General features: G+C 43.1%; 1 protein-coding gene across 5 annotated transcripts; it reads right to left on the bottom strand.

Annotated features, from left to right (window-relative positions):
• Positions 1 to 1,234: 1,234 nt before the first annotated feature.
• LDB1 (LIM domain binding 1) lies at positions 1,235 to 93,425 on the bottom strand. 5 transcript variants are annotated; one of them, XM_067465867.1, is made up of 11 exons: positions 93,046 to 93,425; positions 19,733 to 19,835; positions 16,968 to 17,012; positions 15,744 to 15,819; positions 14,757 to 14,859; positions 12,769 to 12,941; positions 11,636 to 11,758; positions 9,888 to 9,971; positions 8,167 to 8,290; positions 5,191 to 5,333; positions 1,235 to 4,029 (listed from the first exon to the last, which is right to left on the bottom strand). In XM_067465867.1, exons 1-11 carry the CDS (start codon positions 93,068 to 93,070, stop codon positions 3,799 to 3,801), a joined length of 1,230 nt encoding a protein of 409 aa, XP_067321968.1. In that variant the 5' UTR covers positions 93,071 to 93,425; the 3' UTR covers positions 1,235 to 3,798. The 5 variants fall into 5 exon arrangements, with proteins under 5 accessions (XP_067321968.1, XP_060624225.2, XP_060624223.1 ...); XM_060768242.2 differs by having other exon boundaries at positions 5,185 to 5,333; positions 93,046 to 93,424; XM_060768240.2 differs by lacking the exon at positions 93,046 to 93,425 and adding an exon at positions 46,682 to 46,776 and having other exon boundaries at positions 5,185 to 5,333.
• Between the last annotated feature and the right edge of the window lie 19,546 nt (positions 93,426 to 112,971).

The raw sequence follows: 112,971 nt of genomic DNA on the forward strand, positions 1-112,971 counted from the left end.
CCTAACCGATACCAGAACAATAGCACAAAGGCTAGATTTCCTTCTGAGTTTCGGACTCTTAAAGAACCACAAAGAATGATCTTGATGGGGAAACGTTTGGAGCTTCCCAGGGGGGTCTGTCACATAAAGATTAAAGCTTCCAAGAGGTGATTTTCTTCTGTGCCAAGAAAGCTTTTCTGACTGTGTTGCTACCGAATATGCCTTACAACTAGCAGGAATCGATCTATGTATATGTATGCAGTACATTACTGTCTCGAGGGTACATTCTGACATCTTGAATCCTTTCTTCACCTTTCAAGACCTCTATGGAGCAAGACAGCAATGCTGGATCTAAATGATCCAAGCATGTGATACTAACCAGCTATAACGGCTTGGGGAAAAATAAGTCTCAGAAGAGGAGACTAAACTTCTCAATATTACAAAGAGGCAAATTGTGACTATTTTCTAGTTGCTTTCCTCCATCAAGTTTACAAGCACAAGCAAATGTAATGTGTTCTGCATTTCTTCTTCCATACATGTATTTGTGTCCTTCTGATTTTTTTCTATTAGTTTTCAATGTACCCATTGTTTTATCACTTTTTGGTATGTAGTGGCACAGTGGGGTAAACCACTGAGCTGATAACTTGCTGACTGAAATGTTGGCAGTTTGAATCTGGGGAGCGGATGAGCTCCTGCTGTTAGCCCCAGCTTCTACCAACCTAGCTGTTCGGAAACATGTAAATGTGAGATCAATAGGTACTGCTTCTGCAGGAAGGTAATGGTGCTCCATGCTGTCATGCCAGCCACATGACCTTGGAGGTGAATACGGATAACGCCGGCTTGTCGGCTTAGAAATGGAGATGAGCACCACCCCACCGAGTCAGACTTAATGTCACCTTTACCTTTTTTTTTTTTTACTTCAGAATGCCGTATTGTCACGATACACAGCTCTTCAGAAATGGAAAGGGAGGTGGTAGAGAATGGTTTCTTGAAGGCATCTTGTTGGCTGTTCCCTTCCAGCCAAATCTTGGAATAATTACTTTTCTGGATGACAATTTCCAGGGATAAATTCTCACAACTGAATTGAATTTATACAAAAATCGACTTACCATTCAACTGGGAGTAGCAATGGGATTTAGACCTTAGGCCACACTGGTAAGGGATTCTATGAGTTGTAGTCTGCCCTACGAGAGAAAATCCCACCCCCTCCCTTCTCAGGATCCAGATGAGAAATGAGTCTGGAAGGAGAGCGCCAAACCGAAAAGTTGTTTTATTGGTACCATACATGACCATAAATGGCACAAACTATGCAAAAAAAAAAAAAAAGGCTTTACAGTGCCCCAGGGGGAGGTGGTAGGTTGGAAGGGCAAAGGTGGGGAGAGCGGGACAGAGCACACGTCACCAGTTCATGCCGAGCCACAGCAATGGGGGACGTGACACTCGTATCTTTAAGGTACAAAAAGGATACAGAAAAAAAATCCTGTAAATTATAGCCTTGATGATCATATTGCCTGTTTCCAGGGGGTGGTGATGCAGGATGGAGTATCTGGACCCAACACAGGACTTACTAGCCACCTGAAACCCACTCCACCCCTTAAGTGGATTTCAGATTAATCCAGCTGGGCTCCTCCACCTAAGAGGAGGATTCTTGGTTTCCAGAACAAGTCACATGAAAGCCAAGCTCTTGTGATGGGCAAACACTTATGATGCAACTGGCCAAAAATCCTTAGCAGATACGGGGCAAGAATCCTGCTAAAGAAAACATCCTTATGGCAAGGGACCATGTTGGAGAAACAGCCTGAGTAAGGCAAAGGGATGGTTGGTTATACAATTCAGTCAGTGTCCTTTATAGAATCATAAGAGTTGGAAGAGACCACATGGGCCATATAGTCCAACCCCCTTAAATACAACCATATTCAGCATCTGTCCATGCCATGAGACATCATCCTTAACCAGTAGTTCTTCTCTACTTGTGGGTCTGCAGATGTTTTGGCCTTCAATTCCCAGAAATCCTAACAGCTGGTAAACTGGCTGGGATTTTTGGGAGTTGTAGGCCAAAACACCTGGGGACCCACAGGTTGAGAACCACTGCCCTACACTGTACTCTTCTCTCAAAAAGAGAAAGGAAACCCTCCTTGCACATGGCTAATTTGAGGCTCCAGTGAAACAAAAGGAAGTTCCTCCAAAATAACATTGAGGCAAGAAATGTAGGTGGAAGAACGCAAGTGACATTCAAACATTGGAGAGCACAGGACGGGTGGTTTTAGGAATGCGCCATGATTACATGGGGATCTGGTGAACTTAGATACTTCCCATTCAAAAGGATGGGTCTTGGCTGGCTTGTTAGAAGACCTTGCTCTATCATGGCGGAAATGAATGCCCTCTTTTACACAACAGGAAGTTTCCCCTTCCCCAGGTGACGTTTCCTAAGGACTTCCCGCTGTCAGTCCCATCCCCTGCATTCTGCACTGCCCCAAATGGATGACAGTAGCCTTAGGAGCTTTCCAGACACTTGAAAAGGATGCCCATCTTTATGAATCCTCCCCCCTCCCAACCACCATGAATGGGGTGCAGCTGCATTAGTGAGAACACAGTGAAAGAACAGTATCATACACACGGCCTACAGCGCAGAAATATACAAGCACGAGGTACACAAACCCGAAAGGTGGGGAGGGGGAGGAAGGGGTGGCAGAGAAAGGGCGAGCAGCACACACAAGTTACACAGAGGGGGCAAAGTGGGGCAGCCATGCTGTCCTCAAGAGGATTGTATAAAGGAAGTCTGCAAAGTCTCTCCTTGGTTTGAAGCTCTCGGATCTGTATATAAAAACAAAGACTCCCATTGGTAGACAAGCCTGTACAAAAATCAGGATTGGGGAAAAATAGGGAGGGAGGACAGATTCTTTCTTCTCCTTTTTTTTCAAACTTACAATTTTAACATTTTTTTTCCTTTAAAAAAACCCAACATCTGGAAATAGGGGTCAAGATTACTGTTTTCTATCATGGCGGACTAGGCAGAGGGTTGCCCCTCTTCCTACGGATCAGACCAGAAGTGACACGTGCCCCTCCACGTCAGTAAGAGGAGAGTTTTCTACCCACATTCCAGGAGTGTGAAGCCCCCACACCCCATCCCCTCCCACCTTGGCTCTCTGGGCTGTTCAGCACTGCAGGAGTAATTGCAATGCCACACTTGCAGCATCCAGGAGGGGCTGCTCAAGACCCATCTCACAAAAACTCGCTGCCCCAGTACAGATCATATTGTTGCCTAGTCTCCTGCTAGAAAGGAGCTCCCTGGATGCTGAAGGTGAAACTGGACTCATAAATTGGGCGCTTGGGTTTCCATCCAATCGACCCTAAGCATTCAGCCTCCTTTCTCTTCTATGGTGTTCCCTGCCAATCAAGCCAAGGGGTCAGGCTCCATGGGGCTACACAATAGACTTGGAACCACCATCCCACAGCAGTGGTTCTTGGGGTCTCTGGATGTGTGTGTGTGTGTAGGGGAGAAAGAATTGAAATTCTGCTGGGTGGGGGGAAAGGGGAGACCCCGGCATCACCTGGCCCAGCGCCCCAAGTTCTGCCCCCAAAGGGGCACAGCCAAGAGTGCAGACAGCAGGGAGGAGTGGCTGGGACAACTGGAAAGAGGTCGGTGGGCAGGCTGGGTGCTGCGGTGCCCATCAGCCTGATACCTCCACGCCAGGCAGCCAGCCCATGCTTCTTCACAAATTGTCCAGGTAGAACGGTTTCGACTCAGTCCGTGCGGGGTGGAGGGGGGCAACCAGCCAAGGCAGGTAAAGGCCAGGCTGGGCAGCAGGTGGAGGGGCTTTACTGTGATGCTTGTGACGTCGGATTCTCAGACTTGCTCTCCTGACTGGAGGGGGGCTTGCTGTTCCAGGGGCTGTTGGCGCCCAGCGCGGGAGAGTTGTTGAAGCTGTCCTCGTCGTCAATGCCGTTGGCAGCGTCGAACTGTGTGTTCTCCAACCGTGTGATAAGGCGCTCGTCCTCATCGCCAAACTCCCCACCCATCAGGGTTGGTTCGCCCACCACCATCACATCCTGAGGAGGGAAGAGGGTCCCGAAACATAATCGAGGTGGAGACTGCCCTGACCTACTCCACAATGCCCGGGGGAGCCAACCGCCATGGAAATCAAGGGCCGCCTGCCTTTCACTGCTCGGGATGGAAGGCCCAGATTGCTTTGCAGCCATTTGGCTGGCTCTGTCCCTCCTCAAGTCCTGTCCCTATTCCTTACTTGGAACTAGAGATGTGAAAGCCTGGAAAAAATGAAAAAAAATGGGCGAAATGTTTTTTTTTCCTCCCCCCACCATTTCCCCCCCTCAATTTTTTAAAATAATTTTGGAATATTTTATTCTATTATTATAAAATGTTTAAGACAAGATATTCACATATTTACTGCTCTAAACTCAATTTAGAAATCTATGTAAGGCTTTAATGTAAGACTGTGAACAGTTTCAGATCCTTCGAATTCCTGATTTTGGTTTCCTACTTTTAGTTCTACCTGTGAGTCCCAAGGTATTTTGGCCTACAATTCCCAGAAATCCCAGCCAGTTGACCTGGGGACCCACAGGTTGAGAATCTATAGGATTTAGAGAAGGAATCTCCTTCCTGATAAGAGCTGGCTCTGGTATCACAGGATCCAGATCAATCTTCTAAATGGTTGGACTAAAATAAACTTTAGATCTGGTTATTCTGTGGAATAGGTGTTGAGGGGATGTATCTCTTGGTGGATCCCTGGCTGATCCATAATAAACTGTCAAGAATTTCCGATTCTTACTTCTCTACCAAAAGCATCAGACCAAATGCTTTCTTACGCCTATATTAGGCTGTCAAAAACGATGGGGACAAGCAAGAATAGGATTTTTCTGGCACTAATCACAAACTTCCAGGCTAAGGATATGCTTAGAGCAGGCATGAGCAAACTTGGGCCCTCCAGGTGTTTTGGACTTCAACTCCCACAAGTCCAAAACACCTGGAGGGCCCAAATTTCCCTATGCTTGGCTTAGAGGCATTCTTGCTCCTTAAATTTTTGGCATATCTTCACCTACCTGAGCCACTATTTTGCACCTGGCTAGGACTGGAAGATCTCAATATTTGCAGTTGCTGCTGGAAGCCGCAACTGCCTTGCCATGAGTCCCAGGCAGGTGCAGGGCTCACCTTTACGAGGAAAGAGAGAATGAAAAGGGGATGCTTACAGGTACCTGACTGGAGAGGGCGAAGGTGCTGGCTGGGCTCTTCTTCTTGCTGTTGCTGTTGTTGGTGTTGCCTCCCCCAGAGCTCATGGTGCTGCCGCCTGACATCTTTCTTTTCCGGCGCTTGCTAGGCTGCTGACGAGCAGGTTCAGCTGCAAAGGAGTTGCCAAAAAGAATGTCAGTCAGACATCTCAATCACAGTGGAAGAGTCTAGTCTTTCCTCATTGCTCCAAAGGCCAGACCATAACTTAGAATCATAGAATCATAGAGTTGGAAGAGACCTCATGTGCTATCCAGTCCAGCCCCCTGCCAAGAAGCAGGAATATTGCATTCAAAGCACCCCTGACAGAGGGCCATCCAGCCTCTGTTTAAAAGCTTCCAAAGAAGGAGCCTCCACCACACTCCGGGGCAGAGAGTTCCACTGCTGAACAACTCTCACAGTCAGGAAGGTCTTCCTAACTTGACATTCAAGAGGACCACGCTGCAAGTTTCCCCAAATCCTGCTTCACATTTCTCACCAACCTATATGTCCCTCATTAGGGGTTTCATTTGTCCATCCCTTAAAAGTGCTTACAGAGCCAGGATTGTGGCCAGCCACAGGAGATGCAGATGCGAGATACTCCACTTAGGCAAAAAATGAAATGAAAATAAACAGAATGGGGGACGCCTGACTCGACAGCAGTATGTGCAAAAAAGATCTTGGGAGTCCTTGTGGACAACAAGTTGAACATGAGCTAACAATGTGATGTGGAGGCTAAAAAGGCCAATGGGATTTTTGTCAGAAATATTAAATATTAGCTAGATATTTTTGATTACAAAAGTGTGAGTCAAGCACTGAAAGAGTTAGTAGGCCAAAGCCTATTAAGAATCAGTGGGCCATAGCTTGTGTCGTCCTGAGGAGAGTGAGTAGGCCGAAGCCTGTTAGAGTCAGTGGGACAAAGCTTGTGTCATCCTGAGGAGAGTGCGTAGGCTGAAGCCTGTTAGAGTCAGTGGGACAAAGCTTGTGTCGTCCTGAGGAGAGTGAATAGGCTGAAGTCTGTTAGAGTCAGTGGGACAAAGCTTGTGTCGTCCTGAGGAGAGTGCGTAGGCTGAAGCCTGTTAAGAGTCAGTGGGACAAAGCTTGTGTCGTCCTGAGGAGAGTGAGTAGGCCGAAGCCTGTTAGAGTCAGTGGGACAAAGCTTGTGTCATCCTGAGGAGAGTGCGTAGGCTGAAGCCTGTTAGAGTCAGTGGGACAAAGCTTGTGTCGTCCTGAGGAGAGTGAATAGGCTGAAGTCTGTTAGAGTCAGTGGGACAAAGCTTGTGTCGTCCTGAGGAGAGTGCGTAGGCTGAAGCCTGTTAAGAGTCAGTGGGACAAAGCTTGTGTCGTCCTGAGGAGAGTGAGTAGGCCGAAGCCTGTTAGAGTCAGTGGGACAAAGCTTGTGTCGTCCTGAGGAGAGTGAATAGGCTGAAGTCTGTTAGAGTCAGTGGGACAAAGCTTGTGTCGTCCTGAGGAGAGTGAGTAGGCCGAAGCCTGTTAGAGTCAGTGGGACAAAGCTTGTGTCGTCCTGAGGAGAGTGAGTAGGCTGAAGTCTGTTAGAGTCAGTGGGACAAAGCTTGTGTCGTCCTGAGGAGAGTGAGTAGGCCGAAGCCTGTTAGAGTCAGTGGGACAAAGCTTGTGTCGTCCTGAGGAGAGTGAGTAGGCTGAAGTCTGTTAAGAGTCAGTGGGCCAAAGCTACTGTCACCCTGAAGAGTGTGAGGTAAACTTCTGCATGAGAGAAGCCTCATGTGTGAAGCTCCAATATGAAGGTTGAACTTTAGGGAAACCTAGTTCATCCGGAGGAGAGTGAGTAGGCCGAACTCTGTTAGAGTCAGTGGGCCAAAGCTAGTGTTGTCCTGAGGAGTGTGAGTAGGCTGAAGCCTGTTAGAGTGAGTGGGCCAAAACTAGTGGCATCCTGAGGAGAGTGAGCAGGCTGCAGCCTGTTAGAGTGAGTGGGCCAAAGCTAGTGTTGTCCTGAGGAGTGTGAGGTAAACCTCTGTATGAGAGAAGCCTCGTGTGTAAAGCTCCAATTTGAAGGCTGAACTTTATTTGTGTTAGGGAAACCTAGTTCTTGTAAACAGTGCAACCATATTATTTTACTACAAATTAAAGCCTCCTATGGAAGAGATAACATTGGTCTGTGTGTTTTTTGTTCTTTTTATCACTTTGGGCAACTGGTGCTGAGTCGCGCTGCTGCTAATAAGTTACTCTGCTGTACATTTATGAGGAGGGTCTTTTGTTACTAACCCCACTGGCCCAACAATATTGCCCAGCATAAATAGGAGCACCGTGTCTAGATCAAGGGAAGTCATGCTACCCCTCTACTTTGCCTTGGTCAGACCACACCTGGAATATTGTGTCCTATTCTGGGCACCACAATTGAAGGGAGATGTTGACAGGCTGGAATATGTCCAGAGGAGGATGACTAAAATGACCAAGAGTCTAGAGAACAAGCCCTATGAGGAGTGGCTTAAAGAGCTGTGCATGTTTAGCCTGAAGAAGAGAAGGCTAAGAGGAGACATGATGACCTTGAATAAATATATGATGGAAGTCACAAGGAGGAGGGAGCAAGCTTGTTTTCTGCTGCCCTGGAGACTAGAACAATAACTTCAAACTACAGGAAAGGAGATGCCACCTGAACATTATGAAGAACTTCCTAATTATGAGAAATGTTCAGCAGTGGAACTCTCTGCCCCAGACTTTGTGGAGGCTCCTTCTTTGGAAACTTTTAAGCAGAAGCTGGATGGCCATCTGTCAGGGGTGCTTTCAATGAGATGTTCCTGAATCTTGGCAGGGGATTGGACTGGATGGCCCACAAGATCTCTTCCAACTCTATGATTCTATGAAATTCTCCTTAGATGCTGCATTCAGTTGAAGTACAAGATCCCAGCACCATCTAGTGGACCCCATGGGAAGCACATCGAAGCCACAGAATATGTCACTAACATATCAGCCTGGAGGACACTCACCAGGTGGTGCCACCATGCGCTGCCACTTCTGGAAGAGGCATGTCTTGAGGCAATCCCGAGGACTGAGGCTGTAGGTCTTATGCCGTGACATCAGTTCCTGCATTGGTTCTAGGATTACGCAAAGCTGAGAAGAGAAAAAAGAAGGGAGGGGGAGGGTTACATGCTGAAGTAAAGGACTACCCTAGACAAATCTGCAGCCAGGTGTGGCTTTACAGACCTAGAGATTTTGCACATTGGACAACTAACCGAAGAGTCAAACAAGGACATGTGGCACCAGCAAATAATGTGGATCATTCCCATTTTTAAATTCAACATTACTTTCTGGGATGACAATTCCTTGAGTCACAAAGTGTGACGAGTAGAGAATTTTGCAATTTTCGGGCCCTTTGCTGGAGCTGATAGAGGGAGCTCATCCGCCTCTTCCCGGATTCGAACCTGCGACCTGTCGGTCTTCAGTACTGCTGGCACAAACGTTTAATGCACTGCGCCACCGGGGGCTCCTAGAAGGGCAGGTGTGAAGTATACAACAAAGACGATACTATGAATTTGTTGTACTCTTTCCAAGTGCAGTTTCCTATAGAACATTTGTCTAAAAGGATTTTGTTAGGCACTTTCATAGAACTATGGATATATAGCTAGGTTGAAAGCATGGAATTTGGAGTAGTTTTCCAGATATAGTCATACAGAACTGTTTTTCAAATTCTGGCTAGGTACTATACATCTGAAAAGGACCAGTTAAGAAGAATGTGTTTGCTTTTATACAGTAGAGCCTTGCTTATCCAACCTTTGTTTATCCAGCCTTCCGTATTATCCAATGTGCCTTGGCTGCTTCTGGCTTGGAAGAATAAAAACAAGGTTCTTCCTCTTCCTCAGAGAATTACAACGAGGCTCCCGAGGCTCCCCTCCCACCCTTCCTTCCTCTCTTCCTTCTCTGGATCCTGCTCCAGACTCCACTTCCCTCCTTGCTGTCTCTCTCCTTTCTGGGGCTTTGCATTCAGCCCAAGCAAGGCTTCGGGGAAGTGGCCTCCGCCAGGTAAAGGGGAAGCCCCACTGAGGCTTCCCTCTGCCCTGGCTACTTTTCTGGCCTCGTTCTCTGGTGCTCTTGACCTCGGCGCCCATCCTTGCCTTGCCTCACCTTCCTCCCTGTATAGCCCCAGTTCTCTCTCTCTCTCAAGCAGCGGAAATGTTTGCTTTAGGGAAGACAGAGTGGAAAATAGACAGACAAGGCAGAAAACAAAAAGAAAGAAAAAACGAAAGAGCGTGGGCACTGAAGGCAGGAGGCAAGGAAGAGGGGGTTGCGTGTGGGAGGAGCCTGGAGTGCTGTCAAGAGCCTCCGCTCCCTCTCTCCTGCCTTTGCTCGGTTTAATAGGCTTTTCCTTAATCCCTCCGTATTATCAGAGTTTTCGCTTATCCAATGTTCTGGAGACCTGTTTATGTTGGATAAGTGAGACTATACTGTATACAGATTAACAATTTGTTTCCCCTGATGCTTGAGGCAACTTAGGAGATATCTAAAAAACCTATATACTCCCAATACATACACAGTAAAACAGTGTTCTAAACTGAATGTCAAAACAATGATAAAATCAAGAGTTTTCAAAAAATAAAAGAAGCATCACTTCTGAAATGCCATCTTTGAAGCATGGACTTCCTATTTGTTCCTTAAGACTATGTAGAAGACACAAGTAATAAGTGGATTCCATAGTCTTGGGGCTACTTACTCGGAGGTAGTTGAGTGTGGAGTTTGAAAGTCCACATCGGGTGATGTTCTTGGACAACTGGTCCAGCATCTGGGGATCTTGTGCCTGGAATTGGAAAGTTTCGTGGAAAATTGAAAAGGCAAAACAATAATATCTGGCACCCAAAAGTGCTATATGCATCAAATATTAAAAACCCTCCGCACGTTAAGATGTGCTAGACAGGACCAGACCTGGGAAAAGTAGCATTTAATATAATAATAATAATAATAATAATAATAATAATAATTTGAAAACAACAAACATTGACAAAATCACAATCTGTCAACTGCAAAAGTCCACCTTACTTTGATCTGTGTACATCATACGAAAATACATCACACAGTTCTAAACACTTGGGAAGTGTTCGACTTGTGATTTTGTGATACGAAATCCAGCATATAGATCTCATTTGCTGTGTCATACTGTGTTTTTGTATCAGTAAAATAATAGTAATAATAATAATAATTATCATCATCATTTTCACCTCACTTTATCTCTCTTTAAAAAGACCCAAATCAGATAGGGGACAGGGCAGGTGCCTCCCCAATCAATGCCTTTGCTAAATGAAGCATGTGAGAAAAGATGGGAGGGTTTTTATCTATGGATACTGGTCTGATTGCCTATCTATCAAATGTATGCCAGTTGCTGATGAACATGGGAAGAAGGTATAGCTGCATTCATGTCCAGCTGACAGGCTTTCTACAGGCAACTGGTCAACTGCTACACTAAAAGATGGATTAGATATGCCTCCAGTCTGATCCAGATATATCTTAGTTATGAAGTTAGTGTGTTCTGGGTATTCCCTTTTCTTAAAATATGGTACCAAGAGTACAGATGACATAGAACAGCTACTGGTTCCTACACCATGAAAAAAAAGCAGCTCAACATGTTTAAGCAAATGCTTCAGCCAAAGCTAGCAATATGCATGTGTGAAATAAAACACGTAGTTCAAGCAAGGCTTACATAAATAAACAGCTATACTTGGATCAGCTAGAACAGAATCCTGCTCTTTCCCAGCTCAAGTTTGTTTACTGCATTGTTTACTGTAGGCACATTGCTGTAACTCGATACTGGAAGCCTGTCTTTCTCCAGCCCTTCTTTACTATTTTCCCAATAGTGATGCTGCTGCTCATTTAGCTCTTACTAATCATTATTACCAATCTTTTTAAATCAAATGTGTAACCCGGGAGGGTTTTTTTTTATTCTTTTGCATTACTTTACCCACTTTGACTATTTTTAACAATAAAAGGATTCAGCACTGGATAACTTAATTCAGGACTGTGGGCTAAATTTTGACATGTTGCAAGCCACACCCAGAAAACACAAACAACCTGGCAAAATCATATGAGAAAAGACCAGGCAACTACTTCCAGGCCTGATACAGCCGGCTTCCTGGCTCTTTAAACACAAAATTATCACTCCTGGATAAGCAAAACCTCATTCCCCATCACAACTTTTTCATGGCCTTGGGGAGAGTGGGTGCTGGAAGGTCATAAAAAGCCCAAACATTGAATAAAAGCCATATGTCTGACATTAAATTTGGGAATTTGAGATTCAAAATCCACTTCTGCATTCCTAGCTTAGGCCCAAAGAAATGCAGCTGAAGAAGGCCAGAGATGCAAAAAGCTGCAGTTTCTGGCAGTTCCATTCATCAACAGGAGACAAGCACAAGGCTGACATAATCACTTAAACCAAGTTGAGCAGACATCTATACACAGCACTGGACTTACATGCATAGCAAGGATGCTGCGGGGAATGAGCTCCCGGTGCTGCCGGATGCTGAAGTGCCACGTCTTTATCCTCATCATGTCATCGAACATGAACTCCAGGTAGAGACGGCCCTCCACACATACCTGTGCAAATGAAAAGCAAACACATGTTGAGCACTCTCCACGGTGTAGATCAGTGTTCCTCAGCCTGAGGGTTGGGGCCCCTGGGGAGTCACGAGGGGGTTTCAGAAGGGTCACTAAAGACCATCAGAAAACATATTTCTGATGGTCTTAGGAATCCCTTTGGCAGAAAAGACAAGATCTCTCTGCCTGTCCTTCTCTTCCTTTTTAGAAACAGACAGCAAATCTTCCCATCAAAAGCCCTCCTCTGCTGTGATTGGCCTGCCTCTCAGCTGGCCTCTCAGCCAAGGGGAAGACTGTTTCTGAGACTCCAAGTGGGGAGGGGAGAGCAGGCATGCTTGGCACATGGCAGCGTGATGCACATATGTAGGCGAGGGAGAGCGCACGAGGCTGGAAGGAGGCTTATGCCAGTGAGTTCCTTCAAGGCATAGTTCTGTGTGGTAAGTTTGGCCCAATTCTATCATTGGTGGGGTTCAGAGTGAGCTTTGATTGCAAGTGAACTACAAATCCAAACAACTAAGACTCCCAAATGTCAAGGTCTATTTTCCCCAAATTCCACCAGTGTTCACTTTTGGGTATTTAGAGTATTTGTGCCAAATTTGGTCCAGTGAATGAAAATACATCCTGCATATAGATATTTACATTATGATTCATAATAGTAGCAAAATGAAGTAACAACAAAAATAATGTTATGATTGGGAGTCACCACAACATGAAGAATTGTATTAAGGGGTCATGGCATTAGGAAATTTGAGAACCACTGGTGTAGATAAACAACCATGGGCTTCCATGGCTAGCTGCAACCAGAGCCTCTTAATAATCATCATCATCTTCTTCATCTTCTTCTTTATTTATATACCATCCTATCTCCCCAAAGGGACTCAGGACTCTTCCCTCCAAGAAAGTTTCCTTAAAGAGCTCCTGACAAAATGGCAAACTACTTGCATTTTCAATTCAAGGCAGGAAACTGCTGCAAAGTGGGACAATGAGCCCAGTCTGCCATTCTCTCTCACCTGGGTGAACATGGGTTTGCCATGTTGGGTGACCATGGTACACTGGTCACAGTCGAGAGAGACAAAGTTGTTGTGGAAGGATTCCTTAGGGTGTTTCAGGACATAGTACAGCTCAGTGGCACCTCCTTCGAAGATGCTGCGGAAGTAGCGGGGAATCAGGGTGCGGCCAATCGCTACACAGAGGGAAGAAAAGACCAACATCAGTGACTTTTCAACCTTAATTCGGGATTTCATTCCTTGGAATAAGACTTTTTCCCCAAGGGAGATCCCAAGCATCCAATGGAACTTTTGTAGGTCTAAAAGGAAATCACCACGAAGAGGAGACAAAATGAAAGGTTCAAGCCCTGCGTCAGATTATGGGAGGCCTGAAGGAGAATGACTGTGGTGCTTCTCCCTGCGGCAAGCTTACTGTCCATCACGACGATGACAACAATGGCAGAGCCAAAGCCCATGTGTCTGGACTTCCTGGCTCCAGAATCTGCGGGCCATAATTGCCCACCTTGGCTCTAAACAGAGATGGCACACATTTTCATTCTGAAACAATTTGCCAGTCTTCTTGAATATGGAGGATAAAGAGGAGTGTGTTTGCTGAACAAACAAAAGGATCATGAGGCCCTCTTGATAGTACCAAGTGCTCTTTATGCCCACTTGGCAGACAGGCATCTCATTTAATGTGATGATACCTAGTGCATCAAATGCTCTTCCATTAGACCTCTGACATGCTCCAACTATTCATAGCTTTCGATACACTTTAATAACTTACTTATGCAAACCTTCTCTGTTCAGTCCACCCTGACATTTATTGCACCTCATAAAGAATGTATGCAAAATTGACTAAAATGCAAATTTTATGTTTTAGAAAAATCCACAGCTTCAAAGCTTTTGGATAAAATACATACACACACACACACAATTTGCAAATAAAATAAACAAATACAGTCTTGTTATAATCTTCCTGAGAACTGGTGGTTTTTGGAAGAAACTTTTGGGTTGCTAATGAAGACGAGAATTTCAGTATCTGGCTTTTACTGCTTTTGTCCCCAATCCTGAGAAGGATTGTGTCTCTAGCTTCATCCACCCTCTTCCAAAACCATCCTAAATATCTCCATCTAGATCAGGCATGGGCAAACTTTGGTCTTCCAAGTGATTTGGACTTTAACTTCCACAAATTGTGAAAGTTGGTCCAAAATCCCTGGGGGGGGGGGGGGGGCAAAGTTTGGCCACGCTTGAGCTAAATGCAAAACTCTATGACTATGACAAAGTCACTTCTCCTGTATGGGTTTAATAACTCTGCCTGATGAAGAAACCAATTAGCTTGGAAACTTACTTATTTATTTACAGTATTTATATTCTGCCCTTCTAACCCCGAAGGGGACTCAGGATGGATCACAGAGCACATACACGGCAAACATTCAATGCCGTTAAACAGACAGGACAGACAAAACAGAAGTATTATGTTGGCTTTGGTGTCCTGGAGATTGTGCTCAATTCTGGCCACAGGAGAGTACTGTCACCAGGAGGGTACTGGTTTTTATAGCCCTGCAAGTGGTGTATCTGAGATGGAAAATTACATGACTCTCCAGACGTTGTTACAATCCTGTCAATTCTACCCAGCAATGATGAGGGATTGTGGGAGCTGAGGTCTGTGAAATCTGGTGGGCTGGCATTCCCAATTCTTGGGAACCATCATTATCCCTCAATGTCTTTACAATGTACCAGGTTCTTCTGGATCCTCCCTTCATGACTGCTGCAAAGTCAAGTGGCTCTGATAGAGCTATAATCACTGCATTCCAGATCCCAATGTTGCAGCCAGCAGTGGAAGAAGGACTACTCCATACGGATTAACTCAAGAGAAACTGGATATAATTTAGGAATCAACTGAAGTGATCCCTTTACAGCATCACTTTTCAACATCACTTTTCTATGTGAAAATTGCCTCCTGAGCCTATGATAGTAGAGAATGTCAACCGCCCCAGCCAGGGACTCACTGTATCTCTTTGGTCCATCTTCCAGACAGAAGGTGATTGTTAACATGGCGTCATCTTCAAAGAACTCAGTGGTGAAGGCATCCCACCACAGATTGTCACATTCCTGTAAGCAAAGAGGAGAAGCGTTATCACTGAGGATAGGAAAAGTTTTAAAGAGGCAGCTAGACTGTGATTTTAATTGATATTTTAATGTTTATGTTTAATTAAAATATCTGTAGACCTATTGCGCCATCCAGATTTCCATCCACACCAACCTATGTGAGGTTCTGATTGAAAAGAAAATCAAGTTTGAAGTCTTTAAGCTCATTTACAAAAATGACTAGGAGTTACAGTGCACAAAACCTCAAAAGACCAGAGTGAAGAGAGGGGGCCAGGAAGACAGTTCCACCTTATCTCCTGCACTGTGCTAATAATATAATATAATATATTGTATATACATATAATATTATAATGTAATACAATATAATATTAATAATATGATATTACAATTATATATTTTATATTACATGTAATATTACTAACAATATTACAGTATAATAGTATAGTGCAATATAGTAATATGTAATACTAATGTTGTGCTATGGTAATAATATAATATATTGTATTTACATATTATTTGTAAGCTGCTCTGAGTCCCCTTCAGGGTGAGAAGGATGGCATATAAATGCCATAAATAAAATTAAATAAATAAATAAATAAATAAATGGTTTGGTTTTTAATGCATTTATTTATTTATCGATATGTATATGTATATGTGGCATTGAATTGTTGCCATTGTAAGGCCTCCCTGAGTCCCCTTTGGGATGAAAAGGGTGGGGTACAAGTGTGGTAAATAAAATAAAATAAAATAAAATAAACAGACTTCAATTGCACCAGGGACTGACTTGAAGAAGGCTCTGTTAATGCCCTAGACTCCCTTAACCTCCACAGCTAGGGTGACAGAATCTCCATCTTTGAAACCACTGAAGCTATCCCAGAAAACTGTACCTCTGTCCAGTTTTGCAGCCGCTTATTGAGCTCAAATATCCTGTAGTCAGTCTGGTTGCCATACGGTGTGTGCCTCCTGCCAATAAGGAATAAGAAAATGAAGTTTAAGCATGTGGTTGTTTTTGTTATTAATATTTCACAGACATATTTTTAATCCCAAATCTAAAATATTCCTGGTTCCAAGCATTTGCATAAGAGGTACTCAACCTGTAGTATAGCATCATAAAACAATACACCACAACATGCAATCGAAAGATCGCCAAGAACAAGCAAAGCTGGCTTAAAAATATAACCACTTTAAAATGCCTGTGTAATTATGTTTCAACCTTGTACAGAAAGGATTGGCACAATAGAACTAGTTGTATTTCTACAGGGAGAGAATTCTGAAGTTTTTTAAAAAGGCACAAAGTTCTAAAGATGTGACTGATATTGCATCTATAGTAAAAGTCAAGGTTTTACATGACATTAAGTCTAGTTGTGTCTGACTCTGGGGAGTGGTGCTCATCTCCATTTCTAGGCCGAAGAGCTGGCGTTGTCCATAGACACCTCCAAGGTCATGTGTCGCTGGCATGACTGTATGGAGTGCCATTACCTTCCTGCAGAAGCAGTACCTATTGATCTACTCACATCTGCATATTTTCAAACTGCTAGGTTGGCAAAAGCTGGGCCTAATGGCAGGAACTCACCTTGCTCCCCAGATTTGAACCACCAATCTTTCAGTCAGCAAGTTCAGCAGCTCAGTGGTTTAACCAGATGCGCCACCATCTATATTGATCCCAACATTGCTCCTTATCCAATCTACCTTTGAAAAGGTTCATATGATGCAGTGGGTAGAAAGTTGGACATAGAAGTGGGGAAACCTGAACTTTTGTCCCTACACAGTCATTAACTCCTTAGTGGGGGTGCAGGGGTGTCTTACGTTCCTATTCTGAGTATTAGCAAAATGGGAAATACACATTTACAAGTGTTTACATAAATACATACTGCATTCATATATATATATTAATGGTCTTGCTTGAGTGCAGATACACGTAAGAGTTCAGCTGTGGTAAACCAGTCTAAATGCAGATTCACTGCATTCAGTGAATCTGCATTCAGTTGCAAAACGAATGTCTTGCAGCTGCCCAAATTGTTGCCAGTACACTTGCAAAGTTGCACCTGTCTTTACCCTAGCTAATGCAAATGAACAAAAGGAATAGTGATGAAAGGAATAGTGACTCTTACCCAATTCCAGGCTCCAGGTATGTTGGTGGATACATAGGTGTTGGTCTGCCAAGAAATAAGACAGTAGAAGATGGATTAACTAAGGTCCTGCCCAAATCAGTTCATTATTATGCAAAGAGACAGCCAGAGATAATTTGGAAGAGGACAGGGAAGACTCCGGACTTCTTTAAAATCTTTTTACTGTTTCCATTATGTGCTTAAACTACCACAAATATCCACGTGTAAGTCAATCTCACGTATGAGTCAAGAGCTTTGGGGGTCAAAATTATGGATATTGATATGATCCACAGATTGAACTCAAAGGTCATTCCACAGAGAGGGGAAGGTGCCAGAACTGCCTCAGGGAGCCAGTTGCCTTTAACTGCTGTTGCCATTTTCCTATCCAAGCATACAAGAAGGCCTTTCCCTGATCTACTCAGAGAAGATGACTGTCCCCGTCCCCCCGTCCCCCGCCCATAGGTAAAAGGAAATGACTCCCCTTGACATTAAGTATAGTAGTGTCCAACTCTGGGTGGTGATGCTCACTTCCATTTCTAAGCCAAAGAGCCGCTGTTGTCTGTAGATGCCTCCAAAGTCATATGGCTGGCATGACTACATGGAGCGCCATTACCTCCCCACCAAAGTGGTACCTATTGATCTACAAACATTTGCATGTTTTCAAACTGCTAGGTTAGCAGAAGCTGAGGCTAACAGCAGGAACTCATGCCGCTCCCTGGATTCAAATCGCTGGCCTTTCGGTCGGCAAGTTCAGCAGCTCAGCAGTTTAACCTACTTTGCCACCTCTCTCTATATATACACACGCATACACACACACACATATACATATAAAGGTACAATATTAAATTATTTTTAAAAGTAACAATCCTCTTCTCTAAATAGAGCAGTGAAAGACAAGAACCTAAAAGAAGCACTGACCACCATGGTGCCACTTCTGGCCTTCTTGATTGCATGGACAAGACAATTGTGGTAGCCTCAAAAGAGCGCTGAGAGAGTAGATGACATCATTGCTTCTTTTAGGTTCTCCCACGATGGATTCAGCTCTTGCTTTTTACCACTCTACTGAGAAAAGGGGATGGTTCCTTTTTTGATACCCCATACAGTATCTCTCCAGTGTTTCTTTGCATCCACTTCATATCACTAAGTATGTTAATTTTTCAAATAAGAATTAAGGAAGCCATGGGTTTTGGCAAGGGGTTGGACTGGCTGGCCCATGAGGTTCCTTCCAATTCAATGATTCTATGATTCTATGGATAATTGACCTAGGTTTCTGGGGATGTTTTTTTAAAAAAACTAAAACTTATACAGTATCTCTTAATTTTAAATATCTCAACTTCGTCTGGTCTTTATTTTTTTTTTCCCCTTCTTTCTTCATATTCTCTGCTTACCATACTGTGCCCATGTAAAACTAAAGGGGAAATGCATGGCTAGTTGCGGCTGCCAGCCAAGTGTGGGCATTTGCAAAGCCAGCAGTGGATTGGGACTTGGACTCTCCTCCCCACTCTGTCTCAATGACAAATTCTTAGCTTTATCCCATCAATTCCTGACTTGCAAAATTTGTGCTTCTTCCCGCTCCCTAGTGGTGCAGCAGGTTAAACTACTGAGCTGCTGAACTTATTGAGCAAAAGGTTGGCAGTTTAAATCCAGGGAGAAGGGTGAGCACCCACTGTTAGCCCCAGCTTCTGCTGAATTAGCAGTTCAAAAACATGCAAATGTGAGTAGATCAATAGGTACCACTTCAGCAGGAAGGTAATGGCGCTCCATGTAGTCATGCCAACCACATGACCTTGGAGGTGTATGCTGACAACGCCAGCTCCATTTAGAAATGGAGATGAGCACCATCCCGCAGTGTCAGACACAACTGGACGTAATGTCAGGGGAAACCTTTACCTTTACTTTCTCACAAACACATTGTGGTCCACATCTGAACACAAGGAATTTGAGAGTCTATCTCTTACCCACACTGATACAAGACATCCCATTGCTCCCTAGTGCCTGTATCTCTAGCATTGGGATTGCTCATCACTCTTCTAGGCAGAAGAGAGGCTGCAGAATCAGTTGGAAATAAGGGCTAAGGGTTTAAGGGCAGTATTCAGTATTCTGCATGTTGAGCTTCACTCATTTGATTTGGGAAAAGGCCAGCCTGCAAATCTACAAATAAATAGCAATAGAAAATGGGATTGGCTATCTTTTGGAGGGGAGAAGCAGGGAACACCCCACAAAGAACAAGCCCACGAGGAGCTGCTTAAAGAGCTGGGCATGTTTAACCTGCAGAAGAGAAAGCTGAGAGGAGACATGATGTATAAATATGTATAAATATGTGCGGGGAAGTCACAGGGAGGAGGGAGCAGGCTTGTTTTCTGTTGCCCTGGAGACTAGGATGCGGAACAATAGCTCCAAACTATAGAAAAGGAGATTCCACCTGAACATTAGGAAGAACTTCCTCACTGTCAGAGCCGTTCAGCAGTGGAACTCTCTGCCCTGGAGTGTGGTGGAGGCAGCTTCTTTGGAGGCTTTTAAACAGAGGCTGGATGGCCATCTGTTGGGGGTGATTTGAATGCAATGTTCCTGCTTCTTGGCAAGAAGTTGGACTGGATGGCCCACATTGTCTCTTCCAACTCTATAATTCTAAGTTGTACCACAAAAGAGCCTCTCACTCACTTTGCATATTGCGAGTCTCTTGCAGTGTTGATTGTATGTGTTTTGTATTCCTTGTGATTTTCTTATTTTTTGTAATTGTGTAAAGGTTATTATAAATGAAAGCTTACCCCACATCTCGATCCAGCATAGTGCCTGGGTGGAAAGGGGGGAAGGCGTTGCCGTTTGGGGGCTCCTTTGGAGAGTACAGCTTGAATGACTTAGAGGAACAGCCTAAGACAAAAAGAGAGGGAAAAAGGATAATGGTACAAATAAATAAAGGCAACTTGTTCAGTAGTAAGGCCATAAGAATGACATATCTATCTTATCTTCATGATGTTACAGTTCTTTCTGCTTCCACCCTGCTACCATATAACTCATGACTCAATCCCTTCTGACAAAAGAAATGCCGAAATGCAATATGTTACATTAGGCAGAACACAGACATAAAGGAAAGATGAACTGGTTGCGTTCTTTCCACACTGTGATCACTGGTAAAGGGAAGCATAAGGTTCCCCAACCCAGGAAAACACAGCAGAGCACTACAGCAGCTGGACTTTCTTCTACGCTCCCAGAAGCCAAAAACAGAAAAAGGCACAACAATAGCTCTCATAACTACTGCATTGTATGGTTCCCCAGCAAAGGAAACAGAGCAAAAGGCTCTGCGGATGTGTGTGTTCCTTCCTTCTGATGCAAAGCCCCAGAGAGGAGGTCAAGAGCTTTTCAAAGTACAATGCTATGCCTGGCTCAACTGTGGGAACATCACAAAACACTACAGTAGCTTTAAATCCCACTGGGTTTGGGAGGAGAAGAAGAGGGTTCTGGGGAGACTAACCACTGTCCAACCCAAGACTACATTTTCAAGTTAGGGAAAAGAGTCTAAGGCTGGAATAAACTGCTATTAGTTAAACCAATGCAAAAAAAGGCTGGCGGAGGAGGCAGGGATGTTCTTCCTTGCACTAACATTTGCAAGGTTGCTCTCAATACCAAAAGGTGGAACCATATTCAGAGTAAATGATGAATCTGCCACATCTTCTTAGAGCAGGGAGGAGCAACTGTGCCACGTACACACTAGGCCATTAAATACTAATCAAGGTGACCAATTAAAACATTCACACCGACTTCCAAAGACAAGAGTTCTTTCTCCCATTCTGGACATCCCGAGATACATCAACTCCACTTGCCTAGTTTCCAGCAGACCCCTCAACCTCTGAGGATGCCTGCCATAGATGCAGGAAAAACGTCAGGAGAGAATGCTTCTGGAACATGGCCATACAGCCCAAAAATCTACAGAAAGCCAATTATTCTGGCCATGAAAGCCTTCAACAACACATTGGACACGGGACAGTTTCCATCACCATGCAAACCAAGTAAGTGGCATGGGCATGTTTTTCTTCAGACCCAGAAGTGCTGTTTCAGCCAATTTCTGAGGGTTTTGGAATGGAGGGAAGCAATACCATATTTATTCAGGGTCATTTTGCGAGTGCGAATTCCATTTCATTCTGTGTGTGACTCCATTTACTGACTACTTTGTTGAATGATTGATGGAAGATCCCAGAGCAAGAATCTTGAGCTCAGAGAGCAAATGTGGTCACTATTCAGTGTGGAAGCATTCCCTGTTGTCAGAGAACAAAAATGTATAAATCCCCAAATCAATGCCAAATTGTTTTGTGTGGAGAGATACAATAGTAATAGTAGCAGAGTCCCTGAGAAAGGATGAACACTTCGATCAGTATTGGTGGGTGCTACCCTACTACTATTGTGATTTTTTTAAAGCTTGCAGGTCCTTTGACAGCTTGGTATATAGTATGGTGCTATAGATAGTTTACTGCTTGGAAAAGTCTTGGCATATGCAAACTTGTATGGGTAATTGGCTCTTCATGTAAAACATCAGTGTCAAGAGGTTGTTTTACAATCCCCGTCCTCTTAGCACAGCAGGCTAAACCGCTGTGCTACAGAAAAATCCTGCCGATCAAAAGGTCAGAAGTTTGATCCCAGATCGAGGTGAGCATCTGCCTTTAGCCCCAGCTCACCAGTGAACCTAGCAGGTCAAAAGCAGAAATGCGAGAAGATAATAAGGTACTGCTTTCAGCGAGTAGGTAATAAGGCGCTTTTAAGGACATTGATGGATTGGAGGAAAGCTTCTACGCATGGAAGATGGAGCAACAGCACCCCCCTCCCCTGTGGTTGGAATTAAGCACAGCCTCCAAGATGTCAGAAATAAGATGGGAACAACTGCCTTTACCTCTGTTTTGTGTTTTTCTGTTATTGTTAAGTGCATAATATGCCACTGAATGTTTGCCATATGTGTGCAATCTGTAAGCCACTCTGAGTACCCTTCAGGATGAGAAGGGTGGGATATAAATACTGTAAATACATAAATTGTCATATATGTTTCACAGTTGATGGTGGTTGGTGATGGAAGGGGTTAATATAAGTCTTAGTTCTAAAGGGCTGAGTAATCTGTAAGTAAGAGTGTGCGGCTGAAAGCAATTAAGGGTGGAGGCAGGCAAGGGATAGGTTGCAGCTTTTACTGTTTTTTACTAGTTATAAGGAGCTAGCCTGGAGACTGATCTCGGGAGAAGAATATTTGTCTTATTTCGGTGGTGGATGCTGCTGGTTTCCCCCCCAAGTTTTTGGATTTTTGGTATCCTGACCTGTTGCCTGAATTCTTGGAACTTTGGAACCTCGGATTTCTGGATTGGCTTTTGACTACAGTATAGACTCTTGATCCTAAGACTTTACTCACTGAACTCTTGGAGTTTGACCACTGGACTGAACCCTTTGACTCTTGAACCCTGCATCAGCATTTGCTATCAGTCTTTGTTTTATATTCTGTGCGTGAGTGCTATCTTTATGTTTTATATTTGGACTATGAAAACAGCTAGAAAGTAAGTGCTGCTTTAATTAAACAGACACAAGCTGGGTGTTTGTTTTAGTTCATCTCTGCCTGCATACTGGAAGAGCCCTGGCAACGTGACATAAATAAATACATTTCCTTATAATAAGAATCAAAGAAAGCAAAATCTTAGGACTGATCTAGAATTTTTGAATAATTCTCTTCATACATTCTGTCCCTTTCACATAATGCACTACAAATAGGGAAAAAGTTGGCTAGATATGGTGGCTCCCATCCAGTTGGACCCAAATACAGCTGGGTTTCAACTCCTAGAGTCTCAGCCAACAGGGCCAGTAACAGCCTCAGGCCCTTTCCTTTTCCTTTTCATGATAGTTGTAGGCGAACAGCATCTGGAGAGAATCAAATGCTGGGAACCACTTGATTAAAACGTCTCTTCCTGCAGTAATAGTTTTATGAGGCTTTTATATGGAGCAAAGTTTTTAAAAATGTATCCCTGGTCTGCAGTTTGGAACAGAACATTCCTTCCTTTCATCTCCAGATTCTACAAATTAATTCTCTAGAAATGCTTGTCATTAGCAAACCAGGTACAAACATTTCCATCACCATCACAAACAACAGCTGGATTATTGTTCCCCAATTTACTGTCTGATATATCTGGAGAGCATCAACTCCTATCATCCTCAATCAATACAGTCACTGGGGACGCTGGTTGTGGGTGAAGAGTCATGTGATATCCCCAGAGTCAGACACGACTAGACTTAATGTCAAGGGGAAACATTTACCTTTACTTTTTAACTATCAGGATAGGAAAGATTTTCTAGACACTCAGCAGTCATTTTGAGATTTAGGGAAAGATCTTAAAAGTCCTATCTTCTAAGAAGGAAAGAATAGCGCCTTCCCATTTACGTACTCCCAGAAATCTGCCACAAAAGTCCTTCATCTGGTAAATGTAGGCAGTTACAAGCGGTGAAGCAAATGGTGAGAACCTCTTTTATCATCATATCAAAGCATTCTGAGTATTTCACATCCTTCCTGGTACAGCGTAAGGTTATTAGTTCTATTATATGCTGGCGGAGAAAGGGGACCTGGCATATGACTCATGCAAGGTCATACGCAGAGTCACAGGAAGTGTGGGTTGAAATTTAGTTACATTTCCGAGTTACTTTCTCCTGTCTAATCTCCCCCCAGCCCATATAGAACATTACACAACAAACTTGAGCTAAAGAATTTTTTGGATCTAACTGAGGGCACTCCAAGGGGAGAATAAAACTAAAAATACAGTAACTATAGAATAGGTTTGGACAACTATTAGATGTTAGGGCTGGCATGGGCAAACTTTGGCCCTCCAGGTGTTTTGGACTTCAACTTAACCTTAAGCAACTGAGGGGGAAAAGTAAGGGGCCTGGGGCTGTTAGGAATGGTGGGAGTTGAAGTCCAAAACACCTGGAGGGCCAAAGTTTGCCCATGACTGGGTTAGGAAGTCAAACTGGTTCCCCAAGGAGACCTTGGTACAGCCTTTCTTAAACAAAAGTCAAAACTTTTTTTTTCTCAATGAGATGTTGCTAGAGATGAGGGAGCATTTTTATCATCCCTTCAGAATAGGACGTATTTATTATAACAGGAAATAACCTTTTTTTTAACAACAGGAAGCAAACCAGAAATGACCTAAAAGTCACTTCTGGTTCACATCCTGATTTTTGAAAAAGTCTTCTTCTGGACATAGTGGCCAAGTGAAGGAAAAATATGACAAAATTGACCTTATCAGCTCAGAGTAGTTTTTGTTTTCACAAAACCGAATCTGTGGGGAATCCTGCACATGTAGCCACCACTTTGTCCACCCAAAAACATAATGTCCATCCTCTATATAGCGTTTTTAAATAAAATGTTGTTTACAGTGGCACTGCCCAATTAAAACTACACTTTTATACTTTCCCTCCCCACAGGAATATATGAATATGAATCTGATCACTGGTTCTTCTAGCCCAGCATTATCAATTTGGATTGGATGTCATTCTCCAGAATGTGAAGAAATACACTTTCCTAACCTAACCTTACCAAGAGTTTGCTAGTGGTCTACTATCGAAATCCGAACTAGATCTGATTGTGCTTAGCTTTCTAAATCACAAGACTGGGGGCCCTTTCAGACAGCCTTATATCCCAGGATATCGTAAAAAAATCCCACAATATCTGCTTTGAACGTTGAGCCCTTCCCCACAGCCCTCTATCCTAGAATATGAAGGCAGAAAATCCCACAGTATCTGCTTTGAACTGGGTTATCTGCGTCCACACTCAGGTAATGTGGGATTTCCTGCCTTGATACTCTGGGATATAGGGCTGTGGGGAAGGGCCCTGGGAATGTTCAAGTAGTGCTAGAATTCACTCCTTACTTCTAGTGCTAAATACCATATAACTTCACTCTCATGCATTCCTTCAAGAAAAATTAGTGTAACCTAAGAGTGTTATATTTCAATGGCAAAGCGGTGCCTAATACATTCACCCACTCAGTTCTCAATGCTTTCCCTTCTAGTGTATGTCTCAGTCCTTCCCACACCACGAAGTACAATTATGTGACAGCTGGGATAACAGTACACCAAAGTTTATCAAGCTATTGCCTTAAAAAGATCCCACCCCGCCACAGTTTTCCAAAATTTTGTGGTTTCCATCCAGGCAGCTCCCAATAACACAAAACAAACCTTTTTTATTTGTTTTGACCTCACAATCTCTGAGAATGCCTGCCATAGATGTGGGAAAATGCCAGGAGATAATGCTTCTGGAACATGGCCATACAGCCCAGAAAACTCACAGCAAACCAATGATTCTGGCCATGAATTGTTGCTATCTGTTTTGTTTTATACCAGCCAAAATGCAGTTTTAATTGCCATGAGTGAAGGAATTAGATCAGAAACATGGATCTGCTCCTCCATTTAACCTCTCTGCCCTTGGTAAGCCAACCTGAACATACTTATTCTATCTGTACATTTTGTTCCACTACTTCATCTTCTCTCTTTTTAGTTGTACAGATTTATGAATGGCTTCTTTGTAACATGTCTGAGGAAAACCTTAGAAGTTTTGCCAATACTGGGATCACCCATTTAGTTCTTTTTCTTTAGCTATCCTACCTCTTCTGCAAGGAAGTTTTCTCTCAACTCAATATATGACTAAATAGGTACTGACAAAAGTGATCTGGCTTTACTGGAGTTTTGCTGGGCAGTCCAGGAGAGGCAATGCAGGAATGGTGGATCAAAAGAGGAACAGAAATTATCTTAAACGAGGTAGGAGAGTAATCTCGTCCATATTAGCTGGAGATTTTATGTTCAGACTATCTGTATGCAACCCATTGTGCTTACAATGTATGTATGATTTCTGTTCGTGTCTCTGAAGCCAACTAGAAAGTGTCACTAGAGGGCTCCATTGGCTGTTCCATCCATTTATGCCACAGGCATTGCAGTCTAGTGACACATATTCTGGATTTTTTCCTCTCTGTGCTCCACTTATTATATCATAGCTATGGATTTTCCTCTTATTCACTTGATAAATTTACTACAAACCCAGAAGAACAGAATGTGTCTCTATTTCCCACAGAAGAAACACCATACCAATGCAACCAATGTACCAATGCAACAAGCCCTGCCAAGCTAGAAAGACCTGTTACAACCCTGCCAGGTGCCATTCTGTCTGGATAGCACATTCCACAGCACTTCACCTTAAGCACCCAGTCATGGGCCCTGGCTGCTTAATTCAAGATGAGAAGGCCTAGTGAACCATCCCAGAATTACCACCATGGATGTCGGGGGGAAGAGAAGGAGAGAGTGGCATTTAAGAAGGCCTCTGCTCAAAAATGAGGTAGGGTGATAGTAATTGCAATAGGGTTCAAGGTTTCCAGTTCCCAACATTTCACCCATATACACTGAGCCCTTAACCAAGAGAAACACTTCTACCAATGGGTTGCTATGAGTTTTCCGGGCTGTATGACCATATTCCAGAAGCATTCTCTCCTGATGTTTCACCCACAACTATGGCAGGCATCCTCAGAGGTTCTGCTAATGCTGAACTACTACCCCCTCCTCCACAGCTCTGGTCCAAATAATGCAATGAGTGCACTTTCTGTACTAACTGTTTTTTGATAAATATGCTGTCCCATTAGTAAGACCATTCTCAATGTGGCTGCTGCAAAGCAAAGTCTGAAGAGTCACTTTTGGGACTATGACTTCGAGGACACACCAAATGTTGGTGGGCTTTTCAGTGAATTTTTCCAGTTTTGTTCCAAAGCAAATGACTACCCAGGAAACAAAGTGCTCTTCTTCAGAACAAGAAGTCTCACACAGATGGGATTTTTATTCATTCAGTCACTTCTGACTCTTCATGAACCAGCCCATGCCAGAGCTCCCTGCCCGCCATCACCACCCCCAGCTCCTTCAGAGTCAAGCCAGTTACTTCAAGGATACCACCCATCCATCTTGTCCTTGGTTGATCCCTTTTCCTTTATCTTTCCTTTTCCCCCAGCATCATTCTCCAAGCTTTCCTGTCTTCTCATTATCTGGCCAAAGTACTTCATCTTTGCCTCTAATATCCTTCCCTTCAATGAGCAGCTGGGTATTATTTCCTGGAGGATGGACTGGTTTGATCTTTGTATTGTCAAAGACTTTCATGGCTGGAATCAAAGGAGTTGTTGTAATTTTTTTTAATTGCCTGTCGTTTCACCTGCATCTGTGGCAAGCATCCTCAGTCCGAAAAACCTACAACAACCCAGTGGTTTGATCTTCTTGCGGACCAAGGTACTCTCAGAATTTTCCTCCAACACCACAGTTCAAAACCATCTATCTTCCTTCACTCAGTCTTCCTTATGGTCCAGCTCTCACATTCATAGCTTACCACGGGGAATACCATTGCTTTAACTATGTGGGCCTTCGTTGCCAGTGTGATGTCTCTACTCTTCACTATTTTATCGAAATTGGTCATTGCTCTCCTCCCAAGAAGTAAATGTCTTCTGTTTTCCTGTCTGCAGTCTGCATCTGCAGTAATCTTTGCGCCTAGAAATACAAAGTCTGTCACTGCCTCCACGTTTTCTCCCTCTATTTGCCAGTTATCAATCAGATAAGACACCCAGAAGAAACTGCTCCGCCTCTTCTTTGTCACCATCATCCACAGACATTTGTGTACCTAGACATAGCTGCAGCTTCTTCAGTCCCTAATGGAATGGGTTAAGGAATGTGTGTGCTCCCACAAATGATTTTTCTGAATGCGAGGCAGAAGGCCATTTTCGCTTGGCACAGATTTAAATGACCTGGCATACACATGAACAACAATTAAGTTATTCTCTCTTGGGAAGATGAACCTCATGCATTTTGGAGCTCCTTCTCACTCACATGCCATTTGGCTCCAATCTAAGAGCACCTAGACCTGCTGCAACCCATGCCCACCATTGCCAATGGACACCCCAGCAGAGCCCCTTGTTCCAGCCCCACCTTCTCGCTCAGGCGCAGAGAGATCTTCCTGAACAGGAAGACAGCAAGAGGGACCCTCTGCGTGACCTTTCCGTTGCTGTGGAGATGGAGAAATCACCAAGGCAACCACCTTGCTCCTCCCCTCCCAGCATCCCTTGACAGGCACCATCTGCTCCTGGGTGAGTAATGGCCTTTGCCAGGCTGGCTGCAAACCCAACTCAATCCAGTTTAACCAAGATGGCCACTCAGTCTGGCTGCCCTGGACCTCCCGCGTCATTTAGACTTGCTAACTGCAGACTTCCAGTCTCCCTTCTTCTGCAGCATGTGGACCAAAAGCCAAAGTCCTCATCAGAGTCAAGACTGCTGTATGTGCTTTCAGTTACTCCAGCCAGAAACACTCTCCCAAGCATTGCATCCATGGTCTCCAAGGGACTATATGCCATCAATGCTAGGCTTGGGTTTTTATGTGTGAGGGCAAGCCACAGCAAACCTCAAGCTCATGGCTTCCCTGGGACATGTAATTTTCCCTTTCTCCTCTAGTGCAGCTCCAAGGAGAACAGAAATTTCGGTTTCTCTTTCAAATCTGTCGGAGTTCAGTGTTAACCCCTGAGCTTAGATAGGCTGTGACTTGTTAAAACTAGGGTTTGTTGACACAGGTCTGCTTCACAAATGAGAGTTTGAAGTTGATTTGTTTCAATTCATCGCATTTTGTCAGGTTTGAGTGTCATGATTAACTTCAGTTAACCCAGAAGAAAGCAAAGCTTTGAAAGGTATCCTCAAAAGAAGAGGAAAGGGATAATTTGCCCTTGTAATCCTGGCTGATGGGTTAACATTACATGTGAATGTAACCAACCAGTGGAGCTGCCTTTCTGTGCGAAAGCATCCAGGACCGTACAGATAAAAAGCCTTTAACAAGAGATATTTCAAACAGAATCATACTCTGGAGCACATCTCCTTGGACTGAAATATTCAGAGGGGCAAAAATATCAGCAGCAGGAAAGGACCAAAGATCACACGGCATAAAAAGCATCTTGAGCACCCCTTACCCTAAAGGCAGATTGAAAACCATTCCCCCAAAAATGCACATAGCATGTTTTAAAATTCTTCTGTAGCCCCCCCCCCCCCAATCAAACAACTTACTTGTGCCCTCTCCTAACCATGTATTTCCAATATTTTTGTTAAATTTGCTTCATGAAAGACTGGGATGAATGGTATCTGGGAAGCCCTGGCCTTTGCGTGCTCTAACTGGAGGTCAGCCGTGACCAGCAGTGCTGCAGAATCCGAAGAGGCACGAATGGAGGGCAAAGAGGAGAAATGTGCCAAGAGAAATGAGTGTCAAGCCAACCCTGACCAGGACAACCTTCCACCTGGAAACCGATGTTCTCATTGCAGAAGAACATGCAGATCGAGAATAGGTCTCCACAGGCACCTATGTATCCACTTATAAGACACTACACTTGGAAGTCCATCATCCTCAGGCTACAAGGGATCGTCTAAGTAAGTAAGGTATCTGGGTGCAGTAGATCAGTAAGAATTTCTATCTGACAGTGGCAACAACAAGACTCTCCTTTTACCTTAGATTATATTGCTGAAGTAAAGCATCTTGAGTTAAAACAGAAATGAATTTTTATCTGGAAGGACTATTGCCTTCAATCATACTGCCAATCACCATCAGCAAGTGCGCAGAAATTTTGAATTCAAAGCATACACCCTTCTTTCCACCAGATTCTGTTTAGTGGATCTTAAAGGTCTAGTTAAAAACAACAACAAAGGAGATTCTGCAAGTCTTAACTTTTGACCACTGTTAGTAACAAACTCTATCAGGCATGAGCAAACTTTGGCCCGCCAAGTGCTTTGGACTCCAACTCCCACAATTCCCCCTTAAGCGGCTGAGCGGGGAAAGGAAGAGGCCTGAGGCTGTTAGGAACCGTGGGAGTTGAAGTCCAAAACACCTGGAGAAGCGAAGTTTGCCCATGCTTGTGCTAGATATAATAATAAGAAAATTGGAAGAACAGTTGTCAAATCATGAGCTCAGTCCATTTTTGATACATCCTTACAAAAATATGTGACAAGCAGTGAACTAAAGCATCACCCCAAATGTAACCAATGGCCAAACTCTCTTTGATCAGGCCTGCTCTCAAGTTCCCCTGAAAGTCCTATCCTAGTGTGGATGACTATTAAAATGACAAAGCAGGAGCTAGAGCTTGCTGGAAGGATTCGGGGAAATGACTCCCCCCCCCCCCCCCCCCACACACACACAAAGTACTAGCAAGATCGCTACCCACCAGGCTTGTTGAATCAGAACCAGGTCCTTTCAGTCTAGCACTCTTGTGTTACAAAAAGTAGCCAACCCATAATCTCCAGAAGATTGCAAACACCCACTGCCTGTTCTTAGCAACTGTTATTCCTGTGTATATGATAGCTGCTTGACCCTCCTCAATTTTCTCTAATCCCTTTCAAACAAAGTTAGACTACATCATTCAACATGTTGCAGAAGAAAATTCCTGAAGCTTCCCTGAATGAAGAAGCTCTGTCCTTTGGCTAAATCTGCAGCTTGGCACTCTAGGGCAATGGAGCAAGTCTTCTCACATCGGTTTTGGCTGAGTTAAAACAATTTGCCATCAGAACAAAATGAAACACCACAAATTGTTTTGAGTCAAACTATATAGTGGAGTTCTTGAATGCATACTTGCCCATGATTAAGATCTACACTGCTCAAACTAATAATAATAATAATAATAATAATAATAATAATCTTTATTTCTACCCTACCACCATCTCCCCGATAGGGACTCAGAGCGGCTTACATGGGGCCAAGCCCAGACAACGTAATACAGGAATAAAATCAAAAACATATACAGCAAATATCAAAAACATCATCAACCACATCAAAAGGAGCTCCCGGTGGTGCAATGGTTAAACCCTGTGCTGGCTGAACTGCTGACCGAAAGGTTGGCAGTTCGAATCAAGGGGATGGGGTGAGCTCCCATTTGTCAGCTCCAGCTTCCCATGCAGGGACATGAGAGAAGCTTCCCACAGAATAGTAAAACACCTCGGTGTCCCCTGGGCAATGTCCTTGCAGACGACCAATTCTCTCACACCAGAGGCAACTTGCAGTTTCTCAAGTCGCTCCTGACATGAAAAAAAAAACCTCCACACCAAATGGTAGTACTATCCCATTGAATATTTAGGTGACACCACTAGCACAATGGAAAGTGTTTTGTCACAAAGGGCATTTTAATCCAGAAATTAAGTTCACCACGTTCTTAATTTCTGGGTGGAAATCCATCATTACATCAATTGAGTTTTAAGAATGTAGAAACCATGCCTGTCCACAAAAACTTCATTTTTGTATCCTACATCCAGACTCTTCTCCCTTCAGAGCAAAAAAATCCAAACTGCAGCAGCTAGTACTAATATCTGTCACATAAGGACATTGCTTATCTTGCCATGCCCTACAGAGAACAGGAAGCTGCGTGGAGGCTTTTAACAGCTGCAACCGGTCTAAAATCTTACTACTTGTTAGCATTTAACTGCCCATACTTCAATCTACCACAGTAAGACTCTCCTTCTGTAGGTGGGGTGCCTCTTAAACCTATTTTTGGAATCCTCCAAAGGTTCCCCTGGGCTCACCCCTTTTAATAGTTTGGTACAATTGTTTTTGTTCTGAAATGGTTAATGGTGGCCATAGTCTCTGGGAGGATTTTACTGGTTATTCATCAGGCCTGCAGACCTTCTTTTGGTCATATATAAGTCCTATTTTCAAAACACAAAGGAATCACAGCATGAAGGCCTATCAATCCTGGTTTAAAAAGACCTTCACAGATCTAAAGAGATGAGGTGTTTTAAAATATTGAATAATTTGACAAGGTGGTGAACAATAGTTGCTTGTGTGTATCTTGGAGATGAAAATTCATTTATGTTTAATATACACCTTACATGCATAGCTTGAAAGTAATTTTATGTGATGTCTTCAATAATTTGTGCATGAAACAAAGTTTGTCTACACTGAACCATGTAAAAGCAAGGTGGAGAATTTTGGAATATTTCACATTCTCTGGAAAGAGATGCTCATCCTGTATCTCAGCTTTCTCCAATGCATTGAAATTCCCCAGCCTTTACATACTGGGGAAGATTGTGGCAAAATCTCATATAATTGATTCCAGAGCTATAGATGCCTCTATGTATAGACCAGGCACAGGCAAATTTCGGCCCTTCAGGTGTTCTGGACTGTATCGGCTGTTAAGAATTGTGGGAGTTGGAGTCCAAAACACCTGGAAGGTCAAAGTTTGCCCGTGCCTGGTATAGACTCACTGCAAGATGATGAGAAGTAGAACTTTACATAACAGCTACAAAATATGTTATTTCATTGGTATGGTATTTAATTCTTTTTTACATAGACAATAGGAGAAGAGATCAATGAATATTACATTTGCTAAGCATTCAGCAACTTCCAGCCCCCAGTTGGATATACAAGTTGAGCATTCCTTACGCGAAATCTAAAATAATCCAATATTTTCCACATAGGATGCTAAGATAGTGACACCTTTCCATTCTGGTGGTTCAATACACACATGCTTTCAAAGAATCATGGAATCATAGGGTTGGAAGAGACCTTGTGGGTCATCCAGTCAAACCCCATTCTGCCAAGAAGTAGGAAAATTGCATTCAAAGCACTCCTGACAGATGGCCATCCAGCCTCTGCTTAATAGCTTCCAAAGAGGGAGCCTCCACAACACTCTGGGGCAGAAAGTTCCACTGCTGAACAGCTCTCACAGTTAGGAAGTTATGAGAGCTGTTCAGCAGTGGAATCCTCTGTGCTGGAATATGGTGAAGGCTCCTTCTTTGGAAGCTTTTAAGCAGAGGCTGTTTGGCCATCTGTCAGGGATGCTTTGAATGCTATTTTCCTGCTTCTTGGCAGAATGGGGTTGGACTGGATGGCCCATGAGGTCTTGTTCATGCACAAGCATCTGATACTCAACCCATACAGAAATCCCCAAATTCCTTTCTGGTCACCTAAATTAGTCTGTCCCAAGAAGTCACAGAACTCCCAGCATTCCATATCACTTGATATGCTAGCTAGGGCTGATGAGAGTTTCAATCCAGCAACATCGGGAAGGTCATAATTTGCCATTTATAATCTAGAATGGTGATAATGGGCTACCAGAATAGAATGTTGGTTTCTGGGTGAACCTAAGCTTTGGCACTTCTCCAGTAAGAAGATCTGTTGCTGAACAGGGCCCAGAGGTAATGCTAATGGTTCAACAAGAATACAGCCTACCCATCAACACTGAAGTGCCAGCATGATCCACAACACCCAACATAAGAAAGCTATCACAAGCACAGCATAATCTGGCCTTGGATCTCCATCCTTCCAACAGTGGATACAACAACCCAGCTTAAGGAAGTAAGGAAGTCAATGAGTGCGAAATCTGAACTGTGGAGATTCATATCTCTTCTTGTTCACAGAAATAGGACAAAGCTTTGTTATGAGCTTGACAACAAAGGAGTTCTTTTGGTTTCAATGACTGTATCAAACTTTGAAGTTTGTGTTACATAACTTTTAGCAGAGCAGGGCTGGTCTGATTAAGGCTGAGTTGTGTTGGCGACTCACACCTTAATCAAGCATAGATTTTAATGAGGTAGTTTCACCTCCCTTTCTCCCTTAATGCCACACAACCACCTTCTGCCTGCGAGAATTGCCCCCACAGCTATTACAACACTATCTACTATTGCTTCCACGTTACCATCAATTTTGACATCTTATCAAAACTCAAACTGTATAAAACGAACACGTTTGTCTAGTTTACTCAATGAACCTAGAATGAATTGAACATGAATGCACCACACTTCAAACTGTAGGTTGGGTAATCACATTGCAAGTAGATAGTTAGCACAGCAGAGAAAAGACTTAGCTAGCATTTTCTTCTGATGTAATTATTTTTATGTTTTATTTTTAAAATATTTACAGCCTGTCCTATACAGTATGATTTTAGATTAGCATACAATACAATGAGATTAACCAATTTTAAAAAATATGAAACAGTATCAATAATATAAACAGACTAAATGTGTATTATACAATTTGACAAGTTAAATCGAGACAATAAAAAGAAATTAGAGCCAGTTTAAAACAAGCTCTTCATTGGCAGTAACACACACACACACACACACACACACATATGAGGTAGGTCATTTGAAAATTATACTACCACCCCACCTTTGATCATTTTAGTCGCCCTACTCTGGCACCTTCCAGCTTGTCAATTTCTATCTCAAATTTTGATGCCTAGAATTGGACAGTATTCCAGATGAGGTCTGACCAAAGGCACAATGAAGTGCATGTCTCAAGACTGTGAAAGATGCATTAAAATGCTCAATAGAAAAAGGGATCCAAATATTCCCGTATTATATTGAAAAGCTGGTTCAATCATGTGTTCCATCCCACTGGAAACAGTTTACAAAGTGGACAGAGGTTATACAGCAATGCAAGTGTTGGATAGGTTGTTTAAAAATAGATACTAGGACAGGAGGAAGCATGCATGTGTAAATGTTTTTGCTTGTTCAGTATCTTGTCTGTATCAGACCCAAATCTCAATTTGTGGAGCTGCTTGGACTGGTAGGCATGTGCTCTACCTCAGGACACCTAGACAGACTACTTGCTGATGGGCGCAAAATGAAAACAATTCTAGACTTGCTTTATTATGTTGCTCTTTGAATGAGTCAAACTGAGAAGGCACAAGCAGAAAAAAGAAGTGGCTACCTTACACTGATGCACAAAAAACCAGGGACTTCTGTCACCTGGAGGCTATCCTTTCCCCCCTGTTGTTTAACACCTATATGCGACCATGTGCCCAGCTGGTGTGAGGCTTTGGGCTTGAGTGCTATCAGTATGTTGACGACACTCAACTCATTCTGAGGATGGAAGGCCGTCCAGACTCCATACCCGATAATTTCCATCAATGCCTTGAGGCCGTTACTGGATGGTTGCGTGCCAGCAGGTTGAAGGTGAATCCAGCGAAGACGGAGATCCTTTGGTCGGGTTGCCTGCCCTGGATGGTGTGACATTATGCCCGGCATCTTTGGTAAAGAGTCTGGGAGTCCTTTTAGACCCTCTGCTGACGATGGAGGCTCAGGCCTCCACCGTGAGCAGAGTCGCATTTTTCCATCTGCGTCAGGCTAGGCATCTGGCTCCCTATCTGTCCAGGGACGACCTGGCCATGGTGACCCAGGCTACGGTCATCTCAAGGCTGGACTACTGTAACGCCCTCTACATAGGCCTGCCTTTATTGGTGATCCGGAAACTTAAACTAGTGCAAAATGCTGCTGCCCGGCTTCTCGCAGGGGTCCCAGCGAGGTGTCATATTACTCCAATCTTGCAGCAACTGCACTGGTTGCTGATTGACCACCGGATCACCTTCAAAGTGCTGATTCTTACCTTTAAGGCCTTATATGGCCTGGGGCTGGAGTACCTGAGGGACCGCCTCACCCCCTACCAACCCCCGAGATCACTCCATTCAGATGATCAGAATCTCCTTGACGTTCCCAATTTTAGGACCTTTCACCTGATGTCTACTAGGCCGGCGTAGAGCATTCACGGTGGTGGCTCCTTACCTGTAGAATGCCTTGACCGCGGAAAAACGAGCTCTCTGAAATTTACTATCTTTTCATAGAGCTTGTAAAACTTATTTACTTAGGCTGGCATTTGAGTCAGGTTGATTGAAATTCTTCTTTGTTTTTACATGTAATGTATTGCATATGTATGTTGTAAACCGCTCCGAGCCTTCGGGGAGTGGCAACATATAAATGTGATTAATAAATTAATAAATAAACTCTGAATTAGTTAATAAGAGTGACAAAAATGAGAAAGATCAACAGTGGTTGAGAAGGGAATGATAGCAGAAAGTGTCTGTTGTTGTAAGAGTGCTAAACACTCCTCAATTATATACAGGATCTCACCTGCACAGGATAGCAATTCACGGGGAGGGAAGAGAATGTGTGAATATTCCTCTGATCTGCAGAGAAGTAGCATGGGAAGAATCTATTAAAACACTTCTCTGTCCAGGAAGTGTGTGCTTGCATAGTTGGTTGGACTCTACTACTGAAACAAATAGAAAGTGATGCAGAGAAAAACTGAGCACAGTCCCTGTACGACAGGATGTCAATACTCCACTGTAGTCTGACAACAAAAACGTAGAAGGGAATTTGGGGCTGCCTCTTTCTTTCCAATGCCCTGGATGTTTCTCTGTAGTGAAAGGTGTGGGCAACTTTCTCAATTTAGGTAATGCTACGAAATCAAAAATATGATGCTGCAACATACCATGCATGAAGTGAATTCAGGGGCTTGTACTTGGAAACCTAACAAAGCATGAAAGGCATAAGGCCAATATGAGTATATTTGATATCATGGCTTTCTATGCCAGTTGAGCTCCTGATGTAGAAGAATTTTCTGGCATTATTCAAAACTGTGCTTTACTTGATTCTTCTTTATATACTGGAGGAGTAGCCAATCTGGCACACTCCAGGTATTCTGGATCACAACAAAGCCAGAATGCCAAGGGATTATATAAGCAGTAGTCCAAAACATTTGGAAGGCACTAGTTTGTCTACTCCTCTCACACTAAGAATGTATGACACTATTAGATGGCCATGGTTTGGAAGATGAAATCCCAAACACTTAAAAGACTAAAGTCTGGGAACCACTGCTTTAAAACATTCATAACTGTCCTTGGTTAGAGAATAACATACTGTGGTTTAATCGATTCTTCAGCCACGTTAGTCATAATTTCTGTAGTGTTCTCAGGAAGCTTTTCACGGAATAAGAACAGCATTATACTTGGTTGTGCCAATGAGACACAGAAATACAATGGAACAGCACCCGCTCTGTCTCCATTTAAAAATAAAAAACAAACAAACGCAAGAGTGATGACTGTAGCATAATAAAGGTAAAGGTTTTCCCCTGACATTGAGTCCTGTCATGTCCGACTCTGGGGATTGGTGCTCATCTCCATTTCTAAGCCGAAGAACCGCCGTTGTCTGTAGACACCTCCAAGGTCATGACTGCATGGTGCGCCGTTACCTTCCCACCAGACCGGTACCTGTTGATCTACTCACATTTTCATGTTTTCGAATTGCTAGGTTGGCAAAAACTGGGGCTAACAGCAGGAGCTCACCTCACTCCCCGGATTCAAACTTGCAACCTTTTGGTAAGCAAGTTCAGCAGCTCTGCGGTTTAAACCACTGCGCTACCGGGGGCTCCAGCATGCAAGTGTTTTATATTGGCTGCTTAGGAAAGAGTTGATCCTGACTATTAAAGCCTTGTTAAGATTTCAGGTTACAATGTTATGAGGCACTACCAGTTGTCTGAACCCAGAACTTTGCGGCAAAGCCTTGCAAATAATGATGTTACTTGTTACTGTCACCATCACAGAGTGTCAACGTTGTTACTATTAGTATTGCAAAGAGGACAATGTTATAATTCAGAGTAATATTTCTTGTTGCTTCAAGTTATTTCTCGGCCACTTTTAATATTTAATTTACTTTTAAAATATTTAAAAGAAACACATTAGTAACATATCATTAACAAGCAATGTAATTTATAATCTTTACAATAACCGGAACAACAAAAAAAGATTGACATCATTGAATTTTGTTGATGCGAATATATTACGCACCTTCAAAAGTTTTGCCTAAATGTACAAGAGGACCCTTTTGCTGTATGAACATCAAAAGCCAGCAAAAAAAAGTGCTTAGAGTATCTGCTCCTTGCTTCTGGACATTTGCCAGAGCTGAACGTGTTTTGGAAAGAGCTTCAAGCTACTTAAATTAAGGGTCAGCATTTCATATTTGGACTTGGAAGCCCAGTCATACATAGCAGGAACAGGAGAGGCTGCAGCAGTACGAAGGTAAACCCCATCACAGCTGTCATGATGAAAGATTCTTGAAAGGAACAAGTATGTATTAGTTATTTCCTGGTAGTCTTTCATCAGGATGATGTCCGAGTGTAGTTAATGTGTATTACAAGGGCACTTACTATCCCGTTACAGAGCACAAATATTTTTCACTAAATCAGAGTAAACAACTGCAGCAATAAATCCAAGGAAAGGCATCTGCTTAGGTAATTACTCTAATTTGATAACACTAGAAACAAATACTTAGAGGAACCAAATCTCAGATCACTTAACATTCTCGCCGGATTGATTACCGAATCTAATCCTGAATTACCTGAGAACAGAACAGACCAAACTATAATACTAGTTTAATTGAGGTGCTTCTCAATAACACAACTTTTTCTGTAATCACTCTGTAAAGCACTCTGCATTAATTTTTAAAAAACTGAATGATCTTAACTATTTATCCACATTTCACTCATATTACAAATATTCTGCCTCCTGCATTATAGCTCTCCATATATAGTGCCTTTAGAACAGCCACAACTTGTCCAAAATGAGATCAGGGCTTCCTGTGATGCAGCATTTGGCATTCTATCAGCTTCTATGGAAAGAAATTGATTGAGAACTGCAGCAATGGTAGCCAAGCCACTTCTGAAAAAGTTTCATTCTGGAGAGGGGTGAGTGTGAATCTAGAACTCCTCTCTTATTTTGCTTCTCTTATTAATGTGATTTTATTTTCTGCATGCATATACACACTAATTTCACTCTTATGATCATTAGAGATACTTATTACATGATAGCAGGTTACAAGGAAGTTATGAGAAGATTACAGACAAGCATTTCCTCCATCTATTGAAAAGAGTTGTGTTTATATGGAAGATGGGGGGAAAATCCAAGACTAAAGAGTATTGCACACAGATTCCTACAAGACTCAAGAAAAGAAAATATGGGGATGTTCTAAGAAAAATACCCTTCACAATTTGCTGCAAAAAGAAGCACCAGATAAGAAAAGATAAATGTTTAAGATCCTCTTCTTTATACTCCTAATGAACTAAGCAGAGGCCAAGGGTGGCTTGTGTTTTCTCTCTTTTCCCAAAAGAAGAGAAGTACAGACAGGATACGTGGTTCCCAACTTTACATCCACCAGGTGTTTTGGACTTCAGTTCCCACAATCCCTATCAGCTTGTATGCTAGCTGGGGTTTCTGGTAGTTGAAGTCCAAAACACCTGGAGATCCAAAGGTTGAGAACCATTGCCTTTAGATGAAAAGACTCCTAGAAGTTGGAACTCTTTCAAACTACATATCCAACATAAGAACTAAACGTAAAGGACCACCAAAGTTGCCCAAAGCTGCAGATGATGAAGCCAACTGTCCTTTCCTATATTTCTATAGAGCTTCAAAATCCTAAAGATTTGCTCAGCAGCTGTACGTTCACTGTTTCAACAAATCATGTAATGCAGTGGTTCTCAACCTTCCTAACTCTGTGACCCCTTTATATAGTTCCTCATATTGTGATGACCCCCAACCCTAAAATTATTTTCGTTGCTACTTCATAACTGGAATTTTGCTCTGTTATGAATCATCATGTAAATATCTGATAGCTAGGATGTATTTTCATTCTCTGGACCTTGGGAATTGTAGTTGCTGGGATTTATAGTTCACCTACAATCAAAGAACATTCTGAACTCCACCAGAGATGGAAATGACCCAAACTTGGCACACAGAACGCCCATGACCAGCAAAAAAATAATGAAAGGGTTAGGTGAGCATTGGCCTTGAGTTTGGGAGTTGTAGTTCACTTATCTCCAGAAAGCACTGTGGACTCAAACAATAGATCTGGACTAAACTTGGCACGAATACTCAATATGCCCAAATGTGAACACTACTGAAGTTTGGGGAAAATAGACCTTGACCTTTGGGAGTTGTCATTACTGGGATTTATAGTTCACCTACAATCAAAGACTATTCTGAACTCCACCAATGATAGAATTGGGCCAGACTTCCCACACAGAACTCCCATGACCAGCAGAAAATACTGTGTATCCTGAAAAAATAAATAGATCCAACAGAAAAAATTAAACCAGGACACGCTCTAGCAAAAGTTAGACAAACACAAAAATGACTGTGGCTGTCTAACTTTGGACAAAGCAAAAGGCAAAAGGATTCATTGGAAAAAGAAATAATACTCAGTGAAGAGAAAGGAGATGAAGGAAAGCCATAACTCATGAGTTTACAAGACCTAAGCAGGGTTGTTGGAGGATTTGCAGCAAAGATAAAGGTGCATTACAACAGCAAAGTTTTTTTTAATTATAGCACATGCTTCTCAGACACAGGATGTTTGTGTTAACGCTAATGCCAGTTTGCAAATGTTGTTATAATTATTGTATATGCATGTAAGCATTAACATAATTGTTACCACTTGAACTTTTTGCAATTAGTTCTCCTCTGACTTGACTGTTTACAATTCCTATCCTTCTTAAGATCATGTGCATACATATGTGCTAACACAGGATCGTTTTTTGAATCTCAAGAGGTAAAGTCTAGTTCACAAAATCTTGTGCCACAGTAACATAGTTAGCCTTTAAGATGTCCAGAGGACACTATCAGATAAATATTTCTTCCTAAAAAGCAGAAGCCACACTATGGAGAAGGGAGAGCAAGGTGGTTAGTGAATACTGGGGCAAGTATGGAAGTGTAAAGCCACATAAGATGGACTGCCTTCCAAAGTAGAGCTTATTATAATCTAATTAGTAAAAGTAAGGGTGGAGCCAAGTTAACAAGATGGATAGTACCATGAGTTCTATCAGCTTCTTATGGTGCTTCCACACAGCCATATAACCCAGAATTATCAAGGCAAATAATCCACAATACCTGCTTTGAACTGGATTATCTGAGCCCACCCTGCCATATAACCTAGTTCAATGTGGATTTTATACAGCTGTGTGGAAGGGGCCTAGGTGAGAAAAATTAAGACGGTTGTAGTATGAGGCATCTGCTGCCAGATACGTTGGGTCTTAGGAGATAAAGGACCCAGATTTCAGAGTTTGTAGCTCTGGGACTATTTTTTGTGATCATCTTCTATAATGTGGTACCCTCTAAATGTGCTGGACTGCAACTTCTATCTACTGTTACTCCAACCTGGATGATGGTGGAAAATATAGTGCAGCACAACCCTGAAATGTGAAAAGATTTCCCATGGATGAAGGCAAATTGATTTCTTCTTAATTAATGAAGATAACTGGTCTCATTTCACCATTTTGAAAGAAACAGAAGGAAACCAGAATGTAATATCAATTGAAGAAGGGTCTAAAACACAGTTTCCTACATCACTAATTTGTGGTCAGAAACCTTTAGTATTATCTCCTCTGGGGAAAAAAAAATACTACATACAATGTTTTCTTGCATTGTGTCTGACAGGCCAAAATTTACCATGTTTACATTGTATTCAGCCTAATGCACTTTGTGCCTCCTAGTCATTATAAGCAGGATCTGAACGCTCAGAAGATATAATTTCAGTGTACTATATGGCAATACATCACTCATTTCATTTAGACCCAGAGCCCCTCAACATTTAAGGAAATACTAAAGATGGGACAAAGAGGCACAATAAAAACCAAGAACCTTTCCAGTCCTCACAAGCTGCTAGAGTTGGGAAAAAAACTGAAGACATCTGTCCTTAAAGGAACTACTTCAGATTTGGTGTCATACTTTCTGTCTCTATTTCTAAATCAATGTGTGTCTGTCTCTACATTTCCACCATCACCACTGGTGCATAATAGTCTATATTGTAATACTGAGGCATTATGAATGAGGGGCAAAGTTGGGGAGTGTACAGACTTGTCTATGGGATTATCTTCTCTACCAGAGGAGCCCCTGGAGCTTTGCCCCACAGGATTAAAACCCAAGGCAGTATGTTCTAGCATCGCTTAAGGCCAAGACCTAAAGTGGTTGGAAACCCAACCCTAGTAACTTATTATTCCAGACTGAATTGGAAGGGCCCTATTCATCATTTTAAAATCCACAGAAAATGCCGAACACAGTATACAAATGCTCTGGAGACACAATAAAGTATATGCCCCAGTGGTTTCTGCTTCTGGCATACATTCTGAAGAAGTAGATTCCATCTTTTTCCTATTGTTATCTATACAGCGAGATATATAAGACAGGGTGTGTTGGGAGTTTAGATGTTTACTTTGGAGTAGATGAGCATACAGCACATCTATTATTTGTACCCCCAGCCCCAAATGGATTGAGCTGCATTGATTCTCAAGTGGGATGGTAATAATAATAACAATAAGAATGGTTCCTTCATTTATTTCTACCTCTCCAAAATTCAGATTTTCATATGAATTACCCTTTATGCAGTCAAGCCCAAATATCATCCAGGGAAAGAAGAGCAGAGCTGTAATAAATCAAATTGAACATATACCTCTGTGCAACTGGGAGCCTTTGGCAAGGAGACAGGAGGAATTAAGGGCAGATTGTGTGCTTTTAAAATTATACTTGTCAGCTTGATCAGCAAAGTGTTGTGTAACCATGAGCCCCCACAGGTTGGCACCAGGGTACTGCTTGAAAGAGTGGGTGGCAGGCTTTAAATCTAGTGCCAAGGGCCTACCGTGTCTGGGCTAGGACTCTCCACTGTGTAATCCTTTAAAAAAAAAAAAAAAAAGAAGCACATCAAAAAGCCACATTTCCATCAGTCTAGTTTCCAAAAGCTACAGAATGGAACTGACAAAGCTAAATCTAATCATTTTTCATTTTTTGTCTCTTTTTCAAAAGCAGCAAACATTCATCCATCCAACCATGGATATATCACTACTTTCATGTAGAGAGTCATGTTTAGCCAGCATGACCTGATCAGAGTACAGTATAACCTCTTATAAACAATAGTTTCAAATCTAAGGGACTCAAGTTGTCTTGAGTTCCACTCTTGGGGGAAAAGTAGAATATAAACAAAGGGGCAGACTGAATTCCTACCACCTGTTGAAGAATGAAGAAGCTTCCCCAAGAAATTCCTACTAAGTCAAAATATATTTTCTAGGGACTAAGAAATACTTCTAAATAACATGCATTATATCACACAGTTAGTCAATAAACAGAGCACCATGACCACTTTGCATCATCAGTAGACAGAACAACAGGGATAATCAGCTTACTTATTGGATCTGTCTCTAAGATGTAAGATGCAACTGACCTCAGACCACAAAACATAAAAATGATACCCTGCAACTGGTAGGAGACCCTCAGCCACTCAAAAAGTTAAAAACATACCTCCACCCTCAAATGGACCATTGAATGATGTGCAAGACAAAAATGTGAAGAAGCACATACAAAAATATCTGATCTAAATAGTATACGTTTAATTTATCATGATGAGATGAAATAGAAAAGCAAAAAGGTTGGGGATACTGAAGTCTTCCGCACATTTCTGAGTTGCAGATCCCAGCAGCTCTAGCCAGCATGGCTAATAGCTGGGAATTATGGTAATTATTTCCCCCGGTGGCGCAATGGGTTAAACCCTTGTGCCAGCAGAACTGCTGTCTGACAGGTCAGCGTTTCGAATCCGGGGAGAGCACGGATAAGCTCCCTCTGTCAGCTCCAGCTCCCCATGCGGGGACATGAGAGAAGCCTCCCACAAGGATGGTAAAACATCAAACATCCAGGTGTCCCCTGAGCAACTTCCTTGCAGACAGTCAATTCTCTCACACCAGAAGCTTGCAGTTTCTCAAGTTGCTCCTGACACGGAAAAAGGCAGTTACAGACTAGCACCACTGTCATACTACTTTTTGGGATCCATGGATGCTAAGAAGAAAGGTGTTCTCCAACCAGTCTTCAGAACACATACCACCTTAAGCTTGATAGCAGAGTTTCATATGTCATATTTATACTGTAAGGTAATTTATTATCCTCTGCTATTCACTTGCCAAGAATTGGAACAGGCTGCGGAACATGTGGGCCTCCAGATGTTGATGCACTGCAACTCCCTCGCCAGCATAGCCAGTGATGAAAGGTAATGGGGATTACAATCCAACAACATCTGGAAACCCACAAACTCTTCACTTCTCCCACTGCTGCTTCCCAGACGGTGCCAACATATAAGCATCAATCATATCTTCAGCAATGCAAGCATACCAAACAAACTCAAGTAAGGGAATAAATGGTTAGAAACGCCCAGGTCATATCAACCAGGCAAAGACATTAACAACTTGTCTGGACTGAATGTTGACCTACGTCCTAAAATGCTTTTCAGTCTCCTTATTGGCCCTTTGGTAACCCCTATTAGACCGAATGCTTTGGTTTTGGTCGTGCCAGGAGCGACTTGAAGAACTGCAAGTCGCTTCTGGTGTGAGAGAATTGGCCGTCTGTAAGGACGTTGCCCAGGGGACGCCCAGATGTTTTGATGTTTTACTATCCTTGTGGGAGGCTTCTCTCGTGTCCCCGCATGAGGAGCTGGAGCTGATAGAGGGAGCTCATCTGCACTCTCCCCGGATTCGAACCTGCAACCTGTCGGTCTTCAATCCTGTCAGCACTGGGGTTTAACCCACTGCGCCACCAGGGGCTCCAATGCTGAAACAGTACTAGAGTGCATGTTGCCAGTCTGTCACTGAGATATTGTTGCTTTCCAACACCACATCCTTCATCCCATGATCAGTATAACAACCCAGATGGGAAAACTTAGATCTTGGGAGGACAGATGGGGAGCCCTTACGTCACTCTTCACCACAGCAGCTATTCACCAAATTTTAGAGGGCAGCTGCATCTCTATTCCTATCTCTATTCCCTAATTGTCTATAGTGAGTGCAGTCTTTATGTATGTGCTCCACACACGTGAAAGTATGCTGTCAAGTCCTCCCTGGCCCCAGATTTTTAGGCACTCAGATAATTCAGCTTATAGAAGGAGTCTGCTGTAGTCTGTCATGCCTGCAGCCTAGACTTTTAATACTGCCCCCCTCCATGGTTGATTTTTCTAATGACTTGCAAGAGAACGTGCAAGAAACAAATAGAGGAACTCCAACTGGAAATTCGGGTTCTGTGGTGATGCCTATCCACACCAAATAGTGTGTGAGTGTTAAATATGCAGGGCCTGCTTGAAGCAAAAGTCTGTGAAGGACTGGTTATACTGGTAATTCAGAACGTAGCTCCAGCACAATCTAAACTATAATGGACAGCCATTCGGTATTATATTACCACACCTGAAACCACCTAGGGTCATTCCTCTTTCCCATGCAACTAAACGACACTTCCATTTAAGCCCATATGCGAGTAGCACTGTATCTTATGGATCAATATCCTTTACCCTGACCTCAGAGCATCCTCTAGAGCCCAGAATTAGCAGCCATCAAATGATTCGAAAACAAATGTGTTCTCCATTACAGAAATGCTACATTACATACATATATGCATGCAAGATGATACAAGGAGCTACTTTCAACTTCAAAGATCATACCAAATGAACATTTCAGCCCTCCAGGTAGGATTCCACAGTACATCAAAGCGTGCTAGGATACAAGGATACTTAAGCAAAATGACAGAATGTGACAATTTGGTTGAAAAATATTTCCCATAGTTTCCCCCCATGATGTGGTGTGGTATCACAAGCTCCAAGATTTGGGCCAAATCCTTTTAGAGTAAGAAAAGCAAAAAAAAGAACAAAAAGAGGGAACTTAGTAAATCAGGAGGCTTGTTTAAAAACATTTCCCCCATTCAGTCGGATCACAACTCCCAACACTTAGTAAAGATAGAAACAGCACTCTTCCATCAATACCAGTAAGTCTTGTACTTCTAGTCTGAGAGAAGAGGTAGGAATCCTGCAACTGGGTTTTCTCTGGTGAAAAATACCTCAGTTGAGTGTGGAGGAAGGTATGTCAATAGACAAAAATAAATTGGAGCAAAGGGCAGGAGAAAAGGTCTCTGGGCCACAGAGGCTGCTAAAAGGGTAAATGTGAGAGGCTGACAGCTTGAGAGGAAAAGGCCTCTCCACACTCTCAGAAAATACAACAATGCCTAGTGTGGTGAACCTCCAGGGATGTGCCCTCTTCACACACCATTCCCATCACTGCACTCCAACTTGCCAAGTTCTTGGCACCCCCATTCTGAAAACCTGTGAAGTCACCAGGAAAGTTCAGCATCACCTGCCTGGTCATACACCTTTCAGTGGAAATTCTCTGCTCTCCCTGGCATTGGCTGGTTGTTTCTCCAAAGCAGAAGGTGCCCACTTTGCCAAAACAAGATCTCGCCTGTTTAGTCCCCCCCCCCCCCAAATTTCCAAGAAGACCAACTTGTCCTGTGAACAGAGTGTTACCCAGCATCCTTGCCAACCATCTCAAAGGGAAAGGGAGGGGTGAGATGGTGAATCCAGAGGGGAGAAAAAAACACAAAGGCAACCAAGAGAGACTTCTTTCTCTCCAAGACGACATTCAATGGTGCATCCACACTGTAGAATAAATTCAATTTGACTCCACGTTAATTGATATGGCTTAATTCTATAAAATTATATGAGTTGCAGTTTACAAGGTCTTGAGTATTATCTCCCAAAGAGTGCTGTTGCCTCAGCAATCTACAAGACCCATGATTCCATAGCAGTTTAAAGTGGTGTCAAACTGCATTGATTCTACAGTGTAGAAGCATCCCAAGTCAGATCTTCACTCTGGAGACCATGCGGCCTTTGTATCCAGAGCGGCTCCTTAACATGGCAGACCCACTCCCCCTTCAGATCCCATCCCTGCTGTCTCCCAAAGCCCCATGGATGGAAGAGGCCACTGAAGAGCCCCCTCCACCTTCTCCCTCTCATTCATCACCATCTCCAAAGCCTTTCTATGCAACCCGGGATTCCCGGATCTGCCCAAACTTGGTCTGAGTGTGCAAAGCCACCGGGAGACCTACCTGGGGAGAACTCCTGGGTCTTGCTGTTGGGCACAGGGGGTTGAGGGTGCCAGGCCGCAGGGGATGGCCAGAGATCAGTACATGCCTGCCCTCGGGCACCTCACTCCAACCCAGCCATGGCAAGAGCCCGGAAAAAAAGTTCAAAATGAAAATAATACAAAGACAGCCGGGCTCTGGGCTGCAACTGGACTGGGCAGAAGCAGAGATCGGCCTAGCCAGGACTGAACAGCAACAGCCAGAGGAAACAGGAAGGCTCTGATGGAGGAAAGGAGGAGGAAGCCCGTCCTTTGTTTGCCAGGTTTTCCCCGAACAATGGCTGCTCCTGCTCCTGCTGCTGCTGTCTCAGGCCTTCTGTGGGGGTATGGAGGAGGCTTGGCTGTTGCACACACGCTCAGCGTACACACACGCAGGCGCACACACATACACACACCTCCCTGAGCCTTTCAGAAAGGGGCCCAGAAGCTCCAGAGGAGGAGGAGAGAGGAAGAGGAGGAGGAGGAAGAGGAGAAGGAGGCCCTCCCCCTTTCCTCCCTCCCTCTTCCCCTTCTCCGCCTCTCCAGGGGCTGCTCTGATCGCATGAAAGAGGGAGGGACCTACCATGCCCAAGCTGAGAAAAACAAAAGAGGGAGAGAGAGAGAGAAAGAGAGACTCAGACAGAAAGAGGTAAATCCCAGAGAGGGGAGGGAAGGGGGGTGCAAGGCAGCCAGAAAGGCTTTAAAGGGGAGGCAATGATGCCATCATTAAAGCCTAGGGAGTGGGGCAAGGAGACTTCCTCTCCAAAGCAGTCAGGGCTGCCTTGGATTAACATGATGAGAAAGAAAAGGCTCTCACAGGGAAGGAAGTAGCAGTCAGGGCTTCTTCCAGCTTAGAAGAAACTCTTGGGCGGCACAACAGAAGCCTCCCATCTCCTAGCCTGGAAGCAGGATGGAGGGAGGTTCCATCTGATTCGTGCCAGGTCCCGCAAATTGCCTTCAGTACAATCCCTTGGTGTCCAGATCGTTGAAATTCAATCAAATGGGTGGGGAGTGAGGGTGCCAAACAACTTGGGGAGTGTGTGCTTCTTGGAAGAAGTTTCTTGAAAGAAAGGTGCAATTGTAAAAACAGGTCCTAGCAAGCAGCCCCCACTGAGTTTGTTAAGCAGGAGTTACTTCCAAGTAAACATACACTGAATCTGGATGGAACTGGTATTGTGCCACCAGTTTAACAACAAGAAATAACACTACTAAGAAGTCAGGGAAATGCATTGAATTGGTATTTAAACTACTCCACACCTACTTGTTAAAAATGGAGGAGAGCAAAAGCACGCCTTTCCACAATGAGTCATGTTTGAAGATCTTAGGATAAGTTGGAAGTATATTGGTGTTAAGGCACTGGACTATCCTAGACCCATCCACCTGAAAGGAGCCCCTGGTGGCGCAGTGGGTTAAACCCCTGTGCCGGCAGGACTGAAGACCGATAGGTCGCAAGTTCAAATCTGGGGAGAGTGCAGATGAGCTCCCTCTATCAGCTCCAGCTCCTCATGCAGGGACACAAGAGAAGCCCCCCACAAGGATGATAACATCAAAACATCCCCTGGGAAACATCCTTACAGACCGCCAATTCTCTCACACCAGAAGTGACTTGCAGTTTCTCAAGTCACTCCTGACACAACCAAATCCAGCTGAAAATGATTCTCACAAGACCCGGGATTTGGCTTCTCTTTGTAAGGAACTCACACACACACCTTCCATGTAGTTGCCTTGAATCCCATTCTGGGATTCCAATATATAAAAAAAATGTGGAAGGGTTGAGTCTATGACACATTGTGATGGCTAAAACAATAGAAGTTAATTTGTATCTTGACTTGGCACAGTCAGCCTTGAAAGATGACAGCCAGAATTGCCACCTTCCTCCTCATCCCAACGGAACCTTACAACAGAAATTCAACTAAAGCAGTATGGTGTTCCTGAGATGGTGGAAGTATTATTATTTTACATGTAATGCACTGTCAGGAAAAAAAATACAAACTTAGTCCAGGGCTCAGCCTTAAAATATACCATATAAAAATGGCTTTCAATACATGCTTAACATCTTTCCTTCTCTGTCGAAAAATCATAAATATCATGAAACTTAATTGCAGATTTGTAACCTCTAAGCATACTTGAGCCTTCTTTGCACCTCTCATTATTGATATCGGGCTGATCTATAGCAGTGGTTCCCAACCTTTTGTTGACCAGGGACCACTTTACCAGGGACCACTCTCCAAAATTAGTACCAAAAGGGTTATGAATAAGTTTTTGGTCAACTTTAGATTCGGTTTGGTTATTTGGAGTGCTGATTCATAAAATTACATTGGATAGACCACATTAGCTCTAGTTCCTAACCTTTTTTGACCAGGGACAACTTGACCAGTGACCACTTTGACTAGGGACCACTCTCCAACATTAGTACCAAAAAACTTACAAATCGGTTTTTGGTCAACTTTAGATTCGGTTTGGTTATTGGAGGTGCTGATTCAGAAAATTGCATTGGATAGACAACATCAGCTTTGATACAGAACATATGCCATCCAGTAGTCACCATCTGCTCACCCACAGAAAATCATATTTAATAAGCCTTGGCACTATACAAGAGTTTTGAGAGATTAGTCGCCATCATTGCAACAGTGTAGTAACCGTGAGGCACAGACCATATTTTAGTTCTTGTGGACCACTGGTTGGGAACCAATGATCTATATAATTGATCTTTCTGAAATATTTATATGGTCTTGGTTGAAGACAAATCTCTCCTTTGCCATCCACCCCATATGCTAGCAGAGCCATCTTAAGATATACAGGGTTAGTCAAAATGCATAGGCCAATAAGCCATTCAATTGAATGGCTTATTGGCCTATGCATTTTGACTAACCCTGTATAAAGTTTGCAAATATAGTTCCCAACAGATGAGATGCTTTTCAAAACCTGAACCTTTCCACAACATACCGTAGCATCCAAAATCAACAAAACATATTGGGCCATACAAAAATGCACAAAACATGCCATGTAAACTTTCAAAGCTCCACTGGCTTCTTCAATAGGCTAAGGTATTAAAATAATACAGGAGAAGGAAAAACATATTTGTCATAAGCCAACATTTACATTAGTCTTATAAGATGCCACAGCATCTGTCTACTGCCATTCTTAATTCTGGAATATTCCGAAATAAGCTACTGTACATGTAACTACTCCAGCAAATGAGTGGGACTTGTGGTGGTGGATCACCTCTTGAGGACCCTGTTTTATTTTGTGAAACCATGCAAACTTCTTATAACTATAGTCTGGTGCCACTGCTGTTGCTGGTGTTTTTAATTCTCCAACAAAGCAGAGCATTTTTGTGATAGATAGATAGATACCATAGTGGGATAAGCCATGATGATAGAAACTACAGAATGAAGCTCTTCCTTTTAGTGGTAAGAGCACCCAGCAGAGCTAATGTGCACCCATTTACAGCTGCAGATTCATTACTGTCCAGAAAATTGGGTTGTTGTTGCAAAATAACTAATTTCTAGATTGAGCCACAAGACTTCAGAACAGCAGAGGCGATGCTTTTAGCATGCACAGCCAACATGTACTGGAAAAACTGAACCAGGGAAGGTCTCATTCACAACAGATGTTGGGACTGGAAATCAATTACATTTAGAAAGCCCGATACTCATCTAAGCAGGTAAGAAAACGAAGGAAGAAGCCTGCAGGAGAACTGACTCTGCATAGTTTGAGTAACTGCGTTTTTATCTGCAGCTTGAAAGGCTACACATCTGTTTTCTTTTTCATAAAAGGAGCTGGGGGGTTGGATTTTGTGCTGAAATACTGCATCTCAAACACGCTCTTCAGCCAAGTGCTGTGTGAAAGAATGCCACTGGGACAAACCATTGCTCTGCTTTAGGGTGAAGTCTAGCAATAGGCATGGTTCTAATTATCAGGATCTAAGCTACAGAATTCAAGCCACAAATTTCCCAAGACTTTGAGAGAATAGTCAAAGGATGGAAGGACAAGGCCAGGCTTGCATTGTCCATGCATCATATCCTGTCTCCAAGAAGGACCAGCTCAAAATGTGCTGACTAGAGAAAGTCTAGACCAGGCCTGGGCAAACTTGGGCCCTCCAGGTGTTTTGGACTCCAACTCCCACAATTCCTAACAGCCTCAGGCCCTTTCCTTTTCCCCCTCAGCCATATAAATTGCACTGAGTGATCCTCTTCTATTATGATACAGAGCATTTTAGTGCTAGTCTGGTTTTCTGGACTCCTGAAACAGGGAGACATCTTTTCTGCCAAATTGGTTCGATGCAATAAGAGAAAGAATAGGCAGGGAAATGTTGTATTAAGAAACCATTTTAAAAAAACCCACAGCTGTTGTTAAATTCATGAACCTGTGCTTCTTTCCATAAGTGGTCTACCGTCTTCCTAATATAACACAAGGCAGCATTAGACTTTCTTCCCCTAACTGCTTCTGAACCATTACATGTGCCAAGGAAGGCAGAACAGATGCGGCATTAGCATCCATCTCCAGATGCAAGGGATGATTCTGACTCTGACTGAAAAGTCCTCTAACCAATTGGGTTTTGCAGGGAGGATTTGTTACACGTCATATCACAGCACCTTCATGGCTTCTGGCAGAAACACCGTAGCAGCAGATCTGTCATTTGGCATGGCCAGCTGCTACAGCTCTAGTGATGACGTCTGGGAAGTGCTGGCCCTATTATGTTCATGACTGCATCAGAGGCTTGTGAGTCATACCCAAAACGCTGGGCATCAGATGGTATGTCAGAACAGTGAATGGTCAGAGAACCATAAGGGGAGATTATAGAAGTTTTTCAGGTAAACCCAAAGTTTGGTAACAACAACATCATAAGAAGCAAAAGAACGCAAATCTTTGCTGTTAATCCCTTTCTACAGAGTCCATCTCTTGTGCAATTAGTGGCCTTCACAGGAACAGTTCTAACAAATCATTTCAAGGCCAAGGAAGTGCACAAACCGGGTAACTGAGTATCTGTATAAGCAGGTGTTCATAAGTATTTCATTAATTTAGCCACCAAAGTTCACTTATTGCCACCCAAAAAAGAGAGCTTCAGCACCTGGCAACAACTGTAAGATATTTTTGAGGAGTGCAGAAAACCTGCTGTTATCACACCTATGCTATGTGCTCTTTCGGTATTATGTCCAGAGGAAGGCAACTAAAATGATCAAGGGTTTGGAGAACAAGCCCTATGAGAAGTGGCTGAAAGAGCTGGGCATGTTTAGCCTAGAGAAGGTTGAGACATGATGGCCATTCATTCATGGTTTGTTTGTTTTTTCAAATTATAATCCGGCTCACCAACAGTTTGAGGGACTGTGACCTGGCCCTCTGTTTAAAAAGTTTGAAGACCCCTGATCAAGGGGGAACAACCCCTATGAGGAGCGGCTTAAAGAGCTGGGCATGCTTAGCCTGAAGCAGAGAAGGTTGAGAGGAGACATGATGGTCATGTATAAATATGTGAGAGGAAGTCATGGGCAGGAGGGAGCAAACTTGTTTTCTGCTGTCCTGGGGATTAGGACATGGAACAATGACATCGAACTACAAGAAAGGAGATTCCATCTGAACATTAGAAAGAACTTCCTGACTGTGAGAGCTGTTCAGCAGTGGAACTCTCTGCCCTGGAGTGTGATAGAGGCTCCTTCTTTGGAGACTTTTAAACAGAGGCTGGCTGACCATCTGTTGGGGGTGCTCTGAATGCAATTTTCCTGCTTCTTGGCAGGGGGTTGGACTGGATGGCCCACAAGGTCTCTTCCAACTCTATGATTCTATTACTGTGCTGAGAAAAATATCGAAACCTGTGCTTCTCAAGGCAGCGATACTAACAATTTCACCACAAAACTTTTTGCCACATATGTGGGGAAAGGAAAAGCCAGATGTTTATACTGGATTCGGGAAAGATTCTAGGGATCACATTACAATCATACAATGGATAATGGAGTACACCAAAGAATTTCTAAAGGAAATCAGCTTTATAGATTATAGAAAAGCCTTTAATTGTGCAGATCATGAAAAAATGATGACGTGCTTTAAAAGAAATTGGAGTGCCACAACATTTGATTGTCCTGATGCATAATCTATATTTAAAACAAGAGGCCACTGTAAGAATATGCAGGAAGGTAACAGTTTCCTATTGGCAAAGGGCTCAGACAAAGCGGCATTTTATTACCCTATCACTTTAATTTATATGAAGAAAATAGCACATAGAAAGACTTGGAGGAAGGATATGCAAAAACTGGAGGAAGAAAGATCAACACTAAAATGTGAAGATGCAACTATACTGTGCTTTTAAGTTCTTTCCACTGGCTGACCCTAAGGTGAACCTATCACAAGGATTTATTCAGAGGGGGTTTTCCTTCCTCTAAGAAAGAGAGAAATGTGACTTGCCCAAGGTCAGCCAGTGGGTTTCGATAGCTGAGCAGGGATTATAACTCCGATCTTCAGAGTCATCATAGTCTAGTACTCAAACTATACCAGCCTGGCTCACCTGACACCATACTACTAACAGCAAAAAAGAAAAAAATTGAATGACTATAGAGAAAATTCAAGGGAGAAAGTGAAAAGCATAGGATGCTGTGAGTTTTCCAGGCTGTATGGCCATGTTCCAGAAGCATTCTCTCCTGACATTTCACCCACATCTATGACAGGCATCCTCAAAGGTTGTGAGATCTGTTGAAAACTAGGTGAGACCATTCAATGCTAATCAAGGTGGTCAAGATTCACACTTGTCTCAAGCAGACAAGAGTTCTTTCTCCCACCCTGGACATTCCACAGATATATAAACCTCACTTGCCTAGTTTCAAACAAACCTCACAACCTCTGAGGATGCCTCACATAGATGTGGGTGAAACGTCAGGAGACAATGCTTCTGGAGCACAGCCATACAGCCCAGAAAACTCACAGCAACCCAGTGATTCCGGCCATGAATGCCTTTGACAACAGATTGGAAAAGCGTGATTACAGTTGAACATTAAGAAAGCAAAATAATGATAACAGAGGATTTACATAACTTTAAGGTGAATCACGGAGATGCTGAAATACTCAAATACTTTCCATTCTTTGGTTCATAAATCAAAAGAGACACTGTAGTCGAGAAATAAAGAGGAAGACTATGACTTGGAAAGGCAAACTTTGAAGGGGCTAGGGAAGATCCTCAACTGTAAAGATGTATCACTACTCAAGATTGTCCATGTCATCATATTCCTGAATTCTATGTATTGGTGTGAAATCTGGACAGTGAAGAAAGCTGGCAGGAAGAGAATCATACTTTGGGCGTATCATGAAATAAACCTACATCTATGAAAGTACAAGGGAGTAGAAAAAGAAGAAGACTACATCACAGATAGAAAGATTTCATCAAGGAAGTCACAGTCTCGAACTTTCAGGGCCTGAGCAGGACTGTTGATAACAAAGTGCCATGGATGTTTCTCATGCAAAGAGATACCATAAGTTGAAGATAACCTGACAGTGGTTAGCAACAATCAGCACTTTCCCTCAGTGTACCAGAGACCAGTACTATATTTGTGACCATTGCCTACAATCATTTCTTTCATTCCTAAAAATGACAGAAGTTGGTAACTGCAGAGTCTTGCTTATCCAACATAAACGGGCCGGCAGAACATTGAAAAAGCAAAAATTTTGGATAATAAGGAGGGATTAAGGAATAGCCTATGAAATGTTGCATTACGTTATGATTGTACAAATTAAGCACAAAACAAATCATGTTTTACAGCAAATCGACAGAAAAAGCAGTTCAATACATGATAATGTAATGTAACAATTACTATATTTACAAATTTAGCACCAAAACATTGCAATGTATTGAAACAGCTGTGAATCCAAGTGGGAGGCAGATGTGCTAGTAATACAGAATGTTGGATGAGCGAAGGTTGGATAAGCGAGACTCTACTCTCGTTCCATGAAACATAATCCCTTGCTGGAATTGGCTAATCTTACTAAACAAGGAAAAATACTATTGTAAAATTGTTCATTTGCTATTTGTTTTATAATCTTTAGTTGGGATAAGCAACTTTCTGTCCTTCAGATGTTTTCAAACCATGACTCCTATAAACCATACTGGCCCGACTGTATGGGAATTGTAATCCAAAACATCCAGAGCAATGGTCTTCAAACTAAGGGCCGAGGGCTGAATATGGCCCTCCAAGGTCATTTACCCAGCCCTCGCTCAGGATCAACCTAAGTCTGAAATGACTTGAAAGCACACAACAACAACAACAATCCTATCTCAACAGCCATAAGCAGGCCCACACTTCCCATTAAAATACTAATAACTTTATATTTGTTAAAATTGTTCTTCATTTGAATTATTGTATTGTTTTTAAATGGTTTTTGCACTACAAATAAGATATGTGCAGTGTGCATAGGAATTCATTAATGGGGGTTTTTTTCCAAATTATAATCTGGCCCTCCAACAGTTTGAGGGACTGTGACCTGGCCCTCTGTTTAAAAAGTTTGAGGACTCCTGATCTAGAGAGCACCAGGTTGCTTTCTGTCTTACTGAGGGGCTATTTTTTTTAAAGGAACCAGTTCCTAACTTATAATTTTGGGATCAGTGACTGCATTTTAAGCAACATAGATCAATGTACTGCATGTTTCACTTATCTGACATAAACAGGCCGGCAGAATGTTGAATAAACAAAAATGTCGGATAATACAGAGTCTCCTACTCTAGAACATGGCCATATAGCCCGAAAAAACCCACAAGAACTGAGTGATTCCAGCCATGAAAGTCTTTGAGAATACAGAGTCTCCTACTGTTACCGATGGGTAACAGTAGGAGACTCTGTATTCTCAAAGGCTTTCATGGCTGGAATCACTCAGTTCTTGTGGGTTTTTTCGGGCTATATGGCCATGTTCTAGAGTAGGAGACTCTGTATTATCCGACATTTTTGTTTATCCGACATTCTGCCAGCCTGTTTATGTCAGATAAATGAAACATGCAGTACATTGACAGCTAGAATACTAACAACAAGAACTCAAAAGGTAAAGGCAAGACAACGGTTCAGGGCTAGAGAAGCCCAGCAGGAAGTGCCTGGATGCAGAAGAAGAGCATGGAAATCACAAAGGGAAGGAGGGAGAATGTTTCCAGTCCTGCCTCTTTTCCCCCTTTCTTCTCTCCTCTTCCTCCTCGTGTTGCCCTTTTCACTTATTGGGTATGGAAGGAGAGTTGGGGAGTGCTCCTTTAATTGAAGGGAAAATGCTAGAGGAAAAGGGCGGTGTTGGATAAAAGCGTTGGATAAGATGGAATGTCAGATAAGCAGAGGTCAGATAAGTGAGACTCTACTATACTTTCCTTTTCCCAAATCCCTAGATCAGGCATGGGCCAACTTGGGCCCTCCGGGTATTTTGGACTCCCACCATTCCTAGCAGCCTCAGGCCCCTTCCTTTCCCCCCTCAGCCGCTTAAGGGGAAAGGAAGGGACCTGAGGCTGTTAGGAATGGTGAGAGTTAGAGTCCAAAAGACCTGGACGGATGACAAGTTTGCCCATGCCAGTCCTAGATGGAACATATATTTAACAATCTTTGGGAAAAGGAAGATAAGCCCTGCATGTGCATTCAACTGCATCATATTCCCATCCTCGCATACCCTTCTAGAGGCATCCTATCAGTAGACCTGGCTTCAAACTACAAGAAAGGAGATTCCATCTGAACATTAGGAAGAACTTATTTACTGTGAGAGCCGTTCAGCAGTGGAACTCTCTGACCCGGAGTGTGGTGAAGGCTCCTCCTTTGGAAGCTTTTAAACAGAGGCTGGATGGCCATCTGTCGGGGGTGCTTTGAATGCAATATTCCTGCTTCTTGGCAGGGGGTTGGACTGGATGGCCCACAAGGTTTCTTCCAACTCTATAACTCTATCCTATGACCTCTCTTGCAACGTATTCTCAGCTTCAGACATAGTTCACAGGAAATGGTTCAAAGAGATCTAGCACCAACAGCAGGTTCTAATGAAAAAAACCAATTATAAATGCACTGGTTGAGTACTGAGGATTCGGATATGACTGGCAGAAGATCCATTCATTGGCCCTCTTCCTTTCTCTCTGTTCTGTAATGAGAAGCAGAGTACAAGAAACAGCCCCCATATCTATCCTCCCCCCCCCTCCCCATCACACACACACACACATCCACCTCTTACACCTGCAGCTCTCTTTTTAGCTTGAGTCTTAATTCACCAGCCCTTTTACTGTGCAGCTAGCACTGGGGCTGTGGGAGCCATAAATCACTGGGGAACTGAGCTTTATGGCCATTGATCCAACCACGTGGGTGTGGGTGCCACAGACAGAGAGCTCCCCCCCCCCCCCCGCGGCTTTGTTAGGGGAGAGATGGCTAGCTATCCAGGATTGCAAAATATGCTCTTTTCTTTTTCTCCTTTTGTTAAATCAGGAGACCTAATGGATTCGGACATCTTTAGGAACATGGAGCACACGGGTTGGGCTTAATTCCAGGCCATGCGTGGAGGACTCTAGTCTCAAAAGTGGGGTTCTTGGCTCCCTCTCAGGAAAGCACCAAAGAAGGTCCAAATATAGGACTGCCTACCAAATGATCAAACCCGCCTGCCGATACATCCTAGTATATTCTATGGGTGGATACAATATGAGTTCTCGTGAAGAGGGGCTGAATTACCACCCCGCTCTTTAAGGCAGGTGGTCTAGTCTGTGATTTGTTGAAAGAAAAAAGCAGGGGGGGGGGGAGGAGAAATCTCTGTTCATTGGAAAGGCCACAGCTGAGCAGGTGTTTCCTGTCACTTGTTACAGGCAGTAAAATGCTTCCTTCAGACCCTCTTGAAATGGCCCCTTTACCTTCCCCTTCCAGCCCCAGTTCTGCAAGCAAAGACCCCAGGGCCAAGGCTAAGGTTAAGGTGGCTGGGCCTTGGAAGCAGTTCCTAATATAGAGCCCCCCCTTTCTTTAAATGTATGGCCTTGTCTGGGAGTGGTGGCATAGACGCTAATTAAATAAATGAAATATGGAGAAGAATAGACAGCAGGCCCCAGATCTTTGTGCCTGAACCCATTTTTTGGTTCTGGAACCGTTGGAGTCTCATCTACTACAACAGCGTTTCTCAACCTGGGGGTCATAATGGAGTGTCAAAGGAGTCGCCAAAGACCATCCGAAAACACAGCATTTTCTGTTGGTCATGCGGGTTCTGGGAAGTTTGGCCCCATTCTGTCGTTGATGGGGTTCAGAACACTCTTTGATTATAGCCGAACTATAAATCCCAGTAACTACAACTCCCAAATGTCAAGGTCTATTTCTTCCAAACTCCATCTATGTTCATATTTGGGCGTATTGAGTGATTGTGCCAAGTTTGGTCCAGATCCATCATTGTTTGAGTCCACAGTGCTCTCTGGATGAAGGTGAACTACAACTTCCAAACTCAAGGTCAATGTCCACCAAACCCTTCCAGTATTTTCTGTTGGTCATGGGAGTTCTGTGTGCCAAATTTGGTTCAATTCCATCATTGGTAGAATTCAGAATGCTCTTTGATTGTAGGTGAACTATAAATCCCAGCAACTACAATTCCCAAATGACAAAATCAATCCCCTCCACGCCACTAGAATTCAAATTTGGGTGTATTGGGTATTTGTGCGAAATGTGGTCCAGTGAATGAAAATACATTCTTCATATCAGATATTTACATTACAATTAAGAAAAGTAGCAAAACTGCAATTTTATGGTTGGGGGTCACCACAACACGACCTATATTAAGGGGCATTAGGAAGGTTGAGAACCACTGTACGATAGTTTACTCAATTACCAAAGTCACACACAAATTCTTAGATATTGGAAACATTGGGATGAAAAAGAGGAGGGCAGTTCTTTGTTTTTCCTTCAAAGGTTGGCCCATTCCTGTAAGGAGGAGCCTGGAGCAATTGCTCCAACTGAACCATTGACAATCTGGTCCTGCCTAGAGGCAAAGGATTTTACTCCTTTTGTCACTCTTGATCAGTGAGGCTTCCAAACAGCTTTCCGCCATCAAAGAAACCCTTACACCATATTCCCAGGGCCCTCAGGAGATGGTGCTCTGGGTGATGGTGCTGAGCACTCCCCTTCCCCATCTGCCACATGAGATTGCATGCTTCCTTTTCTAGCAGGCCCCCAGAGCTACAAACAGCTTTAACTCCAGGTGGACTTTATTGTGGAGTGGGGCATACAACAATTCAATGTATATCCAAGATAGCTGGAATGATACTTTTCCTAGCAAGCTACCCACAAAAGGAATTGCTATCAAACCTTTTCACTGCCCTGCAGTTCTTAGTCAGATGGAACACATAGTTCCGTATATACTTACTCGAGTATAAGCAGAGTTTTTCAGCCCTTTTTCAAGGCTGAAAAAGCCCCCCTCTGCTTATACTCGAGTCAAAGTTATCTATTATTTTACTCTGTTCTTCTTATTATTTTTATTACATTTATTATTTTACTCTACTTATATTATTATTATTATTATTATTATTATCATCATCATCATCATCATCATTACACTAGCCGTCCCCTGCCATGAGTTGCTGTGGCCCACAACGCATGGGGGTTCTGTGTGAGAGGTTTGGCCCAATTCTATCGTTGGTGAGGTTCAGAATGCTCTGAATGACAAGATGTATTTTCCCCAAACTCCACTAGTGTTCACATTTGTGCATATTAAGTGTTTGTGCCAAGTTTGGTCCAGATCCATCATTGTTTGAGTCCACAGTGCTTTCTGGATGTAGGTCAACTACCACTCCAAAACTCAAGATCAATGCCTACCAAACCCTTCCAGTATTTTCTGTTGGTCATGGGAGTTCTGTGTGCCAAGTTTGGTTCAATTTCATTGTGGTGGTGTTCAGAATGCTCTTTGATTATAGGTGAACTTTAAATTCACCTATAGGTGAACTACAACTCCCAAATGACAAAATCAACCTCCAACCCAACCCTATCAGTATTCAAATGTGGGCATATTGGTTATTTGTGCAAAATTTGGTCCAGTGAATGAAAATACATGTTGCATATTGGATATTTGCATTACAATTCATAACAGTAACAAAATTACAGTTATGAAGTAGCAACTAAAATAATTTTATGGTTGGGGGTCACCGCAACATGAGGGACTGTATTCAGCGGTCGTGGCATTAGTAAGGTTGAGAACCACTGATGTAGAAGCTGTATTTTCCAATATATCTGACTCCTATTCATGCAGTACTATGTCACTCCACACCCCTTTGCAACATTCCAGTTTAGTGGCTTTGCCCATCATTTTTGCATTTCGTTCACTTTCTGGTTTCTTGTTACTACTATATATGTCCTCGCAATGTAACCATGATCATTTTTGTGTGTGATATGAGGCACCAGAAAGGGGAGGGGGCAAGGTATAGAACAGCTGTATAGAGCATGGCTCTTCTTCAGCCCACTTGACATCAACAGCAGAAGAGAAGGCTCAGACCCGCCCACAAGGATGGAGGCAGTTCTCCCCTATGCCTGCGATATACTGGCTATCAAGGCTGTGGAAGTAAGTGACATAAGATCCAGCACATGGGAGCTTAGATAAAAGACCAGAGAAGAAAGGAACTCAACAGTCATGGAGCTCTACAGAAACCTAACTTTGGGGAAAGGTTTCCCTCACAGGGTGACATCTTACAGCTTTCCAATCATCTCCTTTTCGTGTCACACAATTTCGCCAGTGATTCCAAAGAATGACACACACAACAACGTTTCATAGTACCTTTGCAAGAACTGAACTGCTTATCATGTTTGTCAAATATACCACTCCATGCTACCTAGGAGTTGTTTGCAGGTAGCTTGTTATAGAATTGTCTAGTTTTTTGAGAGAGCTAAGTCTCTCCTCCCAATACACAAATCCACATGCAACCTATTTGGAGGATCTCAGAAGGAGCTGTGCTCTCCATGCATCTGAAAGAAGTGTGACATTTGATGGCAGGTAAATTTCACCAGTGTTGAAATATGATTTTTCCAGAATACAACTAATTGTGTGAATGGGCAATTACACCCCTTTGTAATCATCAAGGCATGGCACTATACAGTAAACAATCTGGGGAAGCTTTAAGAAAACCCATAGGAGGAATGGAAGATGTCGAAGCCTGCAGGAACCTAGGGAGGATTAATAAAAGTAAAAGGAAGGTTCTTAGGTTGTTTTCTGTTGCCCTGGAGACTAGGATGTGGAATAATGCCTTCAAACTACAGGAAAGGAGATTCCACTTGAACATTAGGAAGAACTTCCTAACTGTGAAAGCTGTTCAGCAGTGGAACTCTCTGCCCCAAAGTATGGTGGATGTTGGAGCATGCAAGGAATCGGTTAGTGTGTGTGTGTCAACTGTAAAATAAGATGTATGAAGCTGATTGGTCGGGCAATGCCCTGAGATGTCTGAGCCTGGGACTTTTGGATAGGGTTACATTTTTGTTCAGGCTTGAGCTATGCAGGTGCTGTGAGGAAAAAGTGAGAAGCAGAGAGAGACAGATTTTGGAGTATGCTCTTGCTTCATGATCTGATGAAAGAATTTATCCACATGGACAAAGAAAGACCATTTTAAATCTCTCATAAAAGGACATTATGTGAGTTGATGCAACGGATCGCATTGTACATATGTTTTTTTCTGAACTAAGAAGAGTAAACTACTTGTTCTTTACTGTTCACCTGTGTGGCCTATTTTCTTTCTCTGGCAAGGCAGTGTGTGATCTTATCAAACGTGATCTACACATGGTTTATTTTACATTGCACCACAGTGGAGGCTTCTTCTTTGGAGGCTTTTAAGCAAAGGCTGGATGGCCATCTGTTGGGGTGCTTTGAATGCAATTTTCCTGCTTGGCAGAGGGTTGGACTGGATGGCCCATGAAGTCTCTTCCAACTCTATGATTCTGTGGTTCTAGGTCACAAGTGATGGCAAAACAGTGCACATGTCAGTGTTCCCTGAGTCAGAAAAGTTATTTTTAGATTACAACTCCCAGAATAACCACTGGATTCTATTCCAAGCTCTGGTTGCTCCTCTTTCGTATGTTAAAAAGGACTTTAATGTAGTGAAGTTGAAACTGTTGCTGCTTAAATTGAGGAGGAAATGAACAATTTACCTGTTTGAAATCAGGTAAAATGTTCACCTCCCATTTTAATAACATTGGATGCAGTTTCCCCTGTTGAACACAATTCCCTTTTGCAACAAGCAAATTTTAATCAGTTTTACAAAGTTTCTAAACGACTATAGTGCAAAGAAAGAATTGTGAGGCCAAATTCTACAGTAGCAAAATTCAGCAGAGCACTTTGGCAGTTGGTTTTGTATTTGTTGCTGAACTCTTGCGTGCATGCAGTTTCTGGATCCCAAGCTAGTTGGAAAGTGTTATCTGCCACCGCCACTGATGCCAGCAGGGAGCAGCAGCAACTGCAACACCAAGATTAGAACTTGCTAAATGTTCCTTCCTGCTTGGACCCAGAGTTGGAGAATCCAGGAGGGGCAGATGGAGGAATACCTATTCAGCAGGGAGCATTCAGTTTAACTAGGCAGAGTCCCAACAGGGACTCTAAGCCAGGCTTGGATGGGTCTACACTGCCCTCCTGGGGCAGAACTGGCAGGAGAAACTGTATTGCTGGTGCGTTCGGCATTTCCCCAGGAATCCCAGAGGCTAGAGCTAATGCAGAGGGTGGGGCAGGGAGCGAGTCTAAACCACTGTGCATGCATATTAATAAGACAAGGCACCCGTGTATTTGTGCAAACATAAACACTGTTATACACTAAACATCTTTATAGACTTGGGATTCCTTAAGGTGTCATATCCGCTGTGCACATTTGGACATCTGGTTTGAACACTGACATTTACCTTACTGCTTTTTTCCCCTTTACGATTGGTTTGACCTGTTTTTCTTTACTGTGTGCACGAGACTATGTGTCAAACCAATACGCTCTAAACCTAACTGTGGAGTTTAAGATATCCATGCTCTGGCATATACAAATTCCACTATTATAGAATAACCTAAAACAAGAAGGGTGAAAATCATATGGCGCATCTAATGTTGCTAAACTGAAGCTCATAGGAATTGCAGTCCCAACAACTGGAGGGCTACCCAATTCCTATCCCGTTGTATAAAGACACATATAACACCTCCAACAAGTCTTGGAAGCAGGTTTGCCTCATGGAAATTCTGGAGACTCAAATAATCCTTCCCACCCTTTTCTCCTACATTCTAGATCATAAACCTATTTTACAAAGGTTATGAGGGGGGAAATGTTCCCTCAAAGGCAGAAGGAGTCCTGCAGGTTTGTCCTCCTTTCCAGTAACTGAAGGAAACCACAAACCACATGTGCAGGTAACTGATAAGAAATCCTCTTTAAGGAAGCCTGCAAAGAATCTATGGGAGGAGGGCAATTTATCTCCCACTGGTATTTTTCCTATGTTTGCCTTCGTGCCCCAAAGGCACCAGTCTGTTCTTGGAAGCTAAGCAGGATCCACCCTGGCTAGCACTTGAATGGGAGGTCACCATGAATGGCAGGTGCTGTAGGCTATATTTCAGAGCAAGGAAGTAGAAAAACGTCTTCTGAGAATTCCTTGCTTAAGAAAAACTGGGGGGAATCATGGGATCACCATAGCCTACTTGAAGACACAGAGATCCACATTGCTGTGTGCAATCTTTGACTTGCAACATTATTTACATTGAGAAGCTCTACTGGATACCCAACGCCACCCCACATTGCCAATATGTGATGTCCTAATTTCATCCACATTTCATAATCTAAGGTATTCTATGGAGGAGAACAATGTTGGGGAAGCTATGATGCACAAGAATGAGTGGACATCACTTCCTACTTGCTTTTTAACCAATTTACAAAGCATTTATATGTTAGTCTTGTAGTGGTACTGCAGCAGCTGTAGATTTTCTAAATATTAACCCAACACAATCTAAATATTCTGGAGCCCCCGGTAGCGCAGTGGGTTAAACCCCTGTGCTGGCAGGACTGAAGACCAACAGGTCGCAGGTTCGAATCCAGGGAGAGGCGGATGAGCTCCCTCTATCAGCTCCAGCTCCTCATGCGGGGACATAAGAGAAGCCTCCCAAGGATGGTAAAAACATCAACTCATCCGGGCGTCCCTGGGCAATGTCCTTGTAGGTCGGCCAATTCTCTCACACCAGAAGCGACTTGCAGTTTCTCAAGTCGCTCCTGACACGACCAAAAAAAAAATCTAAATATTAACCACACACAGGTGACCTATCTTATTAATATGCATACACATTTTGTCATTTTTTTTCATATCTAGGAAGCAATTCCTTTAGAGCTGAATGCTGACATCCAGGGCCTATCTTAACTGATCTTAGATCAGCTTTCAGCACTATCAGCTTCTCATTATATGTCCTGTCAATATTCAAAATCTTTAGCCAACTTCTCAAAGTCATTAGAATAATTCTAGAAATCCTTGAGAAATAATATGCATAGGGGGCTATTAAACAGAGGCTTGATGGCCATCTGTTGGGGTGCTTTGAATGTGATTTTCCTGCTTCTTGGCAGGGGATAGGATTGGATGGCCCACAAGGTCTCTTCCAACTCAATGATTCTATGAGTCATTTTGTTTTATTTCTGTCCTGATGATGCATTCTACTACCATACTTTTGGAATAGGGGTGAATTCACTGATTAATCATTCTTAACTGAGAAACGTGGCTTTGAGAGCCCATGTTGTAATCACAATGAGAACTCTGCAAAAAGCCATTTCTGCACAACCTCTTGACTCAACCCTAACAATATAGTTAAGGTAATTTCCCAGACAAGAAGGGATTTGCCTGTTTTTGTAAGCCAAAAGAAACCGAGATCTTGATTAAATACCATCAAAATAGCAGCCATATTGAAATTCTGGTCTAACTGGTTAAAGCAAGGCAGCTAATTGAGAGAAACAGAAGAGAAATGCTTCAAGCAGTTACAATCTATTCTTGCTCAAGACCATGAAGCATAGAAGCTTAGTAAACATGCAAACCTCGGGGTTCTCAGAGTTTCAGCAAGAGCCTGTAGGTTCTACATAATGTTTATTTGCAAGATGTAGTCTGAAAACATTATGGTGCTTTCCACTGTTATAAGTTCAAAAGGAAATCTGTTACTTCTCTAATTATGGAGCAGAAAAGGAGACACTGCTAGCTTCACTGCCACCCTGTTGCTCGAATCTGAAAAGACTTTTCTAGAGTCAGGGAGTCCTCATGAAACCTTGCAAAAAAAATAAACAATTGCTGGCTCCCTCCTCTGCAAACCACAGTCTAGATCAGACAGTCTTAATGTTGGGCTCAGGCACCTCTTAGGGTTCTACAGATGGGCTTCAGGGATTCAGGAACTAGATGCAACCAATTATTTTGGTTTCTCTCTAGCCCTTCCCTTACTTTGGAAAGTATGTGAATTTTTTGATGAGAGGATCCATCACTTGGATCAGTTTCTAAGGGGACATATGACTCTCCAAAATGTGATAGTTATGGTATTTAGCTTCACAATCCAATATTCATTTGATTGTATATACCAGGCATGGGCAAACTTTCTTACTTGGGGGCCACATGGTGGGCCAGAGCGGGGTGGGCAGGGAGGGAGGGGGTTCTCCTCAAGTCCCCTCCCTGCCCTTTCCTCCCCTTCCTCTTCTCTTTCAGAGGCAGAAAGGAAAGGAAAGACAGGAAACGTTTGGATCCCAAAATGGTTAGCTTTGGTCAGGATGAGATGGTGGATGGGAGAAGTGTATTCATTAGACCCCATACTGCCTACTCCTGGTATATACTCCTAAAATTCTAGAGCTGGAAGAGACCCCCAAGGGCCATCCAGTCCAACCCGCTGCCATGCAAGAAGGCACAATCAAAGCACTCCCAATAGACAGCCTCTGCAGAAAAGCTTCCAGAGAAGAAGACTCCATCACACTCCTCTATGCCACTCTCCAACAGTTCTTACTCTCAGAACATTCTTCCAAATCTTTTCAGTCAAATCTCTTTCCCTGCCATTTGAAACCATTGTTCCCTTGTGCCATGGTCTCTAGGGAAGCAGAAAGTCAGTTTTCCCCCTCTTCCTCAATGGGACACCCTTGAAATCTTGAAACATGGTTCTTACATTCCCTCTCTACCTTTTCTTCTCTCAGCTAAAGATCCCCCAGGAGGAATGGAGAAACGTGAAGGAAGGAAGGAAGGAAGGAAGGAAGGAAGGAAGGAAGGAAGGGAAGAGAAGGATAGAAGAGAGGAAGGGTGAAAGGGAGGTAGGGAGGAAAGAGATAAGGAAGGAAAGACAAAAGGGAAAGAAGGAAAGAAAGAGAAAGAGAGAGGAAAGGAGGGAGGAAAGAGGGAAGGAAGGATGAAAGGGTTAAAGGGAAGGAAGGAGGGAGAAAGAGGGACGGAAGGGAGGGATGGAAGGAGGAAGGAAAGAGAGAAGGAAGGAAGGAAGGAAGGAAGGAAGGAAGGAAGGAAGGAAGGGATGATGAGAGACAGGAGGGCCTGAGAAAAGAGTCCAAGGGGCTATATCTGGCCACCGGGCCTAGGTTTACCTCTATACCTGATATATACTCATAGAAATATAAAGTTAGAAGAAACCACAAGGGCCATCCAGTTCAATCCCCGCCACTAAGGAATACATCATGATCCCTAGCGGCAAAAGCACTGGGGAACTCCTAGCACTCAAAACCTTTGCCAGCTGAGAAGAAATATGCTTAACTAGATAAAAGGTTAAGGTAGTCCGTGGCCAACCAAATGGGAATTCCAAAAGGAGGGCAGGAGAGAAAATTATAACTTTTATTACAGTGTGATGTATATTCTGTACTACAATAACATGTAATCTCAGTTTTACTATTTCACAGAATTCTCCTTGCAATGTTCAAAGTAAAGTTTTGTTAAAAAGCAATACTGCAATATGGGAAATAATATTAATCGTACACATCTGAGTGTTCGTCAAACAAACATTGCAGATTCAAATGGGATGGGAAAGATGGCTGGATGCAGTTACAGGCCTTACTGGTGGGATCAGATTACCACTCTTCCCCAAAATACCCTAAGTATTCTTAAGGAAAAACCAGGGGAAAAATTTCAGCCAAGAAAATGGAATGATTGTTTACATTCTATCTCCTGTACCATTCATCCAGCAAAATCCTTGTAAGGCAGTGATTCTCAACCTTCCTAATGACACGACCTCTTAATACAATTCCTTATACTTTGGTGACCCCTCCCCCACCATAAAATAATTTTTGTTGCTACTTCGTAATTGTAATTTTGCTACTGTTATGAATTGTCATGTAAATATCTGATATGCAGTATGTATTTTTAATCACTGGACCAAATTTGGCACAAATACCCGATTCACCCAAATCTGAATATGGTGGGATGGGAAGGGGGTTGATTTTGTCATTTGGGAGTTGTAGTTGCTGGGATTTATACTTCACCTACAATCTGAACTCCCCCAACTATGGAATTGAACCAAACTGTTGATCACTCCCATGACCAACAGAAAATACCGGAAATGTTTGGTGGGGCATTGGCCTTGAGTTTTGGAGTTGTAGTTCATCTACATCCAGAGAACACTGTGGACTCAAACAATGATAGATCTAGTCCAAACTTGGCACAAATCCCCAATATGCCCAAATGTGAGCACTGGTGGAGTTTGGGGAAAATAGACCTTGACATTTGGGAGTTGGTAGTTGCTGGGATTTCTAGTTCACCTACAATCTGAACTCCCCCAACTATGGAATTGAACCAAACTTGACACATAGAACTCCCATGACCAACAGAAAATACCGGAAATATTTGGTGGGGCATTGGCCTTGAGTTTTGGAGTTGTAGTTCATCTACATCCAGAGAGCACTGTGGACTCAAACAATGATAGATCTAGTCCAAACTTGGCACGAATCCTCAATATGCCCAAATGTGAACACTGGTGGAGTTTGGGGAAAACAGACCTTGACATTTGGGAGTTGTAGTTGCTGGGATTTATAGTTCACCTACAATCAAAGAGTATTCTGAACCCCACCAATGATAGAATTGAGCCAAACTTCCCACACAGAACCCCCATGACCAACAGAAAAAACTGTGTTTTATGATGGTCTTTGGCAACCCCTCTTGACAATCCCTCGTGACTCCCCCAGGGGTCCCAACCCCCAGGTTGAGAAACACTGTTGCAAGGGAAAGTGTGAATAAGACAGTAGACAGAAAACTATACAGTTACAATCAGATAGGCTTCTGGCATATTTGATCATCACAAACTGTCCTTGCTACAAAACAACAAGCTTCCCTGCCTTCTCATACAGAGAAAAAACAACAACAGTGCAGTCTTCCCGAATTGTTTGTCCTGCCCAGTAAGGACAAAACCACACCAGGACCCCTTCACTGATTAGAAACGGCTGTTATTAACTGGAGTGGAGATAGAGGAATTCAACAGCCAAGAAGAATTTATAATCACAAGTTCTGCACCCTATGAATGACATTTCACTTCTTGAGATCCTGTTAGTGCTTATTGTAAAAAAGATATAAAGTTTTTACACCATCTTTTTTGGTATTCCTGGAAAGTTACTTTGAATTGGTTGCAAAACATGGCTTTCAGCATCAAAATGCAGAACAAAATTGGCCATGCCTTCCACAAAATAGCTTTTCTCATTTTTGGCCCTGGTGTCTGGTGTTGATGATGGGAATGGTAGTTAAATCCATCTGGAGGAAATTAGGTTGGAGAATACTGACACAAAGTACTGCACTATGACAAATGGACATTGAAGTTTCATACCAGAAATTCAGCCCTCTCTCTGCTCAGTGCCTTGGTACATTTGTACAGATACAGATACACAGAGAGGAAGAGCAATTGCAAAAAATAATCAGTGTCCAAGTTGGAAAATGATAAAAACAAGCGAGAGTTCATCTCCTTCTTCTCCCATTTGTACATACTATAGTGATCCTCATTACGATCCATGCCTCAGCAACTTTTCCCATGTTAATAAGCCAGTCCTTGCCAGACAGATTGCAATTAGCTAGCAAACCTGATCAGAATTACACAGCTAAACTTTTTCATGGCCTTCTCCAGCTTCCAGATGTACAGGACTTCCAATATGCAACATATTCAGAGAATTACTGTTCATGGTAACTGGCCTGATGTGAGGTGTAGTCCAGCACAGCTTCAAGGTGTTAGGGCAGGGAAAGGCTGCTTTAGCAATATACAAACAGGTATAATGCAACAGAGCATTGGCTTTGAGCTAAAAAACCTGAGATCAGATTTCCTTGTTTGTTAACTCTCATCTAAGGAATGAAAGGTAATACTGTGGTAAATAAATTCCTGAGGCTTTTAGGAATTGTGGGAGTTGGAATCCAAAACACATGGAGAGCCAAAGTTTGCCCATGCCTGGTTTAAGACATGGACTATAGCTGGAACAAGTTGGCAGAAGTGTTTTATGTTCATGCATCTGTTATACTTCTAACTCTTGTTCCTTATATTTGAAAACCTATTTTCTGGCTTAAGCTCTCATGTATGCATTTGCAAAGAAAACTACAACATTAATTATATATGGGGTAAAACATGAATGGAAGCTTTTATTATCGCAAAAGTAATATCCATCCACAATGATCTGAATACCTTGAAGACAAAAGATCCCATTTGATATTGTGAGCTAAGTAGGGTCAGCCCTGGTTAGTACTTGGATGGGAGACTAGCAAAGAACATTGGGTACTGCAGGAAATATTATCAGAGGAAGAAAACTACCTCTGAGTATCACAAACTCTATTAAATTCACGTGATCACCGTATGTCAACAAGTCATTTGAAGCCCCCGGTGGCATAATGGGTTAAAGCCTTGTGCCAGCAGGACTGAAGACCGATAGGTCGGTGGCTCGAATCTGGGGAGAGCGCTGATGAGCTCCCTCTGTCAGCTCCAGCCCCCCATGTGGGGACATGAGAGAAGCCTCCCACAAGGATGGTAAAACATCAAAAAATCCAAGCATCCCATTGGCAACGTCCTTGCAGACGGCCAATTCTTTCACCCCAGAAGCGACTTGCAGTTTCTCAAGTCACTCCTGACACACAATAATACAAAAACAAAAAAACTTGAAAATGTATGCACACACATTACATCCATCTACAAAATATCTGGTACATTATGTATAAAACTCTTGTTACGGAGGACCTTGTACCCCAAAAAATTACACACTACATAATTCTAGTACTATTATTTCAGTTTAAATGGTATGTCAACATTATGACTTCCTGAGATTTGCAGTTAGGTGAAGCACTAGATCTCTCTAAGAATGATGAATGCCCTTCCCTAAACTTCAAATTCTAGGATTGCTGAAGTGGAATCATTGTACTATAAATTGTATATTATGAAACAGCCTTTAGGAAAAAATATATTCTTCTGGCCACTTTCAGAGAGTGGTGCATAGCAGAGAACAAAGATGAGAATTGGCCATAGCAAGAAACAGATTATGCACCATCTTGCATTTGCAGACATCACCTAAACCACATGTCATTCCCTAGAAGGGGGGAATTGTGACATTAGAAGTGAGAGAATACTGAGCATAAGGGTAGTATAAGGGGTCCTTGATGCTACACCACCATACAGCTAGAAAGGAGCAGTTTCATGTCTAGAGTAAAATGTAAGCAAGTCGCTCCATTTTATTTGGTTCTACTGTGCAACTTGTCTTATCTATCCAGTTTACTCCATCATTACTTATCCTTTACACTCTCTTTAAAAATATAGAATGGAGTCAGAAACGCAACTATGAAGGTTCTTCTGATTCTTCTTACAAGAATTTTGTAAATAAAGGAGAATCCTGAGGTATACACATAGCATATGGATAGATTCACTACAGCCCGCTCAGCTGCAGATCAACAAACATACACAGAATGATTCATGTAATCTATTAGCTTCCGTACAGCAGAATTCAAGCAGTCGGATTTAGATGTTATAGAAGGCCAATCCCTTTCCTTCTTCCCCTTCTGTCCTTTGATCATCAGCAGATGGTTTGTTGCTCTCTCACCCAAAGACATGCATTTCTGCTCAGGCTTCTTAGACCTTTTTATCTGTCTTAGAATGTACTTCATGAAGATGAAAGATACTGAGAGTTCCACTGATGAACAACTCACAGTTAAAAAGTTCTTCCTAATGTTCAAGTGGAATCTCATAGTAAAGGTAAAGGTTCCTCCTTGACATTAAGTGTAGTCGAGTCTGACTCTGCGGGGTGGTGCTCATCTCCATTTCTAAACTGAAGAGCCAGCATTGTCCGTAGATGCCTCCAAGGTCATGTGGCCAGCATGACTGCATGGAGCAGTGTTACCTTCCAGTCAGAGCAGTACTTATTGATCTACTCACATTTGCGTGTTTTTGAACTGCTAGGTTGTCAGAAGCTGGGGCTAACAATGAGAGCTCACCTGTCCCGTGGATTCGAACTGCTAACCTTCTGGTCAGCAAGTTCTGCAGCTCAGCAGTTTAATCCACTGCGCCACACACACACACCCCCCTAATGCATCTGAATAGTGATAAATAATATTTTATCTGGAATGCCTAACCTTGAGATGAAAAGGGAGAGATCTGATAATATAGATATCACTTCTTCTTCTTCAGATTGACTGTACAGTAAATATTATATACCGAAATAATATGACCAGAGACAAAACAATTGACTTACTAAAAATTAATCTAAATACAGACCTGTGGAACATACATTTCCACTGAAACAATATATAACCACAGGAAAAAACCAAGTCAACAGCTCCATCAAGCCATTCCATGTATTTATCTCTTTATCTAGTTGTTACATGTATATCCTACCTTTCACCCAATAATCTCAAGGTAGCACACACTACACTGCTACTCCAGGCTTTATCCTACAACAACCCCGTGAAGTGGATCAGGATAAGGAAAAAAGAGCAACTGGTCCAAGGGCATCCAGTACATTTCATGCCAAAGCAGGGATACGATTCTTGGTCTCCCAAATCCCAGCTCAGCTCTCTGAGGGCCCTTCCACACAGCCATATAACCCAGAATATCAAAGTAGAAAATCCAACAATATCTGCTTTGAACTGGGTTATCTGAACCCACACTGCCATATATTCCAATTCAAAGCAAATAATGTGGGATTTTATTCAGCTCTTTCACTAAATCTTTGCAGTGTTTGAGAATGAACGAAACCTTGGAAACATTTCAATGGGTGATGAGAAAGAACAAGATTTGGGGAGGGATTGTAGTCAGACTACCTGAAACTGGATTAGCAACCTGAGACTCTTCCCTGGACTGCTTTTTGATTCCCTGTGGGATTTATTGGGTCAAGAAGGGTCAAGTTTCTGAAGCCAAGCAACACTGAGTCTGCTTTGCCATTGATCTTACTGAATCACCCTGGCAGTTCTATGGACTCAACAGTGACCCAATTCTTGGCTTTGGGAATGGTGATTTTGGTGAGTGACACCTGAGTTATGCTCACATTGTCTAGCTCTCTTTCCCCCAAATATAACTGCAGAATCTCTGGCAGGTTTATGAAGAATTTAAATACTCTGCGCGGTTAGCAGAAAGAAAGTTGGTGAGGAAGAAATGCTAAAGAACTATGGGCCACACATGAGAACAAGAGAGTTATTGCATTTAGAACCCCTTTTCTAGGTTGCCAATTTTTTTTTAAAAAACAGCCTCCCAGTGAAAAAGTCACCAAAAGCCTTAGGAAATTAAAAATGTATGCTGCTTATGTGTTGGCAATAACTTTGGACATTATGCCACTTAAAAGAAAGTAGACACAAAGATGGCAAACAATACAAGCTCATATTTTGGCAATTTAAAAGGTTTAAAATATGTGGTTATATACCTCTTTTGAAAAAGAGGTCTAAAGATAAAATGCACACAATTATGCATATGTACCATGAAAGAAGATTGAAAGCCAAAACCAAAGTCACAACATGTTATATATATGCTGATGACAATGTCGTCTGTGCGCATTCAGAAGACGACCTACAAGCCACTCTAAACACCTTCGCAGAAGCATACGAGAAGCTCGGCCTGTCACTGAACATCAAGAAAACCAAAGTTATCTTCCAGCAGTCACCAACCAATCCCTCTGCAATGCCAGAAATACAGCATAATGGTGTAACATTAGAAAATGTTGACCTTTTCCACTACCTTGGCTGCCACCTCTCCACAAAAGTCAACACTGACACTGAAATACAACACTGCCTGAGCTCTGCGAGTGCAGCATTTTTCCAAATGAAGCAGAGACAGTTTGAGGACCGGGACATCCATAGGGAGACCAAGGTGCTTGTTAATAAAGCCATTGTACTCCCAACCCTGCGAGACATGGACTGTCTACAATGTCATACGCAACTCCTGGAATGATTCCATCAGCGCTCCCTTCGAAAAATCCTGCAAATCTCTTGGGAAGACAGGCGGACAAATGTCAGTGTGCTGGAAGAAGCAAAGGCCACCAGCATTGAAGTGATGCTCCTCTACCATCAACTCCACTGGACTGGCTACATTGTCTGAATGCCCGATCACAGTCTCCCAAAGTAGTTGCTCTACTCCCAACTCAAGAACAGGAAATGGAATGTTGGTGGACAGGAAAAGAGATTTAAAGATGGGCTCAAAGCCAACCTTAAAAACTGTGGCATAGACACGGAAGCCCTGGCCTTTGAGCGCTCTAACTGGAGGTCAGCTGTGACAAGAAGTGCTGCAGAATTTGAAGATACACGAATGGAGGGCAAAAGGAAGAAACATGCCAAGAGAAAGGCACGCCAAGCCAACCCTGACCGGGACCGCCTTCCATCTGGAAACTGATGTTCTCACTGCGGGAGAATATGCGGATCAAGAATAGGGCTACACGGCCACCTATGGACCCACCGCCAAGACACCACATCTGGAAGACTATCATCCTCAAGCTACGAGGGATCGCCTAAGTAAGTAACCACAAAAAGGAATCATATGTCAATGTAATCAGAAATACAGGTATATTAATAACTCACTCCCAAGTAAGGAGGTAATGAATTGCAACCAAACAATACAGTCCAATGCATTTTGGGATCCCACTGTGTTCCATGGGATTTACTTCCAGATAATTGAGAATAAAATGCTATGGGTTTCTATGAGTTTTCTGAGTTGTATGGCCATGTTCCAGAAGAATTGGAACATGTGAATTTTCATGGCCATACAGCCCAGAAAATTCACAGCAATCCAGTGATTCCTCCATAAAAGCCTTTGACAACACATTGCTATGGGTTTATTTACACCACACAGATATTTCAGTTTCATACCACTTTCAAGTTTCCAGTCTATAAGGTCCTTGGATTTGTCATTTACTGAGATACTTAAGAACCCTCTTTGGGAACGCTCTAGTCTAGTGCCTATATGCCCTCTTTCATCTCTACTCATATCACAAGGAGAAAGCAAGTGATGTGTGCCAGAACTTGTGGGTATCTGACATGGCCCACCTGATTAGCATGGAACTCCACACAAAATGCAGACAGACAAATGACTCATCTCCTTTCAGTGACTGTTGTCCCAGCAAGCTGTGCCATTATGAGATTCACTTCTAGGAAAAAAAAGGTTGGGTATATAGTCCCAGGCAAAGCAGAAGGTATGAAATGTGGCACAGTGGGTTAAACTGCTGAACTGCTGAACTTGTTGATCGAAAGGTCAGCGGTTTGAATCTGGGGAGCAGAGCAAGCTCCCACTGTTAGCCCCAGCTTCTGCCAACCTAGCAGTCCGAAAACATGCAAATGTGAGTAGATCAATTGGTACTACTTAGCTGGGAAGGTAAAGGTGCTCCATGCAGTCATGCCAGCCACATAACCTTGGAGGCATCTAGGGACAATGCTGACTCTTCAGCTTAGAAATGGAGATGAGCTCCAACCCCCAGAGTTGGACACGACTAGACTTAATGTCAGGGGAATACATTTACCTTTACTTTTAATCTTTTCCTGGCCTGGTTGTACCTTAAGCTTTAAGCCAGAAGGCACAACCTGGCCAGAAAAATGAACCTGCTGAAGAAGAGGGTGGGTCTGCCTCAGAAGAAGCACTATGAAGCTTGTGGAACCAAAACATCTATGCTGAAGCTTGTCATCCCAGGAGCCAGACTAAGCCATTGTTTGCTGTCTGTCCCATTAAGCCTTTGATTATGCCTTGTACATCTTCAGCATCTCCAGTTCCACAGATCCTAAGTTGCAACCAAGCTACACTTTCCCTTAGTTCACAGAGCCTGCTTTGCAGCAGTGGATTAGATGGTCCTGGGAGTCTTCAGAATGTGTGTGGGAAGAAGGCTCTTGTCCTGACTCATATGTATAAATTAGCCTCCCATTCTTGCAACCTAGAGGCCCTACCCAGCCAACTCACCTGGGCATAACTCACAGCTAGAATCTTGTGTCTTGCTATTATCTCTCATGTGGAGACTGCCATAGGCAGGGAATACAAAAACTGTAAAGACTCTTGTCTTCATTGCTGCACTACAATATCCCCAGAGCTGTATTTGTAAGGCATGGGGGTTAGGACATCTGCAAGCATTTATTTACTCAAATATTTCTAGGGATGGCACAACACAGGGGTCCTCCAAACTGGTGCAACAAAACCTTAACTGTAAAAGCACATTCAGTGAGTGGAGATTTGAAGGTAAGGAGAAGGATGGGGAGTTTCCTGTTCCTTTTCTAATGTAAATATCTCTTTGCAGCTGCACCTACATAGGGGTTTCCAAAGGTGACACTACCCTTGCAAAGACAGAGAGGCTCTAGCAAAGTTCCTTTGAATATTGTGCAGGCAATTTTCTTTGTGGGGGAACTGTGAGTTAGTGCAGACACATTCTCCTTCAGCAGGAGGCAAACTGCACAAGGGATGGCGGGAAGGCTGATGGAGGGGAATTCCAGTTTCCCCTGCCTATCCCCTGCCTGCCCCACTGGGAAGCTCCTCCTGCCCTCTGCTGCTCTCCCTTTCCCGGAGCCTACGCCAGCCCCCTCCCATTCCCAAGGCTGATGCATGCCCAGGCGGTGCCATGTGTGCCCCCAGGCTAACAGCACGGAGGCTCCTTTGTGTTTGTCTCAGAGCTAGTTGGCTGGTGAATTCCCTGGGCAGCTGAGCGGCAGAGCAGAGCTGGATGCTGCAGCGTGGTTGGCAGGGGCTCACATGCACCCAGCATGTGACAGCTCCCAATTAACTCCCGCTCCAGTTCTGAGTGCACACGGTGAAAGCGGCATGCATGGCCCAGGGTGACACTGCAGCCCACACATCCCCCATCAGACACCTCCAGCAGGCATCCCCTATTCTGGCACCCCTCCTTCTGCTCATAAAACTTGCTTCTGTCAAATTGCAATATATATCATGCAGCAAGAGCCCCGCTGAGGTGAACTGTACCTGAACATCTGCCACTGCCAGCATTTCCTGCCGCCTTGTGGCTTGGCAAATATGGGAATTGTCTGCCCTCAGATCACCATGGACTTTGTATCTCCTTCCAGCATCTGCTACTGGGAGAACTGGAACTCTTGTGCCATAAGCCTCTTAAACCAGGGTTGGGGAACATGGATAGGCATGCCAGAGTTGTAGAATCCTAGGATATTCATTGCAACATCTCAAGAAGAACATTTCCTTGTTTCTGCTTCAGGAGTTGCCTGGATCCCTGTGTTTCAACTTCTGAGTGAAAGGACGAAGGCAACTAACATCTTTGGACCATCCCCTGTTTGGATATCAGTCAGCATGCCATCAACTTAAATCTAGAAATAGTTTTCTAAGATCTACAGAGACACTTGCTGGAACATCTCAGCAAGTGAGAGTCCAAAAGTGGCAGGCTAAATCCCAGAATGTTAATCAATGGCTGATGCCAAATGAGCGAGTCCCTCCTGGGTACACAGAAAACTGGGTGACTTGGAAGGCGCTGAACAGACTGCGCTCTGGCACCATGAGATGCAGAGGCAACCTTAAGAAATGGGGCTACAAAGTGGAGTCCATGACATGTGAGTGCGGAGAAGAGCAAACCACAGACCACAGACTACTGCAATGCAGTCTAAGCCCTGCCACATGCACAATAGAGGACCTCTTTATAGCAACACCAGAGGAACTCCAAGTGACCAGCTACTGGTCAAAGGACATTTAATAGAATGCCAACTTTTCAAACTGTGTGTGTGTGTTTTAAATACAATACAACTGTTTGGTTTGCTCCTGATATGATAACTAAATAAATAAACTTCTGGCCTGCCAGAAGTTGACTCCCACCAGTGGCACAATGGGTTAATTTATTTATTTATTTATTTGATGCACTTATTAACCCTTGTGCCAGCAGAACTGAAGAGTGACAGATCAGAGGTTCGATTCCAGGGAAAGCACAGATGAGCTCCCTCTGTCAGCTCCAGCTCCCCATGCAGGGACATGAGAGAAGCCTCCCACAAGGTTGGTAAAACATCAAAACATCCAGGCGTCCCCTGGGCAACGTTTTTGCAGACGACTAATTCAACTGGCAATTTCTCAAGTTGCTCCTGACACGAAAAAAAAATCTGCCAGATGTTTTGGAATTTAACTCCCAGAAGTCCCAAACAACACACTCAATGTTGAAGTTTGAAGTTTCAAAGCTGAGGACCGTGAACATGTTATTTCACAGCCACACTGAATAATCCAATGGCAGATTGCTCTTCCACAGCCCTAGCCACAAAGTTCACTGTGACTTTTGGAGTAACCAGGCAGACTCTTCTTGACTTAGCAAAATGTCTCTTGTTTTTTTATCATCTTTGAAGGGTTGCCCCTGAAGATATTGTCTTCTCTCCAGGGAAATGTATATTGCCTCTCCTTACCTCACCTCCCAACAAGTAGTATTTCTAATATAGCCAACTACCAAGAGGGAGGCAACCCAAGTTAGCAAACTCTTACTATGATCTCCCATGTAGGGCTTACATAACACTACTAAAAAGCAACTCCCATATCCATGGAACCAATGTATGCAGCTTCACCTATCCATGATTTCACTTATTCAATTATTCATTTAGGGCAGTGGTTCCCAAACTTTTTTTGACCAGGAACCACTTTGACCCAGGACCACTCTCAAAGATTAGTACCAAAAGGGTTACAAATCAGTTTTTGGTCAACTTTAGATTCGATTTAGTTATTTGGGGTGCTGATTCTGAAACTTGCATTGGATAGACCACATCAGCTCTAGTTTCAGATACAGAACATATGCCATCCAGTAGTCACTATCTGCTCATCCACAAAAAAAACAACAACATATTTAATAATCTAGAAGTAGTAGTAATCTTTTGTGGGTTCTCAGCCTCTCCCCTCCCGACATCCCCATTGCTTCGGCACTATAAGAGGGTTTCGCGAGACCTGTTGCTCACGTTGCTGCTAGGTTTTAGTAAAGATGAGGCCATTCTTACGGACAATGGGTGGTCCACGGACCACAAGTGGGGAACCACTGATTTGGGACCTCCTGTATAAGTTACACCCTCTTCTCAGTACTTCAGTTGTTTGTCATATTGAAAAGAATAGTGTTCGCTATTATACACAGTTTCACATATCCACATTAAGCCTGTGAACCCATCTTCTACAAAAAAAAAAGGGGCCAGGAACAACTTCAGAAATTGCAAGTCGCTTCTGGTGTGAGAGAATTGGCCTGCAAGGACATTGCCCAGCGGATGCCCGGATGTTTTAACATCCTGTGGGAGGCTTTTCTCATGTCCCTGGATGGGGAGCTGGAGCTGACAGAGGGAGCTCAACCAACGCTCCCTGGATTTGAACTGCTGACCTGTAGCTTTAACCCAATGCACCACCAGGGGCTCTTCTACAAATATGGAGGTCATACTGTACCATGTTTAGGATAGCAGTGTTTTTGCCTATTCAATACTTGGGAAAGTTTCTCTTTTGATTTGCAAATTCTTTTAAAACTTATACTTGCTGAGGGAATTCAATGGGGTTACAATCCAAGAATTACGTTTTCCAAGTTTCATTTCTCCCAAAGACCATTAAGGAGCCATCTTAAATCTGACTTGCCATGCAAATAATCCACCATTTGCCACTTGCCCTTCCTCAGGTCACCCCTCTCTCTCCTCAGAAATAACAGTGCCATTTATCACCCTGGTCTGTACCTCTGAAGGGTTATGAGGAGAGTCTCCAACCCATATATTCTGTACATTAATCCTGCCTAGGGTAAATTGCACAAGGTAATTCCCTCCATTACGAATCCCTTGGGAGTCTGAGGTAGACAACACCTGCCCAACGTGGCTCACTTTGAACATGCCTGGTGGCACCTTAGTGTTCATGAAAAGCATCTGGCTGTTGCCCAAAGTCAGCTTGGGCTTTCAAGTGACACCCTCTGGGGTTGTTACCTTGGGACTATAGATCATAAAGAAAAGCAAAACTGAGTTAATTCTCCTTTGCCTCAAGCAACACCTCCTTCTACACTAAAACAAAGGGGAAGAATATCTATTAGAAGCAATGGAAACATCAGAAGATCCTTTCCTTTCTCTCCTGGCATTACTGGCACGACTATCAAAGGAGGCAATCCCACAACCGAATCATCCCATAACAAAAGGGAATGTCCTTATCTCATTTTTCCTCTTTTATCACTCTGTCCAGAAAAAACAATCCTACCTAATTCAGCTTATGATCATTCACAGAGTCAGCATTCACAACACTAGAATACATACAATGCATCCAAAAAAGAACACAGGGATATGAGGCATTTTATATTTCAATTATCACATAATGTCATGTCATAAGAGCCGCGGTGACACAATGGGTTAAACCCTGTGCCAGCTGGACTGCTAACCTGAAGGTTGTTGGTTCAAATCTGCAAGACAGGGTGAATTCCCGTCTGTCAGCTCTAACTTGCGGGGACATGAGAGAAGCCTTGCAGCAGGATGGGAACACATCTTGGCGTCCCCTGTGCAACATCTCTGTAGACAGCCAATGATCTCACACCAGAAGCGACTTGCGATATGTTCTCAAGTCGCTTCTGACATGAATAATAATAATAATAATAATAAATGGCGTGATTCAAGTCATAAGACTAGGACCCAGCGAGACAAGGATTTGAACCCCTATTCGGCTATGCAAATCTATTTTATGTATTTTGCTTGGTTCTACTATGTTTTTGTGTTATTTTGTTGTATTGTATTGATGGGCGTGACATCATGTAAGTCACACCGAGTCCCCCTGAGGGAGATGGAGCGGGGTATAAATAAAGGTTTTTTTATTATTATTATATTGTGTGACACTGGGCAAGTCACATTCTCTCAGTTTTAGAGGAAAGCAAAGGCAAACCTCCTCTGAACAAATCTGGGCAAGAAAACTCTATGATAGGGTGTCCTTGGCATCGCCACAAGACAGAAACTATTAGAACGCACACAACAATGACAACAGCACTATTATTTCCTTTCACAGTGGAACTCCTTCAGAACTATTATTACATTCCAGGTCCTGGTTACGAAGTACTTTCTCTTTATGACAGGAGAGGAAGATTTGCAGTCACCTAGATTGTGTTTGAATGCAACTCCCAGCCTTTCTTACCATCAGTTGTGGTAACCAGGGTTACTATGAGTTAAAGTCCAAACAATAATTCCCATCCAGAGCCTGATGAAATCTCATCGGAGTTGGACAAAATTGCCAGTTCAGAGATCATGAATCTCACATCAATCTCAGATTTCTACTATGTTTGTTACTGTTATTTTAAAAAGTTGTTGGTCCTCATGGTTGCAATTAATAGTTCCTGAATTTTCAATAGAATTGAAGCAGATTTTTTTCCCTTTTTCGTGTCAGGAGCAACTTGAAAAACTGCAAGTTGCTTCTAGTGTAAGAGAATTGTTCATCTGCAAGGACGTTGCCCAGGGGACGCCCAAATGTTTTAATGTTTTACCATCCTTATGGGAGGCTTCTCTCATGTCCCGCATGGGATCTGGAGCTGACAGAGAGAACTCATCCACACTCTCCCTGGATTCGAACCTCTAACCTATCAGTCTTCAGTCCTGCCAGCACAAGGATTTAACCCACTGCCCCACTGAAGCAGTAATGAGATAACACTGCATTTCTACATAGTAGCTTATTCCACCCTTAGCTTTTTAAGACTACAACTCCAAGTATCCTGTTTCTGACTGGAAAGTTCTGGTGGCTGTCTTTCCGAGCCATGAGCCTGTCTGTAGCATTCCCACAGAACTGCAACTCCCTCCCTGCCCAGGGCAGTGTATACTCTCTATCCTACATCCTCACCAGTGTGGTATAGCTTTTTGGGAGCTGGATTGGGAGCGTATCCCAGCTGAGTCACAGAAATTTACTGAGAAACCTTGGACAAGTCATATTCTCTCAGTCTAAAGGAAGGTAATAGCAAACCTATGAATATATCTTGCCAAAAAAGGTCCCTGTACATTGCAGGTAACTCGAAGACACAAGAAATACCCTTGGCAGAGAATAACCCCTAAACCAGGTGTTCCAGTCTAAGACTCTTGGATCTCATTTTCAAATGCAGACGATGTCTGGTAGTCATAACGCTGGCTGTGCAATAGTGGTTGGACCACAAAGTCAACAATTCAAGGTCTGCACCACGAGCAGGAGATAGCAGAAGAAGAATGGTGCAAACTGTATATCCTTCTAGACCAGGCATGGGCAAACCTGGGTCCTCCAGGTGTTTTGGACTTCAACACCCACAATCCCTAACAGATCTCATTTTTGAATGCAGAGAATGTCTGGTAGTTATAACGTTGGGTTTGCAATAGTGGTTGGACCACAAAGTCAACAATTCAAGGTCTGCACCACGAGCAGGAGATAGCAGAAGAAGAATGGTGCAAATTGTATATCCTTCTAGACCAGGCATGGGCAAACCTGGGTCCTCCAGGTGTTTTGGACTTCAACACCCACAATCCCTAACAGATCTCATTTTTGAATGCAGAGAATGTCTGGTAGTTATAACGTTGGGTTTGCAATAGTGGTTGGACCACAAAGTCAACAATTCAAGGACTGCACCACGAGCAGGAGATAGCAGTAGAAGAATGGAGCAAATAGTGTATCCGTCTAGACCAGGCATGGGCAAACCTGGGCCCTCCAGGTGTTTTGGACTTCAACTCCCACAATTCCTAACAGATCTCATTTCGAATGCAGAGAATGTCTGGTAGTCATAATGTTGGGTTTGCAATACTGGTTGGACCACAAAGTCAACAATTCAAGATCTGCACAATGAGCAGGAGATAGCAGTAGAAGAACGGAGCAAATAGTGTATCTGTCTAGACCAGGCATAGGCAAATTTGGGTCCTCCGGGTGTTTTGGACTTCAACTTCCACAATTCCTAACAGCCAGTCAAATCGAAACTCCCAGGAGTTCTGGTTAACATAGCCCATGATAGAGAAACTTCAGAGATGCCATTCAGCAACATCTGGAAGATTACACACCCTGTAACCCTGCACTATAATGACTCAGGATCCTTACATGGTAGATGTTTTTAATGTACTGGTCTGCCCAGTGAGGAGAAATTGACCTTATCTCTGAGGTACGCAGGCCCAATATAAAAGCAGAGGAAGCCGGTACATTATTATTTAATATCCCCTGTCAAAGAGCCCTGGTGTCAAAGAATCCCCTAATTCAACTAAGGGCCCTTCCAGACAAGCCCTATATCCCAGAATCTCACCCCAGTTTATTTGGCAGTGCAGACACATATAATCCAGTTTAAAATTGTTAGTTGTTTGAGCAAGCATTTGAAAATGCAAGGTAAAAGTCATAGGAATTGGAACGACTGGACAACGAGACGGGGGACCCAAATGAATTATGCTTTTAGTATTCTTGTTATGGTTTTATATTATGTATTAATGTTTTTAAATGTTTTATGGTATTTTGGGGCATCAAATTGTTGCCATTGTAAACCGCCCTGATTCGCCTGAAAGCTGGGAGGGGCAGTATACAAATATAGTAAATAAATAAATAAATAAATAAAGCAGAAAACCTGGGATCAGATCCTGGGATATGCGGCCTGTCTGGAAGGGCCCTTAGTAAAGCTGGAAAAGATTGAGATTTAAAATTTAATTTCAGAATGCCTTGTTGGACATATGTTCCTCACATCTGTATTAAGCACAGAGATAAAATGAGTTTATGAGTAGCACAAAGCCAACATTCTAATTAAAACTACTGAACAGATCACAGGTAACGGGGAAGCTGCAAACACAACAAAGCAGAGCAAGTAATGTAGAAAAGCAGCAGTTTATACTATCACCAGTTGTATTGGGTGCCTCTGTTCTGAATCAGGGGTGTAGTAATATTTAATTACCAATTTACCTCTGAAAAATTGGAAGCTGCCACACACATGAAATTTGCCATAAGCCAGTCTTTAAAAACACTCCTAGAGAGATGAAAACATGGGTATGAATCCACAGGGTGAGAACACTGTCTTGGTTTTCAGTAATAATTGAGTGACAGTCACTTATAATGAAGGGAAAGGTCTGCACAGAAGCACTCCGGGAGAGCTAGACATGGAAGCCTGGAAATGTTACGTGTTTAAACAGCAATTCCCAAATCTCTCTGCCAGCATGCATTCCAAAAAGCTGCTCTTCTAGTGTCAGGTAAACAGGCTTTTCTTGCCCGGCCCTGGCTGGATCTCCTCAGCAGCATCACCCTGTGAAAAGCCAGAATATATGTTCGATAGCGGCCATAAAACAGTTCTGGGGAGGAGGGGGGATGGAAGCATCTCTGCCATATAAATGCCAATGCTGCAGTCTACGCTCAGCAGTTATAACAGAACCACCTGCCCTTCATTCTGCTTGAAAGGGATCTTTTCAGATGAAATCCAAAAGCACAACACAGCTTAAATTTAGTGTCAATACAGGTGAAGCACACTCTTTGCAGCTATTTGGATTTTTATTGATTTGACTGAAAGAGTGATGATAAGAGTTTTGGGGCTAAAAATAAGATGAAGGTCTTCTTGTTGAACTCCATGTATCAAAGCAAAAGTTCCTATATTCCTTTTTCAGGATGGGAAATATTTCACTATCAAGATGCTGTTAGATTATAATTCCCATCAGTTTCATATTTGGCTATGACGTCTCAGGCTAATGAGAGATCCAATCTAATATCATCCAAAGGGCCCACATTCCCTACTACTTTCATATCTGCTGCTAGAAGGCTACAATGGAGCATTCAGGTTATTATCTCATATAAGTAAAGGTAAAGGTTGTGGCGTAATGTAAAATAAATCATGTGTAGTTCATGTTTGATCAGCTCACACACTGCCTTGCCAGAGAAAGAAAATATGCCATTATTATTATTATTATTGTTATTATTATTATTATTATTTAATTAATCAATTTTATATACCACCACTCCCCGAAGGCTCGGAGCGGTTTACAACATACATATGTGATACATTACATTTAAAATCAAAGAAAAATTCAATAATAGTAATAATAACTTTATTTATACCCGTCACCATCTCCCCAAGGGGACTCGGAGTGGCTTACATGAGTCCAAGCCATGCAGATGAACAATGCAAAACAAGTAGTTTACTCTTCTTAATTCAGAACAACACATGTGCAAATGTAATCAGTTGCATCAACTCATATAATGACCTTTTATGAGAGATTTCAAAAAATTGTCTTTCTTTTGGCCATGTGGATAAACTCCTTCAGCAGCTCATGAAGTGAGAGCACACTCCAAATGCTGTCTCTCTGCTTTTCTCCCTGCATAGCTCAATCCTGAACAAAAATGTAACAGTATCCAAAAGTCCTAGGCTCAGCCTGCTCACCGGGCATTGACCGACCAATCACTTCATATATCTTATTTTACAGTTGAAACACACGCACTCACTGATTCCTTACATGCTCCAACAAAGGTTTCCCCTTGACGTTAAGGCTAGTCATTTCCGACTTTTGGGGGCAGGGCTCATCTCTATTTCTAAGCTGAAGAGCCGGTGTTGTCCATAGACACATTCTAGATCATGTGGCCAGCATGACTGCATGGAACACTCTTACCTTCTCGCCAGGGTGGTACCTATTGATTTACTCACATTTGCATGTTTTTAAACTACTAGGTTGGCAGAAGCTGGGATGGCAGCTGGAGCTCACCCCGCTTTCCAGATTCAAACCACTGACCTCTCGGTCAGCAAGTCCAGCAGCTCAGTGGTTTAACCTGCCACGCCACCAGGGGCTCCATTATTTCATATACAGAAAGATAAATAAGCAAAGGATGGTGCCCGTAGGCCAGTGGATACATTCAGAAAGCAAATCCAGATGGCTCTGGGGAGTGAGCCACGTAATAGTCTACTCAAGGAACTGGAAGCTCAAATTTATCAGCCAATCCTTTTAGACTCCAGCTGTGAAATGATAACTCATTCAGAAAGCTAACCATTTCCCTCCTTACTGGAACAAACTTTGCTTAGGGGTCTTAATTACTTACATCCTGGACCACCAATCTTCAGCTGAAGACACACATTCGTGTTTGTTTGTACGAATGATTGTGTCACCTACATTTGCATGAGAATCTTTGTCTTGCAGCAGGCAATAGGAATACATCTCCAGTATCAGTCTATTTATTTTATCTCCTTTTTCATCATTACAGCCTCGGTGGCATAGTGGGTTGGACCCTTGTGCTGGCATGACTGCTGACTGAAAGGTCGGTGGTTTGAATCTGGGGAGCGGGGTAAGCTCCCATCTGTCAGCTCCAGCTTCCCATGTGGGGACATGAGTGAAGCCTCCCACAGGATGTTAAACCATCCAGGCGTCCCTTGGTCAACGTCCTTGCAGACAGCCAATTCTCTCACATCAGAAGTGACTTGCAGTTTCCCAAGTCACTCCTGGAACGGAAAAAAAAATCAGTCTCTTTATTGTATCTCCTTTCTCATCATTGCACCCATGGTGGTGCAGTGGATTAAACCCTTGTGCCGGCAGGACTGCTGACTGAAAAATCAGCGGTTAAAATCCAGGGAGCGGGATGAGCTCCCGTCTGTCAGCTCCAGCTTCCCATGTGGGGATATGAGAGAAGCCTCTCACAGGATGGTAAAACATCCAGGAGTCCCCTGGGCAACGTCCTTGCAGACGGCCAATTCTCTCATACCAGAAGCGACTTGCAGTTTCTCAAGTTCTCAAGCTCCTGGCACGAAAAAAAATCATGCACTTTAACAACTGGATCAGTCCCGCTTTCAAAAAAATAATCAAAAAATAGAACAATATCTGGTTATTAGAACAAGGGAGGGGCTTGGAACAGAACAGGATGTTTAGCAAGCATCTTTCCCTCCCACCCACCCACCTCCCATGACTGCAAAGTACTAGCCTTGGCCTTTCCCCCCTGGGAAATGGAAGAAATTCAGAGTTACACTGCATATAGAAATGGCCAACGGAGTCAGCTCTTTTGTGGTAACGTACAAATGCCACAGCTTCCTCTTTACAGGCAAAGGCACCCACAGCTGGAAACTCCTCCAAGTTAATGCTCCCCCCGCCCCATAAGAGCAGCCACGCGAGAGGCTCATTAAATGTTTCTAGCTGGCAGGAGGCCAGAACCAGGCTTGTTTGTTCTATATTCCGATAAACAGTCTGTCATGGGCTCTAGGAGCAAAATCATGGAGGAAAAAAATCCACCGTTACAAGCAGCAGGACGATTTATATGCACAGGCACACGATTCTGGCTTGTTTTCTTCTCCTTTGCCTGCTTCCTTCCCCCTTGCAACCTTGAAAATATAGCTAATTCTCATTCCGGCAGGGGACACCGTTTTCCTGAGGGACCGTCTGAATCCCAGAATGGTATAACCATAAAGGTAAACGCTGCTATTTTCTGATATAGCTTAGAACAGTATTTCTCAACCTGGGGGTTGGGACCCCTGGGGGGGGGGTGTCAGAGGGGTCACAAAGACCATCACAAAACTGTATTTTCCGTTGGTCATGGAGGTTCTGTGTTCTATCATTGGTGGGGTTCAGAATGCTCTTTGTTAATAGGTGAACTATAAATCCCAACAACTACAACTCCCAAATGTCAAATATCATTGGTGGGGTTGACTATAGGTGAATTCCGAAATCTCAGCAACTACAACTCCCAAATGTCATCAAAGACCATCGGAAAACTGTATTTTCTGTTAGTCATGGGGGTTCTGTCTGGGAAATCTGACCCTATTCTATCATTGGTGGGCTTCAGAATGCTCTTTGATTGTAGGCGAATGACAAATCCCAGCAACTACAACTCCCAAATGCCAAAGTCTGTTTTCCCCAAACTCCACCAGTGTTCACATTGGGACATATTGAGTATTCATGCCAAGTTTGGTCCAGATCCATCATTGTTTGAGTCCACAGTGCTCTCTGGATGTAGGTAAACTAAAACTCCAAAACTCAAGGTCAATGCCCACCAAACCCTTTCAGTATTTTCTGTTGGTCATGTGAGTTCTGTGTGCCAAGTTTGGTTGAATTCCATCACTGGTGGAGTTCAGAATACCCTTTGATTATAGGTGAACTATAAATCTCAGCAAGTACAACTTCTAAATGACAAAATCAATCTCCACCCCCACCCCACAAATCCCACCAGTATTCAAATTTCGGTGTACTGGATATTCGTGCCAAATTTGGTCCAGTGAGTGAAAATACATCCTCCATATCAGAAATGGGGCAAAACTAGCAAAATGAAGTTCAACATTGACAAATGCAAGATACTCCACTTAGGCAGAAAAAATGAAATGCACAGATACCTGGCTTGAGAGCAGTATGTGTGAAAAAGATCTTTGAGTCCTCGTGGGCAACAAGTTAAGCATGAGCCAACAATGTCATGCGACGGCAAAAAAAGCCAATGGGATTTTGGCCTGCATCAATAGGAGTATAGTGTCTAGATCCAGGGAAGTCATGCTACCCCTCTATTCTGCCTTGGTCAGACCACACTTGGAATACTGTGTCCAATTTTGGGCACCACAATTGAAGGGAGATGTTGACAAGCTGGAAGGTGTCCAGAGGAGTGTGACTAAAACAATCAAGGGTCTGGAGAACAAGCCCTATGAGGAGCAGCTTAAAGAGCTGGGCATGCTTAGCCTGAAGAGAAGGCTGCGAAGAAACATGATAGCCATGTATAAATATGTGAGGGGAAGTCTTAGGGAGGAGGGAGCAAGCTTGTTTTCTACTGTCCTGGAGACTAGGACGTGGAACAATGGCTTCAATCTACAAGAAAGGAGATTCCATCTGAACTTTCTGACTGAGAGAGCTGTTCAGCAGTGGAACTCTCTGCTCTGGAGTGTGGTGGGGGCTCCTTCTTTGGAGGCTTTTAAACAAAGATTGGATGGCCATCTGTCGGGGGTGCTTGAATGCGATAGTCCTGCTTCTTGGCAGTGGGTTGGACTGGATGGCCTCTTCCTACTGTATTATTCTATGAGTCTATGATTCACAACAGTAGCAAAATTATAGTTCAAAACAGTAGCAAAATTTTGTTGAAGTAGCAACAAAAAGTAGTTTTATGGTCGGGGGTCACCACAACATGAGAAACTGTATTAAGGGATTGCGGCATTTGGAAGGTTGAGAACCACTGGCTTAGAACAAGACATGGTGACTATATGTTGTTGTTGTTGCACATGCAGATACATACATGCACCTTGGGGAAGTGGGATTTAATCAGCCTCTTGGCACACAACAAGCTCAGCCTGGAATTCAAAACAACAAAAGCGGGGGAGAGGACTTGGCGCCAACACTACCTTCAATTAAGGATGCAAGAAGGATCAGCCTCCATGTCCATGGGTTGACCCCTAATGCTAGATTCTCTTTGGGAAATTAGGCATTCTGGAGATGTGGGTTTTTGTATAGGGTGAATGCAGATTTCATTGGGCATAGGAGTCGATTCCCTTTCCTGCTGCTTTCGCCCTCCCCATGAGTGTCAGCAGCAGGCAGGGTGGGCCAAGGAAGGGTGAAGGAACTGGGAAAGCCTGGAGGGGAAAGGGGGGGGGGGCAAAGAAACCCATGCTGTGCCTGGTGCTTTAAATGTTTGGCCTGGCTTTGGAAAGGGAACACGTGACTTTCTGCTTGAGGAAGCAGCAGCCGATCTGGCAGCTTCCAGCGGGAGATGGAGGAGGAGGAGGTAGTGGTGGTGATGGGGGAAGGGAAGGAGAAGGGAAGGGATTGTTTAGAAACAGAGATTGCAGCAAAGCCAGGGAAGTCGATCCATTCAGACAACAGGTAGGGAATAGATAGCTGGGGAATGCCAGGGCTTTGTAGACATCAGAGATTCAGGACCAGAGCATTCCAGAGCTTGCTGCATTCGGAGTGCGACACTCCAATGTCCTCTGCTCACTGGAGGAATCTGCTAAGCAAAGCTGGACTCAACTGGTAGAACACTAGGAGCAGTAGGACAGGACCAAGGTCTTTCCACACCACAAGGAACCAAGATGGAAAACTTTACAAAGAAGAGTACATGGACTCTTCCAGAATCAAAACCTATCAACTACAGAAGGTCACCAGATAAGGCTCTCGTGTACATTGGAAAGACCCTCAAAGACAGCGTGTTCTTTCCACACTGCATAGAAGGGGTTGGGCTGGATGGGCTTTGTGGTCTCTTCCAAATCTTTTCTTTGTGCCTTCACCTGTTGACTCTATGGGTTTCATAGGATTTCCTTAGGCAAAAAGTACTCACAGATGATGTATTACCTTCCTCTGAATATATACCACAAGACCTTCCAAGATTAACCAGGACTAACCCCTTTTAGCATCCAAGATCAGGCAGGAAATACTGCCTTCAATCCATTAGCAAAAACCATAAGTAAAGGTAAAGGTTTTCCCCTGACATTAAGTCCAGTTGTGTCTGACTCTGAGGGTTTGTGCTCATCTCCATTTCTAAGCCGAAGAGCTGGCATTGTCCGCATAAACCTCCAAGGTCATGTGGCCAGCATGACTGCATGGAGCGCCATTACCTTCCTGCTGGTGTGGTACCTATTGATCTACTCACATTTGCATGTTTTCGAACTGCTAGGTTGCTGCTCCCTGGATTCGAACCTGTGACCTTTCGATCAGCAAATGCAGCGGCTCAGCGCTTTAACCCACTGCGCCATCAGGGGCTCCAACAAAACCCATATGCCCTATATTTATTTTATTAGAAGGTTAAACCACTGAGCTGTTTAATTTGCTGACTGAAAGTTCAGCAGTTTGAATTTGGGAGGCAGGGTGAGCTCCTGCTGTTAGCCCCAGCTTCTGCCAACCTAGCAGTTCAAAAACATGCACATGTGAGTACATCAATAGGTACTGCCCTGGCGGGAAGGTAGCGGTGCTCCATGCAGTCATGCTGACCACATGACCTTGGAGGTGTCTACAGACAACGCCAGCTATTCCACTTAAAAATGGAGATGAGCACCAACCCTCAAAGTTGGACATGACTAGACTAAATGTCAGGGGAAAACCTTTATCTTTACTTTTTATATTTATACCATGCCCTTCCCACCCCGAAGGGGGCTCAGAGTGGCTTATGTCACGTGTTTCTGAAATAGAAGCGCCACAAGCAACAACCTTGTTCCTAAGCATGATGGTTATGGCAATAGTGATAATAAGGATAAAAATGGGGGAATCTTGAAAATGTCTTATGTTCCTCAATGTTTGGATTTCCCCTGCACCCCAAATCTCATCTAGGGAGCACCTATGAGGAAATCCACTCCTGGCATCACATCTATGGCCATTTAAGGTGATAAGGTATACGATATTTTAGAGGTGCACCCAGAAATTTGCAAAACTTTCAAACACAGAAAATGCTCCTGAATTCATCTGGAACAGATCGCTCTCCAAACCAAAATAATGAAAGATCATTATGTGAGACCTATTTGATACAATTTTGTCCCTGGTATTATTATTATTATTATTATTATTATTATTAGATACACAACCAAATTAGTACATAGTAAACAAGATCACTATTCTGGCTGTTGTATTGGATCACATGTCGGACACTTCCCGAGTCTCTAGGATTGTGTGATTTATTGGGGAATAATGCATGCAGATCCAAGTAGGGTGGCCTTTTGCAGCTGACAGATGATAATTTTGTCAGCTGTGATTGTTTTTAAGTGCAGGCCAAGGTCTTTAGGCACTGCACCCTATTATTATTATGTTTATTTATACCCCGCTTTTTCTCTCCATAAAGAGACTCAAAGTGGCTAGCCAAGACCACCTCAAGCAGATAACTGGCCTTGCTCTTCCAGTCATTCACCTCGACTCAAATGCTTTGGAGGTTACACCAGGTGAAAAACAACACATTCCACAATCCCAAAACATCATGTAGCTCAGATACGGGCAAACTTGGGCCATCCAGGTGTTTTGGACTTCAACTCCCACCATTCCTAGCAGCCTTGGGCCCTTTCCTGAGGCTGTTAGGAATGGTGGGGGTTGAAGTCCAAAACACCTGGAAGGCCCAAGTTTGCCCATGCCTGATATAGCCTCAGACGGGAGTTGAGCTGAAGGGTGCCAGCACAACCTCCCACACAAAATTACTTCCTCGCCATCCTTTCAGACGGCCAGACACACCATGCAACAAGCACCCCAAACCATCCATTCTTACAGCTCTTCATCCTTCCAAAGTATAGCCTTACAAAACAGAGCAAACCCACTGGGTGCCTTGAGTAACTGGCCTTCCGCACTTAAGTTGAAACAATGCTTCTGATCTCAGAAACCTGCACTGATCATGGAAGGCAGGCTTCCTTTCTCAGACATTGAAAACAAAGCTATAAACCAAACACACAAGTAACATTCTTCCAACATTAAGGGCACCCCCTCCCTTGAGTTACTCCGGAAGAAGACTCAGGAGAGGTCCCTCCCACAACTATTTTGGAGATGTTGATCTAGCCACCCTAGAGTGCCCCCCCCCCAATTCCCAGCATACTTCGAACTCCACCATCCCCCCATTATTCCAAGCTCCTGCCACCTCCCAATGAATCCAACAGGTTTTTAGGCCAAGAGTGGGGACCCCCATGGCGATCATCCCCATCACCAGCATGGCTGCAAAAAGCCCTTGAAATCTACAAGCAAGTGGACAATTTCAACAGAAAGGAGGAAATGGTATGGTACAATATAGTAATATATAATACTAATATTGTGCTATGGTAATAATATATTGTATTTACATATTACTTGTAAGCCGCTCGGTGGGGGGGATATAAATGTCGTAAATAAATAAATGAAAATGAACAAATTCTGGCTACCAGTATTTTAAAAACACTGAAATCAGTACATTAAATAAAGAACAACATTCAAAGAAACAGGGGAATTCCAGACAAGAAACAACCAGGGCCAGCTAATGCCTCTTAACAAAGGAATCCTTCAGGAAGCAGCTAGTCCTTGAATCTGCAAGGCCATTCAATGCTAATCAAGGGGGCCAATAATTATATTCACAGTTGCCTCCAACAGACCAGAGTTCTTTCTGGACTTCCCACAGATACATAAACCCCTCTTGCCTAGTTTCCAACAGACTTCACATCCTCTGAGGATGCCTGTCATAGATGCAGGTGAAACATCAGGAGAGAATGCTTCTGGAACATGGCCATACAGCATGTAAAACTCACAGTAACCCAGTGATTCCAGCCATGAAAGCCTTGAACAACACATATTTTGGATATGTTGATCTAGCCACCCTAGACTGTCCCCCTCCCCATTCCCAGCATGCTTCAAACTCCACTGACCCCTCATTATTTCAAGCCCCTGAGACCTCCTCCTCAAAAATGGGCAATAACTCCAACAGGGTTTTAGGCCAAGCGCAGGTACCCTATGGCCATCACCTCCACCCCCACCATGGCTGCAAAAAAACAGAGGCAAGTAAGCACAGAGAGGGGCAAGTAAATAAAAACCTGGGGCCAAAGAAGCAAAACAGAAGGCTCTTCCACACAGCCCTATATCCCAGAATATCAAGGCAGAAAAACCCACAATATCTGCTTTGAACTGGGTTATTTGAGACTAAAAAATCCCATGTGGGATTTTTTGCCTTGATGTTCTGGGATATAGGGCTGTGTGGAAGGGCCCAGAGACAAGCAAGCAAAACGGGCAAGGAAGCAAAACAGGGGCAAGCAAAAAACGTGGGGATAGTAGGCAAAACAGGGTCAAGGAAGCAAAATATAGGCTCAAGGAAGCAGAAAATAGGACAATCAAGTAAAATAGGGGTAGAGAAGCCAAATATAGGGGGCAAGCAAGCAGAAAATTGGGGCAAGTAAGCGAAACAGCCCACATAACGACCCCAAAGCCCTCCCCCCTCAGGTCCCCTGCAGTCTCCTGCATTGGTGAGGACCATGCAACCTTCCCATCTCCCTCCCACCCCAATGTTGTTCCTTCTGCCCCTCTTTTTTTTGGGGGGGGGGGCGGGGTTTGCAAGGAGCTTGCCGCTCTCTCTCTGTCTCGTTTGCTCCTGGCTGCAAAGGGGCCCGAGCAGGGGCAAGGAGAAGGGAAGGCGGGCGAGAGAGAGAGACTGAGCGAGCGAGCGAGCTCCCTTCCCGGCCTGGCTTCCTCCCCTGGCTCCCCCCGCCCCCTTCTTCCCCCTTTCCCGGCTCACCTGGGCATGCACACCCCACTGACATCTTCACATGCCCGGCCCGGCGCAGGGGTGGTCCGGCGTGCCCGCTCGGCGGGGCCCTGGCATCCGCCGCCCTGGGAAAGACCCCCGCCCAGCAGAAGCGGCAGCAGCAGCAAGGCCGACGACGCTGCTGCGGTTGCTGACTCCCCCGATCGCCTCCCCCGCCGGGAAAAGGAAACGCAGGAGGAGGCGCAGCAACAGCAGCGGAGCAACCCGATTCTTCTCTCTCCCTCTCCCTCTCCCTCTCTCCCTCTTTGCTCAGGGTTGGGCTAAAGGAGCAGCTCAGTGCGTGTGCGCGTGTGTGTGTATGTGTGCCTCTATCTCTGGCTGTGCGCGCGCTGCGTGCGCGAGACGGAGGCGACCGCGCGGGTGGGAGGGAGGGAGGGAGAGAGAGGGATAGAGAGGGGGCGGGTGCGCGCACGCTCTCTCTAGGTCTCTCTCGCTCTCTGTCTTTCCCCGACTGTCTCCCAATCCGATCCCGGGGCTGATGAATATGCAAATTTTTCGGCGGCGTCTATGTTGGTAGGGAGGAGGGAAAAGAGGGAGGAGAGCGAGCGCGAGCTTGTCAAAGTGACCTGAGCCCAGGAGGAGGAGAGAAGAGGGAGGGAAGAGAGAGGGAGGGAGGGACAGCCATGTGACGCAGACAGGGAAAAACACCCTCTCTCTCTCTCTCTCCTTGGAGGGAAGGGAAGGGAAGGGAGGGGAGGAGGGAGGCCCGCGCTGGCATGTATGGCTCTGCTTCCCTGCCTGTGTGTGTGTGCCTCCATGGCGCGCTCTCCAGCGAGGGACATGTGCTGACACGTTTGCCAGCGGGCATCCATGGGGGCATGCGTGTGTGTGCGTGCGTGCAGGCAGGCAGGGGCCTTGCCAAGCCAGGCCTCACGTGGGTGGGCCTCCCCTCCCGCCCGAGCGCGGACTCACCACCTTGGGCGGAGTGCTGTGGGGTCCGGGAGACCCTTAAGGGATAGAGGGTCTTGCTTTCCAGCCTGCCTTCTCTCTTGCTTGTTTGCCTTCCTGCTTTCTTTTTTGCTTTCCTTCCTGTCCTCTTTCTTTCCTGCCTGGCTTCTTTCCTGCTTGCTTGCTTGCTTTCTTCCTATCCTATCCTGGCTGCCTTCTTTTTTGCTTTCCTTCCTTTCCTCTTTCTTTCTTTCCTGCCCTCCTTTCATGCCTGCCTGCCTTTTTTCCTGCTTGCTTGCTTCCTCGCTTTCCTATCCTGCCTGCTTTCCTTCCTGCCTTCCTGTCAGCATGCTTGCCTGCCTTCTTTCTTCCTTCTCTCTTGCCAACCTTCTTTCCTGCCTTCCTTCTTTTTTTGCTTTCTTTCTTTCTTTCTTTCTTTCCTGCCTGTCTGCCTTCTTTCTTTTTTTCTTTCTTGCATTTTTCCTTCTTTCCTTTCCTATTTTCCTACCTGCTTTCTATTTGCTTTCCTTTCTGCCCTCCCATCTGTTTGCTTGCCTTTCCAGCCTTCTTCCTTTCCTGCCTTCCTTCTTTTTTGCTTTCCTTCCTCCTTTCTTTCTTTCCTGCCTGTCTGCCTTCCCTCTTGCTTGCTTGCTTTTTACCTTTTTTCCTTTCCTATATTCCTGCCTGCCTTCTATTTGCTTTCCTTCCTGCCTTCCCATCTGCTTGCTTGCCTTTTCCAGCCTTCCTTCCTTTCCTGCCTGCCTTCCTTTTTTTTCTTCCTCCTTTCTTTCTTTCCTGGCTGTCTGCCTTCCCTCTCTCTCTTTTTCTTGCTTTTTACCTTCTTTCCTTTCCTATTTTTCTCCCTGTTTTCTATTAGCTTTCCTTCCTGCCTTTCCGTCCGCTTGCTTGCCTACCTGCCTTCTACTATCCCTCTCTCTTTCCTGCCTTCCTTCTTTTTTTTGCTTTCCTTCCTCCTTTCTTTCTTTCTTTCCTGCCTGTCTACCTTCTCTCTTTCTTTCTTGCTTGCTTTTTACATTCTTTCCTTTCCTATCTTCCTTTTTGGCTTCTATTTGCTTTCCTTTCTGCCTTCCCAGCTGCTTGCATGCCTTTCCTGCCTTCCTACTTTTTTCTTTTTTGCTTTTCTTCCTCCTTTCTTTCTTCCCTGGCTGTCCGCCTTCCCTCTCTCTCTCTTTCTTGCTTTTTACTTCTTTCCTTTTCTATTTTCCTCCCTGCCTTCTATTTGCTTTCCCGTCTGCCTTCTACTATCCCTCTCTCTTTCCTGCCTTCCTTCTTTTTTTGCTCTCCTTCCAATCCTGGGTCTTCTTATGTGCCTCCCCCCCCCCCCCTTTCTCTGTTTTGAACTACAAACAGCCTGATCTCCTTCCATCATGAACTATCACAGTGGCACTGAGAGCTAGGGTAGGTTCAGGCACAATGCACATATCTATACTGGTGAATTAATGCAGTTAGATGCCACTTTACTGCTTTGGTTCAATACCATGGGATTTGTAGTTCAGTGATGCACCAGCACTCTTTGGCAAAGAAGGCTAAATACCTTATTACACAGGCCTGGGCAAACTTTCTAACTTGGGGGCCGCATACTAGCAGTCCCTGCCAAGAGGACTGGTTGCCCGGTGATGAGAGGAAAGAAGGGAAGGAGGAAGGAGAGAAGGAAGGAAGAATGAAAGGGAGGAAGGGAAAGATGGAAGGAGAAATAGGGAGAGAAGAAAGAGGAAAGGCAAAAGGGAAGGAAGTATGAAACAGTGGAAGGAAACGATAGAAGGAAGGGAAGGAGGAAAGAAAAAGAGAAGGAAGGAAGGGATGAAGAGAAGGATGGAAGGAAGGGAAGGAAGGATAAAGAAAGAGGGAGGAAAGAGGGTGGAAGGAAAAAGATCGAGTGAAGGGAGGGAGGGAAGAAGGAAAGAAAAGGGAGGGAGGGATGAAAGGGTGGCTGGATGGAAGGGCGTTGGGAGGGAAGGAGAAAGGAAAGAGAGAAGGAAGGAAAGATAGGATGGTGAGAGAGAGGAGGACCTGAGAAAAGAGCCCAAGGAGCTGTATCTGGCCCCCAGGCCTAGGTTTGCCCATACCTGTTATAAAACTATACGCCCCACGATTCCATAGCATCAAGTCATGGCAGTTAAAATGGTTTCATACTGCATTAATTTTACAGTGTAGGTCCACCCAGTGAGCTGAACAGCTGTGTGGAGATATGAACATAACTTTTCCAAACTCACCTTTAACACTTCATTTGCTGTACCATATTGGCCATCGTTAAGTCATGAAAAGTAATTTACATTTCTTTATGTGGTGGTGTCTCAACTCTAGTGTTTTGTCAGGGTACTATGCTTAGGACCTGCAATGCCTATATATATATATATACACACACACATACAGACACACACTCTCTCCATATACATACATACATAGTTACTCCATGCATGATATGTATTGTGTAGTTTCCTGGGCATTGTGTAGTTTTCTTTAGTTTTATGTTCAATAATTGTATTGCTCTGCTCTCTTAACAAATGTATAAGTTGCTAATGGGAAGTCAAGTTCCACCTAGAAGCTGCTAGTAAAAGCTAATTGCCCAGCAGAGGCTGGTACAGCCTATCTCATTAAGTAGGCACCCGAAGATAATGCAATAGGATGAGTTGTAGACTTGTTTTGAAAAAGGCTAACTGACCAAGGTCTTTCTCATAGGAAAGGTCAAAATGTGGGAATGACATAATGTTTAATTGCTTGACCATTGAATGAAAAGCCCGCAAAAAGTGTAACCGTGTCTTTGGACAAATGAGAACAATGCCTGCAAAATGTTCAAATGTGTAATCTATAAATATTGAACCATCACAAAGGGCTGTGAGGTTTGACAATTATTTGATATAGTAGCTTGTATTTGTTCTTTTTGACTTCAAGTGGACAGTAAAAGCTTGCATCTGACATGCTTTCTGGATTAGGCAGATTATTCAGATCCATTACATGGGCTTCAGGCCTAGCTATGGAGCAGCAACTGTTTGGGTTCCCCTGCTAGATAATCTACACCAGAAAATTGATATCAAGAGACTGTCTTGTTTTAGTGGGTCATTACACCAATCTGAAAGAGTAGGCAAAGAGTAACAGAAGGCAGCCACAGGATTTCAGATGGGATCTACTCTTTCAGCTCTTGTGTGATGCCAGCTTTAAATGCATTGGATCTTACACAGTCTTTCAGTACATTGACCATGTTATTCTTGACTGGGACTCCCAGTGGTTCTGTTCCTTCTTGGAGGGGTAAATTCATTTCCTGGGTGATTACCACCCAATGCCATGCATATTCCCCTGTGGTTTGGCTGGCTGGAGGGTACTTATGTACCCTATGGACCACATTGGGTCCTATGGGAAAACGCTATCCGATGCAGAAATTGTAAACTTTAATTGATTGAAAAGCCCATTTTCTAAAGGCACAATTAGGGCCTGTTCCTCCCCCCCCCCCCCGAAGGGGGCATTCCAGAGGCATTCTCTCCTGCTGTTTTGCCCACATTGATGGCAGGCATCCTCAGAGGTTGTGAAGTTTGTTGGAAACTAGGCAAGTGTGGTTTCCACAGACTTGTATATATTCCACACACATATAATTGTGAGGTATTTAAGATTCAGTTATGAATTGCCAGCCTAAGAAGTGTTGGATGCTTGAAGTATCTTTACCCACAGTCCTAAAGCACACTTACCTGGGAGTAAGGTCCATTGATCAAACTGAAGCACCCTTCTATTTGGGTTAAATTGTTGCCAAGCAACTAGTTAAAGCCCTATATTTTATTCGTATGTTATATATATTTAATACAAAGGTAATTTAGCAGCCAATAATAATTATTGAAATAATGTTGTGTTGGCAATAAATGACTAATAATGTGAAATAGTTATATGATAATTATTGTAGTCAGATAAGAAACAGTTTCTTTTCATTCATGTTGTAATAATGTTTATCCGTCTCTATGCCTTTTCCAAGTGACACTCCAAACCTTTTCAGTATTTCTCATAATTTTGTTGTGTATTATTAATAATATCAAGTTTGCACTGCTTTTCTTTTCTATGTTCTTCTAGTTTTACTAAACCTTTATTCCTATAATCAAGAAATACTTTATAAGGAGCTCTGTAAAACTCCAGTCCAGATTTTCAGCATTATATAAAATTAATATTGTTCTCTTTGATTAATTATTTAATTGAACTGATCATGAATCTATGCATGCTGGTAGATGCCTCTTGGGAAAATGTAATACAGCCAATATATTTACGTTTTAAAAATATGGAACTGAAAGTATTGTATATTCACTATATTTCCATAAACAGTTCATCTAAGGCAGTGGTCCCCAACCTTTTTTTTGCTCAGGGACCACTCTTCAACATTAGTACCAAAAGGGTTACAAATCGGTTTTTGGTCAACTTTAGATTCAGTTTGGTTATTTGGGGTGCTGATTCAGAAAATTGCATTGGCTAGACCACATCAGCTCTAGTTCTGATACAGAACATATGCCATCCAGTAGTCGCCATCTGTTCGCCCACAGAAAACCATATTTAATAATCGAGAGCTGGTGTGGTAGCAGTAATCCTTCGTGGGTAGTCAACCTCTCCCCTCCTGACATCCCTGTTGCCTCGGCACTATAAGGATTTAGAAAGACCAGTTGTTCTCGTTGTGTGCTTTTGAGACAATGGTGTAGTAATGGGAGAGGCTGTGGACCATATTTTCGTTGTTGGGGACTATTGGTGGTCCATGGAACCACTGATCTAAGGAAAGGGGAAAAACAATACCATACTTATAGGTGTTTGCAAATCCACAATTTTTCAATGTATTTTAACAATTGCTCGAACATCCTGAGAAGAGAAGTGGTGAGGCAGAAATCTATATGAATCCCTGACCCCCAAGTTATATGTTGCCACTAACTTAAATTTTCCCTGTCCCCAAATTCCTAGCATTGCAGCAACTGAAAGCTTTAATAAAGCGTTTAGAAATACAGTTACCAAGTGAATGTGTCCAGAGAAAATAAATGTATTGTAGATGTTAACTCTTTTCAGAGTTTAATTCTTTGTACTGCTACAAAGTTAGGGATTGAAGGAAAATGTCATTTTAGAGAGAATTATTATTATTTTAAGGAAAGCAGTGCCATCGTTTTGTTCTTCTTGTAGATACTCCTCTGATGGTTATAGTCTTGGCCTGAGTCTTGTGAGATCTAGATTCAACTCCAGCTGAAGGATGAAACTTACTGTGCCAGTCACTCTGGGTCTAGATCTACACTGCCATATAATCCTGTTCAATGTAGATAATCTGCATTCTGAAACTGGATTATATGGCGGTGTAGATTCAACCCTAGACAGTCTCTTTTGCTTTTTTTTTTTAAAGCCAGTCCCATTTCACAGGGTTGTTTTGAGAATAAGGTAGGAAGAGAGATACATGTTCATTGGAGGAAGAGTGGGGTAGGGAGGTCAATATCAGAACCATCCTTTTCCTGAAAAAAAGTTATCAAACCCTTCAAGCGGTTGCAAAAAATAAATGTATAATAACATAAATGTATGCTTTTGACGTATATTGTGTATAGGCAGATCTGTTTTCATGCTGCTCAGTCTAGAATCCCAACGTCTGATAAAGATAGGTGCAATCAATGAGCCATCTTTATTTTTAGAACTAGAAAACGCAATGCTTTACTAAACAAACAACCCCCATTTCTTTCAGTGGTGCTGCACAGCTGCTTCTCCTATGTGTCTTCAAGATTAAGGTCTGAATTCTTACTAAGCCTTGATATAAGTTCTTGTAAAGTATAATTGCTATCTTCACAGCAAAACTGTCCCTCAAAGCCAATTTCATGCATGGAATAATTCATGCTTTAATTTCTTTTTACTACAACTCCCAGATTGAAAGCCAACCTTCTAAACCAGGCATGGGCAAACTTCAGCCCTCCAGGTGTTTTGGACTTAAACTCCCACAATTCTTAACAGTCCAAAACACCTGGAGGGCCGAAGTTTGCTCATACCTGTTCTAAACTTTGTTTAAAACACAGTAATTTACATCCTGATCGACTCTACAAAAGACATTTGTGATATATAACAAACCTCTTTACTTAATGGGAAGAGGCAATGTGTATGGAGGGACGGAAAGACTGACAAGATGAATTTAAGCCAAAAGATATGTAGGATACTTCACTTGGGCAGAAAAAAACAACATGCAAAGATACAGGATGGGTAATGCCTGGCTCGGAAATAGTACATGTGAACAAGATCTTAGAGTCTTAGTGGACAACAAGTTGAACATGAGCCAACAGTGTGATGCAGCAGCTAAAAAAATGGTTCTCAACCTATGGGTCCCCAGATGTTTTGGCCTTCAACTCCCAGAAATCCTAACAGCTGGTAAACTGGCTGGGATTTCTGGGGGTTTTAGGCCAAAACACATGGGGACCCACAGGTTGAGAACCACTGGAGTATAGTATTTTAGATCAAAGGGAAGTCATAGTACTCCTCTATTCTGCTTTGGTCAGAATACAGTGTCCAATTCTGGGAACCACAATTTAAGAGACATTGACAAGCTGGAAGGTGTCCAGAAGGAGGGAGATTAGAATGATCAAAGTTCTGGAGACAATGCCCCATGAGGAACGGCTGAAAAAGCTGGGTCTGCTTAGCTTACAGAAGAGAAGGTTGAGAGAAGACATGATAGTCATATATAAATATTTGAAAGGATGTCATAAGAAAGGGCAGGCTTGTTTTCTGCTGCCCTGAAGACTAGGGCTCAATGGAACAATTGGGTTCAAATTACAGGAAAGGAGATTCCACCTGAACAATAGGAAGAACTTCCTGACTGTAAGAGCTGTTCAACAATGGAAGCTCCTTCCTTGGAGGCTTTTAAACAGAAGCTGGATGGCCATCTGTTGGGGATACTTTGTGCTTTCACTGCATGGCAGAGGGTTGGACTAGATGGACCACATGGGCCTCTTTCAACTTTATGATTCTAAAGAGATAATTGTTTGTCTGCTTGGTGCCTTCTAATTGACTCCAACTTATAGAGACTTATCCAATGTTTTCTTGGCAAGGCTCATTTAGAGGAGTTATGCCATTGTCTCTTTCTAGAAGGTGCAACATGTTCAAGGTTACACAGAGAGTTTCCATGGCTGAACAGGGAATCAAGCCCTGGTCTACCAGCGTCTAGGTTCAACATTGAGATTACTTGCATTACCCAAGCTCTCATTTCATATTACATAAGACTTTGTTTAAAAAGCAACTAAATAAATAGAAGTAGGCAACTGTAGCAAATTCAGAAGTAAAGTATCTCTAGATCCTACGTGGGTTGTGCAAACTTCCAAATATGCAAAATTAAAGAATTAAAGAAAAAGGGGATAGGGAACATATTACACAGGTGGGTTTTGAAAAATAGGCATCTTTAACGAAAAACTGTGTGTGTCTGCGCATGTGTGGAATGTCCAATCTTTTAAAAGACGGATTGAAGTTTTCAATTCAGTTTGAATCAATTCCATCCTACTTAATCTTTCCAAGAGTAGCAATTCACACTTATTTTGGGTCAGAAAATAACAGACAGTCGAAAGAGTATGGAAGAAGCCTAAGTGCAAAACGAAGTTAGTTAAGAGCAAGTCATGGAGCACTGTGTGGTGCTTTAATTATTTTTAAATTTTTAATGATTTTAGATGGTTTTAACTATTTGTTGTACCAATTCTATGATTAAATGTATTTAAATGTTTATATGTTATAAGTTTAAAATTGTAATTCGTATTGTTTTAGTGTTATGAGTCACGTATAAGAGAAGAAAGTGAGACATTAACAACAACAATAACAACATCATCATCATCAACAACCATAACATAGGGCTGTATGTAGTACCAAGCCCACTCTTCGCCGTCCCCTGCTCTGTAAGAATGTTTGGCATGGTATAAACATGTTATCAAGAAATCAGACCACCCCCCCCCCCAAAAAAAACCTCAATATAAATTATATAAAATATATGAATTATTATCTGTTTATATACAGCTAGCACACTGGATTTTTTTTTCTTTTTGCCTGCAAAGTACATTTTCATGAATCTCATAGGGATGTTACTTCACCACACTTTGGACTTCAAGGAACAATGCCCCGAATCACCATAATTGCCTAAAAAATACCCACAGACACCTAACAATGGAGCAAACCAGGGGTCACAGAAGATACCCATTGCCCGCTTTAGTTCTGGGAACTTGCCTCATCTATAGCACCTATCTGGATCCCCTCTGGTAATCCTCAGTTGTATGTGTTGTTTATTCATTCAGTCGCTTTAGACTCTTTGTGACCTCATGGACCAGCCCACTGTATGTAACTCTGCCTTTTGTACATCGGCCAGCACCTCCTTTGTCTAGCTGGCATTGGACCATCAGGTCCCATCAAACAGTCATCAAACTGCATTCCAGGCAGATGCACTCAGTTTCTGAGAAAGACTCACAACAAACACAAAATTTCAAATTGAGCAATGGCAATTTATTAAATTTCCCACCTTGCATCTGGTTGCCCAGAGGCAGAAGCAGAGTCATGCTTCCTCCAATAAGGCTGTGGATTCTAGCCAGCACCTTCCAGGATCAATGGGAAGCCAACATGGCTTTTTTCAATTGTTCTGTACTGCTACAAATAACCCATGTATTTGCAGATGGGGTATGTCAGTACTTTGAACACTAGCTCTGTTGATACCTTCTTTGGTCATTGAGAATTAAATAAGACTTTTGCCTTCTACCCGTCTGTGTCCTACCAGAGTAGCTGGGGCACTCATAAGTTTTTTAACCCACATTTTAGTGGAGCTTAAATCGCTTAGCAATTGCACATTATTGACACTGAAAAGGGACTTGTGAGAACTATGAGTAAATGCAGTTGGGTCTTATTGAAGATACTGTAAGAATGTCCTTTGAGCCCTACAATTCAGCCTGGACTTCAGGAAGCAATGTATTCAAAAGTGGGGGGAAACCTGCTTTGTATCTGTTATGGCATCCAGACTGCTGTTGCTCACCCAGGAAAACTGTATTGAGGCAAGGATTATGTGATTAACAGGACAGAAGTTGGGCATGGGAGGTACTTGTCTGTGGGGAGCCCAGCTGGGAATTTTCCAGCAGTTTTAGAGAAGGACAGAGAAACCACATAGGAGATGTCATGGGAGACTGATTTTGCTGATTAAAAACATTAACATGGGAGTGTTCCCCAAAGGGAAGACAGGGTTTCTGCAAACTGGTGTTAATTCCATCAGTATGAATTAGTAGGATATTAGCAGTATGCAAATGTTAGCTCATCCCTGCCTATTACAGTAGGAAATCTTATTTTACCAGTACAGTATAGTGGTTTCAACATAATGTCTTTAAATCCTCCAAAACAAGTCCAAATGTCTTGTAGAAGTTGCGGGATCTCATTCACTTGAATCTCAAGATCGAGGTGCTTCAGCTCAAGGCTTTTGTATTCAGATCAGATATTGAGTAACTGTATGTTATGCATTTCTAATTTTGGTCAAAAAACCAACTCCAAAAAACTGAGTTGGCTTATCTGCTAGTCAATGTGAGTACTGTACCTTAACCCATATCAAAAATGAGATATATCTGAGTAGAGTTGTGAGAGAGCTTAGTCCATCCTGGGAAAATCAAAAGAAGCACCAGTCCCCTCTTATCTCTCTACCACAATGTCAGGAACCCCAGTGGCACAATAGGTTAAACCCTTGTGCCGGCAGGACTGCTGACCAAAAGGTCGGTGGTTCAAATCTGGTGAGTGGGATGAGCTCCTGTCTGTCAGCTCCAGGCTCTCATGCAGGAACATAAGAGAAGACTCCAACAAGATGGTAAAACATCCAGTGGTCCTCTGGGCAACTTCTCTCACATCAGAATCAATTTGCAGTTTCTAAAGTTGCTCCTGACATGAAAAAAAAAACCAATATCACTTCTGTCCTTTTTGAATTTCTGGGTGGCAAGATGGTGGCAGTGGAGGCAAGGGACAGCTGACCTCTCTGATTTGGCATTGGTGCTTTCCCCTCTCTGTACAATGACTTATCAAAATGCGCAATTTTGGTCCCCAAAACTGACCTTGATTTATATGTGAGATCTTCTTATAGACAAGTATATACAATATTTGCCCATAATACCAGCATAAGTATTGTGAACATGCATGCATCTCTGCAGAATTAGAATTTAAATGTAATGAACATGGGAGGACATTGAGAGGTTGACAGGAAAGTAAATATTTTTCATGTCAGGAGCAATTTGAGAAACTGCAAGTTCCTTCTGGTGTGAGAGAATTGGCCATCTACAAGGACCTTACCCAGATGTTTTGATGTTTTACCATCCTTGTGAAAGGCTTCTCTCATGTCCCTGCATGGGGAGCTGGAGCTGACAGAGAAAGCTCATCTGTGCTCTCCCCAGATTCACACCTCTGACCTGTTAGTCTTCAGTCTAGCCTGCACAAGGATTTAACCCACTGTGCCACCGGGGACTCCTAGGAAGACTTTGTAAGACTGCAACTCCCAGGATTGAGCCATGGCAGTTAAAATGGTATCAAACTGCATAAATTCTACAGTGTACATACACCTTAAGTCATGCTTATCAGTTCCCATTTACTTACCAACTCAACTACAATATGCTTAAATTAACATTATATCATAAGTTAATTAATGGTGTTTGGGTTAACCACTTTGTAGATTGATTTTTTTGGTACTGGACATAGATCCAATTCTTAATTATAGAAAATTCTCCAAGCTGAGAGACAATAAGGCACCACAAGCAAAAACCATTATGTTTTAAACTAAGCTGTTTCATCAGGAAAATAGGGAGAGTCATACATCCACTTATTTTGGAATGACTCATTCATTAAATTATCAAAAGGTCACAAAAATCTTGTGTACATTTGTCATCAACAGTAAGACTAAGAGGTAGATGACTCAGTGGCTTATTTTCTGGTAATTCAAAATGGAACCAATACCCTGAGATGTTGCAAAGCAATGGCTGCCTATTACCCCACTTGTTACAATATCCAAAATTGGTCAAGTTACTTTTTTAGACTACCAGCTCCCAGAATCCATTCATCCTGGTAGAGGGTTATAGGCACTGTAGTCAAAAAGGTAAAATGTACATCCCCGATGGTAGCTTTGTGCCCAAGATGTTGAAGGTTCTGTGCCCCATAGGCCATCTGTGAGCAGAAAGCACAGATGTGCCACCTACAGACTGAATCAAAGAAATACCACATATCTGAAACATATTGCGCTTGTCTACCTAAGTTAAGGAACATCCACATGACAACAGCAAAAATCCAATCTCTCCAGAGCTGCAAGCCTTTTCCTTTGGGGAACTTTATTATCTAAGATTCCGTCTACATTGCCATATAATCCAGATTATCAAAATAGATGATCTACATTTACTGCTTTGAACTGGATTATATGAGTCTATACTGCAATATCCAGGTCAAAGTAGATAATCTCCCATCGGTGAGATTGAGCAGGCTAAAAATAAAATATTATTATTATACAGACACTAAAACACAGTATGACATAGCAAACAAGATATATATGTTGGATATATTATTATTATTTGAAACACAACAAGATTAGTACACAGCAAACAAGATCACTCAGATGGCTGTTGTATTGGATCATACGTTGGACACTTCCCAAGTGTCTAGGACTGTGTGATGTCTCGGCGAATAATGTGTGCAGCTCCCAGTAAGGTGGCCTTTTGCAGCTGACAGATAGTAATTTGGTCGGCGCTGATTGTGTTTAAGTGCAGGCCAAGGTCTTTAGGCACTGCACCAAGTGTGTTGATCACCACTGGGACCACCTTTACTAGCTTGTGCCAGAGTCTTTGCAGTTTGATCTTTAAATCCTCATATCGTGTCATCTTTTCCAGTTGTTTCTCTTCAGTCCTGCTGTCGCCTGGGATTGCAACATCGACGATCCATACTTGGTTTTTTAAGATGATTGTGAGATCAGGAGTATTGTGCTCTAAAACTCTTGTCAGTCGGAATTCAGAAGTCCCGGAGTAGTTTGATGTGTTAATTTTCCGTAACTTTTTCAGGCTTGTGATCTCACCAGTTCTTTGTTGCAGGCAGATGGTATTTGTGGCACAAATTCCAATTAATCATCTGAGCAACGGTATTATGCCTCTGCTTGTAGTCTGTCTGTGCAATTTTCTTGCAACAGCTGAGGATGTGATCTATCGTTTTGTCTGCTTCCTTGCAGAGTCTACACTTGGGATCAATTGTAGACTTTTAAATTCTTGCTTTGATGGCAATTGTTGTTGTAGTTGTAGTAGTAGTTGTTGTTGTTATTGTTATGGCAGTGTAGAAGAGTCCTAACTAACAAACCAAGTGGACAACACAACATTGCCTTTAAGGAATTGGTATGTTACTCCATTGCAGGAAAAACAAATCTTTTGGAATCTTACAAATCCAAGCATTTATTACACATTAATGTTCGTATCCATTTCATCAAATAAATCCATAATTTCAGATTAAAATAAAGTACATATGATTGGGGGCTGAGATAGTAGGTTGTGTGGTCAGAGAGAAATTATATGGAGAAAGAACTGACTGTAACAATTAATACTGGCCTACAACTCATGGCTAACACTGTAGTATTAGATATGCTAATCAGTTTATTTGGGTGCTGAAAAATCCTAGTCCAAAACCCTTGGTGACAGATTGGAATTTTCTAGTGAATTATTAACTCAGCTGTCTTTTACTCTAATCTCTATCAACCTCTCAAGGTGGTTTACAAGACTGGAAAAACACAATAAAAATAAATTTCAGCTAAGTTAAATATAACGTGGACTGTGAAATACTGGTAAAATTTGCTGCACTCAGTCCAGCAATGACATAAGAAGGGATTATAGTTTTGTGTTATTTCCAGTGCTTTCCCATCAGAATGCCTCATCAGTTTTTTCGCATCTGTTCTTCAGGCATCTTACTTTCCCTGTGTGTTTCTTTCTGTGAAGAGAGCTGGTTCTGAACTTTGTTGGATTTAAAATGTCCAATTTCCTCTCTCTTCTTTCCACTTTTATTTATGTTTTATTTTTGGTTAATTTCTATTTGGTTTTAAATCTAAAGTTGGGCTGTTCTATATTGTTTGATGTGTTCTGTTTTGATGTAATTTGTTTATATGTCTTCTCGTTGGCATTGAATGTTTGCCATGTATGCTGGAAACCACCCTGAGTGTCTTTGAGAGATCTACAAATAAAGTTATTATTATTATTATCATCATCATCATCATTTTTGCCTGCAGCTTACTTTAATTGTGACAAGTTATCATCATTTTTGCCTGCAGCTTACTACTCGATATAATAGTGGCTACTCGATATAATAGTAAAGAGTTCCACGTGTAAAAGTAGTTGTATTCAACTAACTCATCAGAGGGGAATGAAGGGGGCAAGAATTTGCCCTTCCCAGTACACTCATAGAATCATAGAGTTGGAAGGGACTTCATGGGCCACCCAGTCCAACCCCCTGCCAAGAAGCAGGAAAATCGCATTCAAAGCACCCCTGACAGATGGCCATCCAGCCATTTTGACGACAATCTGATGGTGCCCCACTTTCCCCATCTGTCAGGGGTACTTTGTGCTTTTCCTGCATAGCAGGTTGTACTAGATGGTCCATGTGGTCTCTTCCAACTCTATAATTCTATTATTCTGTGATTCTATGAGTCCCCCTGTGAAATGTTGAAGGTTGGGTTCTGCAGTTTGCTTTAAGGGGAACCTTAAAATCAAAGTCCCCACACATACACTCTATTAATACTTTTATCTCCAATTTAAATAAGTTATTTTCTAAAACACATGAACACATTTGCTTTCTCCCCCATCCTGCAACTAAATTGTGAACACCAGATCTGGGAATAAGGCCCAAAGCTTCTCCACCCACTACTTGCTCCCAACTCCTTTTCTTTTACAAATTGTGAATTACTAACCAAGGTTTTCCCTTATCTTTATGTCGAAGATTAGCTAAACAAGTGTTCATTTATTGTTAAAGTTCACTATTGCTAATGATTATTTACTATAAGTGTGCTGGGTTGCTGTGAGATTTCCATGCTGTGTGGCCATGTTCCAGAAGCATTCTCTCCTGATGTTTTGCCCACATCTATGGCAGGCATCCTCAGAGGTTGTGAGGTCTGTTGGAAACTAGGCAAGTTGGGTTTATATATCTGTGGAACGTCCAGGGTGGGAGAAAGAACTTTTTGTTTGAGGCAATTGTGAATGTTACAATTGGCTACCTTGATTAGCATTGAATGGCCTTGCAGCTTCAAAACCTGGCTGCTTCTATGAAGGTAGCCAATTACAACATTCACACATGCCTCCAGCAGACAAGAGTTCTTTCTCCCACTCTGGACATTTCACAGATATATAAATTCCACTTGCCTAGTTTCCAACAAACCTGCAACCTCTGAGGATTGCTGCCATAGATGTGGGTGAAACATCAGGAGATAATGCTTCTGGAACATGGCCATACAGTCCTGAAAACTCACAGTAACCTGGTGATTACGGCCATGAAAGCCTTCAATGGCATATTAGTGTGTTAGTACCTTGGAAGTGTTTAAAAAGGATTTCAGCCAATTAATGGAGAATAATGCAATCAGTGGCTACACAATACAATAGCAAAGGTTTTCCCCTGACATAAAGTCCAGTCATGTCCGACTCTGGGGGTTGGTGCTCATCTCCATTTCTAAGCCAAAGAGCCGGTGTTGTCCGTAAACACCTCCAAGGTTATGTGGCCGGCATGACTGCATGGAGCGCCGTTACCTTCCCACCAGAGCAATACCTATTGATCTACTCACATTTGCGTGTTTTCAAACTGCTAGGTTGGCAGAAACTGGGGCTAACAGTGGGAGCTCACGCTGCTCCCTGGATTCCAACCTACAGCCTTTCAGTCAACAAGCTCAGCAGCTCACCAGCTTAACCCACTGAGACAGCGGGGATCCCACTTAATACAATGGCTATGTGTTATCTGCTATTCCTCTTCTGTACCTTATGACTTACAGCAACTCCAAGGCAATAATGCCATGTAGTTTTGCTTGGCAAGATCGATATGGAAGAGGCTTGCCTTTGTCTTCTTCTAAAGCGAAGAGAATGTGATGCCCAAGGTCACTTAGTGGGTTTCTGTGACCAAGCAGGGATTCGAATCCTTGTTTCTGGAGCTATAGTCCATTTCTCACACCATTATTAACTCCTATAGTGAACATTACTTACTTATTTATTTACAGTAGTTATATTCTGTCCTTCTCACCCTGCAGGGGACTCAGGGCAGATTAAAATGTACATATACATGGCAAACATTCAATGCCATTGACACACAACATATATAGACAGACACACAGAGGCTATTTAACATTCCAGCTTTTTCATGAGGGTATTCTGGCCACCAGAGGAGCTGTCGCTTCACCATTCATTTGAAACATTGATGAAGCACTTCCTCATTCTTTGAATGCTTGCTGAAGATTTTTATGGTGTCGTAAATTAGCCTCCCTGCATAAGCGGTACCTAAATTTCCTACTTGACAGATGCAACTGTCTTTCGGGCTGCATGTTGTGACTCAGCTGGAATCACAGAGTGATGGTATCAATGATTCTGATGGGGATGGTCAGATGGAAAGCAAGGATGTTCCTCTGTTAGACAAGGAAAACCAGGATCAGGGGGCAGAAGTTCAGTTGTTTCCCACAGCAAGGGTTGATGCCGGGGAAAGTGAAACTACTGAGAGTGAGAGCCAGGTGCCTGATGAAGGAAGGGAGGATGTAGGAAGGGAGAAAAGTTCTCAGCAAGCTAACGAGGGATTTGACCTCGATGGGGCCGGTGATTTAGATAGGGCTGATCGCTTGGAATTGAAAGTGCGAAGGAGTGTCAGGATCACCGGGAGGCAAGAGAAAGAGGCCCAAGGCCATAGGAACGCCTTCATGCTGGCTCAAGAATATTAAACAGACTGAATGTGCCTCAGTGTCAGAGCAACTTCACGCTTTAACCAAGAGACTTTGGGATTTATCTTGTAGCTTCTCATGTTCACGTTTTAGGACTTTGACATGCATTTAAGGGACTTTGCCTTGCCTGTGTCTTCATGGATCTTGTTTGCCTATGTTACCTTGGATTGATTTTTTGAAATAAACTTTTGCTTTTTGAACTTTTTATCTTTTATTTTAAATAAAACTACAAAGACAACTGCTGGTATGTTCTTTCGTGTCTTAAGCAAGGTGGTTTTACTCTGAGGTGCAACACTGCAAAGGTCAACAGCAAGCTACACAAATTTGTCGGAAGCTCACTTCGACTGGGCTGTCTTCCAACTCATGACCTTTTAGTCAGTAGTGATCTTAATGCAGCTGACTCCCAGCCAGCTGCGCCACATCCTATGCCTCTAACAACCATTTTTTGGTCTTTTCATAGACATCAACTTGGCCATTTGTTGTTTATCGTTCAGTTGCTTCTGACTCTTTGTGACCTCATGGACCAGCCTACGCTAGAGCTCCAACTTGGCCATACTGGGAACTTAAAGCTGGATTTGATAGGTCTCTATCTACAGTGGCACCCTGATATCTGGTTTTTAAATCCTGTGTGTTATTGTTATATGTGAATTATATTATTTTGTATTGCTTTGTATTGTTTGTTTATTGCTTTTCTGTTATGATATGTTATTGGGCTTGGCCTCATGTAAGCTGCTCCGAGTCCCTTGGGGTGATGGCAACGGAGTATGAAGTTTTATTGTATTGTCGAAGGCTTTCATGGCCGGAATCACTGGGTTGTTGTAGGTTTTTCCGGGCTATATGGCCATGGTCTAGAGGCATTCTCTCCTGACGTTTCACCTGCATCTATGGCAAGCATCCTCAGAGGTAGTGAGGTCTGTTGGAACTAGGAAAAAGAATTTATATATCTGTGGAATGACCAGGGTGGGACAAAGGACTCTTGTCTGCTGGAGCTAGGTGTGAATGTTTCAACTGACCACCTTGATTAGCATATAATGGCATGACCCTTTTTCCTAGTTCCAACAGACCTCACTACCTCTGAGGATGCTTGCCATAGATGCAGGCGAAACGTCAGGAGAGAATGTCTCTAGAGTCTAGACCATGACCATATAGCCCGAAAAAACTACAACCCAAAGTTTTATTATTTATTATAATATCTGCTGGGGTTTGATTCAAGCCCCTCCCTATGATTCCACAGCAGTGAGCCATGGCAATTAAAAGTGGTGCCAAACTGCATTAATTCTACAATGTAGATTAATTCTAGAGTGGCTTCCCTCCCGCCGAGCTGCAGCTGAGCCTGACTCAGAGCCTGGAGCCACGCAGCTGCCCACGTGGAAGCCAGCAAGCGACGCGGCAGCGGCCGGAAACGCCCAGCCTGGAACCGCGGGAAAATGAGGCCACGAGGGGGCGGGGCCGAGTGACGTCACCGGCTTCTCTAAGCCGAGAGGGCGGCCTGCCCACGAGGCAGAGGGACACGAAGCGGAAGTCCTCCCCTGAGCCCAACGTTCCTTCCGCATCACCTCTATGCACTGCCAGAAGTGGCTGAAACTTCTGCTTGGAGGCTTTTGGTCCTGGAGGGGATTTGGACTACAGCTCCCAGAATCCATCACCATTGGCCTTGCTGGTGGAGGCTTCTGGGAGTTGAAGTACAAAAGCAATCTCTGTTCTAAATCAATATATGAGCATTTAGTAGACTCTTAGTTAACCAGCACCCATGAGGACTGGAAGATACCAGATAAATTAACTCCAGTTTGTCTTAATTTTCCTTTTAATTATTGTATTAACATCAAGTCAATACAGAGTTTATAGTTTAGAATAGGTTATAGTATTAATTAGGCCTTTAAAAATAATAACTTAAGCAACTAGATCAGGCATGGGCAAACTTGGGCCCTCTGGGTGTTTTGGACTTGGAACTGCTAGGTTGGCAGAAGCTGGGGCTGACAGCGGAAGCTTACACCACTCCCCGGATTCAAACCTGCAACCTTTTGATCAACAAGTTTAGCAGCTCAGCGGTTTAACCCACTGCGCCACTGGGGGGCTCCTTATACATATATATTGATAATATTATAATGTAATACAATATATTACTAATAATTTTAGTAATATATTGTATTTTGTTGTTCATTTGTTCAGTCGTCTCCGACTCTTCGTGACCTCATGGACCAATCCACGCCAGAGATATTATAATTATATGCTTTATATTAAATGTAATATTACTAATAATATTACAGTATAATGTTATAGTACAATGTAATATATAATATTAATATTGTGCTATGATAATAATATAATATATTGTATTTAGTTTTTACTTGTAAACCGCTCTGAGTCTCCTTCAGGGTGAGAAGGGCGGCATATAAATGTCATAAATAATAAATAAATAAATTTGTAGGCATTGAATAGTTACTTGTTGGAAGCAATCCGGAGTCACTAATTGGAGGTTGAGAAGGACGGGGTATAAATGTTCTAAATAAATAACTAATGTTTACGTAAATGATTTAAGTAAACCCAGATGCAGGTGGGAGGGAGGTGGGAAGAGGGTGGTAAGGGTGGGTGAGGTGGGGGGTTTAAAGGGGCTATTTATTTATTTATTTGGGGTGCTTCTACCCCGCCCTTCTCAACCCCCTAGGGGGGACTCAGGGCGGCTTACAAAAGGCACAATTCGATGCCTAACAATTACAAAATACAATACAACATACAATACACAAATTTACCATATATCAAGATATATGGGTTTTTTGTTGTTGTGTCAGGAGTGACTTGAGAAACTGCAAGTTGCTTCTGGTGTGAGAGAATTGGCTGTCTGCAAGGACGTTGTCCAGGGGATGCCTGGATGTTTTGATGTTTTATCATCCTTGTGGGAGGTTTCTCTCATGTCCCTGCGCTCTCTCCCCGGATTCGAACCTGCGACCTGTTGGTCTTCAGTCCTGCCAGCACAGGGATATACGGTAAAGGGAAGCACAATTGGAACCTGTATCCTAGCCATAAAAATTGTAATCAGTTTTTGATGTTATCTTTTATATGGCTAAGGTTCGTATTGTATTGTTTTGTTATCTGTATGG

This window comes from Anolis sagrei, chromosome 3, assembly GCF_037176765.1.
Source record: "Anolis sagrei isolate rAnoSag1 chromosome 3, rAnoSag1.mat, whole genome shotgun sequence".
In the NCBI taxonomy this organism is placed as follows: domain Eukaryota; kingdom Metazoa; phylum Chordata; class Lepidosauria; order Squamata; family Dactyloidae; genus Anolis; species Anolis sagrei.

Bases quoted from the DNA above. Each gene is read 5' to 3' on its own strand.
- LDB1 (XM_060768242.2), bottom strand. From the start codon at position 93,070: ATGTCAGTGGGGTGTGCATGCCCAG. The intron at 11,759-12,768 runs GTGAGAGAGAAT...TCATTTGCACAG, and splicing joins GCAAACCCATGTTCACCCAG to GTATGTGTGGAGGGCCGTCT. The intron at 9,972-11,635 runs GTAAGTCCAGTG...TTCCAATTCCAG, and splicing joins GCAGCATCCTTGCTATGCAT to GCACAAGATCCCCAGATGCT.